The sequence below is a fragment of the Peromyscus californicus genome, unplaced genomic scaffold (genome assembly GCF_007827085.1).
Source record: "Peromyscus californicus insignis strain IS unplaced genomic scaffold, ASM782708v3 Scaffold_13__1_contigs__length_99412109, whole genome shotgun sequence".
In the NCBI taxonomy this organism is placed as follows: Eukaryota; Metazoa; Chordata; class Mammalia; order Rodentia; family Cricetidae; genus Peromyscus; species Peromyscus californicus.
The window spans coordinates 34,448,101-34,592,279 of record NW_026294424.1 but is presented as its reverse complement, the minus strand read 5'-3'; the positions used below and the strand labels follow the sequence as shown (position 1 = coordinate 34,592,279).

General features: G+C 44.0%; 1 protein-coding gene across 1 annotated transcript; it reads left to right on the top strand.

Moving 5' to 3' along the window:
- Positions 1–47,400: 47,400 nt before the first annotated feature.
- Clnk (cytokine dependent hematopoietic cell linker) lies at positions 47,401–140,692 on the top strand. Its single transcript, XM_052736033.1, has 17 exons — positions 47,401–47,492; positions 51,541–51,612; positions 62,737–62,765; positions 72,922–72,959; positions 77,268–77,409; positions 78,985–79,094; positions 82,994–83,048; positions 94,376–94,401; positions 94,560–94,579; positions 104,800–104,827; positions 107,736–107,787; positions 110,584–110,665; positions 114,465–114,505; positions 123,342–123,472; positions 127,087–127,164; positions 131,699–131,854; positions 140,522–140,692. Exons 1-17 carry the CDS (start codon positions 47,401–47,403, stop codon positions 140,690–140,692), a joined length of 1,323 nt encoding a protein of 440 aa, XP_052591993.1.
- The last annotated feature ends 3,487 nt before the right edge of the window (positions 140,693–144,179 follow it).

The following is a 144,179-nucleotide window of genomic DNA, read 5'->3' as shown; positions in this document are numbered from 1 at the left end:
CCTCTGGGCACACCTATGATTGATTATGTTGATTGGGTTAAATGAGGTGAGGAGGCCCACTTAAAAGTGGGCAGCACCATTCCTTGGACTTGGATCCTGGATTTTGTTTAAAAAAGGAAAAGCAGCTGAGCAGAGGTATTCATCATGCTTGCTTCCCGGTTGTGGATGTGATATGAACAGCTGTTCAAGTTTCTGCTGCTTTGGCTTCCCATCATGATGGACTGTACCCTTGAACTGTGAGCTGAAACTAACCCTTTCTCTCTTAAGCTGATCTTGTCAGGCATTTTATCACAGCAATAGAAAAAGAAATTAGGGCATCATATTTAAAATGCTTCCTTTAATAGAAAGTAAGAAAACTCATGATCAAATTTGACAAAATTAATTGAACTAGGCCAAAATAGTAAGATACTATATGTTATTACTAGAAATAAAGGGGGAAACAACTGCCTTTGGGAATCTTACAAGGTATGCTAGTGTTTGGGAAACTAGATCGCATACGGTTCCCAATGGACACATAGTATTTAACATATAAATGTGTTGAAAACTTGAATTTATGTCAAGATCTCTATGAAGGCTAGCAGGCAGTTACTTGAATGTCTATACCTTGTCTATACCCTGCATCTCCCCTGCAGATAAGATGTAGGAAAGCTGAGTTCAGAGAAACAGTTGGTCATGTTCAAGTAACATGTGGTGAAAGAGTTAAGTTTTGCATGGATAAGATGAGAAACCAATGTCAACAAGATATCCCAGAAAATGCACCGATTGGAAAGTAAAAGGGACATGTCCAGGGGGTCTGAGGTCTGAAGTCTGGCTGCCAAGATTTTCCTGCTTAAGAGAGATTGTCACAAAGAGCAAAGGAGTCATGGTCACAGGCTAAATAGGAAGCCACTGAGATGGAGTGCCTCCTACTTAGTTCAGCATTCTTGCTTTTCATCCTTCTCTATCTGTTTTTAGGGGAGGAATTTTTTTTTCCCTGAAACTTTACAAGCATAAAAGGAATTCTGCTGAGCTAATCCATGAAAGCAGATATTAACGTCAAACATGTGCTTAGTTGTCACAGTGGAGCAACTAAATACTTGTGTGATTAAGAGTTCAAACTCCAGAACAATCTGATGATAGTGTTATCTGTGCTACTTACTAGCTGTGACATTTTAGACACTTATTTTGGCTCCTTTGTACTATTTTTACTATTAGGTAAAAATGATAGCAATGGTAACTATCTCAAAGCATTATCAAAAATGTTAAATGGCTTAACACATTCAATGTGTTTAGCACTATGACCAGCACAGAGGGTGCATTCCATAGTTGAAACCAATGGTGCTTTCCAAATATCACAACAATATTTCTACCCACTTGCTTTTTTCCTATAACTGGCATGATCATGTGATAGTTTAATCAACAGAATGTGGCAAAAGAAACCCAGCACCAGGCTTAGGGATCTCATTTAAATATCCATATAGTTCTACTTTCTACTTAGGGAGTCATCAACCATCAAATTTTGTACTCCAGCTACCATGCCATGAGATCCCAAGCCACCCAGAGAAACCCTGGAGAGATTGTGAAGCTGGGGTACTAGGTATCAGCCATCTTTGACATTCATCCTGGTGTAACCTTGAGATAGACATTTCAATAGAACAGCATCAAAGAACCTAAGAGGAATCCAACCAGTTGATAACCAGAAGAGATAAAAATAAATCACTTTGTGCCCCAGCCAGTGGGGTCCTCAACAGGGACCTAAAGGGAGGGCTGACGGATGAGAGGGACAAGAGACACAAAGAATGAGAGCAAGACAGGATGTCTGATCAATCTCCAAAATTTTATTTTTCTCTTAAGGCATGTATAGGTAGGCAAAGGGGGTTGCAAGCAGGAAGGGACTTAACTATGGGGGTTGCAAGTAGGAAGGGACTTAATTATGGGCTGTTCGGCCAGCAGGGAATGTTGCTCTGGGGGTTATCTATCTATGCATGTCTAACTGCCTAATTGCTTAACTGCAGCTCATTCACCTGATATCTGAGAAGAGGTTCTGGTATCTGTGCTATGGAGACTTAAGCAAGGCCTAGATCTAAGAAAAGAGGAGAGAAGCCCAAATAAGGCAGCATGTGTGTCAAGGGTCACTTAGGCTTATGGCTCCCGTCAACTCTGAGCTACAACTTCAGTGTAATATGTTAGACAGAACTCAATGCCTGTATTTGTTGTAGACATTACAATTACCACTTATGCAAGGTCTATGCTGTTAGATATTAACAATCAATTTTGAATTCATATTATTTGATAGAGGTGTTAGTTATTTAGCAGCGCTCTTACCCTGCAAGGAAATGTCACGAAACACGACAGAATCTACTAACAAGAGTTTTATTAAGATGAAAGGGACAGACGAGTGCTCAGGCCTGTGGGAGAGACACGTGTGTGGAGAAGGAGGAGAAGGAGAAGGAGAAGAAGGAGAAGGAAGGAGAAGGAGAAGGAAGGAGAAGGAGGAGGAGGAGGAGGAGGAGGAGGAGGAGGAGGAGGAGGAGGAGGAGAAGGAGAAGGAGAAGGAGAAGAAGAAGAAGAAGAAGAAGAAGAAGAAGAAGAAGAAGAAGAAGAAGAAGAAGAAGAAGAAGAAGAAGAAGAAAGAAGAAGAAAGAAGAAAAGAAGGGGATATGGCGCCGGCTTATAAAGGCTGGGTGGCATATGCACGTACACAGGTCGACATAACTACCCCACGCCTGCACAGATCACATGGCTGCCTTGCGCGCTCTTACACAACCATGCAAAGTCACGGGATCCTGGTCATGCAAGAAACCTTGACCCGGAAATGGCTATTTTGACCTGGAACTAGCTTGGCGGAAGTGTCCAGGTCCGCCTGGCACACGCAAACACACCCAACAGTGGGGGCGTGTTGTGAGCCCATCAAGAGGAGCATTTATTTTAGATGAGAATGGCAGTAAATTAACTAATACTAATGGGCAAAGCTGTATACAAAGAAGTCCACTAGATATGTACAGAGTGCCAAGAGAACAGAGGATTACACAGTTATTCTGTTGACTGGCTGTTACAAGAGTTTTCCAGGGAAGATATAAAGAAATACCTATATGTCCCAGATAGTGTCACCAGGATGTCACATTGCACTCACCTCAGCTCCCTGGTCCTTGTGATCACCACTAAAGGAACTCAGACAAGACGGAGAGTAGGATGGAAGAGAGACAAGTTCACTTCAGAGTAAAGTGAGCACGGGCAACAGCAAAGGGAGTGTTGCCAAGCAGAGCTCACCCTCAAGAGATGAGAATGGACAGTGGTCAAAGCGACAATTATAGGATCGTTGTGGAGCAGAGCACACCCTCAAAAAGTGAGAGTAGAGAGTGACCAGAGAAACCACTGAACCCACCTGCATTTTAAGTAGGCTTTTATAGTATTCCTGAATCTCTAGAATTTTCCTGAGGGACATTGTCCTGTCTAGGTGATTAACAGGCCTATTTGGGTTAACTCTCAAATGAGGTGACAATAGTATGCCTTTGCTCTTTATCAGAAAGCCTCCAAATATATAATGATCTTATGACCTTCCAGGTAGTTCAGAATGGCATGTAAGGAGTCTATCCTTATTACGTCATCAGCCTGTGATGGTGTCCCAGCCTAAAAAGCGGACATGTCCTCCCATGAGCTCTCTGTGTTCTCTCTCTCTGTACTTCACCTCTGCACGGTCTCTTTGCCTCTCTGCCTCTCTGCCTCTCTCTCTCTCTCTCTCTCTCTCTCTCTCTCTCTCTCTCTCTCTCTCCTCTCTCTCTCTCTCTCTGTCTCTCTCTGTCTCTCTCTCTGTCTCTCTCTCTCTCTCTCTCTCTCTCTCTCTCTCTCTCTCTCTCTGTCTCTCTCTCTCTCTCTCCTTCCTCCGAACAAAGCTCTAAAAAGGTAACCATGGCTCGTGATTCGCTCGTGATTCTTTGGCCACCGGCAGCCAGCCACAAGTGCCACATTAGCCCTTCAATGTCCCCTAGGGCCAGAAATATCCTGTCTTCTTACTAGTCATGGCATTTCAGTTCCTTGGCTTATAAACTGATTGTAGGGGAGGAAATCATCCCAGTGACCTTTAACCCACAAATATCTAACTATCACTCAGCAATAAGGCACCAACAGGTCAAAGAAATGATTCCATTCAATTCCATCTTGGTGAACCAATGGTCTTAATGAGGCTGCTTATAGAGCTCAAAGACAGCTGCGTTACCCAAAAATCTCACCCAAGCATGAGCAATGACTCAAAGGCTGCAGCTCTGGAGTTCCAATACTTGGTCCATATTCTATCACCACATAAGACTATATCTAGCCAAAAGTCAAGACTGAGTGATGGATGAGGTGTTGGTTGAGGTCCTGTGGGATCTCTGCCAACTCTGTTCCCATAGACTTAGCTGTTACCATATAGTCTACTATTTCATTGTCGTGATGGCAGGCCGAGGTACTGTGCTTGATGGTGGCTAATGGTTGTGTTACACCAGGAAGAAATGGCTCCCCTGCAATAAGAACAAAACTTGAAGTGATTGCCTGCATGAGAAGGGTCATCCTTAAAGGAGGTGCTAGCTGAGTAGAGCATGTTAACGAGCACAAATAGCAAAGACAGTGGGAATGAATGTTCATCAGTAATGAGAACAGCTGGGATAGTTCTATCAGAGTTGAATGGAAGGAGGAACATCAAATCATCTGACAATTTGACTTTGGTTGTTTGAAAACTGATTCTGAGCAGTTGGGGAGATAATTGCTTGACTATTTCTGGTGGATGGTGGAATTTACTTTCCTGTGTCTCTCTATTGATGGATGCAGGGAGAAGGGGGGCACTATAGGGCAAAATGAGGAGAATAAAGCAAAACTGGGACAATGGTTTTTAAAAGGCCCCATTGAAGGGTTGGCTTTTGATGGCCTGCAACACTTCCTTTGTGACCCGCTGCAATTACAGGCATTTGTGTTACCATTGTCGATGTTATTGTTTGCTTGAACAAAAATTCTTTGAATGATGAAAATTCTATTTCCAGCTCTACTTCTGTGCAATTTCAAAGGGTTTTGCCCTCCAAGATGCAAAAATGCATGAAGAAGAAACATGAAGTGATTCTCTGTCGTCTTCACCAAGGTCTCTTTTTCTTCCTCTTATTTTTTTCAAAAATTTTAAGTATTAATTAGCTATAAAAGACTATTTACTGTTGAGGAAAAAAAAAACCACAGCTCCCACCTCAAGAGGAATGAGATAGTTTGTTCTGAGGCTAAATGTGAGTGACTGTGGCCTAGGAACATAGATTTAGTTCTCAAATACAACGTTCCAACATGGAAGCAGTTTCATGGAGTTTTTATAGTAACAGAACAAAGAAAGTTATAAATCAAGGCAATTTTAAAATACATTGGTGGAAACGTTGGGGGGCAGCTACAGCAAGTACAGGCACCTCAGCTGCAGGCCTAGGATGCCATTTCACAGCACTGTTTAGCCCCGTTCATTGGTAGAAAATAGGGTTTTATGATGTTAATCATTCCAAATGTTTTTATCTGTTTATCAGAATGTTAGGTCTCATACAGAGGAGGGCAAGGAATGGCCCCTTACAGGGGCAGAATTCTTTTTCAGCCAATCAGCCTCACAGGCAACTTCTCTCCAGGAATCTTGTTCACACTATCAAATATGCACATGCTCTAAAAAATACTGGAATAGTTCAAATACATGTGCCTGCTCTTGGTTTTAGAACATTGCCCTTGTTTGGGATGTTGTCGTGCCTCCCGTTCTATTTCCTCCTTGTGGAAACTTGTTTTCGTTCTTGGAGTTTGATGAGGGCATAGTGTATGTGAGCATACACACACACACACACACACACACACACACACACACACACACACACACACATAAACACACACACGGAAACAGAAAGAAAAATTAATAAGTACAGGAAAAATAGAAAAGTGTGTGTGTGTGTGTGTGTGTGAGAGAGAGAGAGAGAGAGAGAGAGAGAGAGAGAGAGAGACAGACAGACAGACAGACAGACAGACAGACAGACAGACAGAGGCAGAAAGATTTCCTCAGATATTTAAAAACATACTTAAACCTTTGATATCTATTTTAAAATATATTTCTGTACTCCAGAGTAAATATATTCTGTGTAATTTTTATTGACAACATCACAATCATGAGTCATCTGGAAGAGGGAACCTCAACAGAGAGAATGCCCAGATCATACTGGCCTATGGCCATGTCTGTGGGGAAATTGTCTTGTTTGTTGATTCTTTTGGGAGGGCCCAACCTCACTGAGAGCAGGGCCAACACCCCCACCCTCCTACCTTACCACCCCACCTCACCCTTATCCCCTACCCTACCATGCTTCTACCCCCACGCAATCCTCCCTCCCTGGTTAGCTGAGAAGAAGCTGGAACAAGCAAGCCATCCAGAGGCCTCCTCCATGGTGTCTGCCTCCATTCTTACTTGAGTTCTTGCCCTGACTTCCCTGGAGAATGAACTGTGGCCTGGGAGTTGTAAGATAAACCCTTCCTTCCCAAGTTAGTTTTGGTCAGTGTTTTATCACCGCAACAGAAAAACAAACTAGAACAAAATAATACATAGACATTTCAACACTTGCATTCTAATCACACACTTTATATGTTACCACTGCCGTGTATTTAACTCTGTCTCACACACCAACTACTTAAGTTCTTATATGGCTCTTCTAAACAGTCAAGAATCTTAAGTATGTACATAAACAGCAGCATAATCTTTGGTAATTCTTTTTTTTATATATCACACTAACTGCAAACATCATTTCCTTTCAACACTAAAAATCACAATCTGCAATTCTCTTTATTGATGTCTATTGTAAATAAGCAAATAAATAATACTTTTTATATCAAAATAAGACTTATTTATTTATTTATCTTATAGCCTGACTGCAGTTTCCCCTCCTTCCTCTCCTACCAGTCCCTCCCTTTCACCTCCCTGCCTGCATCCCCCCTCCCCACCATCCATCTGTTCCTCCTCCTTTTCTATTCAGAAAAGGACAAGCCTCCCCTGGGTATCAACAAAACATGCCAAATCAAGTTGCAATAAGACTAAGCACCTTGCCTTGTGTACTCGCTGGCTTTGTGTATTAAGAGTATGAGGAGTAGGAAAGAATGAGAGACAGTCCCTGCTCCCACTGTGAGGAGTCCCACAAGAAGACCAAGCCACACAACTGTCAGATAAATGCAGAATGCCTAGGTCAATCCAATACAGGCTCCCTGGTTGTCTGTTCAGTCTCTGTGAGCTCCTATGAGCCCAGGTTAGTTGAGTCTGTGGGTTTTCTTATGATGTCCTTGACCCCTCTGGCTCCTACAATCCTTCCTCCCTCTCTTCAGCAAGATTCCAAAGCTCCACCTAATGTGTGACTGTGGGTTTCTGTACCTGTTTCTACCAGTTGCTGGCTGAAGCCTCTCTGATGAAAATTGGGCTAGGCACCAATCTATGAGTATAGCAGAATATCATGAGGTATCATTACATTGACATTTTTTTCTCCAGTAGTGTTTGGTTCTATTCTAGGTCCCTGGGCCATCTAGCCTGTGGATCCTGGCACTCCAGGCAGTGGGCTCACTCTCCTGGCATAGCTCTCAGGCTGGACCAGTCATTAGTTGGCCACTTTCACAATCTCTGTGTCACCCTTACCCCAGCACATCCCATAGGCTAAACAGAGTAGGTTGAAGGTTATGTGGCTGGATTGATGTTCCAATCTCTCCACTGGTGTAGTCTTGCCTGGTCAGAGGAGATGGCCAGTTTATGCTATGTATCCTCTTTTGCTAGGAGTCTTAGCTGGGGTCATCCTTGTAGATTCCTAGGAGTTTCTCTAGCACCAGGTTGTTTCTAGGTTCTGGCTATTATGAATAAAGCTGCTATGAACATAATTGAGCAAGTGTCCTTGGGGTATAACTGATCATCCTTTGGGTATATGACCAAGAGTAGTATTCAGGCTGGGTCTTGAAGTAGATCTAGTCCAAATTTTCAGAGAAAACACCATATTGATTTCCAAAATAGCTATTTTGAAAACTGTTTCCAAAGTTTGCACTCCCGCCACCAATGGAGGAGTGTTCTCCTTGTTCCACATTCTTTCCAGCATGAGCTGTCACTGTGTTTTTTTATTTTAGCCGCCTGACAGGTGTAAGGTGGAATCTCAAGCGTCATTTTGATTTGCATTTCTCTGATGGCTAAAGATGCTGAACATTTCAAGTAAGTATTTCTCAGCCATTTGAGATTCTTCTGTTGAAAATTCTTTTAGATCTGTACGCTGTTTTTTAATTGAATTATTTGGGTGGTTTTTGTTGTTGTTGTTGTTGTCTGGTTTCTTGAGTTCTTTTGATATTTTGGAAATCAGTCCTTTGTCAGATGTAGGGATAGTGAAGATCTTTTCCCATTCTGTAGGCTGCCATTTTGTCCTATTGAGGGTGTCCTTTGCCTTACAGAAGATTTTCAATTTCATGAAATTGATTTATTATTCTCAATCTCAGTGTCTGTGCTATTGGTGGTCTATTTAGGAAGTTGTCTCCTGTGCCAATGAGGTCAAGGCTATTCCCACTTTCTATTCTATCAGGTTCAGTGTATCTAGACTTATGTTGAGGTCTTTGATCCACTTGGACTTGAGTTTTGTACAGAGTGATAGATATGGATCTATTTGAATTCTTTTATATGCTGACATTCAGTTATACCAGCATCATTTGTTGAAGATGCTTTTTTTTTTTCCATTATATAATTTTGGCTTCTTTTTTAAAAATCAGGTGTTCATAGGTGTGTGGATTTATGTCTGTGTTTTTTATTTGATTCCATTGATCTACTTTGTTTGTTTTTATGTCAATATCATGTGGTTTTTATTACTATAGCCCTGTAGTAGAGCTTGAAATCAGGAATGGTGATATCTCCAGTTCTTTTATTGTACAGAATTGTTTTAGCTATTCCGGGTTTTTTGTTCTTCCATATGAAATTGAGTATTGTTCTTTCAAGGTCTGTAAAGAATAGTGTTGTGTAAAAAATTTTAGTGGAGGTTGGGTTGAATCTATAAATTGCTTTCAGTAAGATGGCCATTTTTACTATGTTAATCCTACTGATTCATGAGCCTGGGAGATTTTTCCATCTTCTCCAATTTCTTTCTTCAAAGATGTGAAGTTCTTGTCATACAGGTCTTTCACTTGCTTGGTTAGAATTACACCAAGATATTTTATATTATTTATAGCTATTGTGAAGGGTGTTGTTACCCTGATTACTTTTTTAGCCCTTTTATCCTCTACATATAAGAGGGCTACTGATTTTTTTTTTTTTAGTTAATCTTGTATCCAACCACATCACTAATATTGTTTATCAGGTAAGAGTTCCCTCATAGAATTTTGGGGATTGCTTATGTATACTATTATATCATCTATGAATAATGATACTTTGACTTCTTCCTTTCCATTTGTATCCCCTTGATCTCCTTTAGTTGTCTTATTGCTCTGGTTAGAATTTCAAGTACTATATTGGATAGATATGGAGAGAGTGGACAGCCTTGTCTTGTTCTTGATTTTAGTGGAATTGCTTTGAGTTTCTCTCCATTTAATTTGATGTTGGCTATCAGCTTGCTGTATACTGCTTTTATTGTATTTAAGTGTGTTCCTTATATGTCCCTTCAAGACTTTAATCATGAAGGAGTGACACACTTCCTCCAACCAGGCCATATGTACTCCAACAAAGTGACATCTCCTAATAAGCCACACTCCCTATAAGCTTAAGGGAGCCAAATACAAACTACTACATCTTTCCTTAGGTTAGAGAAACTTTCTTCTATAATCTTGTTAAATATATTTTCTGGGGTTTTGAGCTGAGTTTCTTCTTCTTCTTCTATTCATACTATTCTTAGGTTTTGTCTTTTCATGGTGTCCCAGATTTCCTGGATGTGTTAAGGGTTTTTTTTGTTTGTTTGTTTGTTTTTTTGGAGTTGAGGATCGAACCCAGGGCCTTGTGCTTGCTAGGCAAGAGCTCTACCACTGAGCTAAATCTTTGACCAAATGAATCTATTTCTTCTATTGTATCTTTAACACCTGAGATTCTCTCTTCCATCTCCTGAATTCTGTTGGTGATGCATATTCTTGTTGGCTTGCCCAGCTTTCCTACTTCCTGAATTCTCTCAGTTTGTGTTTTCTTTATTGCTTCTATTTCTATTTTTATGTCTTGAATAGTTTCCTTCACCTATTTGTCTGTTTTTTCTTGACTTTCTTGGCATTCTTTAAGGGATTTGTTGATTTCTCCCAATTTTTGGTTGTCCTTTCCTCAATTTCTTTAAAGAAGTCTTTCATCTCCTCCTTAAAGACCTCTATCATCATCATAATGTTGATTTTAACATCATTTTCTTGTGCTTCCACTGTGTTGGAATATTCATGGCTTGATGCAGTGGGATGGCTGGGCTTTGGTGGTAACATATTGCCCTGGCTGTTGTTGTTTGTGATCTTAAACTTACATTTAGGTATCTGGATTTGGAGCAGTTATAGGTATAGATGCCAATTTCTAGATTTTTCTTTGTTGGGTGGGTATTTTCTTCCTTAGTTTCTGTTTTCTCTCTGGTCTTCTGGATCCTGTGGCCTGTAGTTGAGTAGAGGGTCTCTGCCCATGTTGGCAGGTAGACATCTGATGTCCTGGATGGTCTCTGGTCCAGCAGGAGGTTTCTGCCCAAGTCTGGTATATATTCTACATACCTCTCTTTACTTTTTACTCCATACCTGGCTGTGTGGCTAGATGATGGCCCCTGGCCTCCTCCTCTTCTGGCTCCTTACTCCTCTTCTTTTCTCCTTCTCTTTATTCTCTCTGCATGCGAGCCCCACCTATTCTTTATCCTGTCTAGCTATTGACCATTCAGCTCTTATTAGACCTATCAGATGTTTTAGACAGACAAAGTAACACAGCTTTACAAAGTTAAACAAATGCAACATAAAAGAATGCAACACATCTTTGCATCATTAAACAAATATTCCACAGAATAAACAAATGTAACACATCTTAAGCTAATATTCCACAGCACATTGTTTTTAAATAAGATGTTCATTTTCTATCGCAATGCTGTTGGGGTCTTCCCTGTGTATTTGGTTTTCTGTTTTATCACCACATTGAACATAAATGGGCAGTGTTTGTTATTTACTTAGATTTTTATGCATAGAACATCTTGACTTCCTATTCTAAATACTTTAACTTATTCTCTCTTTTCATCTCATTTCTCACCCATTTCCTTCCAGAACTCTAGTTAGATATGTGGTAACCTTTTACAACTAACTTTAGTGTTGTTAATCCTGAGATTTGCAAGAGAAAAACTAATTCTACAATTTTGGTCAAAATTTGAAGCAAGTTTTAATTAATTACTGGCTAGGTAGAATGACTCTGGCCAGGTCCACCCCTAGGTTTCCAGAGAGTGGCCATGAGTCATGTTTTGCAGTGGCTTCAAAAGGCAAAACCCAAAATTCACCGTGTTTCCCATCAGGTCTAATCAGGGGCATGCATACATCCTGACATATTTCCTGTCCATGGCCCTCCCTCCCACATGGGATTAAGCACATCTGGTGCAGATGGGTCAGACAAACTGGTTTAAAGGAGTGAAAATTTGTGGCTTGCTATTTTCCAAGAACTACAACTCCCAGGATTCCAGGAAGTTAACTTGTCCTTAGATAAGTGGGGCTTACAGGTTAACTTTGGCTCTTATAATATCTCAGCCTCAGCTGTTTCTTAGAGATGTTTCATCAAACTCACCTGCAGTCCTGCTGGGGGTTGGGATGGGACACAATGGAGTAGCATCCCAGAAGATGATTATATTTGCTTTGCTCAAATGCTAAAGAAACTGCAACAAGACTTCCTTGTACAACTTAAGTTGACAATTTTTAGATACTCCAGGCAGGAAATGTGTGTGTTTGTAAGTTTCTGGTGGAGAAATTTCTCTTTAGCACTTGTGTTTGAGAGTGCAGAAGGAGGGATTGTATATAGTGACTCTTGAATGAGAGTAGAGCTTCCAACTCTAGCTTTACAAGAGTGTGCAATCAGCTGTCAATCTACCAGACACTCCTATTTTTCATGAAGGTGAGGTTGCTGATAGAATGTATTTAATACACTCCCTTTCCACACCCCTAGAATATTCCATCAGATTGATTGATCTGAGGTTTGTTTCAAGTTCCCCATATAATGTTCCAGGCCATGGAAGTGAAGAGCCACCCACCCTCTGTTTGCAAAGCCAGATGTCGCTATGCTTTGACTTCTGGGCTCTCTCCTTGGTTCACTTGCATTGGCATAGTGGTCTTACTTGCATTGACATTTGATCTCACTTCAACTACTTGTTAACTAAATAACAATTTATTAATTGAAGAGTATATTTTATGAAAAAAGAACACTTTTCTATCAAAGTTTAAGTCGTGGTATCTATTTTAATATGACACAATAAATGGAGGAAAGACTATTGGAATTCAACTTTTAAAAACTATTGCAATAAAATTTAAAGTTAAATAGAAGAAAAGATGACTCCATGTTCAAATTTGTGACCAGTGTACTCATTGTTCGATGTTACAAAACCAAAGACTTGAAAATAACACTAGGTCAACCCCATTGCTGTCTGCTTAAAGTCAACCCGAGAGGGTGGAATTGTAGAACAGCTGGGTGTCAGTGTTTGCATTCATGCTGCTTAGCTTCATTTATCCACGAGCAAGTTCAAAGTTCATAGACAATAAAAGGAGGAGTGCAGGTGACAGCCATCACTCTATGTGGCTCGTAAGAGATAGCTCAGCATGCTCTCAATTACACCATAGCTGGGAAGTCATGTTCTGGGAAGAGAAGGGCACAGCTCAGTGGCCCACTTCCGTCTTCTCCACTTCCAGCTTTCTTAGGCCAGTTTCACAGCAGTAAAAGTTTCTTCTTGGCCAAATGGATTGGCTTGGACATATCTGCTCCAAACTGATATGGTGTCCTAGAAAAGCTTCGTCAGGTTGCTCCACTTTGCACTTCAAGTCTTGGACCTATTTCCTGAGCTGACAAGTAAGTGCCACGGATTGTTCTTTCAAATACCAAAGCTCTCTGGATTTAAAAATAAACCTCAACTTAGCAAGGTTCAAATGCTTAAGTCTGTTTGGGTTGTATTTTGTTTAAAAGAATTGTTCAAATTGGCTGGGATGGAATTCAAAAGTGAAAATACCAAAGCAGGTCTCTATATAAACTGCTATAATATATATGTGAGTATGTGACATACACAAGACATTTTTCAAATGCTCACTACATATCCAGCATATGCATTGAGTCACAGGCTCATCCTGAGGACTGACTGAGGGTTACATGTACTATTATCTCCAAAGTAGGAGATTAGGCAGTTAAGTTTGTAAACTCAAGTCTATCTGCTTTCAGCCCTTGCATCATTTCTACTTACCTATGAAAATTTATACAGTTCTTGCCCTGAGAAAGGAGAGGAATTTATATTTCAAGAGACATAGACAATCTTAGAACAATGGGGTTAAAAGTCCCCCTGGAAGCACATTCACTCTCTTTCAGAGATTAAATGAACTCTATTACAGGCTAGACACAGGACACTGACATGAGATGCCTCACTCTGTCAATCAACCACTCTCTTGTCTTCAGTCCACCTCACTAGCTGCTAGTTGCAATACACGCTGTGACAGAGGGCAGTAAGAGACACTCAAGATGAGATGTACACCCACGTTAGGCTGGAACAGAAACCCAGGCAGGAGGCGAGCAGAGAGAGATGTGGGAGAAAGTACTTCTACCACGTAGTCCACACCCTTCTATGGCTTCTAGTCAGCCCTTAGATATTCTTAAAGATTCCATTCAGGCCTTACAAGAAGAGCAAAGGGTGTGAGAAGATGCATTGGGGAAGGGTGATAGTGAATTGGTTATCTGTGAGAATCCTCTGACCCTTGGAATATGTGGCTGTGATTGGCACTGACTACTTAGTATGTTTTATAGGAGGCTGTGGCTGTCCCTAAGAGCTACAGGACTGCTCAGCATAAGTATCTTCTCGTGGCCAGTTCCATTGGAATAAGAATTAAGAGGTGACATGATGGAACTTGGCATGTAGCTCCGTCATAGAGTTCATATTTAGCATGTATGTGGTCCTGTATTCCATTCCTGTTATCTAAAAAGGAAGAAATGTGAGCAGAAGGAGAAGGGGCAGAGAAAAAAAGAGTCGGAGAAAGACTTTTCTCAATATTTGGCTAGCCATATTGAAGCCAGTAAGAAAAAGGAAATGAGATGCTAAGTTGTTTTTGCATTAATTTTAATACTTTAAAATACTTCACTGAAACCATAGTCATCTTGACTACTTATAGTTTTGGGAGCTTGGGACTGTCAACCCAATAGAATCTAGGTTCACCTGAGAAATGGGTGTGTGAGGAAGTTTTCTTGCTTGGGTTCATTGAGATGGGAAGGAAATCCAACCAGTATGGGCGGGCTCATTCCCTGGCCAGGATCCTGTACTGTATCAGTAGGGAAAGGGAGCCAAGTTGCAACATACATTCATTGCTCTCTGCTTCCTGGTTGTGAGTAAGTTGTGACCAACTGCTTCAGATGCTTGCAGCCTTAAATTCCCTGCTATCAGGGACTGTAAAATCTGAACTGTCAGTTAAAAATAAAACTTTGCTTCTGTAAGATGCTTTTGCCAGGGTATTTTATTATAACAACAGAAAAAGAAATGAAGAGTGGCCCCTTAATTTTGCTGCAAAGATAAGCACACCACCTTGATCCTCACTCTGGTCTCTTCCCTGAGTCTTCTCTACATCGAGGCTGTAGGGTAAAGATAGGCTGTATTCAAACTGGGCCTTGTTTCCATGCCTCATGCTGTTTGAGTTTTCCTCTGTAAAAGAGAAAAGGAAAAGGCACCAGGCTGGTTAGTCCTGGGGGCCAGATGAGTTAACATGTGGGCTGTTGGAGAAGGCAGTCACACACAGAGAAAACACACATGTAGGTTATTATAATAGCACATGAGTAAATAAATAATTACCTTCTGAGACTCAGAGTGGTTCTTTGGTTCCTACTTCCATCACCATAGCAATGACTACCACAATGCCAGGTTCCACCTGGAGATTCACCAGGAACACAGGATAGAAACTTCATGCTGTACCCCAGCAACAACTGCAGTCATGTAGTAAACACAGACATTCATTGTGATCATGTTCTGTGCTACCCAATGTTGCTATTTCTCCTGGCATCATAGTGACCACCCCTCTTCACTCAGCTACACGTCTTCTTTGGTCTCTTTCCCCAATCACATTCCATACTATATGGGATATGTGGCACTGCTCTAACCAAGTTTCCATCCTGTTGCACATAGCCTAATAACATAATCCTTGGTGGATTGGTCCACCAAGGCTCACAACAGAGAAATGGGATTTCCATGTAACAGAATTTAGTGGACCATGGTTAAAAACCATGTAAGAGCAAAATCGAGTCCAGGTATAAGATACTTCTTGTGGGATGATGCCCAGAAACTTCATGCTAAGATTTCTTTCTCAAACATTTGGAAATTCCCTGGGGTCACAGATCTTATACTTGCGTTGTTACCTTAGAATGTTATGAACTGAAGTTGAATATTTGTTGGGGACATATAAGAAAGAGGAACTGAGGTGATGTAGAAGCTGATGCAGCCCCCTCCCTTTCCCCTGCCTGTTCTCATATGTGCAAAACAATGAGCTCTCTTCCTAGTGTATTCGGACATGTCCCTTCTGAACTAATTGTGGGGGAATCAGGCAATTATAAGATATTAGCAGCAGCAGAAGAAGAAAACTTACCACCACTGAACAGTGGTGATTGGCTAGTTCCTTGTTCTTAACTGTAGGCACCATTAGGACAAGGGCCATGCTTGTCTTGGTCTCTATTGTATCCCATGTATACAGCACAGGCCCTGAGACATGATGACGTATGCTGATTGATATACTGCTAGTGTAATTGATCGAAGAATAAGGGGAACCTGAAGGTAGGCTTTTGTGACTGTGACTGTGCAGTCGCATGATCTCCTCTGCCTGTAGTCGTCCCAGGAGTAAGAACATATGAAGAGGCACTTGCACCTTTCAGAAAGGTGTATTCTCCTTGGGACATGAGTTGAAACAGTCACCCAAGAAAGCCAAAAGCAAGGATCACATAACAACTGCAATCCAGAAAAACGTACATTCTAAAGCTAGATTACAAAAATATAAACATCGTGTGTGTGTACCTGTGTGTGTGGGTATGTATGTGTGTGTGTATGTGTGTGCACACATTGTTTCATGCTAAATATTTATCTGTCCTCCATCCAATGTACCAGACACCTGCTAACAATGGCGACACATAGCTCTGTAGCATAGAACACTTTGAACGCCCTTTCTTGTCTGCCATTTGCTGTATCTTTCTCAGGGGCCAACATGATCATTCCCACTTTAGATTTAAGATGACTGCGAGCTAAAAATATTGAGAGGTTTTCTGATCTCCCTACTTATTAAATTACAGTGTAGTCCCATGAGGTGGATAGGGCGCTGTCTTGTTTTTATGGTTCTGTCTTATTTCATTTATTCGCTGTCATAGAGATGGAGAATACCAACACCTGAGATCTTAGAAGGCTTTTCAAGCATGCACAGGCTTCATGGGTGGTACATTCAGGACTCACAGGAGCCTTGCAGGGAAGCCTGATTTTTCCCCTAATGCCTATCTAGTTTTCTCTCCAGCTCCTCGATTTTTTGCTCCTTGTTTCTGCTCTTAGGGTCTTATTTGTAATGATTTCTCCTCCTCAGTTTGTCTGCCTTTAAGATACAAGTTAAAAGATGGTCTAGAAAAAAAGAAAAGAAAACTGCACCTCTTACCTTTGGAGTTCTAGACCCTCCTCTCTGCACCTGCTGACTCACCCTCCTTTGTTCTAGCTTCCTCCACCACACAATCGGAATCTCCCTGAGGGCAAATGCAATGCCCTGACCATCTCTGCAAGTGGCAGAAAAAGTCCGAGCCATCTGTCAGGCTAGTGGCAGAAGAGACTGACCTAGCATCAGAATGCACGTGTCAGCAGAAGCTGAAAATGATTGCTATTGAGATGTTGTGCTTCTTATTTAATCTGTTCCTTGAGCTTTTTTCCAAACTTAGCTCACAAATTCTGTGCTTTGTATGTGAGTGACCGTAGTTGTATTTTTGAGAATGCCAAATACTGAAATTGAGAGGACGAGCTGCATGCCTTCATTCATTCACTCTCTTTACTCATTCACTCAGATGAAAAGATATGTCAATCAAAAGCTACATCCCACAAGCAACCATCCCAAGGTAGAAATAGGGCACATTGTACATCACTGTGTCCTCTGCATGCCTTTTTTGGTCTGTTTCCCAAGGACAGTGGGAACCTGCTAAGGGAAGGAGAATCTGCAGTATGCTCCACCCCAGAAAAACTCTTGCTTTATGCCCTGATTCCTTAGGATTGTCAGCTTACCATAATCAACCACAGGAGCCCTGTACTTACCTCTATTTCCACAAAGTCTTCACCCAAGCATTATAGCCTTCATATTGCTACTGTGACCCAACCCAGACCACCAGCACTTGCTGCATGTATCAAGATGCCACTAGGGGTAGAAATTCCCACCTTCTTCGGGGTCTGAATCACCCTCAAAAGCATTATCCCATCTTATAAAATGCTTTTCCACTTCCTATGTGAACACAGACAGATAGGACTCTGATAAGTGAAATTATCCTAAGTTAAAATGCATTAAATCACTAACCTACCCAATATCACAATATCACAGTATCCTAGTGCAACACACCCAGAGATATGCCCAGCCTGTTGACATTAGAAGGCCATATTGTCACATACACATTTCATGCTGTAGAACTATGCAACTGGGTTACAAAATCGAAAAAAAAAAAAAACTCTCATCATGTTTTAAGTAAGTTTATGATTTTTGTACTGGGCTGGATGCATAGCTGTCCTGGGGTACATGCGACCCCAGGACAGTAGGCTGGGTCTAACTGCTAGAACCCTGGTTGTGTTCTCTCATGAGCATGTCAAAGAGATGCTCTTCACTGCCACCACTCAATAGAAAATAGGATTGTAGCACATACCACCAGCCCAGAGGAAAAAAAAAATCCTAATTCAAAAATTGAAGGATGGCCTCTGTTGGAGAGATATTTCTTTCATACCATCATCAAGCCAAAAAGTTGTAAGTCAAACCATTATGAAGCTTGGAAATATCTGTAGCTTCAAGACACCCAAGGCAAAAATCGTACCAATGCATCTAAACCTTGATGATTTTTTTCCTATGAAAAAGAGCCCTGCCACACTCACAGGTGAGGGTGGGAAACTTCCAAAAGCAGCTGCCACTGTCTCCTCACTGTGGCTTCCCTTCCTGCTGAAACTTGAGTATAAGCCCCCCAGGTGGGGACCCATGGTGGCTCCCAGCAGCTGCTCTTCATCTGCCTCCCCATAGACTTCTAGTTGCTGTTGATAGTTCTTGCAGCAAGGGCAATTCTTGGGCAGAGAGGAAGAAGCCTTCAGTGTTTGGGAGAAGGCAGGGGCGTGAAGGTGAGAGGGCAAGGATGAAAGAAGCAGCTCTGTGCAGTCCTGGTCTGGTGATATGAACCGACAACTGATGGGTGGATCCACGCTTTGGGAAGGGAATGAAAGTGGAGGCAACCTGTGCCTCTCGGCCTTAAGGTTGAACAGCAACTGGCAACAGAGGAAGAATTAGCATTCGAGATGCTTGTAGGTGCACATGTAAGCATGAGCATGTGTGTGAAATCGAGTGAGCAAGAGAAAAACCTTTAAATCCTCTTCAAATATCTCAGCTGAGCCCCCTGCCCAATGCAGCAATATCTGCGTCATCTCCTTGGATTTCCAGGAGTCAAAAGGATGCTCGTGGCTTTGAAAGTTACCCAGTTCACAGTTCCCTGTCTGGGCACCTTTTCCCCCCCGCACAAATCTTTTGCTTCCGTTTTATAGTTTCTGATTTTATTTTTTATGGGTTTTCAGTGTAGATGTATCTCAGTGTCTTACGTGTTGCTTTTTCTTGAGCTTTTTTTCCCCCTGTTTGTTTATTTTGTCTGAGTCTAGTTTGCTTTTCTTAATATGGTCTCATTGTATTTCACCGACACCATCATCATCACCTTGTTATTATTTTTATTATTTTAGATGTCTACTTGTATTCTCGTGAGAGAGAGAAAGAAAGGGTATGGATTTGGGTGGGTGAGTAAATGGGGAGTTGCTGAGAGGAGCTGAAGGGAGGGAGGAAACCATAATCAGAATATATTATATGAAACAAAATCCATATTTCAACAGAAAAAAAAAAGAAGTTACACTGCACTGGTGTCCCTGGTAACTAAAGAAAACTAGTCCGTCAATAAGTCAGACAGTTGTAAGGTGCTCCTTGAAACAGAGCTCAGATGTCATCTCTGAGCTACCTGGAGCTAAGTCCAATGGGGCTGCTTTGTGTGAGGCAGAGGAGAAGAATTTCCACAGGGACTCCAGTGCTTCCTGTGCACGCCATGGTGCTCATTTCTCATATAATGAATCTTTCTTTCTGTGATGAAGGAAATGTTCACCAAGGTCAAACTGTCTCCATAGGACACATGGCCATGAAAACTTCAAGGAAGGTTGGGAAGGGACACTGAATTATAATCTCTAAAACGTTTGTATGTGATTAGCCACCAGGGCCTGTGACTATTTTCGCTAGTTCATTCATGATCTTTATTATCCGTCTTTATTATCCGTCATATCACTTTGTGAGCTATGTAATAACCAGGGTCTTGTTTTTTTTTAATCTGTTTCTTTTATTAAAAATACACTCTTCTCTCATACAATACACCCCAAGTACAGTTTCCCCTCCCTCCACTCCTTTCAGCTTCCTCCCACTTCCCCTCTCCCCCCAGATCCACTACCCCTCTATTTCCCTTCAGAAAAGAACAGGCCTCCAAAAAAAACAACAACCAAACATGACAAAAGAAGATACAATAAAACAAGGCAAAAGCCTTCATATCAAGGCTGGACAAGGCAACCCAATAGGAGGAGAAAAAGAGCCCCGAGAGTAGGCCAAAAAGTCGGAAACAAACCCACCCCCACTGTTAGGAGTCCCACAAAAACACCGAGCTAACAGCCATCACATATACACAGAGGGCCTGATGCAGGCCCATGCAGGCCCTGTGCTTGCCGCTTCAGTCTCTGTGAACCCGTATGAGTCCTGCTTAGTTGATTCAATGGCCCATGTTCTCCTGGTGGCCTCCATCCCCTCTGACTCCTACAGTCTTTCCTCCTCCTCTTTGGGGTTCCCTGGGCTCTAAGGGGAGGGATCCAAGGGCCCTCCAATTTGGACTCTTGCTGTTGGTCTCTGCAGCCACTCCCATCTGCTGCCAGAGGAAGCCTTTCTGATGACAAGGCACTCACCTTTGAGTATAGCAGACTATCATTAGGCATCCTCTTTCTTGTTTTCTTATTTTATTGATGAGGAAACTGAGTCTCCAAGAAGATTCCCCTAGAATGCACTCCCTGCTGGGGAGTCAGTCAGAAAGCTCTCTCCCACCCACTTAACAGGTCTGACTCAAACCCTAAGGCCAGTGGGCCACCTCCAGCGGAGAGTGCTCATGCAGTGAGCCAAAGTCACCAAAGATGAATTATTTGCTGTGTCAGTGGGAAAGCATGCCGTGTAAACCATTTTCCATCACCATCTGGGAGGAGCTGGCTCAGTGAGAGCATCGTAGGACCACGGCAGCTTCAGACAGCTCACTAGGCAAGGCATGAAAAGAATAGAAATCTGATGTTAGCGTCTCATTTGTGCCGGCCATAAATGACTCCATTCACCAGGTCAAGAATGTTTTATTATTGATTATTTCATAATTCGCATAACATGCTTTGATCATGTCTGTCCCCAATTTCCTTCCTTTAACTCGTCCTCTGTCCCTCAAACCACTATACCCTACTGATTTCATGTATTTTTGTTGTTGTGTTTTGTTTAAAGTCCACTTAGTGCTGTCTGTATGAGCATGAGTGTAGGGACATCTACTGGACTATGGGTAGCCTCTGAGGGCCTGCATTCCTGAAGAAAACTGACTCGGTCAGTAGCTATCAATTGCCAATGTCTGCTCAGCTAGGGGTGGAACTCCCTGATCACCTCCCCATTCATGCCAGGGTTTTGTCTGATTTGATCTTGTCCGGGTTTAGCGCATGCAGTCACAGCCTGTCAGTTCCTCTGTGTAGCTGTCTCTGTTGTGCCTGCCAGTTTTGCTGTCTCTGCCCCTTAAAATCTTCTGCCCCTCTTCCCTGATGATCCCTGCACTGTGGGAGAATGGGGTGAGATACAGTTGTCCCATTTAGAGCTGAGTACTCTGCAGTCTGTAGGCTGACCAGCTGTGGGTGTCTGCCTCAATGGCCATCAGAAGCCTCTCTGATGAGGGTTGAGAGATGCACTATCTATTCAACACAGTAGTTCAGGACCGTCAAGGCTACAGTGTGGGGCGAGGGTTACAGCTCAATTATAAGAGTGCTTACCTAACATACAGGAAACCCTAGATTTGATCCCCAGCCCCACCTAAACCTCTATTGCCAGCACTTGAAAGGTGGAAGCAGAAGGATCAGAAGTTCAAGGTCATCCTCACTACACTGTGAGTGTGAGGCCAATCTAAGCTACATGACACTCTGTCTCAACACAAACAAACACCAATTTAAAGGGCATAAAGGTACCCACACTTTCAGAGATAGAGGAAGGGTACCTGCTACAGGCTACTTGGTGTCACCTAAACTCACAATGGTGAAGCCCAGACTTACAGCACCAAGAACTCGTCTGTGTTCAGAGACAGGTAGAGACGGGACCTTCCCAGAGACTGGTAACTGAAAATTAGTGTTCTGGGCAGTCCTTAACCCAGGTGTCTATATTAAGAGAGGAGTCTTGGGCAGGACTTTACTGGGGAAGGCCATGTGAAGACTCAGAGGTAAGTCAGCCAGCTCTAAACTCACCTTGAACATGGCCTCCAAAATTAAGAGACAATCCGTTCCTGCTATTAAAGGTTCTCCATATGGCATCCCAAACAAATGAATACAGCATTCATTCGACAAATCTGCCCAGGTAATTTTAACACGAGGCACACACGAAGAACCTCCGCTCCGTTTTACAAAGGAACAGCAGCCATCACAGTGCCAAGGTCAGCAGTAACTACAGTAACAATAAATGCAGACGTCCCCGCTGTTTATGACTAACGTGCCCCTTTCACAGACACTTTCATGTTATCGGCGTGAGGAACATCATTGTTCTGTTCCAAAGACGGGCAACTGGAAACTCAGGAAGCAAAGACAGTCATTAATAATGCCAGACCACAAACACCATAGGCTCCTTCATACTGCGCAAGCCCCATACCACCATTTCATCTTATCTGCTCTCACCTGCACTATCTCTGTCCCAATTTTCCAAAAAAAAAAAGAGTTCAAGTTCACACTGTTTCCCCCACAGGAATTTTTTAATAATGCCCTCACTTTCATTCCCCCAAAGCATCTGTATTTATACAAATTATGACCTAGTCTCCCTCCCTGTAAACCACATTTACTAGTAAAAGGTCTCTGCAGGTGTTTACAGATCTACGTTAGGGCACAGCAGCTGTGAATATGGTAAGGAAATATCCCCATGTGGTCAGCGTTTTCTCACAGGCAGGCTGGTGAGTGCAAACACAGCCTCAATGACAAACTGCCTTGTAGGGAGCCTGGCACAATCAGGGTTCGATTCAAGAGAGCAGTGCCTTAGCTAGGCCCTGCCACTGGCTTAGAGCGAGAGCTTAAGGTAAATGAGGAAAGTAAGCTAGATAATCCCAAGATCACGCCGGCCTTAGCTCTCTTGCTAATTCAATAAGTGCTCCGTATATTTAAAGGATTGCATAAGAGAGCAGCCAGGAAAAGAGGAATGATTGGCATGTCCCAAGAGCTGGAAGTCTTTTAGAGAGACAGGAAATATGTATACTTGTGTGCTACCCCACCCCCAAAACATCCAAACTATGTATATAATTTGTTATGGTCAGTAAACATCGGTTACTTATCATATACAGGTTTATTATTTCATTTGCACAAAGCGTGTTGTGAGTCCAGCAGTCCTCTGGGGGTAGATCCTTTCCACATGGTCGTGCAGGGATTAAGTCCTGTGTCTTGAGCTCCACAAACTGGAATGGGTGTCTAAGCCTGGGAAAGAAAGCCAGTAGGGTAGGACACAGTTCCTTCCATTCACATCCACTGTGTGGAACTATTTTCATAGACCTGCCCAACTTTAGAGAGGCTAGAAAATGTGGGCAAGCTCATGGATCTTCAACCAGCAACAACAGTCTCTTCTAATAGTGTGTGCTGTGACAGATTGTTATTAGAAAGAGCATTTGCTTACAAATGAGAAAGAGAGAGCCCAGGGGATGATTTAGAGGTACTCGTGTGCCGTCTCCATTGCCTCTTGAGTAGCCCCTGTGATCTGCCCCTGGTGGGCCCTGAGAGATCTTGATCTATATGGCAACACCTGCCTGGACTGAGCCACTACTGCTCTTTCCAAAGTCAGAAGCCAACTGAGCCATAAGAGGCTGCAAGTGTTAACACTGGGGAGTTATGTTTGTTTGATGATATGCCATTCTGAAAAACAGTTGAGTTGCTAATGGCCACCTGGGCTGAAGCCTTGATGTGGAGGACAAAGAGGCTAAGTGTACCATGCAATGCCTCTTTCTGATGATGTCCTTGTCACAAAATCCAATTTTGCTCTAGTGTTTCCACGAAAGGCTGCAGTTGCCTGCCTGCACACCTCGGGGCCAGACATACTCCAGGTACACGGTGAGGAACTACCTCCATGATTAGCAAACCATTGTCCCTTCTGTCATGGCTATGTCCCCTACCCTGGTGCCCAGGCCACAAGGGCCCCACAGTAAAAGGTTGACATTTAGGAATTTTCGGCTTGTGTCATTTTCCTAGGATTACCGTAGTAGCAAATAACCACAGACTGAGTGGTTTAAAACAAGAGAAATTTAATCTCTTATAATTTGAGGAATCAAAAGTCCACCCCAGAGTTATCTACAACTGTATCACTCCCGTTCCTGTCTCTCAGTCATTGTCTTAATTACTTTTCTATTGCTGTAATGAGACACCATAACCAAGGCAATTCATAGAAGAAAGACTACTTGGAGCTTACAGTTTCAGAGGGTTAGAGTCCACCATCATCGTAGCAGGGAGCATGACAGAAGGCAGGCAGGCAGGCAGGCAGGAAACTGTAACAGTAGCTGAGAGCACGCATCTTGGGATACAACAACAACAAGAACTGGGAATGGCATGGGCTTTGGAAACCTCAAATCCTGCCTCCAGTGACACACCTCCTCCAAGGTCCTTCCCAAACGGTTCTACCGATTAGAGACTGAGTATTCAAACATCTGCGCCTATGGGGACCATTCTCATATGACATTTGTACTCGATGTTCTCTCCTTGTGTGTCTGGCTCATAGTTGCTTCTTATAAAGACACCGGTCATATTGGATTAAAGGCCAGTGTGAATGCCACTGGTGTTTCTGTTACATTGGCAGAGATCCTATTTCCAAATGAGTTTGTATTCACAGGTTCAAGGGATTCAGTGTATCCTGTCAGAGGACACAATTCAACCTATAACAACCTAGAGCTTCCTGGAGCAAACTCTTCCCCTCCCACCTCTGGGTTCTCATGAGTCGTACACCACACTCCATGATGGTAGCGTCAGGAGTCTGCACACCTCTCCTTCTCACTCAGAGACCTTGTAAGGCCAATGTCTGATGTGCCTTCTGCCTCTCTCTAGTAGCATCTCCAGATGCCCATATCCACAGCCAAAAGAAAAGATACCACCTTATAGTTCAGAGCACAGTCCAGGACCTGGGGATACCCACATTCAGGGTGGGTCTTCTCACCTCTATTAACATCAAGACAATCCCTCACCAGCAACCTGATCTGACAGTTCCTGGGCTGTCCTCCCAGATGATTCTAGGCTGTGTCAAATCAATAGTTAAAACTGACTAGCACGAATTCCCTCCTGCTCTCCAGCAGAGGAGCTATGTGAGGAGGTGAGGAGGTGAGAGGATGAGGGAAGTCTTTCTTTTCTCTAGACCTCAATATCATCTGTGAACATCCAGTCAGTTCCTTCTGAAGTGGACATGCTCAGATCATTCTTCATCTCTAATAACTTTCACTAATCTGAAGCTGAAGGGAAAAGTCCGGTTGTTCTCCAAGTGGTCGGCACAGGACGTAAGCACAAATGCTGTAGAAAGCAGAACAGTGACAGGTATTCCACAGAAACAGAGTTTGACTAGGGGACCTGGACACGCAGAAGTGCCTCTGCGAAGCAGTAGGCAAGCAGAAGGATTAGAGTAATTAGCAGCACAACTTTCAGAAAGCTGCCCCAGCCAAGTGTGGACTCTGGGCTGCAGGGTTATTTTCTCATGAGATCAAGTGTGGAGAGGTAGAGAGCATGAAGCTTGAGATGCTGGGGAGCTGACAGGCCAATGCAGTAAATAGAGCTAATTAACGTCAGCTTCATTCCCCTAATGACAACTGGCTGAGTGAACACAGCAGGCTGGCCAGGAAAACAGTGGGGTCTCCTGGCCTGCCCACTGACCCAGGGCTAACATGTGGGACATCTCCCAAAGTGACCACCAAGTGTTTCTTTTTATATCTAAAGCTTCCTGGGGACCACTATTGGGGGGTAAAAATTCAGTTGTCTTCTGTTAGCTTCTCCTCGATGTCCCCTCTCTTCCAGGAACCTTTTACTGACAGTTCTGGTGGACCTGTTCTTCTCTGAGCTCTGACACCCCTGAGAAACTAGCAATGGCCAAGAAGTAAAGTGGCCCATGATGCTTAATGGCAGGGCTTGGGATGAGTCCATTAGTCTGGACCCTGCTCTATCTGAATGAACTTGCATAGATGACTTTAGACCACTCTGGGTCTCACTGTCCTTCTTTGTAAAATGACAGTTCTAATTTTGACTTCATTGGTTGTCATAACTGTTCACGGGAATTCCTCCATGCATGGACTGGGTGAGAGGCTAAGATGATGATGGTGAACAGAGGTCGGTGGAGCTGACAGGTCAGAAGATAGTTAGGAGGGCCTGTCGTTTGGATTTAGCTTGTCCTCCAGAGATTCCTGTGCTAGAAGCTTGATTTCCAATGTACAGATATTTGGAGGCAATGGGTATTTAAGAGGAAGGCCCAGTGAAAAGTGGTTAAAGCATGGATCACCATCTTTGGAGAGATTAATGTTAGTCTCTCAGAGTGGATCAAGTCTCACAGGAGCATAGTAGTTCACAGTGGACCCCTTCCTTCCATTCTTCTCTCTCTCTCTCTCTCTCTCTCTCTCTCTCTCTCTCTCTCTCTCTCTCTCTCTCTCTCCATCTCTCTTCCCCATCCATGCCTCATGTGATGGCACATCCACCATGCTATGACAGCCAGGAGACCCTCATCAGACATGGTATAATATTGTTTATATTTCTCTAGACATTGCAGTCATGGGCCAAATGAATCTCTTTTTCTTCATCAATTGCCTCAAATACTGTTATATACACACAAAGCAGACTAAGACAGGAGGGAAAATACCTCTCAACTTACAAAGAATTGGACTCCGGGGTTTTTAATGCTGCAAAATGGATGAAAGAAGGTATCCCTTATGAAATTGGAAGATCCTGGGAAGACGGAGGTTCAAAATATGACTCTCATTTTGGATATTTTAGTTTTCATGTGCTCATAAGACATCCAGTTAGAGACAGCAAGTGACCACTCTGCAAATCTGCCCATGACTTCAACCACTGTTTAACACTGTAACTCAACCCATGAATCAGGTCATTCATAGGTAGGTAGGTAGGTTGACAGACAGACAGATAAACAGATTCTTATATTCAGAATAAGAGGCTAGGAGTTCAAATATAAAGTCAAACCTCAGAAGATGACCATTTGGGTCCTTGTCCACTGTCCACTAGCTCCATGGCATCTGATGGGTAACTTCTAAAATGCTTTTGCTCTAAAAGGCTTAGAACACACTGAACAGCATCAGTCCTACCTCACAGAGGGGCTTTGACAATGAAGGGAAATAAGACTGTGGTTACATCTCCCTTTGCCTGGTCTGTTTCTCTCCTTTTCTGTCTTCTCTGTTTGGTGATGGGACTTAATCAGTCATTAGTAAAACACATGCAACCAAACATCAGTAAAATTATCATGGAGTATTAAAACATTTTTTTGGTTTTATACTTGACATCTGTGATAGTTTGAATAATAATGGTCCCCAAAGGCTCATTTATTTGAATGTCTAATCCCTAGTTAGTGGAATATTTGAGTAGGATTATAGGAGTAACTTTCACCTTGTTGGAGGAGATGTGTCACTGGGGGTTAGCTTTGAGGTTTCAAAAGTTCACCAATAGGCCCAGATTCTCTCCCTCTCCTCTCTCTCTCTCTCTCTCTCTCTCTCTCTCTCTCTCTCTCTCTCTCTCTCTCTCTCTCAATATATATATATATATATATATATATATATATATATATATATATATATCCTGCTCTAGTACCTATCTGCATGCCTCCATGCTCCCCACCATGATAAAAATGGTCTAAGCCTCTAAAACTGTAAGCACACCCCCAAATAAATGTTTTATTTTATAAGAATTGCCTTGGTCTTGGTGTCTCTTCATGGCAATAGAGCAGTAATATGACAGCACCTTCTATCAAATGTATCTATTTCAATTCACCTAAGTCCTTACCTACCTACCTACCTGTTCATTTATCTAGCTACAAAGTGTATATCATATTTTTAGATCACATAATGAGCTGCAAAAAAAAAAATCTATAATTGTGATCTCTCCTCCCCAGTCATTGAATTTCCTTTCTCTTCCTCTGAGCATCTGGGGCAGAAGCAATATCTCCTTTGCCACTTGTCTCTAGTTTCCAGCCTCCTTCGTAGCTAGAGCTACCCAACCCGGCGGAGTACACAATTAAATGACTTCCTACAGAAGGCATCTGGAGTGCTTGGCCTTCGTGAGAGAGGATTTGGACCTTAGGCAGCTGGAAATGCTTTTCAATCAATACAGTCTGGGCAGGGGTCACTCAGACTCTGCTTATATCCTGTAGAGTTCTTCAGAGGCTGACCTCATCGTGTTGACCCAGAGACTGCCCGACATCAGGAGGAGCAGGGAGGGAATGGAAGGGAAAGAGAGAGGCTTGCATTAAGCTGCACGAGTGGATCAGGAGGCACTGATTTCCTGAAGTGTCCATAGCATCCGGCACTGTTGCTATTTGTAAGCAGAAGGCAATGTGGGTTGGAAAGTCTCTTATTCTGCTTCTCCTTCACGCTTTCTCTAAATACTATGATTGTTGTCCTTATTCATTCATTGAGCAATGTGCATGAAGATAAATGGCCTGGACTTATAGGAGACATATCATCCTCAGTATTGCTTACCTATTATAATGGGCTGTCCACTGTAACTCAGGTAGGGCAATAGTGCCTGGCATAGTGTTTGGCCTGTGGCTGATACCCCATAAAAAAAGTGGCTTATTGGTGTAATTACTAAGGAAGAGTGGGAATTTGTAAATGAAAGAATAGATTAATAAATACATGAAAGAATGAATGGGTGCTTTCATGTGTAAGATAATGGCTGAGAAAATTAATCAATGAATGAATTAATATGAATGAAAATGATAGATGCTCAAATTGTATGAGTGGAGAATGAGAACAGTAGAGCCTCAAGCCAGAGACCTTAATCCTTCCCTCTTCCACTGTATTCAATGCATTGGCTTCTCCCTTCCCAGAGTTCATAGCTCATTTGCAGAGATAGTGACTCCATAATTCCCAAGTCCATAAAATAGAGCTCAGGGTTTGGTATACAGTGAAAAGAAAGGCTAGAAACAACCCTGGGCTTCTGGCTAAACAAATGCAGTTGGATCTCAGCTCTGTCACTCGATAGCTGTGCAGCTGGGCCAGTCCCAGGAGACCAGCAGCCTCCACTTGTTTCTCCATGTGATGAGCAGGAACATACTCTCTCACTTATCTCATAGAATGATCTAAGTCCCAGTGAGGACCAAGGAATGTGCTAGCAGCTTATCAACCAGCAAGTGCAATGCAAGGCAGAGTTGTTGGAACAACATCATCAGGCACAGGAGCAAGATAAAAGGCAAGCCCAACCCAAAGACAAAGTTTCATCAGTGTCCACAGCCTGAGGAGTTTCCATATAAAAGAACCAAGTTTCCTGGCGCAGAAACAAGGAGGGCTATTCTCTGCCCTGTTCCTAAGTTACTGTCTTCCGATGTCTTCCTACATCTTCCTCCCCAAGTCTCAGGGAGTCAACAATGCACTCTTTCTCCCGCCATGGAGGAGGAATTGTGGTTGGCTGGCAGCATCATAATCCCTGCTGGGAACTAACCAGGAGGGTTGATTTCTACTCTGAAGCTTTGAAAAACCTGAGTATATTGTAGAAAATCCCGGTGGGAGCTAATGCTTAAGTCTTGGGAGAGACAGTGGCACTGTCTGTGAAAGCCTTTCCCCTGGAGCAGCACAGTGATCACCAGCCAGTCTACATCCTGATGCTTTGTCCATATCTGTAGGCTAGACACTACTGCTTTGAAACCTACCTAGGTGGGCTGATGCAATACTAGTCCCTTCACTGGGTAGGGAGTAGGCAAACTCCCCAGAGGATTGCTGAACGCTGTCTTATGCTAAGATTTTTCCCCAGCCTGGTAGGTGCAGTGTCTGGTAGGTGCAGTGTCTCCCCCACCTTCCCCAGAGGTTCTGTGCTCACTCTCAGCTCCTAGGACTTGTAGGAATCAGGCTGCACTGTAGGTGAGCACTATTCCCTTGACCCTCACTTTGCCAGTATGTCCAGAGGTGAGCCTCCCCCTTCCTCCTTCTGGCCAGGTCAGCTCCCATAAGATTCACTCATGATTGAGCAAAATACTGTGAAGGAAACAGGCAGGGCTGTCCCCAGGGAAGGATGTGCAGACAGAAGCCAACTCCACCCATCTTATGGGAGCTAACATTTGAGCTCATATCCATCGCTCTGAAGTCCCTGGGCCACCCAAGTCTACACTGCCTGCTGTGATCTCAATGTTAGGAGAATCACTCTAGTGGTTGCCATGTTTTGGAAAACAAAAGAAAAAAAATGGCATTGCCTTTTACACACTTTGCGTTCATTCGGAGAAAACCAAATAATTTCACAAACAAATATTTGAAACTCCAGTAAGTTCAGGGAAGACTCACGAGAGGTGGCATTGATTTCATCTGAGTTAGTATATAACCTTGAGTTGTGATCTAAAGGGCAACTTAAGCAAAGCAAAAAATAACAATCAACTAAGGTCTGGTCTAAGGGAACTGCCTGCAGGAAAGCCGTGATTCTGAGGAGAATGGGAAGGCACATAGCTCAGAAGAGGGAGGGGGAGCCCCACAGTGCCAGGTATCCAGCTATGTCTCCTCATGAATAAAAAGCTCAAATAAAAATGCCATTTCCCTGTGTCATTAGAAAAAGAAGAAGAAGAAATTGATGTATTTTTCTGGAGACAATGGGGTTGAAATAAGGTGACCCAAATTTGTCTCCCAGAATCATTCCTTTCCAAGCTGTTTGATGGCAGAGCTCAACTTCCCTACCTGGATAATAGGGATAATGTTTCTTAGAGTCTGACTGTATGACGTTCCCCAGTGAAAGGATAGGGAGCTCAAAAAGACATCCAAGAACTTCCAATCCTCCATCCTCACATCTGAAGGCCTCCAATTTCCCATGGGAACACTTTCCCCCCACACACACACTACTCCCAGCCCCGGCCCCCTAGCAGATATTGTTCCTGCCATGATCACCTGACTACACATCCCAAGTCCCATTTTGCTCCAATGAAAGGGTGACTTGAGAATCGTTTGCCCCCATCTATTTCTCAACGTCACAATCACAGAAAGGCTCAGGCTTTGGGGCCCAGGGCTGATCCACCACGAAAATTTGAGTTTGATTACTCTTAGCATTATCCTCTCCCACCTGTGGTGCATGAGTGTCTAATCACAGGACAACAGGCTGCCATGCAGAAATATATCACCAAGTACAAAGGAAGTTCACCAAGAAGACTGTGCTCTTGACTGAAAGGAAACACCATCGGACCCTGGGGTGGAAAGTCTCTACTGCCAGATTTCTTAGACTGAGTTGCAGACCCAGCCATCTAGTCCCATAACATCTACCAGTACCAACTGTCTCCCAGCAACTGTGCTTGGAGCTAGAAATTGGACGCGTAAGAGGTCCTTGGAATGGTTTGCTCATAGTCCACCCTCTCCAGGGAGCATGCTTCTAGGGGCTTATATTTACATTTGTTTTGTTTAGGGATACAGAGGCAAATAATCCAGCAGACACAGTATGATAACAGCAAGCATTTTAAAAGAAGTGAGTACAGAGCACCCTGAGAGATCAGGCCATGGGACAGGGGCAGGCATGAGCACCACCAAATAGAATTAGCTCGGTGAGGCAGTGTGGGAAAGCTCATAGCTGAGGCAGAAGTTTTATTCTTATGAGATGCTGCAGACCAGGGGTAGAGTGACTGGTGTCTTGCTGGAAAAAGGTAAGGGTTAGGAAAGGGAAGTTAGAGAGAGTCCATGCACGTTGCTGACAATATCACCAAGGATCCTTTGAGATTTCAGTCAGTGTCTGTGTGAGGTGACTTCATGATAGGTATATCTTTGACCCTATGTTGACATAGATACTCCGGGTGCCAACTTCAGCAGAAAAAAAAAATAATAAAGTGGTTGTCCTGAGTGAAGGGAAGGCTTGGGAAAATAATGTGGTTCAAGAATGGAGGGAGCTATGGCTGCTGCCTGACTGAGGGGTCTGGGGGTCAATGCCACAAGCCGGCTCCTCCAGTTTCTCATTATGAGAGTCCTGTGTGTCTGGATGAAATGTGCAGGGGTGAGAAGATGTGACAGAAGCTTGGTCATCTTCTCTGTCCTTTGCTCAAAAGATCAGTGGCATGAAGACCAGGAGCAAGAAGAAATGTCCAGGTAACACGGGGCTCACATTCTTAGCAAGCCCTAGCTGGGCCATGGTAGAAGCCTCCTCTTTTTGTTCCAACACTGTAGGGAGATCTCTAGGCTTGGAGTCACCTAGGCCTGCAGCTGTCGAGTTTCACGGTGTGTCTGGGGCAGGGTATCCTGCTTCATTTGCCTCAGTTTCCTCATTTAAACATGCAAATAAGACAGGCAGTTCTATGTAGGGGGGATGACTAAGATTCCATGGACTACACAGAACACCATGCAGATAGCTTTTACAGCTGCCGCTTGGTGTTGTGAGCACGATGGAGACCTGTCGTAAACACCGCACATCCCTGAAGGTCCCCTTTCCCTTCCCTTCCTTTCTTCTTCCCAGGCCTGCCCAACTCCTAAGCCCTTCCACCACACTTGCCACTGCCTCTTACGGAAATAAAACTCACACTAATAAGCAATTAGTAAGGTCATTGTCACACAGAGAGCAGCCAAGGTGCTCTGAGAGGGACGGTAGCTCATAATGTTTAATTTTATTTCCAACAAGGTATTGACCATCTCATTATTGCGGAACCCAGGCCCACAGATTCCATCTGTCTCCCACTGCCGTCCACTGCTGATTTACTGGCAGCACTTCAAGGAGCCTGACTGATTTGAAAACACAAAGCTCCCCAAACCAGAACGAGTTTATTTTCCTAACGGGTGATAACTGTGCTTAACTCTAATTTGGCGTGAAAAGAGTCGGATGGCTTCAGAGAGAGCTGCAGTGTTAGCATGAATTACAGCTCATGGTCTGCAGGGTTCACCTCCGTGAGGCTCAGCTCTGGAAGGACTGGGTGTTGTCAGGTTTCAGTGGAGTGACAGGTGATGTGCAGAACACAGATAACAGGGACTTGCTGTTGGGGAAGAACCTGAGACACTCAGAGACTGCTCGAAGCTAAAGGCTGAGCTTCCTTTTAAATATAAACTGAGTCAGGATATTTCACATGCCCTAAAATCCATCAGGTTCAAAATATACAATTTGGTGGCTTCTCAGCAAATTTACCAGACTATGTAACTACCACCACCACAAATCAGCCTTTAGAACATTCCCCTCATTCCCATAAGATGCTTCATGTTCATTTCATGTCAGCTCCAGCACCACCAACACCTCCACCCACCCCCACCCATCCCCACCCACCGCCACTGCCACATACCTTCCTAGGCAACTGCTTATCTACTTTAACCTTCCCTTGACAGTTCATAGCAGTGTTTACATGGCCTTTGTGCCTGGCTGCTTTCTTTCACTCTGTCTAATGTTTTGAGGCTGCTGATGTGGCAGCATGTGTAAGAGTTCTTTTGTTTTATTGCAAAACAGCATCCTGTTTCATGAGTATACCCCAATGTGTCCTAACACCAATTGATAGACTTTTAAGTCATTTACCATTTGGCTCTTGTAACTCATATAGCTAAGAACACTGGTACAATGGTCTTTATGTAGACATTTGTATTTCTTTCAGGTGAACCTAAGGGTGGGATGGATATACTGGTGGTAGAGTTGATTTGTGCTTCCCTTTTTAAAAGACTGTCTCCAGCTCTTGATGCTTCCACTGGTATTCCTTTTCTCTTTGCTCCTCAACAAAAATGCCTGCAGTTCTGACATGGGAAACATACCGTTCATACCTCTCTCTATAGCCCAGGATGGGAAACACAAACATGAGGCGCTCCTCTCACCCCACTGCACTTATTCCGCAAGAGGAGTGAAGGCTTTGAGCCACAAAGTGCACCTTCTAGGAAACAAATGAAGCCTATTTTTTCTTCTTTCTATTTCTAGGCTATACGGCCTAGAAAACACAAAATACTACTGAGTTGGAAGAGTAGGGCATGCTGTTACTTCCAACGGTTGTCTTGGGTTATGGATCACTAATAAGTTTTGTAAAATTTGTTTACACCTTCTTTTTAATCCTCTGAGGAAGGTTAGCTATTATTTTGTCACAATTTAATTAATGACAGAGCTTAGATACCTACTAAGTGCTGAGCACAGAAAGTTGGATGTGGGCAAGAAGTTCATGTAAGTGGCTAGTCCCACTAATGACAAGTCAATATCTTACAACTGTATTGTATGCTGTGGTTCAGAAAAAAAGATTTCAGTTCTTTTCTTTCCTTTTGCTCACATTAATCCTGTTAACTAAGATTCTAACAGAGCAGAAATAGAAACAGAAACTTGAACTTGGGTCTGACCTGTATTTAGAGCTCCTCTAGATATAAACAATAGATAGATCCTGGTACGTTGAACTTGCAGAACAAAATACTAAAGACTTTGGCACATCAGGGAATGACTAAGGAGGGTGCTCTGTGTGGCTGTGTTCCTCTTGGGTCCCTAAACTTGAGAGAGAATGGATTTAGCTTGCACATTGCACCAACCCCAAGCATGAAATCACGAATACTATTCCAACCTTAGAGTTGTGATATATGTGGCCCCAGAGCAATGAAGTTCAGGCTCTAGTCCAAAATGTGCCCCATCCCAGGAATAATTGGTGCTGGCCTGAGCTACCCCCACCATGGTGCTGTGCAAAGTGCGATAGCCAGTGGTGTTGGTAAATGTCTAACAAACAATTCAAGGGGGAGTGGTAAAATGTGTTCCCATACATTGTACTATTATAAAAGATTTACAGAATGCAACCTACAAATAATAATGAAATATGCAGTGCTCTTTACTGTCAATGCCATATAGCTAATTGATTCCCCCAGAGTGACTTCATCGATCCACGCTGAACTCATATCCTTAGCAAATCTATGGTTACAACTGACAAATGAGTATAGATAGCTCGGACATCAATATTTCCTTTCCAATACAAAGGAAAGGGAGTTTTCCTTTATGTTAATAAGTAAAACAATAATGAGACAATGGACATATCTCAGAAGTTCCCTTATTCACTGCAGAACAAGCAAATCTTCACTGAATTCAATAACAGTTTTGAACACTGTAAGACTTTCTTTTCAATGTTTGTGATAGTGACTCCAGCTATAGACATGACACATTGGAAAATTAAGATAGCTTCATTAACGGTTTCTCTGCTATGTTCTTGGTGTGCAGTGTTAAGAGAACCAAACCCTGATTTGGAGCATGTGCTGATTTCTGTAAATATCCTCCCCTGACCCATGCCAGGCTATCAGCTTGATATCACTAAATGCAAAGCTGAGAAAGAACACATGGGAGCAAGTTTCCACCCCTGAGAGATGAGATGTAAATGCCGTCAATCTAGCCTGAGCGTAATTCCTCGAATAACTGGGAATGGTTGCTAGAAAGAGATGAATTCTGTGGGTGGATTCAGGAGGGGTAATACAGGAGAGTGCTGCTGAGTCTCAGCTATGGCTGTGGTTACTAGGAGAACACTCCCCTGCTCTGCTCTCGTCCTGGCTAGTGTCATCTCCTACTTGTGTTGTTGCAGTTATCTCAAGACTTCATTTATCACCTGTCTCGTGGGCTTTCTGTTACTGTAACAAATACCTAAGGCCACAAAATTTGCAAAGGAAAGATTCCTAGGCTCACAGGTCTGAAGGCTGTTAAGTCCAATAGAATGAATGGTCCTGTATCCAGTGAGAGCTTTCTTGCTGCCTCAGAACATCATCGAGACCATTATATATCAAGACAGAGCAAATGTGCTGGGTATCTCTCTCCTTATAAAGCCATCAATGCCATTATGTAGTCTTACAGCCATTGCCTGGGCTAATACTAATTATAAACCAAAAGTAGCATCTTCAAATACCATTATCATATAAGTCAAGGGGTTAATATTCCAACACATGAACATTGGGGTGCATACTCACACAGTAGCATCCTCCAATGACCATCTACTCTTCAGAAAGCAGTCACTGGGTCCTATGGACACATGGTTGATATTCTATGCCTTGGTCTAGATGCTGCATGGACTGCTCATTTATTTGGAGCCTCACTCTGCAGTTTCTCAGAGACTACAGAGCCTATTACCTGCTCTGATTGTTCTAGAAACTCTCATCCTGTCTTTCCAGTATTTCACTGAACTTACTCCAGGTCAGCCATGTGGGCCTCCCTGCCTGATCCACTACTACCTATACAGCTTCCTTGGGGGTTTTGTCTGCTGGCCCTGGATGCTCTTCCTCCACAACCATGGCTAAGACATGGGGCCTTTTCCCATCCTCACCCTCTCAGGCCCACCATCCTCATGCCACGGAATATTCCTACCTTCCTTCCAGCCCCACCTGGCTTCCGGGTACTGTTGTTTTTGCACCTGACCTGTGGCTCCCTGAGAGTGCCTCATCATCTTCCAATGTGTCCTCACATCTCTGGTCATTGTACTCACCGTTATAGACAGCCTTCTCTATTCTGGGGACAACAGTCTCCTCTGCTTCATTTCAGGGGAGATGTCCATCTTTGTTCTGCTCACTGCAGAACATTCTAAGCACTAACAGTTCCTCCCTCACAATACAAACTAAAGAGGGAAAAGGATTTTGAATGAACTTTGATAAAGATTGCAAGCCTAACTATTTATTGAAGACTTAATCTATTCCAAATGCTATTCTAAGCATTTTGCATGCATTATCTCATTTAATGCCAACAGTGTTCTCAAAACATAGCAAAGGCTGAATACTTCCAGTGCCAAATGATGCTATTAAAAAGCCCCAGAGAGGCAAAAATGGGGGTGGGGGGAGATACATTATAATGATTAGCTTCAGCTCTGCCTTCCCAGGTTTGATTACCTTTTGATAATGGTTTGAAATCTAGTGTCGCCAGACACATGGTGAGATGGATCTGCTTGCAAAGCTCATCAGAACCAGTGATTCAAAGAAAGATATACAAATTCCGAGGGGACTCTGGGGTCCTAGCCACTCTCCATTTCCATGAAGCCCAGTATAATAAAGTTGAGAGAGAAAAAAAAAACAGTCTTTGAGACAGATGGGTCTGAATTTGAATTCTGCAGTAGTACAGCTGTGCAGTCATGTGCAGTGGTACAGCTGTGCAGCCATGTGCAGTGGTACAGCTGTGCAGCCATGTGCAGTGGTACAGCTGTGCAGCCATGTGCAGTGGTACAGCTGTGCAGCCATGTGCAGTGGTACAGATGTGCAGCCATGTGCAGTGGTACAGATGTGCAGACATGTGCAGTGGTACAGATGTGCAGACATGTGCAGTGGTACAGCTGTACAGACATGTGCAGTGGTACAGCTGTGCAGCCATGTGCAGTGGTACAGATGTGCGGCCATGTGCAGTGGTACAGCTGTACAGACATGTGCAGTGGTACAACTATGCAGCCATGCACAATATATGTTGCCTTTCTATGCTTCTTTTTCTCCATCTGTAAAGTAGGAATGTGGCTTAGCAAGTAATGCTGTAAGTAAGGAGAGTTGTAAACTACCTTTCAAGGGTCAATGTGCACCTTACCTTTTATTGTAGGAAGCCACTTTATTTTTTATTAATTAATCAATTAATTTCTTCACAGCCTGATCACAGTTTTCCCTCTCTCCCTCCTCTTTCCCAGTTCCTCCCCCTAACATACCCTCCTCCCCTTCCATCCACTCTGTCTCCCTTGCCTTCAGAAAAGTGCAGGCCTTCCATGTATATCTGCCAGCCATAGGATATTAAGTTGCAGCAAGACTAGGCAACTCCTCTCCTATTAAGGCTAGGTGAGGCAACCCAGCAGGAGAAAAGGGTCCCAAGAGCAGGCAACAGAGACAGCCCCTGCTCCCTCTGCCAGGAGTCCCACAAGGAGAGCAAACCACTTCAACATATGAGCAGAGGGCTCAGGTCAGTCTCATTCAAGTTCTCTGATTGGTGGTTCAGTCTCTGTGAGCCCCCATAAGCCCAGAACAGTTGACTTTGTGCTTTCCCATGGTGTCTTTGGCCCTTCTGGCTCCCATAGTCTGCCATCCCCTTCCACAGGATTTCCTGAGGTTAGGAACCAACTTTAAACCAACACTTCCTCCTTTGGACTGGTATGTTGGACAGAATTGTATTAAGGCTCAGTCTAGTCACCTTAAACTCTTCCTGTGGGCCAGTCCCCACTCTCAGAGCTGAGAACGTGGACATGCATTAAATCTAATCTTTTCACTGAAAGATAAGGACAGGCGACTTAAGCTCCCTCAACACTCAGTTACTGAGAGGCTCAAACAAGATGTCTGGAACAAGAAGGCATGTGTTAAATGTTAATCCATGGACCTTGTAGAAATTGTGGGAAGATTCAGACTGAGACTCCTACTGCTTTTTCTGCTTCTAGAAAGACACTGGGAAAGCCCGATGTACCTTGGATAGGCCAGTTCTTCACAATGGATGCCATGGATGTGTGAAGTTCAGGCTACAGAGAGAGAAAGAAGGTCAGAGTGTTAAGGTTCAGACTGTGGAAGGCCTGTGTTCCATGTTCAGATGTTCAGGTGATGGAAATACCAAGCTTTAAAGTAAGGCCTCTGACTATCTGATGTTGGATGTATGGGATCAAGTGAGATGAGGTGTGGTATGAAGGGATGAGGGTCCCACTGTGAATGCCAGTGACCTCCAAGGGAATAAGGTAAACTGAGGCAAGCAGCTTCTGTTGGAGCTTCTCATTTCCCTCCTCCACCTTGATTTCCTTCTTTTCCTTGGACCTTCTGAAGTCAGAAGTGTTGTGTTGTGAGACAGAGGGAAAGCCCATTCCTTAGGTGGCTTTCTCTGGAAATTCTTCCTGTTCTCTCAGCATCCACTAGCACTCATCTACACCACAAGTCAGTTGTGTCCTTTTATTTGGGAGCGGGTGGTTGTTACTAGGATAGACTCACCAGGCACAAATCAAGGAGGCTTTTAGGGGATGTTTTAAAGGTTGTTTTTATGGATGGTATGTACTTGTTTTTCCATGTTTTCTATTTTACATATGGGATCTTGGGGTCATGACCATCTACAAAGTAACTTCTACACTGAACATATCTGCAGGCCTGTGCAAAAGGTAGCCTGTAGCTGTGACTGTGTGTGCCCTTACACACACTGGTGGCCATTTGCCACTTTATCCCCTGACAGTCAAGAGAGAAGAGAGAGGAGGAAGCGTTCCTAAGCATGAGCCATAGGCTTCTCTTTGCCTTGGTTCATTTCTCTTTTTGCTGAATCGAACCTTAAACAAAAAGAGGAAAGGGAGGGTTTCGGGAAAGGGTTTATGGGGTTTCTTGAAACCTTCCATGGAGGAGACAGCATTCCTTCCTTATTTTCTAAATTAGTTTTTCTTTCTCGTATTTCTTTCACTTCCCGGGAGTTTCAGGGAGGGACATTCACTTAAAAGACACAAGGAGGCTTGGTTAGAAGTTCAAGGAAATCAAGGCCAAATGAAGGGACCGTGGAGGATACGGGGCAGCTTTCTCTCTGCCCTGTTTAGTTATTACCCTTCTCATTTGTAAGTTCAGACATGAGAAGATGACACACACTCCTTTCCCCAGCCCCAGGCTCTGAGAATCGATCTTTCAGGGCCTGACTCTAGGAAGGGAAGAGTTAACTTTAGCCCCCTCCTTCTGCTCTCTCTTTGCATCCCAGAAGTAGAGATGGTCTAGCCTAGAACATTCTAGAACTGCTCTTTGCCTTAGTAAATGAGAATTAGGAGAAGTTCCTATCCCTATCTGTTGCTTTTCTCCTGTCCAAGCATTTTCTCTACTGCTATTCTGTATGACGGATAAACAAAAGGCCCTAATATTTGGAGTCCCAGAGTTTGGGGTGCAAGATACATTTACAAAGGATGACTTCTGCAGGTGAAAAACACTAAGAACTGAGGCATGACTCATTTCTACAGAGAACACAGGGATCTCTCTGAGTCAGGGAAGCCAGAGGAAGCATATTTGTGGGGAGGGAAGCAAGTCAAGAGAGAGAGCTACCTCCTGACTATAGGTCAACACTTAACGCAAGCTTCCTTGTTTCCAACCCATCTCATTTTACTTCCTCAGTAATGAGTGTGCAAAGAGCTCAGGAAGACTAATCCTCTTCTCTCAGTGAAAAGATGGAATCTAATATATTTCATTGTTGACACAATAAATGTTTATTGTTGAAGGCTCTAGGCTAATTGTTAGAGCAGTGTGAATGGGCTCAGACAAGAAATAATCTAATACTTAGTCACTAGTCAGGAAATATTTGCCTGTAAGAGGGCACTGGGGTTTGCTTCCCACTTCAGTTCAGCTGAGGAAAAACATCAGACTTAAAGGATGCTGGTACTCCCTTGACTCAAAGACAAAAAGGAGAGGGTTGAGATCTGGGATGGGGTAGGCTCTCGGGAATCATAACAGTCATCACAAAAAAAGCAAGTACCAATCCAGCCAACAGGCTCAGCATTGGACATTCACCTAGAGGAAAGGTTATTAGAAAGGGAAAATGACTGAGAAGACATGAAGAATTAGAGGTAGGCAAGGGGAGTAGAAGAAGTGGATTCATAGCCAGAGAAGATATCAGAGAATGAGAATGCTTCAACTTACCACGTTTGAGGCCAACTCACCAAGAGGCTCCACTTCCCTGACATGGGGGCTGTAAAACAAATCTAAAGAGGTGAAATGATTGAGAAATTTGTGGAGGATCTTTGAGTAGAAAGGATTGGTGTCAAGATCAATGAAAGGAGCCTTATAGTCTGAATGAAAGATCAAGGAAGCTTTCATAAGCTGGGGGCACTTGACTAACTAATGCTGCTGAGTTCTCAGCAAATTACACATACACACCCCTCTTAGCATAGGGTGTTGGGACTTTTCTACTCGATTCAGCTGAGTATGAATCCGGATTCTTACTCTCCTCTGTTTAAAGCAGAGCCAGGAATGTGGCCAGGACATGATTGATAGCAATCCATCATGAATGACACAACTAGCCGAATTCCCTGGTTTTGTTTTGTGGTTTTCTTGTTTATTTTTGTTTGTTTGTTTTTGAGACAGAATCTCTCTATGTATTGAGATATGTAGACTAGGTTGACCTTGAACTCACAGAAATCCACCTGCCTCTGCCTCCCGAGTGTTTAGATTAAGGGCGTGCGCCCCCACATCTGGCCCATCATCCCTTGGCTTTATAGGTAAGGAAACAAGGCTCAGAACTCTTGAACTAATAAATTGAGATGATGCAGGTCAGTGGAATAGTTAGGGTTCTGGCCTGTGTCATGCAATTAATCTCTCACTCCCTTGTAGCTGGCTGTCCCTGGAATCACAGTCCAAACTGTGGATATATTCAGCACAGATGGGAGGTGCTAGACCACTGAGTAATACCCCAAACTTAAAGCTATTTCAGAATAGAAATTTAGCTTATAGTGAAGTTATTTACTCACTTTCTGCTCTAACTCTACTCCTAGGTAGAGCATGAACTGCTCCCATCACTGGCTAATTGTGATTTCCTGGTGTGCCAGGGCACAATAGGATTTAGTACCTTATTGCATTGAAGTCTCTGAAAGGATTTGATATCAGAACTTGGTGGTCTCCACCTCCTAGCAAATGCAGCTTCCTTCAAGATATAGGGACATGATCTCATTGCTACAACTGTATCTGGAGATTGAATGTGTCGTGTCGACACAAGCACTCACTCCATCTTCGTTGGCTGCTTCAATGCCAGAAGGGAATACAGCAGTGGTGGTATGTCAACCTGATGATGGGACCAGCTCACCTGCCATGTTCTCCTCAGTAGAAACAAGCAGAGATCCTTACTCAACTCTCACATGGCCTGTCCGTTCCCCCCATCCCTCAGATGCCTGGGGTTTGGGCTCTATGCAGGGGAGCCACACATTTTAAGGGAAGATGTATCTAACTACAAGGCTTCAGTAATTAGAGCCCTGAGTCTTGGTCTCTACTTCTGCAAAATGGGGACAAGATGAGTGTCTACTCTGAGGGTTTGTGAGGATGCAATCAGCTCACAAAGGGAAGTTTTTGTAAGAGGAGAAGTGCTTATTGCCTAGTGATATGGTTCCCACCCATTCTCTCTCTCTGAATGCAGTTCCAAATGGATGAATTTTCAAGATGTAGATAGATATAGATGTCTGTATAGTTAGGGTTACATAATTAGAGAAAGGTGATGGTGAGGCTGGAGGTAGTGGTGATGATGGTGGTGGTGGTGGTGGTCATGGTAGTGGTGGTGGTGATGATGGTGATAGTGGTGATGACGATGGTGGTGGTGGTGAGGATGGAGGTGGTGGTGGTGGTGGTGGTGGTGGTGGTGGTGGTGGTGGTGACAGCATGTACGCAAGAAAAACAAAAATACAGAGACAAAGACTGTTAGGAATTGGCTCACAGGTTTGTGAAAGCTGGCAAGTCTAAGATTACCCGTCTGCTAACCTAAATTTGGAGATTTAGGTTAACAGTTGATATTGTCATCTTGAATCCAAATTCCTCGAGGCATCAGGTTGGTGACTGACAGCTTTTCCTGTGACAGTTTTGATGAAGAATTCCTTCTTTAGCATGTCAATCATTCTTCTGTCATTGTAACAAAGTAGCTGAGATCAACTTTCCATGAGGAATGGCTTATCGGGGCTGATGGTGTCAGAATAAGCAGCTACTAGTCTCCTGGCCCCACTGCTTGGACCTGGGACAGGACAGTAGATCATGGCAGGAATGCTCAGCAAAAGATGGTCTGTTCATCTCTTGGAGACTGGAAAGCAGGGAGAAATAAGAAGGAGATAGGAGTCATCATATCCTCCTTGAAAGACACACTCCCAATGACCTAACTTCCTCCCACAGATCTCAGCTCCTAAGGCTTCCCTCACCTCCCTATAGGATGATAGGATGGTGGAGAAGCCTTTTGCACTTGAGCCTTTCCAGATCCAAACATAGTGCTCAGGAAAATGGTCTTTACTCTTAGGGCCATCAGCTTTTAGAGGATGGGGCACGTTATGTGAATCATCCGCTGGACTCAGAGTCCACTGAGACCTTGGAAATGTTAATCACAATGAAGAAACACCTTCACCTAGACACCATGCGCAAGTTAAGTTGACACATAAAATTAACCATCCCATCACAGGACTGGGAAGGGGTAAATAGGAGAAGGGTAAAAACCACAGCCTCTCACTGTGGTCAGTTGATTATCAAGTAGATTTTCATCTCATGCTTCTCTGTAAAGGCTGCCAAACACATTTTCAGGGTCCAGTCCACTAGCAGAAAAAATATGAGATAGTAGGAAGTGAATAGTAGGGCTTCATGAGCTTGAGAGAACGCAATGTATAAGTATATTTGAGGGGGTTAGGGAGGTAGGTCCACACTTAAAGTGTGTGCTGACATTGCAGAGCATTCAAGTTCAGTTCCTAATAAGCAAACAGGCAGCTGACATTTGTAACTCCAACTCCAGTTGATCCAACACCTCTTACCTCTGTATGCACCTGCACTCACATTCACCTACCTACACATAGACACATAATTTAAAATAAAATAAATATTTTTTAAAATAAGTGTACTCAAATTCAAACAAATAAAAAAAATGGTGGCAAGTGGGCTGTGTGGCTCTCTACCTTTTTAAGCTGGATGGTGGTGCAAGCACGTTGGCAGGTGAGGCATATGGGGCCTGGAGAATGACATCCCTGAGATTGGCCTGACATTAGCCTGGCTGCTCAAGAGAGCGCTAATCTCTTCCTAGGCTTAGATGGAGCTGTGTGCAGGAGTTTGCACTTGAAGGAAATTCACGCATACCTCTGTTACTGCCAAGGGACCCCGTGGAAAGAACCAAGAAGCATCTGGCACTTGGAGGAGTTTCTAGCAACCACTGCGGTGACTGTTTCAAGGGACCTGGCAGCATAGACACAGCCTACCACAGTAATCACACTGGCATCTCACATGCAATCGCTGGAGGCTATTAGACAAGCAGGCTGTTCGGATATTTGCTGGGCCTTGCTGTAAACCTTGTCAGACTTGAACTCCCAGGTACAGAGGGTTGTAGATGGTTGAAACGGGCTGCAGAAAGAGCCTGGCTGATTGGGCTTGTGGGCTTGTAAGACCCCAGTGTTGCTCGAGGGTCATTTCCACTCCTGTGTCTCTGCAGTGTAAGCATCATGTGGAACAGATGGACTAAAACTCCCCTATGTGTCTCCACATCATGAAACTTACTCTCTCTGTGCAATCCCTGCCGTCAGGTGTGAGCAAGCCTGATGAGTGCTCTCTCGCTTCTTCACGCACTGTGCTCAGCACAATGCATGTGACTCCCCCAAGTGTGAGGTGCTGTTTCTACGCACAACATGTCGTCAGTTCAGTTCTCCAGCAACTCCAGCTTTGCCTGAAGCTGTGCCTGCAGCTGTGCCCCAGGTTTGATTCTGACCTGGCCATCTGGAGGAAGCATCTGGCCTAGTAGATTGAGGACTCAGTCTCAGAAGACTGCCTCCCTTCACATGACAGTACCGAGCTTCAGGTTGTGACCAACTATAAATTGGGGATCCCATGATACCTTCTCTGGGTTCAATTAACCTACTAAAACAGCTCACAGAACTGAGGGAAGCACCTTACATACACGTACCCACTAATTACAAAAAGATATTTTCAAGGCTACAAACATGGAGTCAGATAAAGGGATGTATAAGGTAGGATATAGAATAGTCTCGTGCACAGAAATTCCTACTTTGTGGAGTTGGGGTGTGCCACCCATCAGGCAACCTCCAACCAACAATCTGGTAAGAGACCCTTAGTCTATCAAGTTGAAAGAAACTACATCTTGTCAAGCATCAGATGTGAGGAGAAGCAAACCCTTCCCAGATGAGCTTTTTGATGAGAATCCAGCTCCAGCTCACACATTGACCATAGCCTGAAAGGAGAAAACCTGAGCAGCTGACTGCTGAGCAGTATCTCCATACTCTCTGCACGACATCATGCCATCAACGTTGGTAGCCATCAACGACTAGTGCAGGATGCAATTTCTAAGAAAGAAACAAAATGTGACGTGAGCTCACTAAAGCTCACAAATAGCAGTGGGAAAATCTTGACAACAATGATATCCAGGAAGGGCTCCCTGTCTGACAAGAGCAGAAGCCAGTGCTGTACACCGGGGTTCTGCAGAAAGATAAAGCGTTATCACACAGTCGATGATCAAAAGAGACCAGAAGCCAAGAAGAAGCTCCGCTCTGCCTCCCCAGTGGTCTGGTGGCAGGGTTCATGGAAGGAAGAGAGGAGACACTGCTTGATGATTGGGTGATGAAAAGGAAGGGGCTTTTAGGAATCTTTTACAGGGACCCAGAGGGTCACGGTGTCTTTTTAGAAACCACATGCTTCCTTACAGCAGAGTTATGCTCTGAGCTGGGAAGTTTGAGTTTATGATGTCCACACTTTTAATTCCAGCAGAAGTGGATGGATCTCTCTGAGTCCTAGGCCAGCCTGATCTACATAGCAAATTTCAGGACAGCCAGGGCTACATAGAAAGACCTCATATTAAAAGGAAAAATAAATAAAATGAAAGGTCACTGGCCCAATGAGCTGGCTTTTGTGCATATCATATTGAAAAGTTGGATTACAATTGCCTTTGAAAAGATTCTAGAAGCTTTCCTGAAAAGATAGCTTTAAACACTCGAGTTCAGAGAGTTTTTGTCTGGGTGTATGCAGTCCATAGCCAATTTCAACAAGAGACTTGACACATTGCCTAAAGAAGGGAAAACCCCTTAGGGAATTCCAAGAAAGAAAATCTCATGGACTTCCCCAGGGAATAGAAAGGCCCCTGGGAAGTGGGGTATTTTGTTAGGTGGTGAAAGACCAGAGTAAGAAATCGTACAGAGTTGCTCAGTGCACTGTAACAACAGTGAAGATTGCCTACATATGACATCGGGCTGTAAGAGGGCTCCATCTTGGTGAGTCCTCATTTTGTTAGGGTGAGCCACTGTGTGTGTGTTTCCCAAGCATGCCATGAAGGCAGTTAGGTCAGGCAGTGTTCAGTCCCAGATATGTGTGGTGGGAAGTGCAACGAGTGGTTAAAAGGAGCCACACTGCATGTCCTTTTTCATTGCACAGTCCCTGCCCTGCAAATGACAGCATCTTAGCAGTGGTGTGGGGTGATGGCTAACTGGTTTGTTTGGCTCCGCCATTTTACTATTCTACTCTCTGGGTGGAAGAAAGCCACAGCTTTTCTGCTTGGGAATGCTTTCTGAATGAGGCTGACAATGGCCAGTCCTTTTCTGGTTGCTCCATGTGGCCTTCCCTCCACATCATGGATAGTGTGGGAAAGAAGGAAACTTCATGAGTAGACTAAGAAAGCCTGGTGGTGGGATGGTAGGACAAAGTTAGAGTGACAGGTGGCCAGGTGAAGGCTGAAGTTCTGGGAGCCTTGCATGAGTGAATACGATATTATACTGGTAGGTGGGACTCCAACTGAGATCCCAAGAGGCATTGCTGCTCATGGGAAAATGCCTTCCTCCATGCTTGAATACACGGGCCATTGATGAAGATTTTTGTATCAGAAGCTTGGGCTCAACAGTGGGTATTTGTAAACATGGAAAGAAAGACTTTGATTTCTACCAAGCACAGTGCATACCAAGGCTGTCATTTCATGTGCACAGTTAACAACCAACATAATAGTGCCAGCTTATTTTAAGTTATCATGAGGGATAAGTGTCTTATACTCCCCAAGAGTGGTGACAGAGAATTACTGGACACATCATGACATGAAAAGGTGTGTCCTGGTCTGCTGAAGCTGTACAGAGTTTTGCTGGAACAGCTGAAGCCATTCAGCAGACACTGGGGGAAAAGCCCAAAGTTGAGGACAAGGGCATAAGCTTTAGCGTGGGTATAACATCAGCTGACAAGGCCACAACTGCGTGGGTATAACATCAGCTGACAAGGCCACAACTGCTGCTGTAAAAGATGCAATGGAATACAGAATTCAGTTTACCTGCAAAAATATTGGGCAATTAACTGGCTAACAAGGATATAGCCCCTGCATTTGAGGAAAGCCAGATTCCCACGGGAAGACCTTCCAGGGCACAGCCCCAAAGAGAGGAAAGGCTGGAAGATAAAAATAATTCTATGACTCAGTTTCACGCTAGGAAAAGCCGACACTGGCAAAAGGTCTTCTCTTTCTTTGATATTTCTTGGTCTAAAGTTAAAAGGTTATATATCCTTTTACTTATAAAATAATAAGGACATAAAGTTAAAAAAACAAGAAATACAAATAGAAACAACCATATAGCTAAATGAACTGTGTAAGAGATCCAGGGTGTGGCCTCATATCTGCGTAACTGATACCCACACTTCATACCTGGCTGGAGAGTCTATTATGTTAATGCAAAGGGGTAATTTTCACCTCGAAGTGGCAAACCAACTTTCCAGAGTTTAAAGGAAAAGCCCACCTGACAGAGATGGCATGGTAGCAGGGGAGTCGGGGAGCTAGTGCATTAGGAAGCAGAGTGGAGGTAATAACTGGGAAGAGCCTGAGCAACCTCGAGACCTGTCTGCTATGACCCCCTTCTTCCAGCTGAGGCTCAGATGCCCTCTCACTCCTGCCAGTTGGGTTCCAAGCATCCAAACACTTGAGCTGATGGGGTAAATTCACCTTCAGTCAACAATTAGTTTAATTACACCGTCAGATACCCCTTTCTCCACTCACACACCCAGACCCCAAGAACATGGACATTGAGGTGCCTGCCATGCCACGGTTGGCACCTCCTGAGTCCACTATACAGAACTGGCTTCTGCCGGGGTCATCTGACAGCAATGGGTACCTGCATAGGGCGGGACTGTAAGGAAAGAAAGCAGCGTAAAGAAAGGTGGTGCAGCATTTGTCAGAGTTCTCTAGAAGAACAAAACTGATAGAATGGATATCTAGAGAGAGAGAGAGAGAGAGAGAGAGAGAGAGAGAGAGAGAGAGAGAGAGAGAAGGGGAATTTATTAGAATGATTTACAGGCTGTGGCCCAGCTGGTCCAACAATGGCTGTCATCTACCAACAAAAGAATCCAGTAGTTGTTCAGTCCATGAAGTTGAATGTCTAACTCAATCTTCAGTATATGCCAGAATCCTGCAGAAGTAGGCTCTAATGTCAAGTGAAGGAATGATCCTGGTAGTGAGAGAAAGAACAAGTAGGCAGAGAGAGCAGAGAGAGACTGGGTCTGGCATGGGCTATTGAAAACTGAAAACCCACCCACCCCAGTGATAGACTTCCTCCAACAAGGCCACACCTACTCCAACAAGGCCACACCTTCTAAATCCTTCTAATCCTTTCAAAGAGTTCCACTCCCTGGTGACTAAGCATTCGAATGTGTGTGTCTATGAGGGCCATTCTTATTGAAATTACTTCAGGTGGTAACTGAGTATGAGATGGACCCTAATGTACAATGATGCAGGAGGAAGGCTCTAGGGGAAAGAGGAAATCAGAGGTAGCCTATGCAGAAAGTGTTGAATCTGGACTGAGGAGGGGATAGCCAAAAGGGAACCTGAGCTGGGGAGGGAGGGAGTAATGTATGTCTCCACAGAGTAGGAAGTGATTGCCATGAAATTCATTGATTGATCCCCTGACTCTGTGTCTGGTTTTTTTTTTGTTTGTTTTTTTGTTTTTTTGTTTTTTTCCAAACCCGTGGCACCTCCAGTTTTTCCGGAGCATGCAGAGTCCTGTGTGTAACAACTTAGTCTGGGTTCCTTCCCTGGGGAACGCTTAAAGAGACAGTGACAAGCTAATAGACCAGCAGCTTAAGAATGCAGCGGTGATTTATTTTACTACTTAGGTGGGGTGCACTGGGTGACTCCTGTGGAGTTCAGCTGGGCCCAAATGACTGTGTCTTTAACGGGATGCACATCTGCTCTTACAACTATTGTAAACAGCACCAGCATCCACAATTTCAGTGCCCATGCCTGTCCAAGGTCAGATTTCCACTGAATGCAAAACAAACACGTTGGAAATCCTGTGATAACATTTTTCTGGGCTATCTGAGACATTCTTTTTACAGCTGTTTTGTTTTGGTTGGTGTTGTTTGGTGTACATGTCTAAAACCTGAGCTTTAGGGGGTGATTTAAGGCAGAGAGAGGCATGGCAGGGAGGAACCCTGTTAATGACCCCTGCTCTCGGAGAGCATTTTAAAAACAGACTTCAACTGCTTGAAAAGCAGGCAGCTAGCAGTCATTTGTTTTTCAAGCTTGTTACTCTCTGCCTTGAGTAACTCCCTTCAAAAAAAGCTCCTCCTCCACATCCTCCACTCTCCTTCCCTTAGCCCCTTTCCTGTACACTCTCAGCTTTTGGCCTCCCCTGGCCTGCTCCCCCTGGCCTCCTCAGCAGCAACCTGACACCTGGGCAAGAGATGGGATGGGCTAATCACTGGACCTGTAGCACCTGCTCTGCCACCAACCAGCTTGCTGGCCTCGAACCCACTCTCCACTCTCAGCCTGTGAGATGGCAGTGAGGAGAGGGAAGACCCATGCTCAGTGCCCAGGATGATCATTTATGCACAGTGAAGTTAAGTTACACACAGTGAAGTCTCCCAAGAATGAAGGCCTGGATGTGTCAGAGGATACCAATAGAAAGATCTAGAAAACAGTTGTTCATTCATGTCCCGAACTTAGAAGAAACATCAATGTGTGGATTACATTTATGAATCAGTTTTACTCAAGAGGAAAAATAATAATGAAATAAAAAGATACAAGGGATAATGCAATCATACAGTCATTTTTAGATAAATGGAAAAGAATCGGAGCTGGTAGTTGAAATCATGAACTAGAGGATCAAGTTCCACAGTGACAATCCCTTCCCTTCACAATGTACTTATCAGGTTGTATCCTGTGGTCTACACATAAAATGCCAGGTGGGGAGGGACCCTCAGGTGATCCTGAGGTCTGTCCTAGAGGCCCAAAGTCCTGTGTGCACTCCCACATGCCCACATAGGCCCACTGTAGGTCAGGCACAAACCCAGGTCCAAGAAGAGAGATCTTCAAGTCTCTGCAGTGGTGGAGATGGAGCCTCGGTGGTTCTGTCAAACTATACATTAACACAAAAGTAAGGGGCTGGGGAGATGGCTCAGTGCATGAACTGTTTGCTATAAAGGTTGAGGACCTGAATTTGGAATCCCAGAAGCCATGTCAGAGCAGGGAATGGCTGCCCACACTCATAACCTCATCACTGGGAGGAGCAGAAAAAGATGGATAGCGGAAGCTCACGGGCCAACCAGTATAGCTGAAATGATGGGCTTCACATGTAGTGAGAGATCCTGCCCTGCCCCCACAAAAGAGATGGGTAGAACTGGCAAGGTAGCTTAGCAGGTGTAGGTGTTTGATGCCAAATCTGACCTCCCCAGAAGCCACGTGGTAGAAGGAGAAAAATTAATTCCCTGAAGTTGTCCTCTGACCTCAGCCCACATGCTATGTGTGTGATAAGCACATGAACACAGTAAATAAAGACACTGATGTCCACGTCTGGCCTATGCATGTGCATGTATTGGCAAGCACCATCTATCTCCCTCTCCCTCTCCCTCTCCCTCTCCCTCTCCCTCCCTCTCCCTCTCCCTCTCCCTCTCCCTCCCTCTCCCTCTCCCTCTCCCTCTCCCTCTCCCTCTCCCTCTCCCTCCCTCTCCCTCTCCCTCTCTCCCTCTCTCTCCCTCTCTGTCTCACACACAAACACACACACACACACACACACACACACACACACACACACACACACAGCACCATCTATCTCCCTCTCCCTCTGTGTGTGTGTGTGTGTGTGTGTGTGAGAGAGAGAGAGAGAGAGAGAGAGAGAGAGAGAGAGAGAGAGAGAGTAAACAAATAAGTAAATAGAAATGTGAAATAAAAACTCAGCCAGGAGTCACGAAGGAGGAAGCCTGCAAGGTCAGGGTGGGGATGGGGTGCTCGACAGAAGCAGATCGGAATTGGTGTGGAAGCAGAGGCTGAAGAGAGAAGACAAGGCACATCTCAGAAGGGGCTTTGTGGCAGGGAGTAGAAGGTGTTCAAGGGCCAAGAGACAAGTTAGCCCAGGCAGACAGAAGAGGAGGGTTGTGAAGTTAGATTAGCTAACTAGTTGTCATGGAGCAATTGTGCAAGGGAAAAAAAATCCCCAGAAGCATTTGATAAAGCCTAGGGAATGTCTGCAAAGAAAAGAGAGTATGCTGAACCGAACTAATTAGATAAGCTAAAGATGCATAACAATGAAGGCTTATGATAGTAAATGTATTTAATGAATTTTAACAAATTAACTCAATTTAAAATCATTTAATCTCTTTGTGGAAAATGCTGTAACAGAGTGCCTAAACATTACTTGGATCGGAGCTGTGCTTGCTAAATAGTCTGCCTTGCTATGTGGGCTGATGTTTTCTGGACTTTTCTCAAATTCAGCTGACACAGTAGAGCAGCTAGACGTGTGCCTGGCTCAAGTCGCTGTCCTCACAGTCGCTTAACAGCCTTCTGTCAAGCTCACAGCCGAGGTCCATGCTCTTTTCTTTCTAGGTGAGCAGAGGAACTCCTGGGGCTTGAAGAAGACAACTGTGATTGTGACATCAATGTGGGAGAGACAGCCTCATCTCCACCTTGACCTGGGCACTTCCTCCATCCCAAATCCTGCCCTCTAAAACAGTTTTAAGTAATAAAATTTCTTTAAATGTGTTTTTAGCCCCAGTGGAAATGCAAAGAGAATGTTAGAGAGATGTATGAGGCATTAATTACTCAAATCCGACTGGGGAGGGGAGTGTCGGGGGGGGGGGCTGTTTCTATGAATGAATGCACTTCATTAATTTTTTCCTCCAGCTCTTCCTGTTTCCCAGATATAATCTATTTTCTCTCATCCCAGGGGCAACAAAAGGACAACAAAAGAAGGATTTGGTGATTTGAGATTCCAGAACTTCTCTCTGCCGAAAAATAGGTCAGAATGTTTACTTATTTATTACTAGAGGAGTGAAAGTTTTAATTCCATGACAGATAAACTGACTATCACACATACACAGAAATAGACACACACACACACACACACACACACACACACACACACATAATAACACACAGACACACACATGCACAGCATCATACAAAGAGAAACTCACACACACAGACTCACACACAGAGAGAGAAATTCACACATAGACTCACACATTCACATACAGAGAGAATCAAATATACACAGACTCATGCACACACACACATACACAGAGAGAGACTCACACACAGAGAGTCACATACACGTACACACAGACTCATACACACAAAAACAATGTTATTCTCATTGGATTATTTCACAGAAGTGAAGAAAGGACTTGAGGTGGGTTGGCCAGACAGCTAGTGTATGACCACACCTTGGCTGATGGGGCCCTGGTCTCCACAGCTATGTTGGCCAGGTCCTCTTCTACAGTCCACACACTGGGATAATGGGTTGTAGACACTAAACTGAAACCTGGTGCTTGGGACATGTGACTCGCCCAAGTCCTCTGGAGGTGGTCTCTTTTCCCAGCAGTACCCAAGACCTCCTTATCTATCAAGTGCTGACACCCTCACCTAGATCACATTAATCTTCTCCATGTGTTCTCCAGGCCCTACCATGTGCCACTCTGCCGCAGCTCTGAGATCCTAAGGCACGCTGGAGCAAGTGAACTCCCTCTGCACAGCCAACAAATGCCCTCGAGACAGAATAGACAAGTTATTTTTCACAAACATTTTAAGAAAAGGGAAATTTGTAGCTGCGCTCAGACTTCTTTAATGTTTACATTACGCACATTTGAATAATGCATTTTAAGTCTGTTTTTCTTATTTCTTGACAAAAGCAAGAGATGAGAAATGGAAGGGTTAGAAGCCTTCCTTCCAAGAGAGAAGGTTGAAGCAATTACATACATCAAAGTAATATTTACAGTTACATTTTGGGGGGAAAGACAGAGAGGAGAGTGGTGTTGTTTTTTTTCCCCTTTTTTTTTCAGAAGCAAATTATTTCAGGATGTGTCATAGCATGCTCAAGATATATTAAAAAAGAGCAACTGATGATGCTTCTGCAACCTGTTCCAGGCCATTTATAAACCAATTTTTTTAAATTCCCATATTCACACAAATCTCTGTACCACTGCATATTTTATAATGAAAGCATTATATGAATATAAATTAGTTTTTGAGATATATAAATCAAATTAAAATGTCTGAAAATGACATATTTCGGTCCACTCTCTTACTTTAGTATCTGTTAAACCAATGTGTTCGTTTCCCATAAAACTACAATCACTGGCATTGAGCAATGGAGGAGGGGGAAGCTGCCGATGGGCAGCGTCACCATACATATCAAGTCCTCTGGGCCTGAGCTAAAATCTCAGCCAACCTGCTAACTGATAGTATGGCTTCCAGCAGCTCTCCCCAGCTGTGGACTTTAGAAATGTTATTTGGGAAAAGCTGGTTCTTCTTTATAGCTGAATCTCCTGCACTCAAGACAGTGTGATATTTGGAGAGTGAATCAATGGTCTCTGTACCATTCCTGGACCATAGTAGATTCGCAATAAATAATTATTGAGTACTTAATATATGCTAGGTTGCACCTTAAGAGCTTACTAAGTAGCTCTGCACTCTGCCAATCATATCCTCAGTCTCCCATCCAAGAGTGAGAAGACTAAAAAAAAAAAAAAAAACCCTGGGTCTATCCAGCTAGTTGTAACATGATAAACTGCAGAGCCATCTTTATTAATGAGATAGAAAACAGCAATGGTGCTCACCTCTTGCTGCTTTCACATCGTTAAGCATGGTATTAACTCTCCATCTCAAGCATCCACCAAGTTCTTGGTAAGGTGCCTTGCCAAGCTTAATGCTAGGGCACACATGAATGGTATGATGCAGGCTATGCAAACCATTCCCACATCCATAATCTGCCTACAATACTAAGATAACAGAGTCCTGCAGCCTTTCAAGGTATTTGCCTGGCTGCATTGCCAGCAACCATTTCTCTTGTGTGCAATTTCCTGTGAACATAGAAGCAGAAACACTGGTGAGTGCCACACTCAGTCAGTATTGGGCACTAGCATGCACCACATACTCCAAGAGGAGTGTGTAAATACAACATTCACAAGTTTGATCTGAAACAGCTATCTTTAGTCCTATAATAAATATAGGATAATATAATAAAGATTTATTATTTTAAAAAAAGGCTAAGGAGGTGGCCCACTGTGCTCATCATCACAGAAATAGTAAGTCAGGATAGCTAGATTTGAATCAGAATTGAACTTCAAATCCACTATTACCCTAGACTCTAATGATCATCACACAGTTGGTCTCCTCTATCTGTGGCTCCCATCTATGGGTTCAGCCAGCCATAGGTCAGAAACATTCTGCACTGAGCATGTGCAGAGTTTTCTTGTTCTTATTCCCTAAGTCATGCTATCAGCTGTTTGTAGCTGAAGTTTTCCTGGTCTGCCTGGCCCACGGTCAGGACAAATCTCTCTCACCCGCCAGTCCCAAAGCCGCTCAGACCCAACCATGTAAACACACAGAGACTTCTATTGCTTGTGAACTGTATGGCCGTGGCAGGCTTCTTGCTATCTAGTTCTTCTATCTTAAATTAACCCATTTCTATTAATCTATAAGCTGCCACATGGCTTGTGGCTTACCAGTATCTTTACATGTTGCTTGTCATGGTGGTGTCTGGCAACGTCTCTCTGACTCAGCCTTTGTGTTTTCCAGAATTCTCTTCTCTGCTTGTCCCGTCTATACTTCCTGCCTAGCTACTGGCCAATCAGCATTTTATTTATACAGAGCGATATCCACAGCAGCTGTTTGCTTCATATCTATATTATATTAGTTATTATAAGTAATCAAGACAGATTTAAAGTCTACAGGAGTAATGCACAGGTTTGACACAAATATGAAAGTATTTGTTAAAGGAGATTTGAGCACCCTATTAGATTTTGGGACTCATGAAGATAAGGAGCTGAAACCAGTGCCCTGCAGACACCAAGGCATTGTGTTTGTTTTTCTGTTCCTAAGCATCACTAAATTTCTTCCTGCTGAGAATTCCCCATCAAGGAAGAACATGGGCATTGCACTCCTAGTTATCATACCACGTCCAGGATAAGGGTGATATCTCCTGCAATGATATCTGGAGGCTGGGCCTGGCACAGGCAACCTTAGCATCCCTACGAACTCAGAAAGGCAGATTCCCAGACCCCAAGAACCTGTGAGAGGTACAAGACTTGAGAGGCAGTCACCTGTGTTAAAATTAGCCCTCCCATGATTTTCAGATGCTCACTCAGACTTCAGAACCTCAGTCAGAAGTTTCGCTTCTGACAGCTCAAACCTGAGAACTAGAGTGATAGGCTTCTGGTCTCATCCCTGCTCTTCCATTCTGGCTGAATGGCATCCAATGGATGGAAGGAGGATTATCCCAAATACAGGATGGAGTGTGATGAAGGACCGTGATGTGAGAGTCTTTCCTACTATAATCATTTCTAACCCTTTACATGGTCTTTAAGGTCCCTGCATTGAGCCCTGGGGATTGTAAAATGAAGAACAAACAGCTCTAGCCATCAGAATGCTCAATCTGTGATGGGGTGGGAAGGTTGGGGAGCAAAAACACAAACGTATCACTCTTGTAAAGCAGTAAGCCATGTGCATGACAGAAGCTAAGCAGACCCTGTGGGGGCCCAGGGACATAGGATCTGTTGATCAACCAAAGGTTTTAGCCAAATCCAGACTCCAGCAAGTAGCAGACCCAACACTCTAATCCCTGTCTTCATTTTCCACAAAGGAATCCCCCTTTCCTATCCCAAACCTGTAGCAATAGCTCTCCAGGTGACAAGGTACAGATGGCTGTGACTTCTCAATGCCCTGAAGGGGCAGTCCTCACCTTTAGGAGGCAGGAGCTTCTTCTATTCTATACACTAGGACGCCCTCTGCTGGGCCTCTGAGACCATGTAAAAACAGGAGCTGGCTAGCACTATTGTCTGTCTGCTCTCCCAGACTCTGCTTTTCTCTTGTGCTACATAGCTAGCTGCTCCAGGACCTCATAGCACTGAGAGATCCCAGGGGTCACTTACTGCCTCCACTCCATGTACAGAAGATAGGGTAAGCTTCCAAGACATCTCACAAGCAAAACTTTCGCTGAACATCCAACACGCTCTCAGAGTATGCAAGCATCCACTGGGGTGTCTGCTATCTTTTCTCTGAGCCATGACAAGCTCTTAGGAGTAGTTGCCAGGTAAACATCTGATGAAAGGTACAAAGGAAATGTAAGGATAAAGTCAAGACCCACACGACAGCTTAATAATGCTGATTACCTGGGTTGTTGGAGACGTCACTGTGCCCATAGTCCTACAGTGTCAAGTGCGTACTGGATACTTAAATGGATGGCAAAAAGAACTCTAACCTGGGACAAGGGTGGAAGAGAAGGGAGAAGGAATGGAAGGCAGAGGCCAAGCAGGGAGGGTCAAAGAGAGGTGCAGAGGATTTCCAACTCTTCCTTTCATGGAAACAATGTCCCAACTAAAGCAAGTGACAAGGCATCCTGCTGTCTGACTTGCCTGCTGCAGTGCCCATCCAGCTGATCAACTTCGTCTTCAGTTTTCAGCCTTTGTCAGAGACACTCACTGCTTATCTGCAGAGGACGATAACTCTCCAGGACACACTGCCTGTCCTCGGAAGTCCATCAATAGAAGGAGCATGTCAATAACCACATGTAGTCTTCTAGCTCCACTGCCATATGTTACTAAAATAAGCAGTTACACACGAGCTGGAGCAGGGGTAGTTCAGATGGTTCCTAGGTAAGGGGAAGTTCTCGGAGATATGGGTGCTACCAAACATGGGGACTTCCCGAGACATTGGCCCCAAACAATGTTCGCCAATGAACCAGATGAAAAGATTCTGGACTTGAGTAGTGTCGAGTGTGTGACTGTATCTAATAGCCACAGATACTTACAGTTGTTATGTATGAATGAAAGAGGAACAGTCTGGAAACTCACCAGGGAAGTCTTTAAGACACAGCAGACCCATTTGTTCACTTACTAAATAGGAAGCTGAGATGATTTCACCTTGAATGAATTTCATCAGCTTCCAAGTACCATGGGATGGAAGGCCCTCCCCAGTCTCTACTCCAGTGAAAATGTAGACCTCCTCCCTTCCAAGAGGATTCAAAGGATTTTTGTAAAGAAGAGTCTTCCTATGTTTGGATAGTCTATTGGCCTTGTTGGGATAGGACATGGCCTGCAAAGCATCTCTAGGCCTACATCCTCATGGGATGCTTAGGATCCATGCCTCCCTGAGCATGTGCATGTCACATACATTCTCCCACCCATCTACTCCCTCCTGCTCATTCACCAACATGTTTGTGATACAAGCCAAGCTCCAGGCACCATATGAGGCACCTATCTCCTTTTAGGGGCCACTGTAGTTAGTCTGATAATTCAAGATGGGCTCTATTCCAGTTGTATGGTTGAATTCAATCAAATAAGTGTAAGATATTTATCCGGGCAACAGAGGAGATTTTGTGGTCACTTGGGAAATAAGGAAGACACTCACATCCATCCATTATGCTCTTTTCCCCACACTGCTGGAAACCCCAGTTGGTCCCTGTGATAACACCAATCCTGTGTGTTCCTGTGATACCTTCCTGAGACACAGCTCTGCACATCCTTGCCATACCAAACTCTCTGCTGTACCTCTAGTCACACCAGCCTGATAACTGAACCCTGCCGGTTCTCTACCCACTGAGCATTCTGTGTGTCCAAACCTTAGCCCCACAGTTCTCTAGTCACACCAGCCTGATAACTGAACCCTGCCGGTTCTCTATCTGCTGAGCACTCTGTGTGTCCAAACCTTAGCCCCACGGTTCTCTAGTCACACCAGCCTGATAACCGAACCCTGCCGGTTCTCTACCCACTCAGCACTCTGTGTGTCCAAACCTTAGCCCCACGGTCCTCTAGTGGGAACTTCCACCTCTGAATAGGGAGTCACCAGACTGGATGTGAAGCATAGCACCTTTGACTATGGTGAAACTAACCATAGTCATCCACCTGCGAAATAAGAGGAATTGCTAATATCTTTGACACCCTATTTGACACAAGCGTTCTATAAGATCCTCAATTTGGGGACAAAGATACTGTTCCCCAGGACAAAGTTTGTGTGAGATCATTTTTGTAACATGCTCAGTTCCCAGTGCATATATTCAAGTCAAGAGGGGAAAATCACAAACTTAGAAATTTGTGTTCTCCTTCACATCTCTCTGTGTTTAAAACAAGTTTAGTGACTCCTAAACACATCAATTGTCTTTCAAAGGCTATAGAATTTGATCCTGGAGTTACCTTGCTATTTCATGAATAGTGCTTACATAAGATGCACAATTCAAATCAGTCACTCCTGGAAGCTTGGGAGATGAAGAAGGCTGATGATGTAACATCACATGGATCACTTCCCGAGGGTTTCCTGCCAAATTTCAAGGGACAGTGAGTTATTAGTCTCCATTCCAGGAGGTCAACCCTGGAGACAGGGCTGAGTCCCATCTCTATGGGACCCAAATAACACACCATCTACACTGTGTTCCCATGGATAGGAAGGACACAGGAACACATCCAGTGTGCCAGGCAGCAGGAGAGGTGGGGGAGGGGAGAGTTTGTTTTGGTATCCTTTAAAAATTAAAGCTCATTAAATGCATTAAATTATTTAAAAGAATTAAAAATTAAAAATAACTCCCAATTTCAAATCTATTTATAATAAGATTACATATCAGAAAACCACAGACGCAGGAAGGCCAACCTTGATCATTCTATAGTTCGTGGAGTTGCCTGCCACAGTGAGGACATCTGCCACATGCACACAGGAAAAGCCAAGGAAGGAAACCCTGCTTCCTTCAGGCCCAATTGTGGAAGGGAGCCTCGAGTATACGGGCAGAGGATGCTGCCAGTCTTGTGCTCTATCCAGCTGTGGCCCATTTGCACATGGCTATGTTATTGATGCTGTTGACAAAAGGAAGCCAGAATGCACCTTGTGATTCCCTGGCAAAGGGCAGCTTGCTAACAGGCCGGCCTCGCTGGAGCACAGGCAGAGCACATCAAATCCCCATGAAGTCAGTGAGCAGCATCTTTCATTCGTCACCATGGGCTGTCAGGCTGCAAAGAGCACTAACACAGGAGCCTTTCCAGAGAGCTCGGCAGCTGCTAATGTCAGGATGATGTCCACACTCCATCCAGACGAACCCACGGTGTCCAGCCTCCCTCTTCTTCCATCTCAGGCAACAGCGCCAGCCTCCCCACCCCCAAGCCATGTCTCGATCAGCTCTCTGGATAGCAGCAGGCTCAGCTGGAATAACACCCCTCCCCTTCCCTGTTTTGCTGAGGCTTCCTCTGCTAATTCACATGCTTGCATTGACGCACAGACAGCCCCCAGGGTGCGGAATCCCCAGGGACATGACATATGAATACCCAACCATCATTTTGAGGCCCCACCCAGAGTGAAGCAGATAAGCCACTTTCAGACAGCCTTGGCAATAGGGAGGAAAATTCCAGATGCACAGCCCTCTGCAAGCTGTGTTGCTGCTCTAGGCTTGCGAATAACAGGGAACTCGGAGTGGAAACCTGACTCTGGCAATCGTTTGTTGTGCCACTCTAGGCGGGTTAAGTTTTAGTTACATCTGCAGAGTGGAAGATGGAGATCCAATTGGCTAAAGCCTATGCCAGAAACCTGTATCTATTGCCTCCAAATGGCTTCTCTGCCCTTGTGTATTACTATTACTTGTGTATAACATAAAAACACATAACATGAAATCAGCGCCCACACATTCAGCTGTGCACACAGCACCGTTAACTATGGGCACGCTGCAGCCACTAGATCATCCGTAAGACCTGTTTTCTTGTAAAAACCAAAACACTGTACCCTTGAGTGCCCCATCCTTCTCCTGTCCCTGGCAGTCGTCCTTCCATTCTGTGTCATCCTAACAGCAATGCTGGCTAGTATTTGTCTCTTCAGAGCATCCATACAGTGACAGCTATGGCTTTCTGTAAGTCAAAAATAAAAGAAGGAGCCAGGCCGTTACATATCTGTAATCCTAGCACCCTGGGTGCTGAAACACAAGGATTATAGAGAGTTCAAAGCAAGGCCAGCCTGGACTATAGACAGACTTTGTCTCAAAAAATTTTTTTGTTAATTGATCAATCCATAAATGTAAAATAAAAAACATTGCATCTGCAGGGAACAGAAATTGAGAAGGTAAATGTAAATAGGTCAAACTCTGCCAAAAAGAGTGGAGGCGGGTCAGTACCCAGACAGGCACTCAAGGTTTGGTTTGACTTTGTTTTCCATCATCTTTTGTTCAGCTTATTGTGTGCCAAAGGGCCTCAGCCCAGGATCTGAGGAGAGGGGAAACACGAGCCCAGCTCAGGCCTCAGCTTTGTCGAACCAGCAAATCAGACTATGTGATCGCCAGAGTTACCTTCTAAGATACAGGGGAGGCCAAAGTCAGAAGACAGTGAATACAAAAGTCAGAGTCCTCCCTAGGACCTGCAGAAGACTCCTCCTGAGGCTCAGAAGTCCCAGGTTCACACCTACACCCGGCCCACTTTGGAATCCCAACCTAGAGTCCCTGGGATACTTACTCCATTCATAATGAGCTCACTGTACACAATTCTACTGCACATGTCATAAGTTGCACGTCTGGAAGCCTTGTGAGGCTTAATGAATGGCCAGAAATTCAAGGGAAAGACCATGTGTCCAGGGTGACAGGAGAGAGTACTCACAGGCCCCCACAAAGGATTTGCTTCTCACTAGGTAATGGACTGTTAGTCCCTGCTGAAGCTCAGGCAACTTGAAAGGGTACCCACAGCTAACCACAGGGCTCTAGGCTGCAGATGCACTGCTGCTCCCAAGTGAGACTCATCCCATCCCATAGGTATGGGTAGGGAGAGCAGGCTGGAGGGGAAGCCAAGCTTGAGGCAATTTCCTTGTCTCTCAATGGCTGTCTGGATTGGGCTATTTGTGCAGCCCTGCGCCCTGTTTCTTGTCTGGGAAGACAATAGTTCCCCAAGGTCATTTGGAAGATGAGGGGAGGGCATCAGGATAGGCAGGAATCTGGACTCCTGAGCTCCGGTCTCCTGGTTACTGACGCTTCATTGCTTAACTAGTGTGTGCCCAGCGTCCCAGCCACCAGATAGGCCTCATAAATATTTACACGCAATGTGTGTTGCGATGCTCAATTAATTGCAGCTGTGACGCACTTCGAGAGCCTCGGAGGGAAGGTGTGCATAGAGAGCCAGGGGTTATTAAATGCACAAACAAGTCAGTGCGCGGAAGCAGCGGCCTGTGGAGCTTTCCATTGCCCTGGGGCTTTTCAGACCACAGCCCAAATCTAGGGAAAAGTTGCTCCCAAGAGGACACTGTCCAAGGGTGACGTTGGTGACTGTGCCAAGAACTTGTCATCAGAACATGAGCGAGGACATGCCCATGTGATTTGCCCAAGAGGAAATGCACGTAATAATCCAGACTCCTTAGCTGTCTCAGAAATGAAACAGGTGTGATAAGGGTCAGCTGTCAAGTGGGTACAGTAGGACTGGAACGTGGATCCTGGTGGGGAGACACGGTGGATGGTCACTTCACAGTCAGTGGATAAGAATGTCGGTGAATACGCATCAATACAGACCATCCAGAAAGCACCTGAGAAATAGGCTACAAGGGCCTGAGGATGCCCGCACTACTCAGCACTTTCCTTTAACTAGAGTATTGTCCATCCATGAAGACATTCAGAGATGAGACCGAAATGCCAGAATGGATGAGCTTTGCAATCTTGTATACAGTAGTCAAAATTAGCAGGAACCTAAATCTGCTCCAAAAGTGCCACACAGCCAGCAAATACGTTTTTCAATAACACTGCATAATAAAGTGTCACAGTGCCATCCTACATGCTCTCATAGAATGACACTTAAGCACCTATATACTTAATGTGTGCCTATGGGCCTGCAAGACATCTCAGTGGGTCAGAGTGCTGATGCAGCCGTGATGACTTGAGTTCCATACTTGTAACCCAGCCAAAAGGCCTAGTGTGAGACAGACATCTGTAAGCACAGTCCTCATAGGTGAGATGGAAGCATTGCCTGGCAGCTTACAGGACTGGCTACCCAGGAGGGTGAAGACAGAAACCAGAAGCCTCAACAGGGTAGATGCAGAGAACCAAGTCCAAAGAGCTGACCCCTGACCTCCACACATGTGCCATGACATGGGAACAACCATACACACACACACACACACACACACACACACACACACACACACACACACACACACACACACGCATGCACACATGCATGCATGCAGGCATGCACTCATGCACACACACACATGCATGCACGTGCATGCATCGTTTAAACACAATAATACCTTGCTTTGATTTTAAATGTGTGCGTGCATCCTCATTGCACACACATGCATGGTATTGATTTTCTTTCTCGTCTATGTCGTCTATCTTCTATATTGCCTCTAACAAAACATTACTTCAAGCCTACAGTGATACAAACACATGGGGATTGCTTTCTGTTTGTAGTACACAGGCTGGGGCTGGGTGAGTGATTCCTCAGAGGGTAAAGTACTTCCCTAGCAAGTATAAGGACCTGAGTTCCCTCCCACATAAAAAAGGACCAAATAATAAATAAATAGATTTTTAAAGCCAGAAGTAGTAGTACATGTTTATAATCCAGCACTGAGGAGATGGAAATAAGATGATCCCTGGGACTAACTGGCCAGACCAGCATCCATGGTGAGCTCTAGCCCAGTGACAAACCCTGTCTCAAAATGCCAAGATACATCACAACTGAGGAACAAACTGAGATGCCCTTTGACCTCCACATATATGCTCACACATGTGCACACATACACACACATGTGCAGCAATATATGCATGAACATTCACACCTATACACCTGCACAGATGTGACCATGCAGGCAAAATTTTCACAGAATGAGTGGTGAAATGCATCTTGGGAGTACCTGCTGCTTTGGAGACAGTGTTGAATTCAGTAGCTGACACTCAAGTTTGTTTTCTTTTCTGCCCTAGGTCATGGCCACACCTCAGCAGTACCAAAGGTGAGTCATGGGTTCTGTGTCCTCTAGGTGATGAGATAACCTGGCCTATTGGGCTTTCCTTTCTATTCTTTTCTGATTCTCTTTCTTTGCTGTATATGTGAAGGAGCAATGACTGTCTCTCTCTGCACAGCCCCCATGTCTGGGCCTCAGTGGAGAAGACTCTGACAGTAGGGGTCCTTCACGCAGGTGGCTGACGCTTGGACCCGAACATCTAGAAGGCAAGCACCCTCGACATGGGCTGGACTTGTCACCCACTCGTGACAGGGTTTTAAAAGAGAGTGCATCCCAGGAAGGAAAGCCCACAGAATAGCAACTCAAGGAACCAGGACAAATGCTACAGCCTTCTTGTGGTCTAACCTCAGACATCCAGAGCATCATTTCGATGTAGCTTTGGATTACAGGCAAGTTACACATGTTAGCCTAGATTTCAGAAAATGCAGTCATCTCAGATTGCTGCCTTTCCACCACCCAGTAACATCCCTTAGCTTCTTGCAGCCTTTCCCTCCAGCTGCCCCAGAGCATGGCTGACTAGTCTGTCAGGCCCACAAATCTGCAGATGTGTGGGGCTCCTGGTGCTCCACTCATTAGCTGTGCAGCCTTGGGCAGAGTGCTGCATCGTGAACCTGAGTCCCTTCCTCTGTGAAATAGGTAGGGAACTAAGCTATTCACTAGGGCCCAGCCCATCAAACTCTCTATTGCAGGTTCCCCAAAAAAATGTAAGTGCAGCAGAAAAATGGAAGGTCCCTTAGAACCCCACTAGAAAGTGGACTGGTTGTGAGGATCTAAGTGAGAGAGAAAATGAGCACCAAGCTAGAAGAAAGGTACAAAGGAATGCATGAATCTTGGCGAGTCCATGCCCAGTGTGGAGCGATGCCTTGTAGGGCAGTTTATAATGTGCACCCTGCACTCAGCTCAACACGGCCTGCAACGGAAGAGCATGAAAACCAAAGTGCCATCCCAAAGTGACATGTGAGGCTGAACAGTGGACACTGCTCAGCACCACCCTCCTCCCCTCAATCTGTCCCCAGCAAGTTTCCCTCCAGGCCTGAGTTCTTCAAGGTGGATGCCTCCAAACTGCACTAGAGTCTTTGGGTCTCAAATATACTATCCATTCCCTGGCCTCTCATCCTCTCCCACCACCCACTGGAGTCCTGGAGGACACTAGAACACTCAAAGGGGCTTTGTCCAGGGCGATGAAGCTATGTACTGGATACATTAGATGGCAACTTGGAAACCATGGGAGTGAAACAACATGTCAATGTAGCCAGCTGTTACCTTCTCCATTTTGGGTTAGAAGCAGAGAAAAACTGAAAGGTGGATATTGACATTCCATTGACAACGGTGTAGAAATACAGGGAAAAGAAAGATTTTTAAAAAGTCAACTCAGATAAAAAAAAAAAAATGTCCAGGTCTGCCTAGACACGGGTGCATCTACACCATTCCAAAACTGTGTACAAAACCACAACGTGCATATCACAGACCACTCAAAGGCCTATAAAACTCCAGCAGACCGGATGTCACTAAGGACATGCATGCAGGCTGACATCAGAGAATGGCCATCTCAGGGTAGTCACACATCCCTAAGTTCTTCGTGGCGTTTGCATTTTTTCACCAACGGATTCATTGAAAACATGGTGGGTCATCCATGAGAGAGGATGCCTTGCAGCCATTTTAACTGAGGAATGGGATGCTTGTTCATGACCATGAAATTGTTGACAGCTTGTGAAAGGGCAGGTGAGAAAACATTGCACACAATATGAACAGGTGTATTGATGCACATGCTTCAGTGTGAGTGTGTGTGTGTGTGACACATGTGCACAATATGAGAAAACATATTAACATGCTGCTGTGTTGTGCCTCTGAGCGTATCTCTCTGTGTATCTCTGAATGCATATGTGGATCTCTCTCCCTCTCTCCCCTTCTATCCCCCATCTCTATGTGTGAGTGTGTGTGTGTGTGTGTGTGTGTGTGTGTGTGTGTGTGTACCTCTCTAAGTCTATGTGAGTGTGTCTGTCTGTGTTTGTCAGTGTGGGTGTCTGTATGTATCTGTGTGTCTCAGTGAGGGGATGCCTGCAATCAAACATTTATATTAGTTGTGTCAGTGAATCAACATCGCTTCTCTTTTGCATATCCGCAGCTTATAATTTCTTCCACAGAAACATACACTTTCATAGAGTAGAAACAATCTATCAGAAACTGAATGTTTAACAAATTCCCTCAGGCTGGGAAAAGACAGACGCATTCTGGGTTGTAAAGGACGGGTCAGTGTAGCCGCCTCCTCGAGAGGCATCCATGGTGCTATATTATCCAACAAGATGAACTTGTGAGTTACCTCCTTCCGGTGCCTAAGGAATGGAATCTCGGACAAGTGACTGCCTTATTTAGAAAGTGTGTCCCTGTGTCCTAAGTCCCCATAGGCTGGGGGGGGGGGGGGGGGCGCCCTGGGGGAGGAATAAGAAATTGGTTGATTCTATTAAAGAGACAAGAAATTTTATTTTTCCAGAAACATTTGGGTTTTTCTTCCTTCTAGTTTTCTAAGGTAACAGGTATTAAAGGTTGACTCCCCCCCCACACACACACTTTTAAAAGAAAAAGTAATGAAGATTTTTAAGACTAGGAGGCAAATCAGCAGGTACAAAATATGTAGACCTCCAGCGACCCCTGCTGGCCAAGTCTAGGCATTGCAGTAACTGAGCTAAAGGAACAGGAGGAGCTGTCTGGTTCTCCCGGAGACTTCAACACAGGAGTGGACAGGAACAAACCAGGAAGGTGACAGCTGAGCTGGAGCGAGGCACTCCCCACATCCTTGAAAGCACAGTCCACAGTTTTGGATCACCCAAAGACTGGAAAACCCAAGGACTAATAGTTGCCTTCAAAATGCAGTGTAATTTCACATCACAGCAGAAGCACACAAAATCTACAGCCCACCCCAGAGTTTACACTTTGGCGGGCCTTTGCCGAAGACAAGGAAGCATTAGTTTTAAGAAGATAGTTCCAATGCAGGTAGTTCTAGAATGTTATTTAGAGAATTGCTTGCTGGGGCAAATAAAAGGAGACTCCACGTATCCAGACCGTCCCTATCTAGAGGTTTCTGTTGGTGCTCTAGACAGCCACTGTGTTGGTCTGGGGTTTCTGTAGAGCTCTAAGGGGTGGATACAGGGCCTGCCTCTTCTTCACTACCCATTCCCTCATCTGTCTATCCAGCCAGCCAGTTTATCACTGGCTCCTAATGTGACAACTATAATACCAGAGACACAAAACATTAAGATCTGACAGAGGCGACCGAGTATGCGCACCACAGATAAAGAGATGAAAACTTGGAGAAGGGAGTGACTTTCCAGGAGCCACTGGGTGAGAACATTAGGCCTGTGCTCTGGCTGCTAGTGAGCCTTTCCGCTTGCTGTTTGAGAATCTGAACTGTCAGCTCATGGTATTAAGGCAAGGAGCTGGGCATCAGCAAGTAAAACTGGGAGAGCCAGAAAGCTACAAGTCTCTCTCTCTCTCTTTCCCTAGTATGTGCCAGACATCTTATAACCTCATCTGGCTTAGCTGTAGGACTGATTTCATTGTACTCATATATAAATAAGATTAACTGGGCCCAAGAGAAATTAGATAGGCTGGCAAGAAAGCAGTGAGTGAGTGGAGCTCAAATCCACCACAATATATTTGGAGTTGTACAGCAAACAACTTTGGCCTCAGTCTTTCATCCATTACAAAAGGGATCACCAGATGTTAGTGGCCACTGAATCCCTGAGCTTCCCAAGCTGAGGGGGACCTGAAGAATTTTTGTGAAAGGTCAGCGTCTGGACGTCAGTGGAATTGAACGCTAAAAAAGCCACACGTAACTTTAAGCACTGGAGGGAGCAAGCTCCCATGCTGGAGCTGAAAGCTAAGCTGTAGACTGGGGTGGCTGAGCTTGAAAAGACAAGCACATTGCACATTGGTCGAGGGCACTAAGCCAAGAAATCACACACTCTCTGGAAGCTGAGAGGTGATTGTCTACCTTGATAACACAGACTAAAATGTCTCAGCAGCTGTTTAGGATACACATTGCTGAACCCTTCCATAGAGTAGCGTCAGTTTACCAAGGTCACGTGAAGGCATTTGCCTGAGCCCATGTGGTCAAAAAGTGACAGGCCGGGATTTGAACCTAGAACATCCCATTAGCCTCCAAGAAATGTATTTGCCTTTCTCCCAGCTTTGGTTAGTGACTTTGCTATGTGGCCCGCTAGCTCCAAAGCTCACATCTCCAAGGAGCAAAAACATTAAAGGCTGCAAGGTGTGTAAAAAACTTCACAGAGGCTCAACCATGAGAAATACTTGTTATATCCTTTTTTCTTACGTAAGGAAAATCCAGAAATAACCTGCCTAAGGCCTGTGGGTGTCTCTGCCTCTGAGAGATCCTCAAATATCCAAACATTATCCCCATCTTATTGTTTCCTTGATTGTGTTGGCCTCAACCCTATGGCCCAGGGTAAATGACGCCAGTGCACCACACCACAGGAGGAAGAGAGGAAAGTGAGTCACAACTTAAGAAAGGATCCTGGCAGCCGTGAGTTGATTCTCTGCCTAGATTACACTGACCAGAACTTGGACTTGTGGCCACAGACAGCACCGCTTGGCAAGGAACCCAGAAGGCCTCAAGTGGTGCATGGATCCAGGGAGATGCCCAGATGCCTTTTGTGGCACATCCAGAGACGGGCAGAAAGCAGTGTCTGAGCCTTCAGTTTTCAATCCATATTTGGTTACGTCTAACTGGTAGCCTGTGGCTCTGGAGTCAACCCAAAACATTGTGCCTCACTCTCTTCCCCATTTCCATGAGTCTCCCATCACAGAAATGAAAACAGAAGGCGGTTTTGTCCAAGGAACCTGTCTGAGACCTGCTCACCGGCTCTGCTTCCTGAGGAGAGAAACAGCTCTAAAGCTCCGAAGGCCTCCCATTTTATTTGTCTTATCACATAGCATAAGCATATCCTGGTCCTGGGACCTGCTCGTGATATCCTCACAAGGAGCTATCTCCATGGCAACCCACCAGATAGCTTAGAAGATGGACCAGTCTTGCACCTCTGGAGACCCATGCTTCCGGTATCTGAGTCTCTATGTCTGACTTCAAGGATGCCTGACATTACGCAAAGGCAGCAACTTCTCCATCACTGGTTCTCAAAATTCAAACTGAATGAATGGCGCCATGGAAACTTATATGAAAAGTAGACCAAATTCCTCCGATTTACAGAGGGCCCCACCTTTGTTCAATCTCCCCTCCTTTCTTTCCTTTCACATCTCATTGTCTAAACACCTGAGGTAAATCAAGTGCCACGAACAGAGGACCTTACCTCGAAAGATGTTGACGCTATGACTTCATCATCCTTGGCTTTGCTTCTGGAAGAAAGAGGACAACTGTGGATATTGCCGGCTGTAGGGGTGGAGTATTTGCTGTCTGCTGTCAGCAGAGCCCTGAGCTTTACATCACACAAATTCATCTTCACATCCTTCTTAATAAGAACTTAAAAGGTCTGTTCTTTGTAAAAGGATGTTTTCCTTGAGGGGCACCCAGAAGTCAAGTGTTCCCTAGAGCTAATCGGGGCCTATGGGTGATGAGGGAGTCCCCAGCTCCTCAGGCCACTCCTCACCATTTGGGAACTGATATGGAAGATTACTAAGCACCTTCCTTTCTCTGTTATTTTTCCCCCCTTCTGGAAAGCCAGTGTGTTAGCGTTTTGCCACTGTGACTAAAGACCTGAGACAATTAGCAGACGAGGAGGAAGGTTTGGTTGGGGCCATAGCGTCAGAGACTCAGCGCATAGTCAGTTGTCTCTGTTGCTCTAGACCTGCCATGAGAAGAACCATCATGGCAGGGAGCAGGTGCCACCCCAGATAGATTGCATCACACACACCCCCACTAGAACCACTGGCACTCAGGGTCTACATACACCACAGCATCAGTCAATGCTTGAGTTCCAGGAAGAATGAACCATTGTAGTGGAAATCTGGGGCCTGGCTAGAGAAAGGGTCAAGTCCAAGCTCACCTAGCAAGGGAAGAGGAGATCATGGTCTGTCTACTTGAGATTCTAGGAATCTGTCACTGGCCCCACTCTGGGGGTATTTCCACAAAGCCATGTGCCATATATGACATGACTCTTCTTGTGGTATGCACTTATCATATTCCACCAGTCTCTGAAATATGCTGAGCTATAGGTGTTATCAAGGGGCGGGCACCATGATCTGTGACTGTAAAATGTATGGAGAAACATAAAACACTGTATTAATTAGGCAGGACTATAATGAATGGACTACAAAAGTCAGCGGTGAGATAAAAACAGGGCAGCTTCCCTGCTCACATTTCAACCTGATGTGAATGCACCTTTACCCAACATCTTGCAAGATGCCTCAGGACCCTGGGACCCTCTGTCCCTGACTCTGCCACTAGCTGAAGCAAAATTGTTGTATGCAGGGCGCAGCAGGCCATAGCCAGCCTCAGTGACATCTACCTCACAACACATACCGTGCCTGACCAGTGCCTAGAGAGCTGGGAGGTGTGCCTCAGCTGAGCACCCACTAGAAAGGGAAATGGGGCATGGTGAGTCTGCAAAGTCACCCCCACTGCCAGACAAGGTTCTGGGGCTGGGGGGCGGGGGGTAGTAGGGGAGGAACCAGAGTGGAACTATGCTCTTTGACTTAACAGCTGAGGTGGGTGGCCAGAGATGTTACCAAGGGAGAAGATAGTCTAAGTGGGATCTGAGGACCAGAAAGGATCCAGGCACAGGCAAAGCTAGGGGAAATATTCTAGACAGAGAGACAAGATGCACTGTGTCATTAAGACAGAAGAGCATGGAGGGCTACAGGGACTCGAAAACAGTCTGATGTGTGGAGTCCAGAGGGAAGAAGGTGAAAAAAAAATCCTTTGAATATCTTTAAAGAAGCACAGGTCAAGAGAGGGACTACAGCAAAAGGGGTGTGCAGCTGAGAGAGAGTGGTCCCAGTCTGAATCCACCAAAGAAAAATGGGAATCCACAGTCCAGGCTTGGGGCGGGACCACAGGTGGACAATTACTAAGAAGAAACATTGGGGATAAAATCTGCCTAACAAGATTCCTACTGAAGGCAAGCCAGGGGAAAGAGATTTCTACCTGGAGAGTGTGGTAAAAGGCGAGGATCCCAATTAGACGTGGTTGGTGATGCAGCATGGAGGAGGGTTCTGGCTAAACAGACTTGGTAGGGTTCTTGCTAAAATTAGACTATAAAGAGACAAGCAGGGAAGCGGAGAATGCAGGGCCAACCCGAGGCAGAGCTCTGCGGAGCTAAGCCGGGCTTTGAGATGGGAGAGAATTTCAGTGTTCTGGTTAGTTTCTTGTCAACTTGACATAAACTAGAGTCATCAGGGAGGAGGGAACCACAATAAGAAAAGGCCTCCATCAGCTTGGCCTGTAGGCAAGTCTGTAGGGCATTTTCTTGATTAATGATTGACATGTGAGAGGCCAACTCACTGGGGCGCGATGCCACCCCTAGGCAGGTGGTCCCTGGAGGTCTAAGAAAGGTAACTCAACATGAGCCTGGCAGCAAGCCAATAAGCCAACTTTCCTCCACAGCCTCTGCTACAAGTTCCCTTCATGAAAGAATATAAGTTGTAAAATGACGAAATCTTTTCCTCCCAGAAGCAGGTTTGGGTCAGTATTTATCACAGCAACAGAAAGTAACTACTAAATTTTTGCAGAAAGAACTGGATGGTATGAGAAAGAGAGCAAGGGGTGGGACTCACAAATCTGAATTGTCGATCCAGGGTGATGGGACATGAATGGATATACACCTTTAAGACTCTGCTTAAAATTATGTATTCAAACTCTCCCCCAATGGGAGCACAGATAGAAAATCTGGGACAAGGATACAAGGCAATCTTCCCGAAATAAGACAGGTAGACTCACAACAAGGAAGTGTAGCTAGAGTTTTCCTGCCTGGCCCACAGTCAGGACAAATCTCTCTCACCCACCAGTCCCACAGCCACTCAGACCCGACCAAATAAACACAGAGACTTGTATTGCTTACAAACTGTATGGCCATGGCAGGCTTCTTGCTAACTGTTCTTACAGCTTAAATTAATCCATTTCCACAAATCTATACCTTGCCACGTGGCTCATGGCTTACCGGCATCTTCATATGCTGTTTCTCATCATGGCGGCTGGCAGTGTCTCTCTGACTCAGCCTTCCACTTCCCAGCTTTATTCTCCTCTTTGTCCCGCCTACACTTCCTGCCTAGCCAATGGCCAATCAGTGTTTTATTTATTGACTAATCAGCAACACATTTGCCATACAGACCATCCCACAGCAAAGAAGTCATTGGATGCTGCAGCTCTTTATGTGTGTCATGGAAGAGACAGGAAATGTGTACTGAATGATTTAATGAGATAAATGTGGCCTGGATGGCCAAGATGGAAGCTCCAGGAAGCATGACATCAGATGGCAATGGATACTGAGTGTGAGATGCTAAGCGTGTGTGGGGGGTTACAGATGAATCAGACACAGGCCAAGAGGACGTGAAGCATATTTGGCAGATGTAGGGAACGCAGGGCATCAGTGGAAGTGAGACCCCACAGTACTCTGTGGGGACAGTGATACAATGACTACACACAATAAATCCTAAAGTTCCTAGCAGCCCAAAGAAAAGGGAACAGCATGCACTCTTAGAAACAATGCTTGCCACAAAATCAAAGTGAACACATTGTTAAGAAGCTCACAGTTTCTGGTCCTGAAACCTAACGGAAACATCTCATATGTGTGCTGATAAAACAGATATGATCTTAAAATTGTTTTCTGCTTTACATATTCCTCAACACAGACTAATAACTACAAAACGACCACATAACTAGAGAACTTTCAGTCTACGAGGAACAAAGATCCTTCACTCATGTGAGCAGTTCTTGGGTGGTTTTGCATAATCTGGAAGTAAATTTTAGACCAGAATACTGAGTGGGCTGCATGATTTAAGGCGTTTTCATAAATGAGTCCAAATGGGGGAGCTGAGAGAAGCCTCAACTGAACTATATCGGTCTAACAAAAACTCAGTGGCTCGATTTCTGGATGTTGGGACGTGTGCCTGGAGCTGGGGACAGATTCGTGAAGAGACGTGAGCTCTGCCCACGAAGTGGTGGCAGGCACTGGAGGAGGCAGGCGTACAGACAGCTCAGTAAATGTGCTGTGCTGGCTAGGGTGCTGGGGGAGCCTCCTCCTCGGTGATGTGGAGTCCTCTCCATCATTTCTCCCTGTTTTTCAGTTGTTTGTTGATTTGTCTTTTCTGTTTTGTGAGGGGCATGCTTGTGTGTGCGTGCATGCTCATGTGTGCAGTGGAGGATGTGCGCAGGCGGGGGGGGGGGGGGGGGGGGGGGACGACACGGGACGGGGATGGGGACTTGGCTTGTGTTTGCATGTGTGCTCATGTGTGTGGGATCCAGAGGACACCTCAGAATGTATCTGCCGTTTTACTTTGTTTTGTTGAGACAGGGTCTCTCACTAGCCTGAAACTCACCAAGCAACCTAGGCTGACTGGCCAGCAAGCCTCAGAGAAGCGCTTGTCTCCAGCACCTGGCATTGGAAATACAAGCACTCATCACCATGCAAGGCTCTTTGTGATGCTGATCTGGGGCTCCAAGTCAGGTCTTCAGGCCTCCAAGGCACACACTTTACCCACTGAGCCATCTCCTCAGCCTCCTTTTCTGTTGTTACTCAATGACGCAGACTGACCCAGGGCCTTGTTGGTTCAATATCCCTAGCACTTTCTTTCCCATATCATAGTCTCATTTCTTGTAACCTAGATGAGCCTTGAGTTTGTGATCCTCCTGCCTCCACCTCCCGAGTGTTAACATTTCAGGGGTGTGCCACCACACCGGGTATTTCAGTCTCTTTCAGAGAAAATGCTGACCTGCCGGGGGAAGAGAGTTTCTCGCATCCATAGCCACCCTGAGTTGGGGTTTGATTTCTGTACCCCATTTCCCACGCTCTGTTCTACCTGATCAGTAGCTGGAATGTGAGGTGTGAGAAGGACACTGGGGTCACAAAACTGAATCGAAATGAACACAAGATTTCCTCAAGGAAACCAGGCCCCATTCTTTCGATGCTGTGAGCTGGCGCTGGGTTTGCGGTGACGCATGATCTGTGTTTTCTGGCAGGCCGGTGTCGGGCGGTTCTTGAACCTCTTCCGGATCATGTGAGTCTGCTCTGTTCCTTAACTGTCAGTCTCTGATCTTTACAAAGTAAGTGTTGGTGTTTAGGCTTCTTTTTTCTGTCGCCGGATGAATGAAAGAAATAATTGTTCCAAGCCTCATGAGAATCTTCTGGTAAGGAAAAATCGCATTTCAGCCCAAGTTCCAAATCTCATGGTCGTTGCTATAGCAGACAAAGGTGAAAATGTTAACACATAGTGCTGGTGAGTGTGTCCCGAGACAGGTGCTTTACAATATATACATGGTGAAATTTTAAATTGAAACTTTTTGGAAGGTAATCTCATGACAATATTCATTGAGTAATATAAAAATATCCTAGTGGGTTGTTGTTGTTTTGTTTTTGTTTGTTTTGTTTTTGCTAGAATTCCATGTTTGAGAGTTTAAAAGAAAGAAATAGCATACATTTCAGACCAATATCTCACCAGACTCACTGATATTTTGTAGCATAGTTTCTATAGCAGCATGTTGAAAAATCACACTAAACATTTGATAATGTAAAAAATGTTGAACACTTCAGCATTTTGTGAAGCTACTGGAAGCACTGGCCAGAATTTTAACAACTAAAGGAAAAGATTAAAATGTTTAACATTAACCCAAATATCAAATATTATAAATAATTATGATAAATTATGTATCCATACAATTTACATATGTTATACACCTATAGATGATATCTGAAAAATTAACTTGTCATTATTTGATGTATGCCTTTAAATTTTTAATTAAAGCTATGGACCTTTACCCACACACACACATACACACACATGCACACACACACACACACACACATGAATACACACACACACACACACACACACACACACACACACACACACACACACAGATTTGCTTTTACAGAAGTGGCTCCTGGGTAAAGACTATCAGACCTGAAGTTAGGGACTCCTGAGAGAGACATGTGATGGATAAGTGAGAGACAGGTGTGACTGGTCCAGAACCAAGCCCCCTCAGTCAATAGAAAAAGCACGCTGTTTGTAGTCACTCCTGTAGCCAGGGAGTTAGAAGCCTATGCACGTTCTCTCATCCCTAGGTGACAGCAGCCATCATTCTGCTTCCTGCCACCTCTTGTCCCCATGCACACTAGCCAAAGGATGAAACGACAGGGTGACTTCAGCTCATGTGATGAGTGCTTCTGTCAGGTTCCAGGCTTTCCCTGGAAAATGCTCAAAGTAGCTCACAGGACACAAAAGGTGCCCTTTAGCAGTGTCCTACCCCATTGCCCCCCAGGGACCTCCTCCCTGCACATCCCCCCCCAAAAAAACTCATTTCCAGGTGTGACTCGAGGGCATGCCCACACTTCCTGCACTGTGTGGGTCAGAAACCTCTCTCGTTCATTCATAGTTTCTCTAAGTTCAGAGCACTTGGCTATGCTTCACTGGAGGCATAAACCAGAGAGAAGTTATCTAATGCCCTGGACCCTTGTCATGGGACAGATGCCAAGAATCTTTATGTGTTCGCTCAGCCTCCCACCAAATCAGCCAGTTTAATCACCTCCATCTGTGCATCAGGGAAATGAAGCAGCCTCCCTGTGGTCACAATGTGGCCTCTATAACTTAGGTCTAGGACACAGTGGCCACACACCCATTCTGTCACCAATACTCTCCCAACCAAAATGTCCCATCTCAGCCCACTTTTTCTCTGAAGACCTGACAAGAAGGCCAATTTCACGGTGGTGATGCCTGTTCTCTGCGGGACAGTTCCAATGGCACCATGGAGCTCTTTATCTGGTGATTTAGCCCCCTCTCCTGTGGGTGAGCAGGTGCTGGTCTTCCACCCTGCTCCAGCTTGGGCATCGCAAGATCTGTTAAACCTGATCTTGATACCTGGCCTGAGTCCTCAGCTCACACACAGCCTGACTGGGCTTTCTTTATGGAGCACTTGCTGGGAGTGTGGACTAACACACTGAAAGGTGAAGCTATTGACTCATCCTGTCTTCCAGCTTTTCTGTGAAGAACACAGCTAACTAAGCCATGCTCTGCACCCTTGCTCTGAGCCAGATGGGAGCCCAGAGATTCTTCCCCAGATGGTCCTAGCAAGTATCTCCTGCACTGTTGCCTACCTAGAAACCGGGCTCTGCCAAGACTCCTCTCTGCTTTTCCAGAGAGGAGAAAGAATCTGCTGGCATGGCCTGTTCCCCCCCCCCCCCATCTCCAACTTTCTCTGACACTGCCAGTCAGAGCAGCAGTGGGAACCCTGGCTGATGGCTTTTGTGCATGAATAGTCTTACTTCTGCATGCCCATTTGATAAACATGTAGAGCTGTAATTAATTACTCTACTCACCCATAGGAGCGTGCGTCTGGCCATCTAACCCAAAAGTAAATTAAACCGAACCCTAATAACTAGACAAATTACAACATAAATATTTTAAATCACACCCTTAGGAATAATTAGATCCTCAGCCTTATTAAAATCTACGGCATTATTTACCAATCATATATTACAAATCTACTATAGAAAGCCACAAATACAGTCAAGGCTATAAAGCACCAACTTCAACTTTACACTGTTGGGTTGTTTTTTTTTAAAACCCTTGACTATAAAATATTAAGAGTCCAAAAAGGAATTCTAGGGCTGCCCCATCTGTGAAGCAGAATTCTCTCTGCAGAGAAAGGATCCATGTCCAATCTAACACTGTCTATTCACCTTTGTGCTGACTACCCAGTGGTTCACTTATGGAATGCCCTGTACTCTCAGCCCTTCATCTTAAGATATGAAATAATTTTTAACTCAGGTGCTGGGTCAGGTGGAGGTGTTGGAAGGATTCAGCCCACCTACAACCTGTGTGGCTTTGAGAAGTCACCAACGTCAGTCTATATTTGTAAAATGAAGATAGGATTTCCTCGTTTTGAGGCACCGCAAGAGGGATGTGCATGAAAACAGATGTCTCTGAGTCCTCTTGAGTTCCCGGCATCACGTGGCAGTCCTTAGACCTTCCAGACAGTCACCATTTACAGTTGCAATTCCACCCTTCCACCGAGATTTCTCCCTTGGGAGCAAAGGAAGGCTAACATCAGTCAGTTCTGGGTAAAGTTAAGATCCAGGGAGTGAAAGTGACTCCCGGCGGCTCTGCATGATGATTGCCAGGTCCCTGCTTACACAGAGCAGCTGCTGGCTGCAGACCCACCCTACAGGCATAGACTCAGGAATGGCTGTGACAACTCAATGAGAATTTATCTGCTGTGAACTGCTTCCCCTCCTGCCATCTCCAGGCTTCAGCCCCAGACCTGTAATGAGGACACATGTAAGCCTGCTTGGGCTACCCTAGCAAAATGCCAGGACCTAGCTGGCTTGAATCCAGATCATATTGCCATTCATTATTTTACCTCAGCCCTGAAAACCAGAAGTTCAAAATCAAGGTGCCAAAGGGTTGATAAGAACTTTCCCCCTATGCAGATGACTGGAGGCATCTCATGTGTCCTTCCCTTAGTACATGAATGTGACTAAGTGGGGGGGGGGGGGGGGGGGGTCATAGGAATTTGAGCATCTGCTTGTCAATTTTTATAAAAATTTCTGTCAATTTACTGAGAAACACAGCTTGGATTTTCGTATTAATCCTACTGAATCTGTTCATCAGTTTTTAAAGAAATCCATTTTAACAACATTAAGTTCTCAGTCCAGGAACAGTGGGCCTCTGTGCATTCATTAAGGTCTTTTCACAGCATGCCTTCAGATTTTTGAGCACAAGTTTCACTTCTGTGGCCCAGTGTCCTCAAGGGTTCAATTTTTCTTGATGTTTTGCTGTCGTTCTTTCCATTTCTATTTTCCAACTGCTATCAGTAATTTACAGAAAAGCTAATTGCTATTACCATTGCATACACACAGACTGAACGGGACCAGCCGTGTATCCTGAAACCTTGCTGAACCTTTTATTAGCTCTAAGCTATACTCATTTTCAGGGATTCTTGACTTTTCACTGCATTGACAAACAGTCTCCCTTTTCACTTTCTGGGACTACTGATAACATTGGACCCACCCAGGTGACCCAGAATCCTCTGTGTTTTAAAGTCAGTTCATTAACAACTTACACCGGCCTGATCCCCTCACAGCAGGACAAGATGGGTCTTTGATTGAATGATCAAAGAGATGAGGATATTTGGGAGGCACCTTTAGAATTCTGTCATAAGAATTACATTGCTATGTAAGATCCTAGATCCTAGAATCTTAACATCTGCTGCAAACAAGTCAGCATCACTCCCTAAGCCAGAGCTGAGACATACCACCTTTATCCACATGGTCCTTCCCTTGGACTCACTCCAATGTTTCACCCACTTAGAGAAGGAACTTGGCTGCAGTCCTGGATGGAGGAAAATGCCACAGTGATGATGACTATGAAGATCCTGAGCTCCAGCTGCTAAAGGCATGGCCATCGATGAAAATTTTACCAGCCAGACCTATACAGGAATCAGAATACGCAGGTATCCCGGGGGAGTCTGAAGATGCGTGTCCATGTGCAACATTGCATAGCAATGACAGGCCCATGCTCCAGAACTCAGTTTTTTGTATGAATACAGGCTTCCCAGTAGAAGTGACCCTCAGAAAGTTCCTCTGAAGTTAGATGAGTGGCATATGGAGTCAAATTCTGTTCTTGATTACTGTCTTTGTCAGGGCAGGGTCTGCTTGAGCCTTAGGCCTGTCTGTCCCCATGGTGGGAGCATGGGAGAAGTAGCCAGGCAGGACACCAGGCATGTGGGACTTGTGAGGTTAGTCTGCATGGTGTGGGAGAGCAGAGAAAGAGAAGACTGATTCGCTCCGCAGGTTGCCAGCCTATGAATGGACCCAGTAGCAACATCCCACTTATAAGAAAGGAAGGAGGCAGGCTTTGTGCCCACCCCTGCCTTTCCCCACATAGGGCAGTGTCAACGGTCCTCTATGCCACTGTAAAGGGAAGGAGGCAGCTCACCTGATTTCTGAGGGCGTAGCTCACAGACATGAATCTGCAGAAATTTCTTTAACGAGAATTGTCTTATAAGCGGTGAACAGGTAAGGTGACACACACCCTTCACCCCTGCACTTCAAAGGCTGAGGCAGGAGGATTCCAAGTTCAAGGCCTGTTCAAGCTGCACGGTGAGACCTTGACTCAAGTAACCACAACAAAAATAATAGTGATAACGATCACCTTGTATTCAGTACTGGAAAGCATTGACTAAGTATCTGCACTGTGCTGGTCACCATCCTAGAATTTATCAAGAGATAAATAAATAACAGGGACATGCTATAAGAGCCCACCAGAGGAAAGAGGTGGATGGGGTTGGGTGGTGGGCTCCAGGGGCAGATATAGTAGCTCATGCCTGTACTTGCACCCAGGAGGCTGAGGCAAGAGAATGGCCACAAGTTGAAAACCAACCTGAGCTATATGTAGAGAGAGTTTCAGGCCGGCCTGAGCTCTGGTGTGAGACACTGTCTGAAATAAAACTAATAAATGAATAAATGAATAAATAAATAAATAAATAAATAAATAAATAAATAAATAAATAAGCAAACAGACAAGAAAAATAAAGTAGGTAGCACAGCATAAATCCTCAAGAACTGGTAGCATTTCTCAGGTGTATAAAAAATGAAGGCTTGTCAAGGCCATCCTTGATAGGATTGCTGTGAACCAAAGTCAACTTGTCTACCTTAATTTCCTCCTCTGGCAGGTGCAGGCGGAACTGCTGGCCTCTTTGAGAGTGGTTTGTTTGGGGGGTTTGTTTTTCTTTCACAGTGATCCCTCCGGCCACTCTACACACTAGAGAGTGTTTTCTTCTGCAGCAGTCCCTTGGGTCATTGTCCACTCTTACTCTGAAGAGTGCCCTGTGATATTCTGCAATAAACTTGGCCTGTTTTCTACCCTCCTTCCTGAACCCCACCACCTCCAAAAAAGAATTGCTTGCGTAGTACCTTAACTGTGTTGACTCCATGAGTGTGAGCATGTATGAACGCTTCTTAAGTGGCTATGTGCCAAATCTAGCCAACTTATAAGGCACAAGCTTACCAGCTTTCTTTTTCCACAGACACACGCTACTTCAAGGATATGATGGAGGCTCCCCTTCTGCTACCCCCCAAGGCTTCTGTTCCCATTGGGAAGCAAATCTGGAATATAGGGATGAGGCGACAGGAAGAAGTGAGTAAAGGGGGACCCTGAGGACCTGACATGAGGAGGGTACTACCTAGCTCACAGAGATCTGCCCCAGATCTCCTTCCCCAAGGCATCATGACAGATGATGGAACAGGGCAGGGCAGGCTTGGGAAAGCTGAATAGTGTGATTTATAGGATCATAGGCCTTTGGAGGAGTCTAGAAGGAAAGAATATTTACATTTGCTGAAGTCTTACTGTGAGCCAGGCATCAGGCTAAAGAATTTACATCTTTCCTCATTATTATTGCATTCCTCAGATCCTGAATTAAGAACACAAGTCATTTTGATAATAACACATCATTTTGCCAAGATTCTCAGCCCAGCATTGTCAACTGTTAAACTGGGCAATGAGAAGTCTCACGACCTTCCAAACCTCTGTAATCCCTATACAAACCAGATAGGAATATTCTATATGCTGGCCTAAAAGGTATCTAGAGGCACTGCAGATAATTTTATGGAAAGTAAATGAAAATGCACTAGATATATACACAGGTTTTTATTTTAATAAAATGTATAATAATGAATACTCTTAATATAGCTGACCATAATATAAAGAAGACTCAGCCCAGGTCTGTATGTCACTGGTGATAATATTCTGATTCATGCCAGGTCAGTATTGCCTACAGAGACAGAATCATACAAGGAATCCTTGTCACATTAACATACCGGGGCTCCTCTCTTTTCACACTGAGTCCAGTCACAGAATAAATTGCGCTGGGGTGAGTGAGGGCTCATCAGCATACGCTGTACAGCTATTCAGTTCCCTGTGGTAGAATTTTGATTAATGTACTCACCCCTTGATGAGAACATTTTAAAGGCTTAAGGCACATGTAAAATCATGCCAATGTGTGCCCTTCCAGAAGTGCTACAAAACCATGTTCAACTCAACAAAACTGGATTTTGCTGGTGTGATCAGGGTTTTTATAAAGGGGGATGTCACTGTTAGAGTCCCCTTCCATGACACCATTCACTAGTGAATTGGAGCATACTTCTGCAAGTCCCATCAGCTCTCCTGGGTGGCATGTCCACTCTGCTCACAAGACTCACAGTTTCTCTTGATATTGACCACACATCAGCCTGTCTTGTGCTGATACGACAGAATATCTTTGGGAAATGGGGTACTTTATAATTAACCAAATTTATTTCCCCATACTTCTGGAGTCTGATGTCCAAGCTGCAGGTGCCAATATCAGCAAAGGTTCTCTTTCTGCATCCTGACATGGTAGAAGGGCAGAAGATAAGAGAAAGATGGGAAGGAAAGAGGGAGAGGGGGAGGGAAGGAGAGAAAAGGGGAGCCAGAGTTGCCCTTTTATGAGATCCACTCAGTGATAAAAGACCCCTTTCCGGGCCAGGCTTGGTGGTGCATGACTTTAACCCTAGAAAAGCCCTGGTCCAATTACAAAGAACAGAAGGCACATAGAGGATCTGAGAGCTCCTTCCTCAAACTCTGTCACATGCGTGTACACATAGGCCTTCTTTTGGGGAATATGTTTCCTAAGGAAAAACAACCTCATTTGGCTTGACACTATGTCACACCTCTGTAATGCCAACAGTCAGGAGGTAGGAACAGGAGAACCATTGAGGTCATCCTGGACCGTAGGACAAGTTTGGGGCTAGCCTGGGTTACATAAGATCCCATCTCAAAACCCAACCACAGCAGGGTTTGGGCTTCCCGTCTTACAGTCCCCACCTCTGCACTACCTCATTTTCTTCTCTCTGACAGGTCCCTTCAGAAGCAAAACCATGGTCCCATCTCAGCAAACCAACCGAGATGAGGGAGAGGGCAGACAGGGACAGATGGCTGCCGGGAGAGAAATCTCCTTACACATTAAGCAAGGCCTTAGCCTCCCTTCAGAATTATACTTTAGCCATCAGTGATGTAGCAAGAAAGCTTTCATGGCAAGTAGATTATCTTTCTCATTAACAACCTCATTTCCAAAGGCTGTTTCTTGTGAGTTTTGAGATTAAACTATCTGTGGGCTGGATCTTCAATAACCCTTACAGAGGCCCTTTCTTATCTCAGTTCCTCTGGACGATTGCAGCTATCTCGCCCTAAACTAGTGCTCTACTCAGTGAGTACTTACTGTGTACCAAGCACTGTGCTCAGCGATGGAAGCATCGAAGGGAGTCAGCACACATAATCTGAGGGAGGAGGCAGTGACCCCCAAGCTGCTGGTCCTGATGTCTGGGAGAATGTGCAAAGCAGTCCTTCACCCATACAGCATACTGCACTGTAACTGGTGGTTCTCGACAGGAAGATTTTGCCCCCCAGGACCTTTGGTATACACTAGAGACATTTTTAGTTGTTATGATGGGAGAGTGGATATTTTTAAGCATTGTTGAAGGGAAAATGCACCACATACACCATACCACACACACATATAACACACACACACACACACACACACACACACACACACATATTAACACACTGTACCACACACATGCACACAAATCATACATACACCAACACCACACACAATATATACACTGCACACACACCAAAACATCATAACACACACATTAATACAACATACCACATCAAAACACACAGATACCAACACACTGTACCATGCACATGCACACACATACAGAGAGAGAGAGAGAGAGAGAGAGAGAGAGAGAGAGAGAGAGAGAGAGATCTTCAGAGATCACCGAAACCTCACACACAAAGGCTTCTCTGTGAATACAAAGCAGAATGTGACTGCCTAGGAGAAAAGAGCAGGAACACCGACGAAGCCCCATCCTGAAACCCTAAGCATGTGGGATCCGTGTACAGTGGAGAGAGCCCTGCCTGCTGCCCTAACCAAGCTGGCAATGGGGTGTGGGCAAGAGCAGTGAGTGACTGACTTACAGGGAGACTGAAGCTGAGGCTTCAGAGAGAACAATCAAAAGCCCTCCGGCACCTGGCATCCAAGCAAGCCACTGGAAGCTGATGGCTCTATGGATGAATGCAGGGTCTCAGAAAAACCCAACCAGCGCTCTATCCCAACCAGACTAAACTGCAGAATAGCAGCCATGGCCCTCCCAAGGCCTGGGGCTCGGAGTTCATGGGAGAGATTCAGACCGCCCCGGCCCAGGAACCTTGCCTAGCACAATCAGCACTAGATAAGACAAACACTAAGGCCCAGGGCTAGCCGGGCAGAAAGGCTTTCCAAGGCCTTGGCACTTCAGTGGCCTCTTCATCATCTCCGTCCCTCATGTCTTCTAATCCCACTGCCGTTAACAGTTCACGACGCCCCCAGTGATGACACTGTTGCTGTTCTGTGTCATAGTGATGCCTCACATTCTGGGTGCATTGCCCCTGTGTCTCACATTACCGCACACACACCCACCATCCACAAATGAAGCAGTATTTTCTTTTTTTTTGCCTCCATTTCACAGAAAGAAAACTACGGAGCTGAGTGACTCACCATGCCCTCACAACTGGCATGTGACAGAGATGAGGTGATCTCACCTGAGCTACTATCAGTAAAGGTCATACTCCACTGTGCCTGCTCAATGGCTTCCATACCCCGGCCATGTTCACTGGTCTCCATTATAATCCAGTGGCATACACTGGCTCTCTTTTCTCTATCAGAAAGATGTAAAGCTGACACTATTAAGACCCTAGATGTCCTCCCCAAGCTTTCATGGCAGAAAGTGTGATTTCAAACCTGAGATTTTATGCCAAATAGCACCCAGGCCACCACAACCTTCTCTGGTGTCAATCCACATATTTGCATATATTCAGCCAATGCCAACCATGTGCATACAGCAGTCTCTAAGAACAGTGGGCCCAGGGACGTATGCATTTATGCTGGGGACTCTAGCCATACAGAGTAGCTGTACACAAGGTTGTGGCATGATCAGTGTGAGCTGATGGTGCCTCATTGTCTTTTACAGGTCTTTTACAGGGACAAGCCCATCTCCAAGGATGTCAGAAGCCAACACTTTAAAGGTAAAGTTCTAAGAGTTTAAAATCCCATGGAGAATCTCCCCTACTCCCATGGTCCTGTGCCCTGCTTGTGGTCACGGGCTCCCACATACCAGGAGCTCCCCTGAATGATGCTCCGAGAAATGACTGTCCAATTCTGCTGTCATGCGTGCCTCCCGGCTCTTTTACAGCCTTACCTTATTGACAACAAAATTGATTGTGAAAACTCATATTCTGTTCTACATCATCTGAGAAAGGCATTGTTTCAAAACATATGGATTGCATTCAAATAAGTCATTTCTATAAGCACATGCCCTGAAAAAAAATCACAAGATAGGAATCTAATTTTAAAATGTTGATTAATGAATATGAAAATGGGCTGTAGAGCTTGAGGCAAAACAACTCAATTTGAAGACAAAAGCACAGGTACAAGTCAGAGAGGAAGTAATCAATCCCATTGATGCTGGAAGCACAAACTAAGGGCAGCCGGAGAAATTCAGTTGGATCAGATCTATTATAGGGTCTCATCATTTTCCTGTCTTAGCATTTTCCCCTGGCCCCATTGCCTCTTACAATGTCCAGGGTAAAAGATGGCAGTCATGTGATTTACAATCCCCAATAACTGAAGCCAACCAACTTCACCATTCATGTGCTTAATGCTGAATCCCAAAGTGTCTTATACACATCACCTTTAATAAGGAAGTGCAGCACTACAGGTCCCAATGGAAGACGGCGATGAACACACAGTAAGGTAATTTAAGGAAGTTTACTTACAAAGGAACTATTTACAGAAGTGTGCTAGCTTCCCATTGCTACAACAAAAAATCTCTAAGAAATCCAACTTCAAAGGAGCATAAGTTGCTTTTGCTTACCGTTTCAGAAATCTCAGGCCACAGACCTGGTAACTGCTGCTTTGGGGCTGTGGTGAGGCAGAGCATCATGTGTATGTTAGAGAAAAATCACATGATCTGAGAGTGGCTGGGAAGCAAGGAGAAAAGGAGGGGCTGAGTACCAATATCCGCTACAAAGGCAGGCCCCCAATGACCTAACTTCCTCCCCTAACTCCTTTCTCCTTCCTAGGGTCCCCGGAACTCCCCAGTAGTATCACAGGCTGACCAAAGACTCTACCCATCAGTCTTTGGTGGACATTTAATACAGAAAGGATATAAAGCATGCCTGGAACCAGGGAGGTAAATGCTCAGCTCCCCCTCTGAATCCCTGTCTGGCTTTTCAGCACAGCCTACTTGGGACCACAATGCTGAGGGCAGAATGAAGGAAGAGAAGGATGCTCACAGCAGGAAACAGGGTGGCCAGAGCAAGGGCAACAGCCTGGGCTCAGCCTCTGCCTGCCATGAGGCCTTCAGCAAGATGTCTAACCTTCCTGAGGAGAGTATACCTCTTCAAGAGCTGCAGCAAGCAGGCCTCATGCCCACTCACTTCAGTTGTGGCAGCTTGGGAGGCCCAAGCAAGCACACATGGGCAGGAAGGATTCTAATACCTCAGAAAGTGTTCTAATCCCCAATCAAAGTTCCTCTGCAGCCAGCTTAGCCTCACAGGTTCCTGCCTGACTCCATCAGTCTCCTGAACTCAATGTGATATGGAGAAGCCATCTCCTCAATGCTTCTTAGGTCCTTTAAGAACAGCTTCTCTGCCCACTCAACGACAGCTCCATTCTATCAAGTGATTTGCTTCCATTCTTAAAAGCACTAAGATGTATTGTGCAAAAGCCTTTTCCCTTTTCCTGACAGAGACAGGGAACAGAAGCCCAAGGGCTCACAGGTCAGGGACTGATCATTCAATGCGCACCAGTCTTCGGTGACAATGGCACACTCTCCTCCTGTAATGAGACATGAGACCTGGGACAAGAAACAGCAGAGCAGCCTCGGTGGCTGCTGTCCATCTCTCTGAAGATGTCACTTCTCCAACATTTCATCAATTCATAAGATCTGGAAGAGAAAAGAAAACCTTGAACAGTAGAATAGAGAAAGGAAGACAAAAACCCTAGGGAAAATAGACATAATCTAAGTTTGCCTCTGAGCTTCTTGTTAGTTCCCTTATGGAATATTAATTTCCCATAACAAAATAGCAGACCAATTCCTCGGAGAAAGAGCATGGGTGTACTTCTCAGGGATGTGCTGGTGCTGTCTGTTTTATAGAGGATACTGGCTGATGTCATGGTCTGGTGGTTTGAATGAGATGTCTTGGACATTTGAGTACTAGGTCCCCAGTTGGTGGCACTGTTCTGTGAGTAGGTTTAGGAGATGTGGCCTTGCTGGAGAAAGGCAAGCTTTGACAATTTAAAGACTCAGAGCATTTCTAGTTTTCTCTCTCTCTCTCTCTCTCTCTCTCTCTCTCTCTCTCTCTCTCTCTCTCTCTCTCTCTCTTCTGCTTTGTGCTTGTGATTCAAGATGTCAGCTCTCAACTAGCTGCTCCAGCCACAATATGCCTTTCACCACGAGGAACTCATCCCTCTGGAACAAAAGCCCAAATAAGCCCTTCCTTCAATGAGTTGCCTTGGTCATGGTGTTTTATCACAGCAATAGAAAAGTGACTAAGATACATGGCTACAAAGATCTAACTGCTTTGTAAAATGAGCCCCCAGCATCGTCTCAGGCCATCACTGGAGACAGTAAGTCAAGGACAGCAAGGCTCACTGAGGGCAGGGGAGGATTATGGGAAGTTTCTTCCATGGCAGTTACTGCCTGACCATAGTCCTTCCCCACACTTCTAGCACTGATGGACCTCCAGCATCATGCTGGACACTTAGGTACTACAGACAGAAGGGAGGAAATGAATACAGACACCCCTGCTTTTAGGATCAAGCACCCAGAGGGAGAATGCTAGGGTGATTTGTGTTCATTACAAAATTCTGTATTTTTGATGCAAACACATATTCTCAGATAATTTATTTATTCTCACAAAATGTCACAGGAAAAAGAAACCACACCCATTGATTCAGGAACAGAGGGATTTTATGCAGATATTTTTCATCAAGTTGAGCAGTTACATTTTTATGTTAATGTATGTCTGCTGTCATTTTTCCTCCAATCATTGTCTGGAAAGCATCAAATTTCGAGACCTCATCTTCCCTCAAGGTGCAAGGTTTTCTTTTTTTTTTTTTTTTTTTTTTTTTTCCTCCTGGAAATGGGCAAAAGTTTTATTTGGAGGTAAAGTTGTTACAGTACAGGCTGTGTGTGATGAACCCCCAGCAATAACCACAGATCTGGAGGACACTGCATTTCCAAGGACAGCTGTAACTTTCCAATAGACACGGCTTAGCTTCCTGGAAGAGGCGAAGCCGAGAACACGCGCAGCTCAAATGTGCATCTCCTCGCCTGGGATGCAAACTAAGCTCAAACTCTAAACCAATTTTCTTTGAAGTGACATGCATACTCTCTTCAGGAATCACTTTATAAAGAAATACAATAAACCACCCAAGAAAAAGAATTATGCTCAGGCAGCTGAACGGGTAAATCCAGAAATTCAAGCATGGCTGGTTGAAAGTAGCAAGTCAGATTCCACACAGTGCCCTCCGGAGGGATCATGTGAATTTGCTTTTAAAGGGACTCAGATGCTGAAGCAATCAGAGGTCACCTTGAAGTTAATCTGGCTCAAGGCCCTGGTGGCCCGTGCTGAGGTGCAGCTCAGGGTCAGCCAGCAAGTAATAAGAGCTTAGATCCGTGTAGCGTTCACCAGCTGCAGATGTTCCCTGGGTCTAAGGACATTGACCAGTGTTGGCATTCAGTCATCTGCAGCTCCCCCTGTTCTGACAGCCCACTCCTCCAAACTGTTCAGTCCAAGGGGAGAACAGGTGGGTGGTACTGCCCCCTTGTGGCTGCAGGTGGTAATGCACAACACAAGGGAACTGGATATCCCATAAACTGCACACTTAAAATTAATAAACCTTAGCTCACAGAGCAGTAATAGAGAAATGAAGACTGACTCGTGTTTGTTTAGATTTAAATTTATTTCAGTTACAACCCACAGTCCAAAATCAACACAGGTATGGGTACCATGCTGGATTCAAAAACGAATGCTTTAAACAGAACATCACTCATTAATGAGACTTTAAAAAATTCATTTTTTGCTGGGCAGTGGTGGTGCATGCCTTTAATCCCAGCACTCAGGAGGCAAAGGCAGTCGGATCTCTGTGAGTTCAAGGCCAGGCTGGGCTACAGAGTGCGTTCCAGGAAAGGCTCCAAAGATACACAGAGAAACCCTGTCTTAAAATATATATATATATTTCTTAAGCTAGCGTACAAACAAATGGTTTTAATTGTGGTATTTTCATGCACATGTGTCTTATAGTTGTTCCTAATTATTCCCCCTCCGCCAAGCCCCTTTCCTCCCAATTCTGGCCCCCTTCCTCCCTGTAATGGCCCCTTCTGTGTTCATATCCCGTGCTAGTGATTGCTCTTTCTCCCCCTTAAGATCTCTTCTTCCTCCCTCATGGTCTCCTTCATAGTTCCATCACACACATACAGGCTCATGCACACGTGCACACTCACATACACACATGCACACAACATATGCATACACAAACACTCATACATGCACTCACATGCATGCATTCACACACACATTTAAATCTAGATGCTGCCTGACTTGTTTTGCTTAACATGGTATCTTCCATTTCTATCCATTTATGCAAGTGACAGTATCCTGGTTTCCTTTATGGCTGAGTAAATTGTATAATAATATACAATATGTATGTATATACCACAATGTCACTTAATCTGATTCCATAATTTGGCTTTTGAGGATGCTGCCACAATGAACACAGGCACTGTTTAGGGCAAATGTTCTTCAACCCATAAAAGAAGGCTTTTGAACACAAATCCATTCCATCATTCTCCCCTCCCCCATCTATCTTTCTCTCTCCTCTCTTCTCTCCTCTCCCTCAAGCCTCTTGGGAGTTGGGGGAGGGTGGAGAATGGCCGCCATGCACTCTCTCCTCCCACTAATTTTTCTAATCCATATCCTTTATCACAATGTGGAGGAAAGGCACACACAACAAGTATACTGAAGTTCACTTGTGCATCGGTCCTCTTCTCTCTGGGTCCCACCAAGCCCCAGCAGTCCAACAGCCCATTTATAAAATAAACACACACACACACACACACACACACACACACACACACACACACACACACACATGCTTATATTATTTACAAACTGTATGGTTGTGGCAGGCTTCTTGTAACTAGAGTTTTCCTGCCTGACCCACAGTCAGGACAAATCTCTCTCACCCGCCAGTCCTGCAGCCACTCAGACCCAACCAAGTAAACACACAGAGACTTATATTGCTTACAAACTGTATGGCCATGGCAGGCTTCTTGTTATCTAGTTCTTCTATCTTAAATTAACCCATTTCTATTAGTCTATAAGTTGCCACATGGCTCGTGGCTTACCGTTATCTTAACATCTTCTCATGGCGGTGGCTGGCAGCGTGTCTCTCTCTCTCTCTCTCAGCCTTCCACTTCCCAGAATTCTCCTCTCTCCTTGTCCCACCTATACTTTCTGTCTAGCTACTGAACAATCAGTGTTTTATTTATTAACCAATCAGAGCAACACATTTAACATACAGAACATCCCACAGCAAGTGGCTTTAACCATAGACTGAGAGTATGTTTGAACCATTAAGTCTGTACCGAACGTGTACAAACTTGTCATTGTTATTGTTCACTCAACAATACAGTAAGCCACTACTGATAGAGCACTTGCTTTAGGAGTTATAAATAATCTAGAAATTAATTATAACAGAAGCTGGGCATAGGCATACAAAAATGTTATGCTATTTTATACAAAAAGCTTAAGCATCAAAAAAAAGAAGTCAGTATCCATGGGGGTCTGGCCATAAGCCGTTGCCTTAGAATTCCTGGGGAATAGTGATGGGGGATCAAAGCTGGACAAGGGCTAGCTGGAAGTAGGCTGATCTCATAACCTCTTAGCCACTAGCATTCAGCACCTGACATGTGTTCAGCTCACAAGCTGCTGAGTGAGGCCCAAGTCCCACAGCTCTCTCTCCAGCCAGAGGATTGATTTCTGAATGAGGGGGAACATCCACACTGATGATACCAGCGGTGCCAGGAGGACTCTACTTCCAAACTCACTGTGTGCCAAGGTTCTCCATGCCAGGGAGCCATACAAGGCCACAGGAGTCCATAGTGTGTTGAATTCTGTACTAGGAACTGAGGTAACTAAGAAAATCATACTAATTCCCACTGGAAAAAGTCATGTGTCTCCAAGGAGAGTCTCAGGAGCAAGGGACATAGAACTGAGATGTGGGACAATGAACTTGGGGACAGAAAACAGCATTTTTGATGCTTAGAAGCCACAGTGTGGCTGGCTATACACTGGATTTTGGGACAGTTGGTCCTGGATTCAAATCCTAACTGTACTACTCTCAGCTAGAAGACCTAAAACTAACTCAGGAACCTAAGCTGAATTTCTCACATCAACAACACTACGTGACAAGGCGTTTGAGGAAGGTTTCAGAGGAAACAACCAATGGGAAACCCACAGCACTGTGATGATGGGGATCCTCCCGTGCTGATCTGTACTAACCATCCTGGATCCCTGTCCCTTATACATTCCCCTGACTCCTTCTGCAGGCTAAAACCATCACCTATCTACCTAGTTTGGGTTTTAGCATGCAAGTAAATCTGTTACGGGTGAATTGATTAAAAAGTGAGCCAGAGGCTTCAATCACAGAGAACACGGTCCATGACTTATCATTCCCCCACAGCAAACATGTGGCACCATGCTGGACTTGTGGTGGTCATGGGGAAAATATTTATGAGATTCCTTCTATGACTTGGCCTGTGTTAACACTGTATAGATAAACACCCTCACCCTGACTAGCATCACAGGACCACCCAGGGATGATCCAGTACCTCACAGTCTCCTTAGGTGGGGACCAGAAAAGGGGCAACTCAAGAAGTTCTGATAATTTCTGTCTGTGCTTCCAAATTCAGCTGCATCTTGTCCCCTCACTGGAGCCTCACATCACAGCTGTGGAAACAGAAGTCCGTGTTCTCTAGCATTTTGTGACTCCACACCACCCCTGCCTAGCCTTTGTCCATCACTTCACCCTGCCTGTCCATTCTTCTTCATCCAGACACACCCAAGGCAGCAGGAAACACCCCCCTCCAGGCTTGGGCTGGAGGAATTGTTCCATCTCACTTTCCCCACTGGTCCCAACCTGAAAGCTGTTGAGATGCTTGTTCCTACACATGGTACCTTCTGATTTTATCCAAGGGGATGTGAGAGCCAATAGGTTCCTGCAACAACCTTGGCTTTGCCTAACATGATCCCTTCCCACTGCTTCCCCAAGGCTGGCTTCAATAATTTATTGCTGCAATTAATTTCTGAAGGTTATGATAGACTTGAAGATGCTTCTCCAACAGGCCCCTGCCAAGTAGATATTACTAGCCACTGGGATTGTTTAAGTCGCTTTCTCTAGGCTCCTCCGTAATTAATCATCAAGACACAAAATGCTAATGGTCATAAAAGCCTTAGATACAATAAATTTTGTGGTTGAGGCCAAGTTTTATCTTGTTTTTTTTTTTTTCCAAGTCCATTTCTGTAATTATAGAACACGACATGGATGCTCTGTTTCTGGGAGTGTTTGCATTTGTATACTCCAGGGGTAACTAGTACCACCTGGGCTCAGCACGAATTGGATGGAAGCTTAGGTCAGGGGTTCTCAACCTTCCTAAGGCTGCAACCCTTTCACACAGTTAGTTCCTCATGTTGTGGTGACCCCCGACCATAAAATTATTTCATTGCTACTTCATAACTGTAATTATGCTACTGTTATGAATTGTAACATGAATATCTGATATGCAGGATATATGATATGTGGCCCCTGTGAAAGGATTGCTCCACCCCCAAAGGATCGAGACACACAGGTTGAGAACCACTGGCTTAGGTGAAAACTAGATATTACTTTATTTACTCCTCAAACCCCAAGGAACTAGACTTCACAGTCTGCATTTTAACTTTTAAGTCACCGAGGCTGCTCAGTAAGTAACAGGCTGACACTCAACTTGAGCGACTTCACAGGTCCCATTTGTGGCCACTCTGCTTTGTGTCCTCTATTAAGGAACAACGTCTTGGCCCCTTCTACGTCATGTTTTCTCGTCTTTTAAAAATCACAGATAAGGAGAGAAGAAGCCCGGAGAGGCCAAGCAGTTTGTGACGAGTTGCTCAGCTTGTTGATAGTGACAGCAAAACTCAATCACAAGCCTTGGGAGATGCCAAACAGTCAGGTATCCGAAGAGGAGAATTCAAACACATAATGCAACTGAGGTCACTATATGTATTACTGATGGACAGATATAATATACACTTGTAAAGTAACAGTGAGAGATAAAATATCCCTTATCCCAATTTCATAGAGCCAGGTGTTTTTGTTTCATTGTTTTAAGGTTCTTGCTGTGTAACCCAGCTGCCCCTGAGCTCATTCTGCAACCCAGGCTGGCCTTAAACTTAAGGTCCTCCTGCCTCCCACTCCTGAGTGTTGGGATGACAGGCATGAGCTACCATATCCAGCTCTGATTGGCTTTTCCCAAGCTCTTGCATCCACAGCTAAATCACATCTTCCAGGGTATAACGACATGAAACATTTCTCAGCTAAGCTGAAAACTAGTTTTCTAGACACGTGTTTCCTTAGGCCCACTCTTCAGAATGTAATGCCTACGAACATTATACAACTATAAGTAGGGTATGCTCAGTTAACACTTTCTCTAAAACTTTCTTAAGTCCGGACAAATGGCAAAACAATAAGTTCTCTGATTCTGCAACATTTTACTTAGTGGAAGGAAATACTCCCAGCATGCCCGTCTTCAAGTACCAGAGTGCTCATGAACATAGAATTGGAAGAGTTGTCATTTCATAGCATGGGAAATAACCTCAATGGGACTTATAATAGCACACTCACAGGAAGCGAGGTGTTGGTGTTCCTCATCTTTGTTTTGATATGACTTAACTGTACAATTCTATAATGTATTTTTAACGATGTCTATATTCAACAACCAGCATACAAAACTCTTGCCCATTTAACAACCAGGTCTTACAGTGCAGTACAAGCCATTCCTGCACATTTCAAACAGACCTATGAAACATCCTCTTCTCCAAGAAGCATAGCTTCAACGTCACATAACATTGTATCCTTAGGTTCTTCAGGGTTTGGTCCTAAAATAGTCAAGTCCAGGTCCATTAGCTTCCACAGCTGTGCTCCGCTCCCTCCCCCAGTCGCCTCTCCAGACATAAGCCCCTGGCTAGTGATGGGAGCACTAAACATTGAAAAGGACTGAACCAGTCTCTCTTGGCAGATGGTGCTGATTACAGTACTGGCCACCAGAGGGCAGACATGCCAGTCACCTCCCAGTGAAAAGCCTCCTCCTCTTGCTAGGAGGGCAAAGTCTTCAAGGTAGACCTGGTGGGTCCTCTGGTCTGACGGACAGGAAACTCTTCCCAGCATTGGAGAACATCTGGGCTTTGTCAGGAAAATAACAAAACATCCCCTCTCTAATGTCCCATTGCACAGTAGAAACGAAGTGTGCATTAGAAGCTATGCCTCAAAGTTTTTAACAAATAATAATTTTTAAAAACAGGAAACATGCCTTGACATGCTCTAACTCATGTATCCCACATATAAATGTTGGGTAAGTATAAGAAATCACCCATTCCCCAGTCCAGGAGTTTGTTTCATTACTACTTACTGACCCCATAGTGAATAACAAGAGTCAAGGTCAGGCTGGGGGTGTGGTTGGGTGAGCAGAATGCTGACTTAGCATGACTCAAAGTCCTGAGTTTGATCTGTACACTGCTAAAAACAAATTTTAAAGGTCAGTCTGGAAAGAAAAAAAAAAGATTCCATTCCGAATCTTCTCTCTCTCTCTTTTTTTTTCCATTATTGCAAATACCTGACCTGTTAGCGCTTTGTTAAACAAGGCCCCCTAATGGAAGACAAAGAACCTTGCTGGATTTTAGTCTAATTGCCACCAAAGCTGACAGCTATGTGATGAGCTACTTCACCCGTGTGGTCCTGTTTGCTTACCCTGAAGGTCACCCAGACCACTTCCCTTGTGAAATGTTGATGTCTAAACCAGTAGCATGGGAAGGCCCTCGACATGGATGGTTTGTTAGCATACACATCTGTTGTGGCTGACAGAGTGCAGGGCTGTCCAGGACTTTGGTTTTTCTATGCCACATAGGGCAAACAAAATTTCATTGTCTAGAGCTGCGCAGGAAACCCGTATTCAACCTGCAGCTCATGGCTTGTGGATGCTTACTTCCATTTACATTGCCTAACACTGCAACCCAACAAGCTACCTGGAGCCACAGGCAGCCCCAGGCCACAAACTGGATAACTGTAGTTTGTTGTTATTGTTGATAGAATTACTATTAAAATTTTAAGAAAGGAGAGAGAGTACTAAACAATGCTAGAGAAAGACCAACATTTTAATAGCAACACAGGATACGCAGATAGAGTATCAGAAAGATTAGCCATATTTACCACAAAAGACCCTCACCAGCTTCCTACAAGCATGAGCGCCCCATCTAGAGTGGTATTACAAGGTGTGGGGGCAGTGCCCACTGTTGGTGAGAACCCAAGTTGGCACAGCCATCTGGGAAACCAGTTTAGTATTTCCTCTAGAACCTAAAATTAGAACCAGCCTGCGACTCAGGAATCCCACTTGTAGTATCCATCAAGGGCATTGAAATTAGGATCCTGAAGAGCTGTCTCCACTCTGAGTCTCAAGCACTATCCACAAAGCAAAGCATGGGAGTAATCTGTCTGTACAGAGCAGCCTGGGTAAAGAGACTGTATACATAGATTCATTGGAGTTTTATTCGGCCCCACAAGAAGGAAAGCCTACCATCTGTGACCACATGGATGGTCCTGGAAGACATCATGCTGGGTGAAACAAGACACATTCAGATGAAACTCTATGTGCTGTCACTGAGAGGAACTTTAAATAACAAAACTCATGGTAGCAGGAAGCACAAGGTGGTTTCCGGGAGCAACAAGATGGATGGTGAGAGGGTGATGTTCAGAGGTCCTTGAGAGTCACACCACTCACAGTGACATCTACTTGTGGGGCGTTAAATTTCCCCACATCTCGGACTCTTCGTTTCCATTGGCCAGGATGAGAATACAATAAGACCCCCCAAACTAAACTGTTCAGCATCAGACTGGGTAACTGGTGAGATCCCAATAAGCATCATGATCAATGTCATCAATCCTGTTAAATACAGGAGTGGTTTCCATAGAAGCATATGTAAGAGTATTTGATGATATTTCCCACGGGGTTCACTGTTTTTTCCATCTTATATTTTAGGATTCAAATACACAGAGGTGAACAAGGTGAGTGAAAAATGTTAAAATGTACTTGTTACTCTTTGAAGTATGCCCTAGGGTTTCAGTCATCATTTTCCATTTCCATTTGTAAACCAAAACATTCCTAACCACTGGCTCTGCCCAAGAACAGTGAATTTAACTCCTGGTTCTCTTTCCTTTTGCAGATTCCTGTGCCGCCTCCCCGGTAAGACATTTAAAATCATATTTGTGGGACCAGAGCGATGGTTCAGAGGTCAAGAGCACTGACTGTTCTTGCAAGGGAACCAGTTTCAATTCCCAGCACCCACATGGTGGCTCACAACCACCTGTAACTTCAATCCCAGGGGATCTGGTGCCTCCACAGGCCCTGTGCACGGGAACACGGTGCACAGACAACACACAGTCAAAGCACTCAGACGCATAAAATAAATTTTTTAAATGTATTTTCTTGTCACAAACTTGAAGGGTTTGTGCCAGCTCCTGCAAAAGAGAAGCACACACATTTGGCCTTGGAGGAGCTGGTCTGTGGATAACAGCCAGCCTCCACTCTCCGGCACTTATCTTTCTTAGTGTTGATGTTTGAAACAAGTCACGTCTGCTGTTTACATTTACTTATTTGTGGTGGCTAGTGTGACATGGGGAGGCCAGAGGGCAATGTATGGGAGTTGATTCTCTATTTCCACTCTGTGGGTCCTGGGGATCAAACATGGGTCTTGAGCCTCGACATCAAGCACCTTTACCTGCCGAGCCATCTTACCAGCCCAAGACCACGCTGGTCAAGTATGCATGTAGCAGGCAATGTTAAAGGGCCTAACAATATCCCACAACCTTCTAATTACCATGAAGTTATCCATCCCCCCCAAATCCATTTCTAGCAACAGTATCTCTACACTTGCTATTCCTTCTTCCCAGAATCTCGCTCCCTAATTATCAACATGGTATGTTCCTTTCTTTAGCAAAAAAAAAAAAAAAAAAAAAAAAAAAAATCAAAAAACAAAATCAGACAGAGCGTGTTTTAGGTACATCTGGCTGCCCAGACTCATGAGGTCAAGACAGACCCAACATAGAAATCAGTAGGTCAGTAATCAACCAGAAATTTGAATTTTCATAAATAAATTGACTTACAATTTAAGGACTTATAATGTATAAACATACGTTCATGTAAGTCCGTATGTTTATATATCACATATAGAGTACTGCTGATTATTGCTATATTTATACACACGGAGGTGAGAGCTGCAGACTGGGCCACTGGGGCTCTGAGTGGGTTGGTGAATGCCTTTGCTTTACTGAGACCACTGTGTCCCTCAGCCAAGCACGTCAATCACTTCACTCCTGACTGCTCCCTTGCATGGAGTGGGGGCTTTCTTAGTCTCCCCCTTAACCTGGACTGTCTACTTGTCCTCTTTTTCCTCTATAGACCCACACAAACTCCTTAGCAAAGCGCCCTTTCTCATCTGGACAGTCCTCTCCATCTGTCCCCATGTCCCTTAGCCTAGCACCTGGGAAAGAACACAGATCTCCTCAGTAACTCCAAAATCCTGGGTAGAAATTCTGCTTCTTACGACCCAGCACTGTTTGTATAAGCTTGGGAGTTAAAGAGTCTGGCTGGAGGAAGTGGGGTGTTGGCAGGCAGGCACTGGAGGTTATAGGTTTAGGGCAGCTGTTCTCAACTGTCGGTGAGTTTATTCTTGCTCTCGATGGGGTCAGTCCATGATATCTAGAGAAACTTGGAGTTGGGACCACTTGGAGGAGAGGCAGGGAGGCTGCATGGCTTTCCACAGTGGGCAGCAGAGCCCATCACAAAGGGCAATGGATCATGCCTTAGGATGTCCAGCAACATACTGTGTAGACCTTTCCTGAAGCCAAGGACAGGTAAAAGAAGGGTACTGTGCCATATACCCCATAGGCTAATGTGAGAATTGACTCCCATGAAGCGCTCAACAGCACAGATTAAAATTATGGCAATGAACCATAACATGGAATAGATTTTATTTTTAATCTGTCTGCCCTTGGCATTCGCTCTTCCTATAGTATACCAAGACTCTAGCCAGCCACATCCACTCAAAAGGGAAAGTTTAACCAGTTTCCGTGTTCATGTTTCTTGGCACGGTGCCTGATATGGACAGCAGTAGATGTTGACTAAGTAAGTAGTTGAGAAGTTGCAGCAGCTTCCAAAGATACCCATTGTATTAGTTACTTTTCTGTTGCTGGGATGAAAGATCATGACCAAAAAAGGCTTTTTTTCAACTTTTTTTGAGATATTATTATATCACTCGTCATTTCTCTTTTCCCTCCAAACCCTCTCATGTACCCTTCCTCTGTTTCAAATGCATGACTTTTTTGTTAACTGTTGTTACATTCACATATGCATATGAAATATACCCTGCTCAGTTTGTAAATGTTACTTGTGTGTACATTTTTTCTGGGCTGACCATTTGGTTTTGGGTAACTAGTTGCTGTGATCTTCCCTGGGGAAGACTATTTCTCCCACTCTCAGAATTTCTTCGTTTCCTATAATTCTTTGGGTAGGGTTGAAGCCATGTGATCTCCTCCTCTGCCCCCACCCCATCTACTTTGTTCTATCTATTGTTGTTGTCCTTACTCAGATTATGTTTAGGAAGTCATGTCAGTGGGACTTTATGGGTGTAATTTCTGACATTCCTAGGAGACACAATCTCACAGCAAACTCTCTGATCCTCTGGCTCTCACAGTCTTTCTATCCCCTCTTCCTCAATGTTGCCTGAGCCTTAGGTGAGGGATTTTTTCTGTAGATGTAGTCGCTGGGACTGGGCTTCTCAACTCTACATTGGTTGTGGTTTTCTGTAGTGGTCTCTGTCTGTTGCAATGAGACATTTCCTTGGTAAAGGATGAGGATTACAAGTATCTATGGGCAGAAGGACAAATGTTTGGAAGGCATTAGGGATTATGCTGATTTAGAAAAATGACAGTAGTTGGCTTTCCTCCCAGATCCATTAGCTCACTAGTCTTGGGTGGTTGGCTGGGTTTCTAGTGTCAGTATGGTTTCCCTCTTGTTTACTGGGTCTTAAGTCCAACTATAGAACTGTTGGTTACCACCAAGATATGTGTGCCATTACTGTACCCTTAGGGTTATTATGCCATGGTGGTCATTGATGTGGTCCATAGGCATTATAGCTGGGTAGGACTGTTGGTTGCTTCTCTCTTTTGGAAGCTTGCATGGTACCTTCTCACACCATGAAAGCTAGTCCTCAGGGAGGAGGTATTCAGGTCAGTGCAGTTCAAGAGCCTCTGGGCTCTGTATCTGAAGTCCATGGTGTCTTCAGCAACAGGAACTTCCTTTCCACCTTTGAGGGTCAACAGAGGGCAATAGCAGCAGCCTGTTTTATTCTATATTTTAGAAGCCTCTTGAACAACCCTGATCAACAACTCAAAAGACAGTTTGTCACGCCTGGTGTTGGGGTTTTTATTAGATGGTTTTTGACTCTTGGAGAGGGCATTGTCATCCCAGATGAGAAATTTTTATTTAAACTATATGTGAATTTTTATATGCTGATTTACATGCATTATAAATATTTTTAGGTAGCTAGTTAATAGTATTAGTCCTTATTATTTTTTTAGATATCTTTACTGCTATTTTTCCTTTCTCCCTCCATCATGCTCTGGTTTCCAATGTCTGGGATAATGCCCTTGATTTCTGGAGAATCCCTCTGCAGTGGGTCATATCAGTCTCTGTACTAAGTCTCTTAGTCATGGAGCTTTGATACATTTTTAACATATTGGATTATTTCATTAAGAGTTTCCTGGAGCTAAAGAGATGAATTAGCAGTTAAGAGCTCATACCTAAAAACTTATACTGTTCTCGTAAGGGATCCAAGTTCATTTCCCAGCACTACATGGTGGGTCATAGTCATCTGTAAACTCCAGTTCCAGAGAACCTAATGCCATCTTCTGGCCTCTGGGGGCTTCCTACATTCGTGTGATGCACATAAATTCATGCAGGCAAAATACTCATACATAAAAAAAATTGTCATCTTTTTTTAAAAAGAATTTTCTAAGTGGAAAATTTTATGTTTCCAGTTCTGATATTGTCACTTTATTGAGTCCCATGGATTTCTGGGGTCCCTGAGAACATAGTTTATATTTACTTCATTATGTTTAGACATGATAAGACCTGGGCAAGATCTTTCCATCACAAACAGCTCCAAAGAACAATTACGTGTGGTCTCATTGACTCCTGCCAGCAGAGCTGGAAAGGATGATTTTTCCAAGATTGAGAACAGGTGCCCAGGCCAGCAGATGGCACATAGTCTCAGTAAATGTTACATCCATAAATCACCGTAGTTCAGAAAGCAAACCAGGTGGGCACCTTGATGAGGTGCACACAGGCAAAGTCCCAGAGGAAACTGGGGACATGGCCGTGAACAAGAGGGTTTTACTACAGGAAAAGAGCAGTGCTCTCAAATTCACTTCCTTTCAGGCCCTCATGAGTAGCCAGACAGCATTACTGGTGATTCAGGTCACACATAAACAGTGAGGCCACTGCTGTGTAAACTGAGTCCTAGAGCTCTGAGCATCAGGAAGGACTACACAAGATGCCCTGCCTCTCTTTCTAGCAGCTTCTCTGTAAGGCACTTGGGAAGAGGTGCCCAAAGGTGGAGGCTGTGAGTTCTGGCTCCTAGGGTACCAACTGCAGGCAATGTAGTGTGGCCTCCACCACTGCCTTTGCTCAGTGTGGATGGTAGGTGTGGTTCCAGCTATTGTCTGTCAGGCCCCCATTTGTCTCTCCCAGCTCTACCACACTCTCTTTGACAGCTAAGTCTTGACTTCACAAAACAATGCTGGGTGGGAGCCCTTCAGTGAAGGACGATGTCATTTAGGATCTTGTCAACAACCAAACACTAGAGGAGAACTTGGCATTGTGAGAAACACTGACTGGATATTTTCAACAATTAATGCTATGAAACTGACAATATCCACGCACATTTTTTTTTTGCTCAACTTATTTTTTTCCAATTAAAATAATTTTTCTCAAAAGAGAGACATACATCCCATCCATAAACAACTGCAATGAGAGCTGTTTCAAACCAGAACTTTGAACCCAGAAAAATGTCTTTCTGTTACAAAGGAAGACAGCGCATGTTGAATAGGCATTTGGGACTTTCTAATCCACATAGGCAGACCCTCCCCTTGACAAAACCTTAAAGAAAACAAAAAGGGGACTAACTTTATGGCTGTGGATCCACTGATATTTTCATTCAACTGTCCACACACCAAGCAGCATCATCTTGAGTATTAATCATCGTTTTCTGTGTTCTACCTGCACCCAGGCCCCATGTGGAGTCCTTTTATGTGTGCTCTGGGGATTGAACCAAGGCCTTTGAACGTGCCAAGAAAGCACTGCATGTTTCCAGCCCCTTGTGGAGGCTTCTGTGTGTATTTACTCAGGCAGGCACACCATGTGGAAGGCAGTATTATTGCACCCCGTAATACGGAGAGCACAGAAATGCAGTGCTTGTTGTACCGTGATGTGTCAGTCAAACTGAAGTGAACTCAATGGGCTGGGGCTTGGGGTGGAGCCAAAACACCATTTAAGTGAAGCAGCTCATATTTAGGTCATGAAACACCTGGGTGATTGGCTGGAACTTTCCCTTTTCTACCAACCACACTGGGATCACATCTGTTCAAGGAATCCAGTTCACCAAAAAGTATGCTATGATAATTTTGGAAGTGAAAGAAATCTTTATAAATATCAAAAAAAAAAAAAGCATGGCCCTTTAAAAGAAGGAAAATATGGGTTTCAGAGATATACCAATTCACATTTATGAATGGAAACTAAGGATATGAAAGCGTAAATTGTTGTTATTATGTATTTTATTATATATACATATTATTAATAAATATTGTTATCGTATGTATTATTATTATAGTTTTATAATACATTGTCATTAGGAGAAACTGGGCATCTCTCTGAATCATGTTAGACCACACTAGGCATCCTGCATCGATCTCAGGATAGATTGAAATCAAGTGTGACCATCAGAGTGTCCACAGATGGGAAGCACTGTCTTATTCTAAACAAATTCATGTGTTTTTTTTTTTTCAGTAGAACTTTCAACAACCTTCTTCCTTACCATGTAAATTTGGGGTTCAGGGAGGAAATTTAGTTTATCAAGGGTGGCAGAGCCCATAGATGACACAGCAAGAATTCTAATCCTATCCATTCAAAACTAAGCCAAAAACTAAACAATATTAAAGAAAGTCCACATTTGTAGAAAATAGCAGTGTCTTTAAAATTATACTATGCACCTGTTATATGGGGGACAAATGTTAGAGCGTTTCCTATGTAGTTTGTGGCCACTTTTTAATTGACGAGCTTGGGCAGCTAGAGCATGGGCAAGTATGTATCCAGATACCAGAGTGCCCACCTGCTCTACCCAGAAAGGACTCAGAAAATGCTGGGGTTCTGCTTGGAAATTCAATTCATTAACATTAAAGATCCCAAAGCTGACCCATCCTGGAGCCCCATTCACCTTGTGAGGTACATCAGTGATTTATACATTGAGGACTTTATCTAACAGGACAGACACTCCACCTGTCCTACAAATACAACTGAAGTCAAGCCAGAGAGCATACGGAATCTTAGAGAGCAAGATTTGCTTATACACTCAGTGAAATCCTCTTAAATATTTGAAAAGCCTTTGTAAATTGGACGTATTTGACTTTTGAATAATGCTCAAGCTGACTGTGCAGGTTCAAATCCTAGCAAACCAAACTTCCCTTCACCCTTTTTGTAGATCTAATAAAGTCAATATGGAAATATGGAAAAGTTCAGCAACTCCCACCCCGTTCATACTCTTCACAGAGCTAATGCCATGAGTACTGTAACTTAAAACTACAGTTCTAAAAATCACCTCTACAATTTTAAGATGCATTTTTCTCATTGATTGTGTGTGTGTGTGTGTGTGTGTGTGTGTGTGTGTGTGTGTGTGTGCTTCACTTGCATTCAGATTCCTGCAGAAGCCAGAAGAGAACATCAGATGAGAACTCCTGGAACTGGAGTTACAGGCAGCTGTGAGCCACCCAATGCTTGTGGGTTCTGGGAACCAAATTTGAGCCCTCGGGAAAAGCAGTAAACACTCTTAACCACTGTGCCTTCTCTCCCGCCTCAGCTTCTGCATTAAAAAACAAATCATTATACGGGGTCACATAAATCCATTTGCATGCAACTATATGATGTACTTTGCACACATCACATCTTAAATTAAGTCAGCCTGACCGCATCTTTGACACACCAGAATCCCAAGCATTGAAAACACTGAGATTAACCTCAGTTTAACCACAAAATAATTAAGAGTATGGTATCAGTTCTACTTCATTATCCCCACTCATATCTCTTATTTTTCATGTGCCCATCTCACCGGGACCGGGTATGACATTAAGACTGAGGAAGTTGCTTTTAGACTCAGTCTTGTGTAGCCCAGGCTGGCCCTGACACCTATGTTTCCTGCGTTTGCCACCTCAGTATTGGGATTCCAGGCCTGAACTACATGCCTGGTGTATGTGGTACTAGGGAGAGAACAGAAGACACTCTAGGCAATCAGTCCACGCACCCACTAAGTGGCCTCACTGGTCCCTGCTTTCCCTTATTGACTATTATGGGTAATGTAGCTATGAACTGTGTTGTGCAAGTGTTTGGCTTTAATTCTTTTGGACGTAACCTAAGCATACTATATTCCAAAGCCAGGGAGTGCCATAGACTTAAGACACTCAGGCTGCCTGATCTATCCAACTCCAAAGGTCTAGATTCACAGCTTTCTCACTGAGATTGGCAGTGCCATTCTAACCTCCCAGCACTCTCTCTTCTTTTCACTCACGCACTCAGGTAGGTGGGCAATACACCCTCACCCCACTTCCTCCCTGGTTTGCCCACCAGTCTGCCCACAATATGCCATTCTTACCCACTAGATGCTACAGATTCTTATTTTCATCTCCAATGGTTCTTCGAATAACTCCCCAGGATGAATGCTTTTGTCATTCTGTGAGAACAAATAAAAGTTAGAGGTTTGGAGCCCCATTCAATTTGTGAGATATAATCAGTGATTTATACAACGTTGAGGGCTCTATCTAACAGGACAGTCACTCCACTGTCCTATAAACGTAAGTGAAATCAAGTAAGAGAATGTAAGGAATCTTAGAGAGCAAGATTTGCTCACAGACTCAGTTAAATCCACTTAAATATTTGAAATGCTTTTGTAAAATGCTGACCATGCAGGTTCAAACCCCAGCAAGCTAAACTTTCCTCCTGCTCAGGAGATGAAGTGCTTGAAACACAGCATGAGGATCTGAGTTCAGATCCCCAGCACCTGCATACGAGGCCTGCTGTGTCATCAGATAAGCCTACAACCCCAGCACTGGGCAGAGAGACCAGAGACAAGCAGATTCCCTGTAGCCCACAGGCCTACCCATCTAGCAGAACCAATGAGAGACCCTGAACCAGGTGTTCATTCTTTTGGGAGGGGGGAGCACCAACCAGCTCCCAAATCGTGACACGGAGACTTCTTATTAGTTATGAATGCTCCGCCTAGCTTGGGCTCATTTCTGGCTAGCTCTTTAACTTAAATTAACCTGCTTCTCTTCATCTACCTTTTGCCTTGAGGCTTTTTGCCCTTTTTTTCATTCTGTATATCTTTCTTCTACTGCTTCTCATGTCTGGCTGGCAGTGGCTGCTTAACTTGTTGCCCAGGCATGTCCCTCTCTTTCTTCCTTCTTTTCTTCTCCTTCTCTTGAGCCTAGAGTTCTTCTCCTATTTATTCCCTTGCCAGCCCCACCTACCCTTTCTCTACCTAGCTATTGGCCATTCAGCTCTTTTTTTCTTCCCCCCCGGAGCTGAGGACTGAATCCAGGGCCTTGTGCTTGCTAGGCAAGTGCTCTACCACTGAGCTAAATCCCCAGCCCCGGCATTCAGCTCTTTATTAGATCAATCGTGTGCCTTAGGCAGGGGAAAACAAATGCAACACATCTTTACATAAGTTTTTTTTTTTTTTTTTTTTTTTTGGTTTTTCGAGACAGGGTTTCTCTGTGTAGCTTTGCGCCTTTCCTGGATCTCGCGCTGTAGACCAGGCTGGCCTCGAACTCACAGAGATCCGCCTGCCTATCTTTACATAATTAAACACACATCCTCACATTGCTAAAACAAATGCAGCATAAGCAAATGTAACGCACCTTTAGACAGTTGAAGTAATATTCTGCAGCATAAACAAATATGACACATCTTTGTCCAGTTAAAATAATATTCCACGAGACCCTGTGTCAAAAGCTAAGGTAAGAGAGTAATGGAGGAAGACTCCAGTGCCAAGCTCTGGCCTCTACATGTGCACGTGTACACACACACACACACACACACACACACACACACACACACACACACACGCTCGCGCGCGCACGCACACACACGTACATACATACTCACACCCATACACAAATGAGTGCTACAGACTTGTCCACATATTAAACGCTTGATGCCTACTCTGCAACTCATCCAGTAACCACACAGTCAGACGCCCATATTGAATTCCCTCCTTTCCACTCAGTTTCACAGCTTCTCTTCTGTCTCAGTCTCTCTTCATCACCTGCATTCTCTCTCTGGCCTTCCTGGGATCGTGGTGCCCCTGACAGCTCTGTATTTAAAACCCCCTTTCTCAAAGTGAAAACCTGAGAGCTTGCTAAGCAGAGGGAGCGAATGAAACCTGGTGTGGAAGCTCAGGTGTCAGGAAGAAGAGGGGGTGACTCAAGGCCCCCTTGACAGGAATTCCAGCCACGCCCCCATGATCACCCATGCCCCGAGGTGGGACACTTAGTCATTTCCGCCTAGTCATTTCTGGGTCATACGTCCTACATAACCCATGCACTGCATGGTCACGTAAATCACTATACAGCGTGACCATGTGTATGCGCATGCGTGGGGTAGCCATGTGGGCCTGTATGTGCATGCAAGGGATGGTCCTTAAAAGGCAGATTCCATGTCCCCTCCCTCCTCGGTTTCACGTGTCCTTTCAGCAGACCTGAACACATCTATCCCTTTCTCCTTGTCTTAATAAAACTCTTGTTAGTGGGTTTCGTTGTGTTCCGTGACTTACGAGTGTCGCTAAAACCAACACCCCTAACATGAGAAACAAATACGTCCATGTGCCTCCACTCACCAGCTTGCATAGAGGCTTAGCGCTTCTCCTTTTCCTTAGAAAATTACAAGAAAAATAGCTTGGTTTAGTTTTATAGGACAGTGATGAATTCACACTGGACCATGGGCTGTTAATTTGGCCATGAAAATGTAATCAAAGGTTTATAAGGTTCAGAATGATTTTATCTTGCTCATGATAAATTGCCTTTTATTTAACACCCTATTTCTTTTTTTCTTTCTTTTTTTTCTTTTTTTCCTTCTTGCAGGCAGATTAGCTCAAAAGACTTTGGTAAGGTAAGTAGCTATTTTGTCTAACAAATTTTATGCATTATCTCTGTATAAAGCAAGATTCTGATCACTTTAGGCAGCAGGGAAAACAGGGGGCTGCCTACTTTCTTTATAATTTTATTTTATTTTTTATTTTTTTAATTTTTTTTGCCTTCCACTAGAACTTGGTATCATCTTAACAGCCAGGTTTACTTAAAACACATCTTACATTCTTACTATTTGCCATGGTCTTTTCCTATTTTTGTCTGAGCTGCAACTGAAGGCCATTTCTCCAATATGAAAGCCCATTAGGAAGGGCAAAGACCATGCTTGTGGGCACACTAAGCCCTTGCTTAGTTGTGTGGTGCAGAGAAGGATCTATTCCGGCGGAAACTGCAGGCTACCTGCCCTGACTCAAGTTCATGTGGAACTTCTAGTTCTCCACGTTGGCCCAGGCTGGGTCCCATGTAATCTTCACAAAGCCCTACCTAAGCCAGTGGCTCTCAGCCTTCCTAATGCTGGAACCCTTTAATACAGTTCCTCCTGTTTTGGTGACCCCCCCCCCAACCAAAAATTATTTTGTTGCTACTTCATTATGCTACTGTATGTAATGTAAATATCTGGTATGGGACCCCTAAGGGATCATGACTCACAGGTTGAGAACCACTGCCATAAGAACGCCTGGGGAGGAGCTGGCTGGTAGAGCTTCCCCAGCTGGCAGAAGATGGGGCCGTGCCCTTGGATCCCACCATTCTGATTTGCTCCTTACAGCTGTGGCTCGGCCTGAAAAAAACAGACACTGAAAATAAGTTTTTAAAGGTCAAAAAGGAAAGGAGGGGAGAGGGATAGAAAACATTTCTAGCTCACTTGACTATGTTTGCTAACAGAAAAAATAAACTTAAGTAGCACAGCTAGAGAGATTTCACTGTGCTTTTCTAATTGTATTTGATTTGGAGCCCTCAAGCAAAACAGTCAGCTGGGCTCCAACAAGATAAAGCAACGCCCTCCCTGAAGCAGGCTTCTCATGGTGTGTGCAGGTCTCCTTCCCCCTGCCTTTGACAAGCCTGAGAACTCCTGCCCCATCAGATTGAGCACTTTGAACTGCTGGGGAATGCTCAGTGGGAAGACTTTCAAACCACCCGTTTAGAATAGATTCATTACCCTTTATACCTGGCCTATGGATTCACTTTGATTTGCTATCCATAATACACATACCCTCATTCCAGAACCCCGGGGATGCTGAGGTCTTTAAAACAAAAAGGCCCTTCACTTAGCTTCAAACAAGACATAGGATGCCTCTCTAAGCAAACTGCTGCTAAGGGTTTCTTGTCTCCAAAGCCAACATGAATCAAGAGAGCTGGGCTCAAGGTCAGTTAGTCTCAGGGTAACTCTGGGAACCTGGTCACAGGTACCACCTTGTAACTTATCTGAAACAATGATCCCTAGATTTCACAATCCTTTGGATTTTTGATGAAAGGTATAATAAGCTTTCCTTATGCCCACAAAGGAAAGTACCATTTTATTTATAATCAGAACATTTTTATTACATGAGGTTCCCAAGCTAGATCAATGTATTTCCATCCCCCAAGTTAACGAATTTCTTGTCTCGCTGATTCCCCAGGACTTCCCAGCAGAGGCAATGTCTGGAATGGACTTGGGAAAATTATTTGTAGTGAAATGCTAATCTCACTGTAAAGCTCTCTGCTTCTTCAGAGTTTGAGGGTAGAGTCAGGCATGGAGGTATATACCTGCAATCCCATCACATAGGAGGCTGAGGCAGGAGGATTGACTGCTTAAGCTGAGACATGAAATACATACTGGGACTCATCACATTCAGGAAGTCTACCACTTCTGATCAAAGAAAGAGAAAGGAAATGTTTGGGAAGAGGAATAGCTGCATCTAAGAACAATAATGTATGCTCTGTTCATTTTTTTAAATGAAAATTTCAAAAACATAAAGTAATTACAGCCTCATACTCAAGCATGATCTCTCTTATTTCATAGTATTTCTTTGTATATTTAAAACAAGCCCCCACACAACCTGTGTATAGTGTATTCTTTTCTATTTCTCACACAGATATCTGCTATGTCTGCATAATATTTCAGTAACCAAGTATAACACCAAAAGGAACAATTCCTGTGTGTATGTGTGTGTGTATGTGTGTGTGTATACATATGTGTGTCTGGTGTATGTGTGTGTGCCTGCAGGTATATACGTGGGTGTGCAAGCCCATGTGTGTGCATGTGAAGGCCAGGGAAAGATATCAAGTGTCTTCCTCTGTTGCTCTCTGTCTTAGTCCCTTAAGATCTCTCAGAAACACTGCAGTCTGGCTGCACTTGCTTGCCAGGGGCTGCCAGGGTCACCTATCTCAGAGCCCTCCTTCTGCCTCGCTGCAGTTACAGGCATATGTGGCCATGCCCCACTGTTACATGAGTGATAGGGATTGGAACTCAGGTCCTCACACCTGGACAGAAAGCACTCTTAGCCACCAAGTGGCTCCCTCCCTGGCCCCTCAATGAGCCCTTCTTACTTACCTGGACCTGTAGACTATTTCCAAAGCCCTGGTACTGTAATGAACAATGTCATGCACGTCCTTGTATATGTAACTTGGCCAGATTTGGTTTCTTAGAAAATGAGTCTCACCAAGAGAGTTGTTCAAATAAGAATATTTTAAAGACTTGGATAACTATGTATGAGTGTGCAGTTCTCCAGTAGTCAAACCAACTTTTAACATCATCAGCCAACTATACATTTGTTACATCATATACAGAAGATAAAACCGTGGTTTTTACGTTGTCTTTTAGAAAACTATTTGCAGATCTCCTTAAAAGTCTGTACTAACAAAAAATTTCCCCCAAACTCTACTAACAAAATTCCCACTGCACACGGTTAATTTTCTGTTAAAATTTAGGTTAAATTTTCTGTTACCTGAAGTTATTCACCATTATCTTTTTTAATTCGATGCAGGTCCTTGGAGCAGAAGAAGGTAACTGCTTACGTTGGTTTTCTTACCCCAGTGCTATCACACTAGGTCTTGTGTCTAGATCTATAGGGTTAGCACTGTGTGGAAAGTGAGAGTTCGAAGCCTGGGATCTATAGGAGCATGCATGGTGAAGTCATCAGAAGAATGTAAGACTTCATAGACTATTCCAACATCCTCCTGTCTAAGGAGACTAATTAAAATCAGGACTAGGACAGTGTCTGTCTTTATCTACATGCATTAACCAAAAGAAGTCACACCTCTGCTGCTTGGAATATACGTTGCTGTCCCACTGTTCAGGAGAAGAACTTGATGTCTCTTTGAGACCAGTGTCACCCATGTGTGTACGCATGCCCTCATACACACAAATGCACACTGTTGGTGTTACTGATGTAGACACACACAACCCAAATCTTGTTAAACAGCAAGACACTGAGCAGTAATGTATCTTCATGCCTACCTTTAAAATACTGTTCCCCTTTAGTTTAAAATGATAAATTACTATTCAAAAGGCTGGTGTCATGGCCCAGAGAGTTATCAAGACACAACATGGGTCAATGAAGAAGCAGTGGATTGTAATTCTGAGACCTGTTTCCAACTTACCATGTGTCTTAGTTAGGTTTTCTACGGCCGTGATAAAACACTATGACCATAAACAACTTGAGGAGGAAAGGATTTATTTCAGCTTAAAACCCTCAGGTCACATTCTATTCCTGAGGGAAGTCAGGACAGGAACTCAACCAAGGCAGGACCTGGAGGCAGGAGCTGATGCAGAGGCCATGGGGGAGTGCTGCTTATTGGTTTTCTCCTTATGGCTTGCTCAGCCTGCTTTCTTATAACACCCAGGACCACCAGTCCAGGTAATGGCACTTCCCACAGTGAGCTGGGACCTCCCACATCAATCATTAATAAAGAAAATGCCCCCAAAGGTCAATCTTGTGGGGGGGGGGGGCTTTCTCAACTGAGGTTCCCTCTAGCTTCTGTCAAGTTGAAATGAAACCTTGTGTGTCCGAGTTGTATTTCCTCTGTGGATCTCAAGTTGGCTCTGCCCTATGCAGTGAAGACGTTAAAACACTTGGAAGAGGAGCCTACCCAGGTCTGTGAATTCCAAGGGCCCTGAGAGAGAACTGGGGACTTGTTAGCAACTGAAATAACTGTGAAACCAAATGAAATCTACAGTGACTCTTAATGTACTAAGACATCCGGGTAACCCTGCAATAGGGTTTGATGTAGTAATGTAACAGTGGGGCATTGTTATGCTCCCGAGGGGCAGATGCTCCAAGTGGCTATTGATTACAACAAGTGATTTTTTTATGGGTGTGTGATTAATGGACCTATCACTGACTCAAATGTCACTGCAAGTAATCACAGTCCATTCAATCAGAGGTGTCCAGTCTGTGGTCAACCTTGAGCAGAGCACAGAGTAACAACCCAAATTAAGAGAAGACAGCCAATGTGTGCATGCTTCCATGGCTTTTTTGTTCACCATCACAACTGGAATAGTGCTTTATGAGTCTCACATCAGAGTATATTCAATGTCCTTCATAAGTATCGATGGCTGGTTAAAAATCCATCAATGATGAAAAGTAGGAACAGTAATGGCATGCTAAGTAACTCCAGTGTGGAGGTATGACTGAACTTGATTCTTTTTTTCTATTGACTTCTGTTGCTGTGCTTAAACATTCTGGCCAAAACCAACTTGGCAGGGGGGCATTTAGCTCACACTTTAAGGTCATGGTCACTCATTGAGGCAAATCAGGGCAGGAAATCAAGGTAGGAACCTAGAGGCAAGAACCATGGAAGAATGCTGCTTGCTGACCCTCCCCCCACCTCCAGTCTTATGCTTAGCTAACATTTTTAGGTAGCCCAGGCACACCTCCCTGGTGTTGGTGCTGCCCACAGTGGGCTGAGCCCACCTGCATCAATTAATAATCAAGATAATCCCCCAATAACATGGATATCTGTTCTAGGCAACTGAAGGATGTGTAAAGTTAACAGTTAAGTTTATCTAAGACAATGATCAAGGAGAAAGCATTGAGAAAATGGATCCCTGTTTGTTCCCAGCTGGTAACTGCTGGCCTACATCAGAACCTTGGAAGCTCACCTGCTCTATCACAAGATGGGAATAAGAACACAAGTGGCTTGTGCAGGCAGTAGACATCCCTAAACCCTGCTGGCCCACAGTAGTCCTTTGGTTTAACACTCTCCTGATCAGGATGTCATTCACCAGTCAGCTCTCAGAAGGCCCTCATTAGCTACACAAGGTCAACCCTGTATCCTAAGGCATACTTTATTTTCTTTATGTCACCCATTCTGTCCAAAACTTCCTTCTTGCTCTGCTTGCTTGCCATCTTTTATTTAAGAACCACATACCTCTCTTCACTGTAACTCCATGTTCTAGCAGAGAACCTATTCTATAAGCATTACACAAAGACACGTTGAATTGTGTGAACAAACCAACAAACAAATGAATGGGTGTGTGGGTGCATGATAAAACCAAAGTCTTTTAAAAGTAATTCATCTATAATTACCCCTAAAATGCCTTCTGATGAAATATTCTGTCTGACTGGAAAAATCCAGTCATGTGCGCTCTAGATTGTAAACAATCTATGCAATTTTTACAGCCTCGAGAAAGTGGCACTCCTGGGACAGGGGGGAGCTGTGGACTGTATGAGTTTATAGTTTCCAAAAGCCCCCGTAATGATAATGAGAGTACTTAAATCACAGCCATCCCAGTATACTCCTGAAAGTCCCCAAGTGTATGCACTGTGCAATCTGACCCATGTATGTCATACTTTCCAGGATCTTATCACCAGACAAAGCCAGGACCTTCTTGCCCATCACAAAACCAAAACACTCAGAAGAGTCCACCTGACATCGCCAGGTAAGAAGGGAGGAACACCTGTTGGTACTCATGTTAGCAGACATGTACCCTCTTAGATCTTAGCTAGTGACTCACAAGACTTCCAAGAAACAGGAAATGTTAGACCGTCTGCTCTGAAGCCCAGTGATAGGTCTCAAGGAAAACAAGGACATTTCCATCTGCCACAGAATCTAATAATGTCTTTCTGCTATTTATTTTTTTTATTTATTTTTTTTTTTTTTTGGTTTTTCGAGACAGGGTTTCTCTGTGTAGCTTTGCGCCTTTCCTGGGACTCACTTGGTAGCCCAGGCTGGCCTCGAACTCACAGAGATCCACCTGGCTCTGCCTCCCGAGTGCTGGGATTAAAGGCGTGCGCCACCACCGCCCGGCCGTCTTTCTGCTATTTATAAATGATTGGATGTTACAGACAACTGAGAGGTGTGAAAACTTGAATATTAACTGAAAGGGGTGGATGCTGATCAATTTTTCAGGAAAAGTGGGTCATCTCTAGCTGTTCTCAGTTCACCACTGCATCAAAGCCCACAGACACACTCGGACAGTACAGTGTAGGTGAGCAGATGTTGAGAAAGCTTCTGTGATTGCATGATCAGTTGATTGTGACATCAACTTCACTGAGGAGCTGAAGAATCGAAGGTGATTCCTCGATCAAGGTCACTTGATAAAAATTAGTAGTGGCTTTCTCAAAATGTAGAGCTTGCATAGTTAGGACTCCGAGTTGCTGCTATGCAACCCTGGCTAAGGGCTGTGACCTCAGTTCCTAGCCCTCTCCCTTAGACATCACATCCTCATCAGATGCCCTCCAGCAACCACACTATCCCTCTCAGAAGTACATTTGCACATCTATTCTTCTGTCTACTTTCCCCATCGTTACTTCTCTTCCTATGTGGAAAACGTATTTCCACCCATCACACCCAAGGGTAGAGCCACACTGAATCCAGAATATTATTTCACTCAGTCTTCGGATGGTAAAAATGAAGTCCAGAGAGACAGAGTTCCTTGGCCACTGAAGTTAAGGGCGACTCCAAAGCCCAAGCCCCTGCCGCCATTAACAACTTGACTCTAACCACGCTGCCCAATAGTCATGGCTCTCCTTGTGCATGCCCATAGTTGAGATGGTGCCTTGATTTATAATATTTACTGGGAGTGTCTACATCAGTGGTAGAAGAGAAGGGCCGTGAGGTGGGAGCGACTGGACTCAGACTGACACATTACCACTGGTGAACAATGGATTTGGACTGGACAGTGTTGGTGTCTAAGCTTAAAACAGAGACAGGAACACAGCAAGAGCCTAGTAAATGGCAGTTCTCTGTATGATTGTTAGGCTGTGAACCTCGGATCATCACAAGCCCTACTTCCCTTCCCCTGCCTCATTTTTCAAGGTGTCCTGTTTTGTACCTTCAATAACTTCTCATTCTTTGACCTTCAGAGATTAGGACCATTGTTTTGTAGCCCTTAAGAGGCTATTTGCTGCTTAAGTCCCCATCTGACCCGATATTCTTTCTTACTGCAATTTTCAAGTAGAAGGGAAAATCACATTTGAGAAAAAGATAATAAGCTATTCCATCTGGCCTCTATCTGTGGTAGCTATTTGATGTGGTTTCACCTTGTTTGCTTGATTTATTACACAATGTCTAATTTTAATTGTTCTCTTAATTACCTACCTCTCCTAAGTCTCTTTCTTGGACTTTTCTCCCAGCACAGCCCTAAATGATGGTGGTACCTGAGTTCATCTTACAGGCACCTTCCTGTCAATGAAGGCCTGAATCTCATTTATCTCAGGGTCAAATACCCTCCTCATGTCAATGATTCCCAAGTTCCCTTCTCCTGATCACGCCCCCTTGCTTGCCTCCAGACCTGTGTTCAATTATTCAGTAGGCCCTTTCCCTTAGAGAGGTTCTCGGCATCACAAAATGATTGTGTTGGAATCTACTCTTATTTCCAATGCCATTCCCAAACTTTCCCACTCCTGTCGAGGAGCACCCTTTCCTAACTCAAAATTCTATCTCTAAAACATGTCTTGAATATACCCATTTCTCTGCGTAGCTCTTTGCAAAGAACAGCCCTCATCAACTCTTGCTTGGACTATTGCAATAGCCTTCTATTGACACCAAGAGCATCCATCCCATCCCATCCCATTCCATCCCTGTGGGATTACTTCCTGGGCTCTTGCAGAATAACCTATGGTTTCTCATCTCTGAGCCTTTCCACAGTGCTATCCCACCTTCCTTGAACATGCTTCCCCATCCTTTACAATCTGAGAAATTCCACATGTGTGACCTCTCACACCACAGCAGTTGACATGGTATATTTTTCCTGAGACAACTGTTGGGTCCATTAGGATTCTCCATCATCATGTCTTCCCTACATAAACTGCTCCCCACTAAAGCAGAGACCATGTCTCTCCTTCATTTCCTATTCCCCCAAACACAGGCTCATTTGAATGTGCTCGACACATGTGTTAGATGAGTCATCACTTTTATGTCAGTTTTAGAATTTTTGTCTATCCTTATGAACTTTGTTTTTGGTACCTAAAATATTCTGGAAGGGTACTCCACCTCTTTTAGCATTCCCCACAAATTCTTTAAAATCAAAGAAAATTTGTGGCTCATTTTTTTTCTCAGTCATTTAACAGAAATGATACATTGGCTCCTTGTAAGGGGATGTCAGTTTTAACAGTCAAGAGCTTGGATGTCGGTGGTGTAACCAGTGATGGTGGCACTGTCTGGTTCTCAGATAACCTGCAAGTATTTTCAATTATAAAGCCAGCTGTAAGGTCCTTGGGCTTCTGTGGGGACAAACAAAAAGCAGATATGCCTTCAGTTGGTTTCACTGGTGCTAGGAAAAGGTCACCTTGCTCTTAATTAGACCAGAGGCTTCTGTCAATAGCACAATCCTTGGGATATAGCATGGCTCGTGTAATTAGACAGACTTCTATTAGCACCTGGAGCTTACACTGACGTTGATTGTACCACGAAGTGAAGTAGAACATTAGAGTAAGGTGCAAAGTGCAGATGTGGGTGAGCAGGCCTGATCACACCACTTTTGTGATTAGAAATGCATATTGTTGTTTGGATGCCTTGTGTTCTATTTTCACAATTCCCTTTTGTGTGGCATTCTTTGGGATCCTCTGCATTCATTTATCATCCAGCTCACATTTTCAAAAGGTGTGAATTTCTATGCTTCTCTTCCTATCTATAGCTGACTCCAGCTGGTAGAAGTTCTATAGCATATGAGCTCTACAAACGGAGGCTCTTAGTCCTACCTCAACTTGACATGTCATACTTTGTTGATACCCATGTTAGGCCTACCCCTTTCTGATCAGAAACAGAAGAGTGGATGGGGGACCAAGGGGATGCAGGGGGGAGGGAATAAGGAGAGGAGGGAGTTGAAACTGTGGTCAGGATGTAAAATAAATGAAAAAAATTAATTAATAAAAAATAAATTAAAAAAAAGAATATGAGCCCCCAGATGCATCGATGTTAGTGTTCATGTGTGTAGCTACAAGGCAAGACCAGACTCAGTTTAACAAAGCAAAGAGTGCTGACATGTCCTCAGATGACAAGAGGAAACAGTATATACACCAGTCCCTTAGTGCCATGTCTCATGCTTGCCAGACTTGAGAGAGAAGAGGAAAAGCCAACCACCACTGTTTTAGAAAACGGACAATTCTTCAAGCAAGTTCAGTAAAATATTCATACTTCATAAATGTCACCTGAAGACGTTGCCATTAACTTTGCCCGTAAGTGGGATTTTGTCTGTCACAGGAATGCTAACATACCAATTCTGACATTTTCTTCAGCTCTTCCTACATGCCAGCAAAGCACACTGTACACGTCAGAGGTAAGGGGGCCGTAAGTAAGACTCGTGATCTAAACAGGTAAGCCAGAACTCTACGAGAGTCCTACACAGTGACTCTGATGTTTGTGAACTGGAGCCACTGACCTGAAGTGTACAGCTGTGATTGTCTCATTTTCACTGATTAATAGTGTTCCATTTCTGTTAAAGTTACATAACAACTTAATTTTTATTTGAGTCCATAATGAAATAATCCCCTTATAAGCATTAGTGTTACAAACCATAATATTGGCATTTTTCAGAAGTGCAATAGTTCCACTCTTTTGGAAACAGAACTATCTGGGTCTCAAGCTGTGTGTCTCTTTAGCTGCCTCAGATATATTTTTACAAAGTAGATGTAGCAGTTAGTTATTAAACTGATAAGAACATACTATTCCTGGTCTTCGCCAGAAGGGGGGTGGAGTCATCTATCAGTCACCAACAGTTCATGAGTACACTGTGCTCTCCATCGTCTCCAACAGCTGTAGACAATTTTCCCCAACACACTGGGTGTAATGCAGATTTATCTGAAGAAATAAAAATCTGTAAAATGACCCTAATAGCTTAAATGATCCCTCTTACTGATCGTGGCATAAAGGCAGAAAGCTAACATATCTCTGCATGAAGCAGAATAGAAACACAGCCCTGTGCCTACCAGGGGCTCAGCCTTGTCCATGCCACTTGTCTCAGCTACATCTGCCATGTGCATTTTTCCTTCTTGATTGCTGTGTGTGCCAGGGAAGTACTGTGTTCATGTCTCTCGGTTTAGCTAGAAAAGATTATCTGGGGCTGAGAACAGCCGGCTCCGTAGGGTACAATGGTGGAGGAGAGAGTGCCATTGTCCTGGTCCCAGCTCTGCCTTTCTCTCTTCAGCAGGGCCACTGAAGTCCGGTTAACCCTTTGAGCTTCACTCTTCCACGATAGAATGTAAATAAGAACTCATATATTAATAGCAGCACAATATACACACAGGCACACTCAGCCTTCTACTTGACACTCTCCTATTTTAATAGCCTTCCTTCTTTTCTTTGTCTCCCCATTTCCTCTTCCCCCAAATGACATCAGTGAGCCTCAAAGATATCTGACTGCTTCCCCTCATGCCTCATTTCATTTTTGTCCTACACTGAAACAACTAAGACCCAGATGATCAGTTTATTTTTTTCAAAGCATACAATGACAATGGGACTTTCTCCAAACAGAGATTCTGCCCCCACCTCCTTCTCAAATAGCTCAGGGTGGTCTTGAACTCACTCTGTAGCCTAAGCTGACTTTTAATTCCTGATCCTCCTGTCTCTACCTCCCAACTACCCAGAAACAAACCAAACATATTCAAGATTCTTTTTTCATTTGTAAGATAAGAATAATAACATCAGCTTCTATAGAGATGTGGACCTCCCTATCCTCTATGAATGCTCACCCTTAAGGCATCTGTATGAGTTCCAGTGTGGGGCTGAGTTCCACTAAACTGACAATCTATGAGTGCAAATGACTCATCGTCTCCTGCATATGACACTTTGCTAAGTCTGACAAATCAGAAATGAACTTCTACTCAGCAGAATGAATATTTGCTTAGTAAGCTGATGGAGAAGCATTGGTCAGTGGAGGGATGCTGTCTCTACTCTGCATCTTTAAAGAGTGGCCACATTTTTGGTACTGATCATGCATTTTGTGGGTGCCTGTTGATGGAAAGAGAAAATAACAGAGGCAAGATATCTCTTCTGTCCCCTCTGGGCTTTCATAAGAAGTCTAGCTTCTTCTGTGATGGGTTGAGGACACAAATAATGGACTAGACTCTGGGTGGTGGTGGTCATTCCCCAAACACTGTGGTTCCAGACACTCTTGCTTTGCTTTGTATCCAAACATGCTTTTATCTTTAAGATAGAGGCTCACCAATCTGCTCTGAGTTATGATTCTCTCTAATCTTGAAGCACACTTTCAAAAGTCACAAGTCAAGCCCTTTCTGGCCCTGTTCATCCCAGGCACTCTCCAGATGGATACTCCAAGCCGTCTCATCTTTATTGCCTAAATCTGACCTCCAGCACTCCCGTTGCTGACATTTGAGTCCTAGGGATGGAAGGAGGCTGTGAGTTAATCCCAGCTCTCTTTGACCACACAAGCCAGCTGCGTAGCATAACTGTACTACCAATTATTTAGCAAAGTGTCATATGCAGGAGACGATGAGTCATCTGCACTCATAGATTGTCAGTTTAGTGGAACTCAGCCCCACACTGGAACTCATACACATGCCTTAAGGGTGAGCATTCATAGAGGATAGTGAGGTCCACATCTCTATAGAAGCTGATGTCATTATTCTTATCTTACAAATGGAAAAAGAATCTTGGATATGTTTGGTTTGTTTCTGGGTGGTTCACTTACCAATAACACAATAGGCCCAATGTATTGATAAATTAATTCAAGCTAAACTATAAAGAATCCCAATAGGGGGCTGGAGAGATGGCTCAGAGGTTAAGAGCATTGACTGCTCTTTCAGAAGTATTGAGTTCAATTCCCAGCCACCACATGGTGGCTCACAGCCATCTGTAATGAGATCTGGTGCCCTCTTCTGGCCTGCAGACATACGTGCAGGCAGAACACTGTATACATAACAAATAAATAAATCTTAAAAAAAAAAAAAGCTGAATGGCTAGTAGCTAGGCAGGATTAAAAAAAAAAAAAAAAAAGAATCCCAGTAAATACAGCATGTGTGTATAAACTAGAAGAGAGTTCAGAAACATTATATGTCAAGTTAGTAAAATAATGTTCTTTAAATTTGGAAGTGTGGATGATTTTGTGTGTCTGTATTTAGTCTTGTTCTGTTTTCTTTTGGAAAACATACACATGGCCTTTTTTCCTATAAAGTTAAATTTTAATTATGTATAAACATAAGTTAAAATCTTCTGATAAGTACTGACATAATGCCTGATTTGAAACGCTGGACTGTAGGTGACAACAGAGGGATGTAAGGCTATCTCTCTGGTAATATTAACTGTGCTCACGCGTTAGCATCCATGAGCTGATAGCAAGGGTCAGAGTTTGTGCCGAGACATGTAGCTCCATAAGAAATCAAAAACATTAGAAAGTGGCCGCTGTGCATTTTCACCCCCAAACCATTTTTATCGGGTTGTTTTGCCTCTTGGGGTGTCAACTACTCACCCCCAAAACTCTTCTACTGACCTTTCGCCAATCTCTTCATTGCCGTCTCCCTCCATTTCCCAGGCTCTGTCCGTAAGAGAGATCAACCCCAAATGCAATATCTTATGTAGGAAGCTTCGGAAGCTTAGCTGCTTCATTCTGAGGGAGTAGAACCTATGATGTGGTGGGATACAGACAGCATGCTCAGAACTGTTCGTTTATCCATTCATCATCTGACACAGATCCAAGCCAGCGGCGTTCAGAAGATAATTATGTGGCAAATTTGCTGTTGTTTCATTTAACTAGTTCTGTGAGCAGACTACAAATGCATAATTATTTCCAAATGCTCTTTTTAAAAATAGGACTTTTTAAATATTTAAGCAAGGCATACGGGGTTGAACGATAATGAATCAGTTGCCATAATATCATAAAAATTTCATAATCTCTGAATTCTATCGGGTACAAAGTGAGTAATAAGAAACGCTGATAATGCTGATTTCCCCTCTCAGGTTTGTTCTTACTGCTTCGAGCCACGAAGGAAAAATAGTCACTGCCATTTAAATCAAACGCCCCCTGCATTCTGCTCCATGATAACTTAAAAGAAAGTTTTTAAGACAATGTTCTTCTCACAAAGAGAGGTGTGTAGGTTTGCTCTTAGGCCTGCAAGGCGCATGGTCCTCATCTTTTACATGTGATTTCTCTGTGTGCTCAGACTCTGGTTATGTGATCAGCACACCACTAGGTTTTTAAGCCAACTTGTGTCTGACTTTTAAGTGGTCTGTTTCCATGCTCATTTCCACATTTAATGTTTGCTGTGATTGCCAAAATTTGGGTCTACTTTTGTGTTATTTTGGGGACTCTTGGCTGCTCAACTTTTCACTAACTTTTTGGGTTCCTTCCTGCTTGTGTTAGGTCCATCTCTTCTTTATGCCCCATGTTTCCTCTGTGTCTGGGAGGTATAGTTCTCAAAAATAGTTCAGCATTATAGACTCTATACCATTTCAAGGTTAAGTTTTATTATTTATCAACTGAAATTTTAGGAGAAAAATCTTTTTTTAAATTATTTTTTAAAATGTTTTTTTCATTTTACGTACCAATCCCAGTTCTACCTCCCTCCCCTTCTCCCGCCCCCCCTCCACCTCCACTCATCCCACCCCCTATCTGCTCCTCAGAGAGTCAACAAAGTCTGGCATACTAAGTTGAGACAGGACCAAGCCCCTTCCCACTGTGTCCAGGCTGAGCAAGATGTCCCACCCTAGGGAATGTGTTCCAAAAAGCCATTTCATGCACCCAGGATAAGTCCTGGTCCAACTGCCAGGGGCTCCCCAAACAGATCTAGCCACATAACTGTCATCCACATTCAGAGGACCTAGTTTGGTCCCATGCATGTTTCCCAGCTGACAGGCCAGAGTCCATGAGCTCCCACCAGCTCTGGTCAGCTGTCTCTGCGGTTTGCCCCATCATGATCTTGACCTCACTTGCTCCTCTGATTCCCTCCTCCCTCTTTTCAGCTGAAGTCTGGGAGCTCAGCCCAGTGCTTGGTTGTGGATCACTGCATCTGCTTCTGTCAGTTACTGGATGTGGGTTCTATGATGACAATTAAGGTAGTCACTAATTTGATTATAGGGGAAGGTAAGTTCAGGCACCCTTACCCTCTCCACCATTGCTAGGAGTCGTACCTGCTGTCATCCTTGTGGATTCCTGGGGATTTTCCTAGCACCAGGTTTCTCCCTAACCCCCTGATGGTTCCCTCTATCAAGATATCTCTTTCACTGTACTCTCCCTCCCTCCACTCAGTTCCTACTGTTCCCATCCCCCACTCCTCCCCTTCTACCCCCCTCCCAGTTTACCCAGGAGATCGTAACTATTTTCTCTTCCTGAGGCCCTCTTAGGGTCCTCATTGTTACCCAGCTTCTCTGGGGTTGTGGATTATAGCCTGGTTATCCTTTGCTTTGCATCTAATATCCATTAAGAGTGAGTACACACTGTGTTTGTCTTTCTGGATCTGGGTTACCTCACTCAGGATGATTCTTCCTAGTTAGGAAGGAAATCTTTAGCTTCTTCTTGTTCTTAAGATCATAAATTGGGGGCTGGAGAGATGGGTCAGAGGTTAAGAGCACTGGCTGCTCTTCCAAAGGTCCTGAGTTCAATTCCCAGCAACCACATGGTGGCTCACAACCATCTATAATGAGATCTGGTGCCCTCTTCTGGCCTGCAGGATACATGCAGGCAGAATACTGTATAAATAATTAATAAATCTTAAAAAAAAATCATAAATTGGTGGGTGAAATTAATTTATTATTATAAATTCACTTAGATTCTACGTGATAGGTCTTCTGCTTAGACCTTGGTAGTCCCAGCTTCTCAGCAAGAAAACTGCAAATGCAAGGCTTTCCTGGAATACAGGGTAAGCTCACAGCCAACCTATGCAACTTAGTAAGCCCCCATTTCAGAAAAACAGAAAAGAAAACTAAAGTGTTCTACACTGTTCTAGGAACATAACCCAGTGGTCAATCACTTTCTTAGCATGCACGAGGCCCTGGGTCCAATTCCCATTTAAAAAAAAAAAAAGCGAACACACACATTCTTAGGCTCAATAAAAACCATAATCACTGGCACAATTAAAATAGAACTTTCAAGATATCAGGAATACTGTTTGTTCTTAGTAAATATTTGCCAAAACTTCATTTCATCTAAACCAAGTTTTGGGTCTAAAGCAGCCCACACTCCTGAGGTTCTTGCTCAGCTGCTAACCAGGATGACAGCTTGGTCATAGGTCTAAGACTAAGGGATGCTTTATGCTTCCAATGCTGACCTGATGAGAATCACCTCACTTCCAGTTTATATGTGTTCTTCCCCCACCCCTCCCCTCAATGGAACCTCACTATTTAGCCCAGGGTGCCTGGAGCTTTTTAGGTACACCAGGCTGGCCTCAAACTCAAAGAGAAATCTGCCTAGCTCTGCCTTCTGAGTGCTGGGATTAAAGGTGCATGCCACCATACCTGGTTTACATGTTCATTTTTGTCTGGTATTTTACTTACACTTTGTTTGTATACTCTTATGATTTTGTGATTTTTTTTTTTAGGTATTCCTAGCTTAAATTACTAAGATATTCACAGATGTCTTGGCTGTGCCTGGCTTACCTCCTGATACCACACATCATCTTTCCAACCTAAATGTCAAAAACCCCATCCTTGATTTCTGTTTACAAGAATAACATGTGTTGGAAATGCTTCATTTTGGTTGAAGGATGTAGAGAAAACACCGTATCAAAATATGACAAATGGTGGTATTTTAATGCTCAGGTGCCAGGTGAAACAATAACTTTCTATATTCTGTAAAATTGACTGGCTTATTTTGCCTCTCAATTCACTTCTTACCCGGGCATGGCAAATTGCAGCATCAAAACATTGGTCAGTTAGAAATAATGGTTCTCAGACATGATCTAGACTTCCAGTGCTAACATATGTATGAACCACCTTTTTTCCCTCTCTAACAAATTTCTCGAGGTAAAAACAACCTAAAGGAGCTAAGATTTCCTTTGACTTGAAACTTCCAGTTCATGATTGCTGGACTCCATCACTTTGGGGGCTGAGGCAAAGTCAAACATCACACAGTATGTGACAGAGCAAAGCAGAAAGAATGAGAAACAGAGTCCAGGGATAAGATAAATCCCTCAAAGGCATGCTCCCTGTGACCCAATTGCTCCAACTAGGACCCACTTCTTAACGATCTATGAACTCATCAGTAGATTAACCCACGAAGAGGTCAGAGCCCTCATGGACCAATCACCTCCTGACAGTACTACCATGTGGGGATCAATCCTGCGATGCACACCCTAGTCATAGACAACATAACAACATGTTTGTGTCAGTCAGATTTGCCACGGTGTGACAGGACATTTGTGCTGATGCTTTCAGTCTCTATCCATGGCTGCCTGGCCCTGTGCTTTGGCCCTATGATGCAGCAGAGCATCGTGGTACGGAGTGTGCAATGGAACAAGGCTACTCCTTTCCAGTGTGGGACCCCAATATCCCCTTCAAGAGCACATCCCCACTGATTGAATTTCCTCCAACTAGGGTTCATCTCCTAAAATACCTACCACCTCTCAAGAGCATCCCTTGCTATGGATCAAATCTTCAACACACATGCTTTGGGGATCCAGTTACTATTCCAATCACAACAATGTGTCATTGCATAATATAATTATATTTGCAAGTAGCACCACCAATCTCACGAGAAAAGTCTATCAGGATACTATTGTGTTAGATACAAATTTCCCAGCTTCCAACTTGCACCTTCGTGGTTTAAATGTATGACTGGCAGCAAATACTATCCCCTTGTGTTCCATGAAATGACAAGCTTGCTTTCTTTATTCTAAATAAAATATCTGCCAAGTATCCAAGTCTGAATTACCATGGTTTCTCTATCAGCTGCTCTTGCAGGTTAAAAAGAAATGATACTTTGGTTTTCTTAGCTTACACTTGGACTTTCTTAATGGCATTTCCCAACCTAGCAATGATCATGGTAGGTTTAAGAAACTGAGCAGAGTTCATTATGGCCTGGATGAAGTGGGTAATGTGGGAAGGATGAGGCAAGGATGAAGACATAAGAAGATATGGAATTTGGAGCCTTAAAAACAGCAGAGAGGGGGATGGAGAGGTGGCTCAATGGTTAACAACATTAGCTGCTCTTCAGAGGACTCAGGTTCAATTCCCAGCACCCACATGGCAGCTCACAACTGTCTTGTAACTCGAGTTCCAAGGAATCTAACATCCTCACACAGACAATGCGCCTAAAGTAAAGATACATTATTATTATTATGGTAGTTTTTCCAGACAGAGTTCCTCTGTAGCCTTGGCTGTCCTGGAACTCACATAGATCCTCCTGCCTCTGTTTCCCAAATGCTGGGATTAAAGCTATGCAGCATCACACCCAGCTAAATAAATTATTTAAACAAACAAACAAAAATAGATGAGAGACTTTATTTGTGGATTAGCAATCATGGAAGGATTTTTAGCCAGGATGAGTAGCTACATCACAGTTACATTTCTCTCTCTCTCTCTCTCTCTCTCTCTCTCTCTCTCTCTCTCTCTCTCTCTCTGCATTTGTGTGTGTGTGTGTGTGTGTGTGTGTGTGTGTGTGTGTGTGTGTGTGTGTGTGTGTGTGTGTGTGTGTATGTGTATGTAGGCCCACACAGAGGTCAAAAGAGAACTTTGGGTTTTGGTCCTCACCTTTCACCCTATTTGAGACAGGGTCTTTGAGGATTTTTTGTTTGTTTTGTTTTCTAGTGTAGTCTGCCAGGTTAGCTGGCCTGCAAGCTTCTGGAGATTCTCCTGTCTCTGTCTGCCATTTCCCTGTAGGAATGCTTGGATTCCAGCTGCTCACTAGCATCTGGCCTTTTCATTGGTTCTGAGGATTTGAACACACTTGTGAGGCAAACACTTCTTACCCACTGAGGCATCTCCCCACAATTACACACAATTACAGTTTTGGAAAATTACTCCAGGTTCCCAGTGGAGAGAGAGTGGGCAGGGTGAATGTAGAAGCAAGGGAATAATTCAGAGGGCATTGCAGTCCATGGTGAGAGGGTGTTGTCTAGACCACAAAGACGGCCAAAGACTGGCAGAAGTGATGGGCCCATCTTCCTGTTGGAGGGAGAAAAACCTAGACAGCAATGTGATCTCATTTCAATGCAATCTCTTCCTAGACCATACAGGCATCATGCAACACCGTCCTCAGAGATGCCAAGCTGCAGCCAGCCCCAGCCCTCATGATCGTGTGCTGCCCTATGAAAACACAAACACGGAGAAACCTGTCCCCACCAAGCCTGATGAAAAGGTGAGGTGGGAACTTCTCTGCAAGCCCTTCTCACTGTCCTTGGCATCCAGTGAGAGCTTTCTGGGAAAGCTCAGAGCAGATCATTGCGGTTGCCATTAATTAGTTCCCGATACAATGACAAATCAGTGGGTTTTAATGTTTCTAAAACGCTTTGTTGTCTCATATGGCCTTACTCTTTGACCAGATTTTTAACTCGTGTGTTTTGCAGATTCTCAGAATGTTCTGTTCATTAACTCCAGAGGGTGGGAGGGTGGGGCTGACAGAGATTTAGACTTGTATTTGTGAAGTCTCATGGATAATTAACTGGAATTTGAATACTAGGATTTGTTGTCCATTGAAAGATTTCCAGGTCACATTTCAACTTCAGTTGAGCCCGGGCAGCCGTTTCCTGAGCATTGATTGTATCTGTCAGACATCGTGAGGAGTCCAGATCCCTGACACAAAAGAGAGCTAGAAACGGCTAAGAAGTGGCTTTGTCTTCATTTGTTTCGTGGTCTCTCCTGATAATCAGCTCCTTTCACACAATCACTTCTCAGCCATTCTTACACTCATGTTTTTCTCTAAGGAGAGTGAGCTTTCTTTGTGGGATCTCTGATCAATTCCTTGTAATTCCTATAGTATCTCACATTTCTCTGCTTGGCCTTATAATTAATCCCTACCTAATTCTCTAAGGGCTTCCCAATCTTCCAATGGGCTCTGGAATATTCTTTCATTTTCCCTTCACATGGACCTGAATGTTTTTCACTCTGCCACTTTTATAAGCCTTAGGATTCTTGAACTCTAAGTCAATGTCCATGTAAGACCGAACTCTTCCCAGAGCCTGAGTTCCAAAGGCATGAGAGAAGCTTGGACTAGATCAGGATGTTCCTGTTTTCAACAGTTCAACAAATCTTATGACTTGTGACAGATCTCAATCCTCTCAATATGTAATGTCTGTGTAATATTTGGTAAATTGGCTGCTTTCACTTTCCTTTGCTATGTTAATAATTTTTTTCAAGCAGTATTCCAGAGCAGACAAAGAATAAACTAGAAGTCAATGACCACATTCTACTACTGGGCATATCCCCAAGAGAACGGAAAGCAGAACCCAACAGGATTTGAACACGTTTATAACATTATTTATGATAGTCAAAAGGCAGGAAGAACACAGGTGTCCATTCACAGACAGAGATAAACATCACACACAAACACAGGCTTGCACACACACACACACACACAAAGCATCTCAAATAGAAAAAAATATATCTGGCATGTTCTACAAGTGTAAACTTCAAAAGCATGGCACTAGGTGAAGGAAGACAGACATAAAGGACAAGCATTTACCTCCTACTATTCATGGTTCCTAGAGCAGCCAGGTCTATAGAGACATCTGGTAGCAATATGGCTCCCCAGGACTGGGAAGGAGAAGGCAGTAATGGAGAACTGTTGTTTAGTGGGCACAACATTTCAGTTTGAGAAGATGGGAAATTCTTGGAAATGGATAATGGTGATGGTTTTAAAGCAATATAAATGCACTTAACGAGATGAGTTGAATACTCAAAAGTGGCTAAAATGGTGACTCGTTATACTGTGTATATTGTGTTGTGCTTTTTAAAAGGCAAAGCAGGATCCTACAGCTTGCTAAAGGTTCCCAGAGCAAGGGTCCCATGTCTTCTGTTGAGGGATGACTAGAAATGTCGGCACTGTTAATGCTACACTAACGCTAAGCACAGTGCTCTGCAGTCACTCAGAGGACCTGAAAGAACTAAACATGAGCTTGGCTCCTCCTCATTTTTACTCAGAAGCCACCAAGGGCTTCGCTCAAGCACTAGTCTACATCCTACACCCCTCATAACCACATCTTGAAATAGTCTAAGATATCCCAAGCTGCCACATCTAAGGCAGTGGTCCTCAACCTGTGGGTCATGACCCCTTTGGGGAATCAGATATCAGCTATCCTGTATATCACATAACAACTCATAACAGCCACAAAATTACAGCTATGAAGTAGCAACAAAATAATTTTATGGTTGGGGGGGTCACCCCAGCATAAGGAACTGTATTAAAGGGTTGAAGCATTAGGAAGGTTGAGAACCACTGCTCTAAGGCATCTTCCAGCTTAAAGGAACAAATCAGAGTAAATGAAACTCACCACAGCTGAGCCTGCCCAAGCCTGGAGACTAACCAGGAGCCCCAGAGCCACCACTATAGTGACCAAAGTGAAAGGAAGGCTCCCACACTAGCGGGAGGTGAGGTCTCAGACACTTTCTTACCAGGAGCCTGCCTGGGCTTTGCCTAGGGCAGAGCCGTGACCCTCCCAGCCCTGATTATCCCCTCAAGCTGAGGAGCTTGTTACAAAAGGGCCTCACACAAGATCAGAATTTTTGTTTCAATTTTTGTCTATGTGTACAAAACCAAAGAATTACTTAAGATATTATTTACATGCAACAAATATCAGAAATTTCAAGTATTATATACAGCCCCACGGCTTTTGACAAATGAAAATACCAGGCTGGCCACTGTCCTTTTCCACTCTACCCCAATTCCCATCCTGCTTCTATGAAACCCGTCCTCCTCCGGCTCCTGACAGCAACTCTCTAATGTCTGTGTCCTTCCTAGAAACCCTCTAAACAGAGAGTGGCGTTTTGGTTCCCGGCTTTGTTTCCCTGAGCACAATGCTTTTGAGACTCACCGCTGTGGTCGCCTGTATCCTGTTTCCCTTTCATCCTGTATTGCACTCTTAATGGAGGAGAGTGACTGAGTTGAACAGCAGAGACTATAAGAAGGACTTTAAGACAATAAGCCCGGGGTAGCTGGTGTGTCTGAGTTGGAATAGTAAACATGTCTAACTGGCCAGGCCCACAACCTGAGGGCATGGAAGGAAGTGCAGGTGCAGTCAGGTAGGAGCCGTACATGCTGGCCAGATGGCATTCACCTGTGCCCATCATGGATGGCTATGTTGGTGCTGGGAAGACCAGAGTCTGCACTGGGAGGCCACAGACTTGATGTCATGTCCCTGATTCTTGCCAACCATGTGGCAGATTTTGACCCTCCCCCCCTCCCCCGGTCTCTGCTACCTATCTCCAATTAGAATGAGCACTGTCCATCATGCATGGTCCAGAGCAACAGTGCAGGGGAGGTTTGAGATACTGAATAAGGAAGGGTCTTGGAGAAAGATGACTCACCACTGTGACCCCGAGAACTCAATGAAGAGACTGAAGGACCATGCTGCCATGGGCACACATGCAATGCCAGAGCATTGATGAAAACCCCTGCATCCTTCTGCCCTGTCAGAATTCACTGAGTAACATTGACGGAGGGGGGGCTTATGCTTCCTGAGACCCAAATGATGGACTTTGCCTAACCGATGGGCAGTTTCTGGCCACTCCCAAGGACCACTCTTTTGATTCCTATCAACCCAAGAATCCCCAGCTGCACTCGCTTATGCCATGTCTATCTTCTCCCAGCATCAGTAGGTATTTCCAGGTTCCAGATCAAAGTGCTCTATGCTGAATATCTATCATTAGTCTGTGATTGGACACTGGTGGAACAAAAGTAAAATTTGAATTAATTAGTCCATAATGAATACACATTTCTTTGATGCTAAAATATTCCTCATTGGACTTGTACCATAGGATGTCCAGCAGAATGAATGGTACATTGGAGAATACAGTCGCCAGGCAGTGGAAGAGGTGCTGAGGAGAGAGAACAAGGTAATGCCTCTACATTGTTCCTGTGGCCGTTGTGTGTATTTCTACATGAAGTAGGGAAGGGACTTGGGATGAAGAGGTTCTATGGAAGAGGAAAGGGGTGAGAAAGAATAATGGGGTACAATTTCTGGTTATTTCAGGGAAAGATTTGATGGAAGAACACTAAATATACAGATGAAATTGTGGAGTAATTTTCTTAAAATACAGAAATATTTAAAATGGCCTCAGACCTAAGACTTGGTTTTGTCATTTATCAGAGATGTGACTTTCCCAAGTTCCTAAACAAGGTTAGCTGTTGATTCCTTATTCATAAAATGAAAATCAGCTTTTAAAGATATCAATGCTAAGGGAGCCACTGGAAAACCACGTAGGGTATCTGGGGTGCAGTGGTCACAATGAGCAGTGCCTCCCTCTGCTCTCTTCCAAGTTCATCTCCTTCCTAAATGTGTGCCTAGGGAACAATTGGGTCTTTATAGCTCACTTCTTCAGGAGAGGAGCAGGGATCACAAATAGGGATCATGAATACTTTGATCCAGCATATGACAGGTCATGCTGCTACAACAGATACCCCCAAGATCTCCATCATTTATCACATGATACTATTTCTTCACCGCGCATCAGATTCAAGATAGACTTGTTAGGTCTATGTGAGGCCCTGTACCCACAGTATACCAGCTTCCACCTTCCCACTCTGGCTCCCCATACATCTCCCCAGGAGTACATACTTTACCTTTTCTTTGACCAAATTCCAAGACCAAAGCAAATTTCAAAGGGAATATGGGTTTCAGCCTACCATGTGACCAAAAGGACAGAAGAACTCAAATGACTGCCACAGCCTTCATCACAAAGCAAGTGACTATGGGTGACTACTTTATTAGGTACAGAACTATGCTGGGGTACTTAGAAATAACAGAAAGCTTCTGTGGCTTAAGGACACTAGATCCTCAGCCAGACCACTGCTGAATGTAAAAACACAATATGAATGCGTCAGTTAAGTAGTGAATAAATTATAGGTCTCCAACACATTTAAGAAAATTCAGAATTGATGTAAAAAATTTAATTATTCATCAGTGGCTATGATAAACGGAATCATGGCCATTCTCTACCCCACTTACAATGATGTCCATGGCCTAAATCCTAGAACCTGTGAATGAATCACTTTATATAGAAAGGGGACTTAGCAGATTAATTAAGTTTGGGGTTAAGATGGGAAGGTTATCCTGAGTCAGGTAGCCCCTTGTGATTCCCAACAAGAGGGAAGCAGGGATGTCATGGAACATATGTGATTATGGAAGGAGAGGTCAGAATGGTGGGGGCACAAAGAGCAAGGACTTCTGGTGACCTCTAGGGACTATCAGAGTCACAGACACAGACTCCATCCCCCCACACTAGCTCTAGCTCTGTGAGAACCACATTGGACTTTTGAGCTCCAAAATGATACAAGAATGACTTCACTTTTAAGTCACTGATTTCATGTTAGTTTGTTAACGCTAGCAGTAAAGACAAAGAAGACTGCCAGCAAACCACCATGACCTACCCGTAATAAGTGGAACTATCCCGTTCCATAGGTGGGGAGGCTGAAGCCAAGGTCCTAGTTACAGCAAAGAGATTAGTACCCATTTCACCATGTCTCAGCTGCTTCCAGCTACCATGGCAGTTCTCTGCAGTAGGATGGAGACTGAGGGTGATTGGCTGGCCCTAGGATCTCTAACCCTTTCCTCTGTCATGGCCTCAGACGTGCTGGCCTCTGATATCATAGGATGGGGCACGGTGATGGTAGACCTCAGGCAAGGCTTCCCTTTTTGGGTAGTTATCACCCAATGCACTACTACATTCACATAGTTGGGCTTTCACCAGAAAACCATCTTAGAGGACCCAGATGCAGAAGCCCACATGTGAACTGTGCTGGGCGAGCAACACACAGGCCACCTGGCATCCCTGTGGCAGGTGCTCTTCAAATGTTCCCTCCCTCCCTGTGTGCCTCTGCTGCCTCCTCTTAAGACACAGAATAACACTGTGAAAGCTGAACAACTGTGTTTTCCTTTTCTGTTTGCATCAGTCTTGTCAGGATGCGTTTCCCATTTATGAGAGATAATTTAATTTAAACGAGAGATTTCCCAGATTTATTTTGACAAGTGCATTGCAGAGTTTAAGAAGATAAAACCCAGTTTGGCCCTAATTCTTGGCCTCCATCCGCCTTCCTTCTCTCTGGCAGTGTTCTGTGCTGGAGATGTAAGCCTTTGCTTCTGAATGAATGCTTTAGGCAGAGAAAGGTGCAGCTGATTCCTCATCACCCTTGATGAAGCAGGAGTAGGCATGCTTAAAGAGTTAGACTTCAAGTTGGACTTTCAGGTTTATCATTTGCTAACTGTCCAACCACTGGCCACATGTGACCAAGAACAGCTATGAATGCAGGCCAGCATACAATTATTAATTTACTAAAAATGTTATGAGACAATTTTTGTAACTTTTTAAAAGGATTTATTTGTATTATTTTTATTCAAATGTGTGTGCGTGCGCGCGCGCACACACATATGTGTGTGGGGGTGCTCACAGAGACTAGAAAAGCATGTTGGATCCCTCAGAGATAGGCATGCTTTTGTGAGCTGCCTGATATGGGTGCTGGGAAATGAACTAGGTTCTTGTGATAGAGCAGCAAGACCTCTTAATGGCTGAGCCATCTTTCCAGCCATTTTTTTCCTTTGAAATTTTGACTGCTCATTTCTCAAGCAAGAACTTTGTAGATGACAGCCTCACATCCAGTCTCAATGGTGGACACACCTAAGCCTGGGAGATTTGCTTAGGCTCAGAAGCCAAACCTCTGTATCTGTAAATGGGGGTAAAAGTCTTTCCTCAAGATTTATGTAAAGACCAGATGAAATAAAGCATGCAAGATGCTGGTCACCTCAAGGCAGCTCAAGTAGACTTCGAATGCCCATATCATTATAATATATGCACAAAATAATAATGCTATTCTTGAATTTACTGTTTGTTAAAGAAACATACTGCATGACATGGTATTTTATATATTGATATCTTATTATAGATTATATTATAGATTAGTTATCAGTATCACATGCAATCTGTATAAATAACTATATAATGATTAGAATTATAAATCACAATACATACTGTCTACATCTATGCTATTTTTATGACATTTATCATCATCTACACACATTTATAGTTGCAAGCTTTCAGTAACCTCCAGCATGTGGATGACACAGCATAATCCCATGAAGTGGGTTCATGGAAAGCCCCCCTTGCAACTTCACACCTTCATCTTGAGTGACTTCCTCCAGTGTGGCTGATTACTTCTGTCCCATGCCCTGTTCTCAGCCCTTGGTCTCTTTGGTCCTGTTGATCTTTTGCATACTTTTGCTGCCCACCCCGTGGCCTCAGACACTGAAGATTCTTGCACCTTTCCTATCTCCTCTCCCTTGCCTTGCCCTTGCCTTGACCTCACTACAGGCTTTATTTCCTGCTCCCTCTCTCTACTCATTTTCACATCAGTCTCTGCAAAGCCCCATCCCTCTTTTGGGAAATCTGATCCTGCATTGAAATCTCTCCTACACAGGTATCTAATTTCTTGAGCTAAGATCTTTGCATGGTCCGTGACAGATTCCATTCCTCTCTAGAATAAAATTTGACCTCCAGGATGAACAGGAAACATGTGAACAGTGACAGGTGCAGAGGGACACACCAAAGAGAGAGAAGGAGGACCTCCCTGTGCAGAAAGGGGCCAGTATGCAACAGATAAGAAACCCAGAGCAGGTGTCCATTCAGAAAGTGGTAGCCTGGCTGGAGTCAGGAGATGGGGACAGGAAATCAAACAAAGGACTGGTTGGTGAATCTACTATGAAAGTCCCATTAAGATTGTAAGAAGTATCAGAGAGTAGAGGAAGATTTGAAAGATGGAAGCACCATCATGCATCTGGTACACTCTCAGAAGGCAGTAAAAAAAATCTTATCCATGCAGACACTGTGTCAGCCATTGCTGTCCAAGAGACCCGAGAAAACTTTAAGAAGGAAGAGTTTCTTTGGGCTCCAGGTTTCAACCCCTGGTAGGCTGATCCCATTGCTTTTAGGTCTGTGGCAAAGCAGAAGCACTATGGATGAAGGGCTGCCCACCTCACAGTAGCCAGGAAGCAGAGAGAAAAGAAGATCAAGATGTATTTTTCAACCCCCCCCACACACACACACACAATGGCCTACTTCCTATGACTAAGGGACACCTCCAAATAGCCCATTCAGCTTTGAACTCACCAATGGGTTAACCTCATGATGTTAGCACTTTCATAAACCAACTGCCTCCCTGTAACACCACCAGTTAACACATGAGCCTCTTGAGGGGACACTTCATATCCAAACACGAACAGGAACTCAGGAAAAGCTCACTGAGTTAAATGAAATGTGAAGCTGGACCACCAAAAACTAAATCCATTTAGGAATCTCACAAAAGCATCATTGTTGACATTGCCTTAAGGCCAGGGTTCCAGAACACCTGAGAAGATAACCATAACTCCTTTTGCTTCAGGATGGTACCTTTTTGGTCCGAGATTGTTCCACAAAATCCAAGGCAGAACCCTATGTTTTGATGGTGTTTCACAGAAACAAAGTCTACAATGTGAAAATTCGTTTCCTAGAGAGCAATCAGCAGTATGCTCTGGGGACAGGACTCAGAGGAAATGAGGTAGGTGCAGTCCAACCACTTCCCTTACCTTGGCTATAAGTAAAAAAGAAAAAGAGAGTTTGGGAGATGCTAGATGCATGTCTACGTACTCCAGCGAACACAGGACAATACTGAAAAGACACTGCAATGATACCCACCCAGCCCCGTTCATGAACATCCTGGCACATGTTGTGTTGTGTGCAGTTTACCAGGCCAGCAGCCTACAATGCCACTGAATGTCCTCCATCCTCCTAAAGTTATTAGAGAAACCCATTCAGAAAGAAGCAACTGCATTCTGCCTTGTGGAGAACTTCCCTTAGACCATGCTGATACTCCATTCTCCCCCTCCCTGCCAGGTATTTCTGAAGTCCAGTGTCATTCATTTACCCACAGGATTGGGTCCTCAAAATGAGTGTGCATTCAACAGTAGCATTTGGTGCTAAGCTGAGGTCCCCTTCTCAGTAGAGGTGTGCTGATGGGAGGCCCTCTACTGACAAATCTGTCAGTTGCTGTGCCTAATAGCACAGACCAATCATCCCACTTGAGAGACTGAAGCAGGAAGATTGCCAAGACTAGCCTAGGCAACTTAGTGTGACCCTGTCTTCAAATAAAAGGTACAAATAGAGTTGAGGATGGAGCTCAGGGGTAAAGTGCTTGCCTAGCACATGTGAGACCCTAAATTCAATCTATAACACTACAAAAAAAAATCACCCAAACATCAATAAATAACTATATAAACTGATCAAAAGGAGATGTTTCAACTGAATACATATTCCAGGTCTGTTCTGTGGACATCGTCCTATTTCAATCCTCAACAACTCTTTGATGTGATCGTTCCTATCTCAGAGTTACAAAAGCTGAGTCCTAGAAAATTAAGTAAATGGTCAAAGATGGGAGCAATAAGCAGGGGGGTAAGCAAAGGCTGTATGCCCAGGCTTTCTTTGATGAAAAATAAGAGAGAAAATGGGGAAGAAGGGAGTTAGTTATACAGCACCCTCCACTAAGGATGTGCGCTTGGGCCCATCCCCCGCTACTCTGGGCTTCAATCCCAAGTGCAAACCCTTAGGATCTGTAACCCTGTAATTCCGGGATGGCCATTCCTTGTGTTCTGGAAGCCAGGGCTCCAAACTTTGACTTCATCCGCTGGTGGGGTCATGGTGTGGAGTGGGAGTCTCCCTCTCCCAAATTTCAGAATGATGTCTGGAGTTTAAGGAGTTCACAATAGTACTACAGTTGGAAATAAAGCCTTTACAGAGGTACTTAAGGTTAAGTGACAGAGGTAAGCTCTAACCCAACAGGACTGGCCTCTTTAAAATAAATAAACAAATATTGTAAGAAGAGAAATCACAGGGCTAGGAAGGTGGCAGCAGGAAGATCCCAGAGGCTCAATGTCAGTCAGATTTAGCCTGCTTGGCAAATGTCAGGCCAGTAAGAGAACTTGTCTCAAAACATAAGGTGGCCAGCACCTGAAAAATGATACCTGAACTTATTCTCTGCCCTCCTGATATACACACATGTATAGACCCCCTAAGCATACACAATCATACATACTTGAGCACATACATACAAGTGAGAAGCACTAGGAAGTCAGAGGGTCAGAGATACAGTGATGGTCAGCATCTTTCATCAGTGTTCTTGGTCTGTGTTCTATTCACGCTTCATCTCTCCTGGAAAGGGGCAGAGGTATCTGTGTCTCCTGGGACTCTGGTACTGCTGCAGTCCAAGCTTGAGGTTGCAATGACTTTTCTCAAACATTCATATTGAGGCTCAGATGTTGGCCTCAGCTTTTAGGCCAAATTCACCAGAATGGCCCATGGAAACTCCTGCATTGAGACAAGGGAAGGCATCTGCCAGGAAGCAATACCTCCTATACAATAAGCCTAGCAGCAAGGAAAAAGGTACACAGTAGAAAGCTTGCTATCTGGAAACCAAGCACAAAATCGATGGAGAAGCTGAAGGTCCTGTGCAGAAGTAAAGTAACAGTTCTGTCTGGAAATGCTAGTAAGGATGAAAAGCAGCTTAACAGAAGCCAAGGATCTGGATGTACAACCAAGATGAAAATGGTTTATTACCAGAAAGACTGGGATTTGGCTCACGGATAGAGTACTTGCCTGGCATGCATGAAGCCCTCGGTTCAATCTACAGGTATGGGGTACACATCTGTAATCTCAGCACTTGGGAAGAAGAAGCAAGAGGATCAAGTTCATCCCCAGTTTTATAGTGACTTCTAGGCCAACATGGGCTACAAGAGACCCTATCTCCAAAAAAAAAAGGCTGAGTCATAACTTGTCAATGACTATATAACTTGTCAATGGCAGTCATACTGAACCAGAGAAAAACAAATTTTTCAAATGATCCCAGATTGGAATTGCTGCTTGTCATGACCTCAATCAGAACCACACTAGAAGAAAATAGTAAGCCACTGTCACCAAATGTCCTTCCCAAAGCCTGTGAACCACCTGGTTTCCACTCTCCTTAATCCTTAAAATACATAAACAAGGGCATTTCAGCTGCTTGAAACACAGGCCTAACATGAAATACTCATGTCTGGTCTAACATGAGATACTAACGTCTGCATTTAGCTATAGTTACAGTGGCCATTTCCTTAGCTATAGTCACGGTGGTCATTTGTTCTGAAACAAATTCACTAGGGGCTTTGCCCAGAAAAACTGTTAGCTGCTGTAGCAATATAATCAAACTATATCCACTTGGTTTATTCTATGCCATGTGCACTGTAATGATAGTTGTAGGGTCGCTTTCACAATTGTACTTGAGTGTAACTATTCTTTACTAAGCATCCTTTAAATTTTATGTGTATTTATGTGTGCCTGAGTACATTATGTATACCACATGTATACAGCTGCCCACAGAGACCAGAAGAGGGCACTGGATCACTTGGAACTGGAGTTGTGAGCTATCAGATGTGGGTGCTGGGAACAGAAGCCAGGGCCTCTGCAAGAGTAGCAATTGCACTTAACCACTGAGCCAACTCCCCAGCCCCTTAGTATCTTTAAATGATCCCATTTAAGTTGGATTTGGGGAATGGTAAAGGAATCAACTTTTTCTAATGCTGTTGAGGGAAAATAAGAGTTTTGACTGCATAGACTTCCCTGGAGGGAATCAGATTATAAGCATCCATCTCAAATATGCCAGGTCCAAAATTAAGGTGGACATTTGAAAGTTAAAAATGTTTAAGAACATCCAAGCCAACACCATAATGTATACCAAAAGGACATGCAGCTTGTTCTTAATTGATAGCTGCATCTTCCCAAGTCACACAGTGGAGAATATGGGAAGGGCATGTGGGCTTATAAGAATGAGGTTCAATAGGAGTCCCAGTGGCCTTATTTCTTAAATGCAGTGACTAGGCATCTGCCAAAGCTAAACTAAACTCTTTTATAATATTCATTTTATTTTTACTTATATGTATGTGTGGGTATCTGTATGTATGTGCACATAAGTACAGGTGCCCAAGAGGGCCAGAGGGGGACATCAGATACCCAGGATCTGGAGTATAGGTATTTGTGAGCCACCATGAGAGTATTGGGAACAGAACTTGGGTCCTCTGCAAAATCAGTGAGTGCTCCTAACCACTGATCATCTCTCCAGCCCCTGTCCCCTCCCCCACTTTTTTTTCAACTGAAATAGCTTTGAAGATCATTCAATAGATTTCAGGAAATGCTTTTTGAGATGTAGCACCCATCATCTATTCTGATAGTGATCTGGCTCCAGGTCATTGTGACAAAGTCTGCTTAGAGTAGACAGTTGAGTGTTAAGAACACTGTAAGTACCTACAGAAGAAGGAGCCATATTAATGCATTTAATTCTTGAAGCATATGGACTTTACCCTGGAAAATAAAAGAAATTATTTTAGTATAAGTTTGCTGAATGTAAGAACATGGACTGTTTTCTACACTGTAGCCTCATTTTTTTTTTTTTTTTTTTTTTTTTTTTTTTTTTTTTTAAAGATTTATTTATTTATTATGTATACAGCATGTATGACCAGAAGAGGGAGCCAGATCTCACTAGGTGGCTGTGAGCCACCATGTGGTTGCTGGGAATTGAACTCAGGACCTCTGGAAGAGCAGTCAGTGCTCTTAACCTCTGAGCCATCTCTCCAGCCCGTGTAGCCTCATTTTATATCTCCTTTTATATCTTCTGTTTTATAAGTTTGCCCTTGGGCTAGAATATCAATGTACATATGTTATAAATGATGTGGTCATGAACTATATTTTAAAGTAAATCCTAGTATGATTTTAAGAAACAGAAAAGAAAAGCTAACACACAGAGGGAAGAACATGTGAGTAAGGACATGGGGAGAAGTCAGCCATCTGCCACCCAAGGAATGAGGCTCAGGAAGAATCAACATGTAGATACCTGGGACCTCTGGCCTGCTGAATTGTGAGGAAATAAATTTTTGCTGTTTCTTACAGTCTGTTATAACTAACAGTGTTTCTTCCACTGTTATGACAGCCCTTGCAAACTTACGCAGTGCGAATCCAGAACTTCTGTAAAAGCCAATAGTTCATCAGTAGATGTTGAAATAATGCCACCAGGGCTTAGAGAGTACTTCCTGTGGGCACGTGTGTGACAAGCCTGTCATCTGGCAGCATGAAGAGTCCTGGTTACATCCAGTCTCTGACACAGAGTACTTTTCTGAGAATCACAATGCCTATGGAGAGGTAGCCAGCACTTGGGAGCAGGCAGTAAGATGGGTAATACTGTCAACTTGACATATCTAGAATCTCCTAAGAAACACACCCCCAAGAATTTGATTTCATTCATTGAGGTCTGAAGACCAACTGTAAAAGCACCGTCCCCTGCACACATGAAAAGGAGAGGGAGCTGAGTCTCAGGATTCCTGGTCCTCTGCCTCCTGACTGTGGATATAGTATGACCATCTGCCTCTGACTCCTGCTGCCAGGACTTCCCCACTTAGATGCACTGTCCTGAATCCTAACCCAGTACCAGATCAGCCCTTTCTCCCTCAAGCTGCTTTTGTCCGGACATTTTATCAGGGCAATGAAACTACAACAGAGACAGACAATGAGATCAGTTCTCCAGCCTTCCCTCAGCCCAGGATGTGTGAACTGAGCTGGCAAATAGGTTAACACAAAAATGGCCAAACACAGCCACATTCTGAAGGCATTGTATGAAAACTAAAGAGACAAGTGGCCAGTTCATTAGTGTGAGGACTAGCAAGCCAATGAACAGAGTTGACACAGGCTGGGACAGATTCTGCCCTAATTATTAGTTACGATTTTCTTGTGGTTATTAGTGAGTCCTTTCATTAACTAGGTGACAGCCCCATGCAGACAGAAAACTATGGTGCATAGACCAACTGGCTCAAATTCACTGCATCCTTCAACACCTTCTTCCAGCTCAGAATTTTTCATCTTAAAACAACAGCAACAGCAACAAAAAAAAAATTGTATGATTTTTTTAAAGGCTTGGCCTTCATGGTTTCTTCCCTTATAGAACTAGAAAAGGGATACTCCAGGGCCTTCCCTCCACCAGGAGATTTGTAATTTGCTCTCTCACTTGGTCCTTGAAGCATCTCTAGGAAGGACACATTGTTGAGTCCCATTTACTTCGGAGAAACAGAGCCTGTGCTCAGGTCTCTGCTTTGTTTGCAACACGTCACAATTTGGCCTGCTAATGAAAGAGAGGATGCAGCATGATGTTATAATGACATCCTAACAGCATCTCAGTCAGATCACAAGCCATCCACTGGCTGCCTTGGAAGTAAGGAGCTGTCAACTGAGGCCACCTGTATACCCCACCAAAAGCACCTAACAAACTGTTCCAATTACTGGATCCTGGTGCCTGTGTTAGTTCATAAGTCTCTCTTCTTTGCACCCTCTGGACAGGAGTTTCCTTTTCAGGCATCTGTCGAACATTTACATATATGCACTTATGCACAGGTACTATGGAGACACGGAGTACTCAGAGCCACCCTGTGAGGCAGGTGCTGCTCTCATTTCTAGATGGTGACAGTGAAGCACAGAGACAGTAAGTAAACAGCAGTCCTGGGATTTACACTCCTTAGAAAACACCTTGGTTTTTCATTCACTCTCCGCTGCTTGACAACAGCCCCCAAGCACTGCAGGTAGAGAATGGGCAACACCTACTTGGAGCTTACTGTGTGTCAAGCATCTTGAGAGAAACTCCGCAACCTACAGAGATTCTTCCCGCTGCTGTTGGAAAGTGCTGAGCCTCGCACTCAGAATGAGATGGTCCCATGTGCCTTCCGCAGCCTGGCCCCTTTGCCTTACTGAGGAACTTCTCATCATTAAGAGAATTGGAAGAATCAGATTCAGAAAGCTCTGCTAAAATGCATGACATCCCAGCTCTTCCATCTGTGCTCAGACAAAGAGCATCATCGGCCACTTCAGCAGGAAACACATGATGAGAAAGAGGGCTTCTGGGGACAATATCCACTTCATCTTGTTTTTATCTATCTTGTGGGCTTTGTAATGGCACAGGAAGACAGTAGCTCCTAACTCACAGGAGCTATCTGAGTGTGAGATGACATGATATAAATACCATGGTAGGTACACAGAGGCAGGTGCTTATGAAGTATCCAGTCTCATCTGAACTGACACGGGAAAGCCCTTTCCTTGAGACTGTGTACCTCAGGCAAAGGCAAACACCATATCACAAGGGCTACAAGAAGCACCTGGGCCAGACCCAGGGAAGGCTCTACCTGTCTGCCCTCCTCACCAGCACAAAGAGCAAGCAAAACCATGTGTCCCCAAAGCAAAAAACTGGGAGGTCATTCAATTGGTCAGGAAGACAGAAATCCCTATTTGGTTTCAGATTTAGGAGTACTCATTGCATTAATATTCCAAATGTACTACCACAAGTTTCCACAAACTGAAAGGCTAAGAACAAGAGAAATTTGTCTTCTCTCAATTCTGGAGAAAAAAAGTCTGAAATCCAGGTGCCCCAAGGGAGACACTTCAGCCACCCTTGGCATCCTTGGCCAAGTGTCTGCCTCATGGGAAACACCTGCTTCTCTCTGAATAGAATCTCACTGACACGTGATAACCTGGGGTGAGCTCTTCCCCTCAAGAGTATATTTTACCAAATAAAATGCTATTAACACTTTCAACACATAGGGTAATGAGCATAGACTCCAGGTCACAAACATGACTGTATTGAAGGTGCAATATTTAGCTCAAGATGCCTGGTTATTCACTGACTGGACCAGCAACCATGTCATGGCTACCCAGGTTACAAGACTCATCCATGCTTCTCTATGCAGGTACCTGGGCAGCAGTGAGTTTCTAAAAATGATGGTAGATGTTTACCTGACAACTTAAGCTTTTAAGACTAAAAGACAGGTTAACAGTAACCCATATGTTTCTCCCTCACCTCCCTGACTTCTTCCTTATCCTCCCCTGTAGCTCCTCGATTACCTTTCTCTGTCTCTGTCTCTGTCTCTGTCTGTCTCTCTCTCTGTGTCTCTCTCTGTCTCTGTCTCTGTCTCTCTCTCTGCTTTCTTGATAAGGAAAAAAAGGAAACAACTTGCATATAGGACAGACACAAAAGAATTAAACAGACTTTAGTATCTAATATTAGGACATTTGACATTCGCTGTTGCCCTGGGTGGGGGGAATCTAAGATAAAAATAGGAGCTTAATTACAGTCTTTTCTCCCAGCCGTTTCAGGCAGCATTGCAGCTGTGGGTACAGCACTGGAGCCACCAAGAAGGGACAAGATTGTGGTTTGTGGCACCTGCCTTGCTTCCTAATAGCGTAGTCTCATAGAAACTACCCATGGAGTAGACTAGTGAAGCTATTGGTATCAGATTATTTGCCCTTAGCTGTCTGTGAGCCTGTTCACCGGACAGCTCTCATTTACTGACCCTCGCTGTGTGCTGAAACATAGGGAAGGCTTTCTTCCAAACGTCGTCCATGCATAAGCTCCATTAATGCTCACAAAGAACCCCGGAAGCAAGTCCTAATGTCACCACCACTCTTTGTAGACAGAGAAACTGAGTGTAAGAAGTTGGCCTCAGGTCACACAGCTAGTTGCTGGCAGGACACCCAGGCATAGAACTCTTGGCCTTCATTTTTGGTGACCTCATAAGTAATCCATCCAAGTCATGGGGGTGAGAAGGCTGGGATGGAGAAGGAAGGACCTTGAGGTGGGTGGTCTGACTGGGCAAATGCTGAGGACAGGAAACTTAAGAGCTACTACACCACTGTGGTCCACTAGGCTCACTGTGGTCCACGAGGCTCACTGTGGTCCACAAGCTCTTTGATTCCCCATTGTCATGTCCTTGTGCTTCTCACTCATCCTTCAATTGCTTGTTTGCTACATCCTCAAAAACAAGACAGGAAAGAAGGAAGGAAGGAAGGAAGGAAGGAAGGAAGGAAGGAAGGAAAAAAAGAGCGAGTGAGCCAGACATGGTGGCTGATATCTGTAATGCTAGCCTCGGAGGCAAGATGATCACTGAAAGTTCAAGGCCTATCTGGGCTACAGAGTGAGCTCCAGGTCAGGCTGAACTAGAGGGTGAGACCCTATTCCAAAACACCACCACCAACATCACTTTCTAACACGTCTCTCTACAGGGTCAAAATTATGAAATCATTCACATTCCCTGAGTAACATACAACAGCTGAGCTGCACTCCAGGAACCAGATGTGCTCAAAAGTGTTCACTTTGCTTTCTGTGTTTCAGATGTTTGATTCTGTGGAAGACATCATCGAACACTACAAGTATTTTCCCATTATACTAATAGATGGAAAAGACAAGGCTGGTGTGCACAGGGAACAATGCTACCTCACCCAGCCACTGCCTTTCAGCAGGCGCTTCCTGACTCAGTACTCTAGCCAGGCACTTCATGAGTAAGCAGCCCAGCCAGCTATTTCCACATCGACATCCTGGACCTTATCTCATCCTTGGCCCAATGGAGTCAGTGCTTCTACCATCTGCATTTGTCTCAAATTATATTGTCTGTGTCTTCAAGGGATGACTTTTTTGACTCTGTAAAAAAAGAAAAATACTCTGCAATGGAACTTGAGAGCTCAATTATGCCTTGAAAGCTTGAGTCACAGAAGCCATCTGTGCAACATGAAAAATAGCAAACCTAGGTTTTGAAAATAATTTTCTAAACAGAAAACTACAGACATGGCTATCATGCATTAGCAATGAGTAGCTGATACAACAAGATCTGACAGCTTCAATGTCTGCAGCAGGTGTGAGATCTCCAAACTGCTACTCGGTACAGGTCATCAGGCTGACGTTCTTTCAAAACCTCTTGCCCTAGGATGCTAATTTTTGGATGGTCCTATATTCTAAAGATGACAGTGAATGTTAACTGAATTTATCTGTAATCCTAGAAGTTCAAATACAGGGAAGAGATGTGGCATGAGGAAAAAAGCCCTGGTGAATACCAGCTTGAAGATAGAGAAGAAATATGCGGACTGTGATGTGAAATGGCCACAGAGCCAGACTTCAGCCTACTCTATGAACAGTGACTTCAATGGAACTAGCAGATCCATAGCAAGGAACACAGAGCTCATCCGAACCATAAAGCAAGCATTCATTTGAGTGACAGTGAAAATGTTTTGAATAGTTTAATGATGCATTTCCATTCACAGGAAGAGAAGAACTGTCCTCAAAAGAGTACTGATGCTTATAACAGCATAGCACATCATGATATTGTCTCTTCTCAGGCAAAAAAGATTTGCATGTTCTCCTACTTCATAACACAGATGAGGTAGGGTCATTCAAAGGTCTCATTTAGTATAAGAAGTGAGCCTGGACTATAACCCATCTTGCCTGTTCCATGACACTGCATCAACTCAGATATACTCTCTACTCTATGGACTTTTATAATTGAGCTATGAACTTTTATAATTAAAGCTACACTTTAAAAATACATATTTATCCCCCTTAAATCCTTGTAGTACAGTAACTTCACCAAAATAAATAAATAGTTATAACATATGCCAGGACATCAATTTTCACCAAATACCACATGTAAATTTCATAGAGCATTTATGCAATTTATGTTTTCATGGAGAAATAAAACCAGCCAGAGGACAGGAGATGTAGTTGACAGAAAGCATACCTAGCCCTGGGTTAAACCCCCAGCACTGTATAAAACCAAGTGTGGTGGTACACACTTATAATCTCAGCACATGGGAGGTAGATGCAGGAGGATCAGAATCTCAAGGTCATCCTTGACTGTAGAGCAAGTTCAAGGCCAGCCTGGATTACATAAGACCATGCCTCAAGAAGAGAGAAAGAGAATGAAAGGGCAAGAAAATCAAATGAAAAGGGAACAAGCAATTTCTAGCATTATCTCTTTTGTAAAATGGCAGCAGGCAAGGTGCTATCTGTAGTAAGACCAGAGTTTGACCATAGTCTAGAGCGTAATGCTGAGCAGAAAGGGCCAGGTCCTGATGCCTCTTCATGCCAACTCATTGTCTGGATACTTGAGCTTTGAGTTCTGTAACAGATACAGAAAGTACCTATCCACTGAATTGCTGGTCAACATACCTGTGTTTACTATTTCCAGTGTCTGTTACAATAAGGGTATTTTCTTGCAATCGATGACTAAAGAATAGCATATGAAAAAATGAATGTATTTGATTCTTACAACAGATACTTCTAACACCTTGGCTAGATCTTATGATGGCATATTTGTGACTAAAGCAGGGACTGGGAAATACAGTTCTTCTCTTCTCTGTGTGTTGGTTTTATTGGATGCCTAGCTGATAATTCAGTGATGAGTAACATGCTAAAGTGTTTTGAGCTTTCCAACTATTATCTCATTTTCCATTTTAAAAATGTCACTTGATACCTAGCCTCAGTAGGACAATGGAATTTCAGCTTCATCTGATTATAGCATCTGTGAATTCCAGAGATTTCTCTTGGAGCACATATCCATACAGAGTCTGAATCTGTGTCTTCTCCAGTTATCATGCAGCATTGTCAGAGTCCTTGTGCATGCTGTATATCCTTGTTGCTAGGTGCTGTTGTAGTTGTTGGAAACATTGGAGTGAGTGAGAGAGACAGACACGGAAGTGTACAAATAAACAGGTAATCCGGGTTAGGTTCCCATTACTCTTTTGTTTCTCCATTTTAGTATACCACTGAGATCTTTGGGGTGAGTAAAATGTTAAATATTTTAAGACATTTCTTTAAGGCGACTTGAAAGATTTCCTGAAACCAGAAAATATTTCACTAACTTAGTTGAGAGAAGACTTTTCTTCCTAGAGAGAAAGCTTGGGGATGGGGAGAGGGGAGAGACTGATTAACTAAAATTATATCTGTAAGCAGGTTAATCCATTCTAATTAATATAAAAAAGTCCAACTTAACACATTGTCAGATATAGTTATTATCATGTATGTGAACATAAATAAGTTTTAAAGATAGCCTATACTATATATGATTCACATTATGCTTGTACACCTATTGTTTTAGCCTTGGTAATATGTGTTCTAGCTAAGCACATCTGCCTTTTAATATTTGAAGTTTACAGATTGTTAAATGAAAGCAAATGTGTAACTCGATGTTGTGACATTCTCTGTAACTGAGTGGCGAAGATTAGAATTCAAAGCATAGTTTAATTTTCTTTGTTTCATGTGCTATTGCCCCTAAAGTACTTTTGACTCACACTTAGGGCAAAGTGAAGAAGTATTTCTAGAACAATTATTGGCATATGAGTACTATGCTAGGTTCTAGGGATAAAGAAGAAGGGGACACAAGCCATGTGACTCACAGCTCAGAGCAGGCCAACTGTTGTCAAATTAGGCAAAAAGCAAAAAAAAATAAAAGCACAAGAATTAGCAAGGGAGGTGGGTCAGCTTGGAACTTGGCCTGCTGAGAGGAGCATCGAATGGTACCATCACTTAGAAGACAGTAGAGTCTCTTCAAAAGTGAAAGAAGAAATGCCATTAGAGTCAGCAGGCCAACCCCTGTGTGCCTCTCTGGAAGTACTGTGGAGGAATCTTGAAGAGCTGTCTGCATGTCTATGTTTGTTGTAGAATTTTTCACAACAGCCAAAATTTCAAAAATAAGATCAGCCTAAACATTCATCACTGGATAAGAAAACACATGTCACAAGGAAGGGTCATCAGTCTTCACAAGAAAGTACTCTACGGCCATGATAAAGAAATGTGGCCATGGGTGAAAGCATGGCATGAAATGGACGGGCAGTATCCACGTTAATGTGCACCAAGCTTTGGTTGTACTAATTGAATAACTATAAAGATGTGCTTTACAACACCATGCCTCTGGTCAACAGTCATGTATTAGACACCTAAAATCAGATTAAGAGTGGGTCTCATGTTAAATATTCTTACCACAAAAGGAGGGGGTGGGGAA

Bases quoted from the DNA above. Each gene is read 5' to 3' on its own strand.
- Clnk (XM_052736033.1), top strand. From the start codon at position 47,401: ATGGACATTGAGGTGCCTGCCATGCCACGGTTGGCACCTCCTGAGTCC. The intron at 51,613-62,736 runs GTCAGAATGTTT...TTTCTGCCCTAG, and splicing joins TTCTCTCTGCCGAAAAATAG to GTCATGGCCACACCTCAGCA. The intron at 114,506-123,341 runs GTAAGGGGGCCG...ATCTCTTCCTAG, and splicing joins GCACACTGTACACGTCAGAG to ACCATACAGGCATCATGCAA.